The following is a 121896-nucleotide window of genomic DNA, read 5'->3' as shown; positions in this document are numbered from 1 at the left end:
AAATGAGCCTCACGTGACTAATTTGACTCAGAATACGGTAGTAATGTCCCTGCCCACAAAAATATTGGATTTTACCTTAGAGGAGATCGAACCTGGGCCAGAAACATATGCGAAATTCTTTAAGAAAATGCGCATTCATCACTTTATCATCTCTTGTGGACTTGTGGTTATTCTGATTCAGTTTGAGTAGAGTTTCTAAAAGTGCTCTTAATGAACTTAAATGTAATTGCTTCGCGTTGTCACTTAATATATTTTGGATTTCCTTTCAAAAAAAAAGACTCTGTTGCTATCAATTTTGGTGCAATCTCTGATACAATAGTATATTCTCTTGCTGCCATTATTATTTATTTATTTTAGTTCTTGAGTGCTGCCTTTCCATTGAGAAAAAAAAGCACCCAAAGAGAAGAAAATGGGGTCAGAGTCTCCACTTCACATCCTCCTTGTGTCTTTTCCGGCGCAAGGACACATAAACCCTCTTCTCCGGCTAGCCAAGTGCCTCGCCGCAAAGGGCTCCTCCGTCACCCTCGCCACCACACAAACCGCCGGCAAATCCATGCGAACCGCCACCAACATCACCGACAAAGCACCCACTCCAATCAGCGACGGTTCTCTCAAGTTCGAATTCTTCGACGACGGTTTAGGCCCGGACGATGATTCCATCAGAGGAAACCTCAGCCTCTACTTACAACAGCTCGAGCTTGTTGGGAGACAACAAATTCTAAAAATGATCAAGGAACATGCTGATTCAAACAGGCAAATTTCCTGCATCATAAACAACCCGTTTCTTCCATGGGTTGTTGATGTTGCAGAAGAACAGGGGATTCCTTCTGCTCTGCTTTGGATTCAATCCAGTGCTGTCTTCACCGCTTACTACAGCTATTTCCACAACCTTGTAACTTTCCCTTCCAAAGAAGACCCTCTTGCTGATGTTCAGTTACCTTCAACTTCAATAGTCCTCAAACACTGCGAAATCCCAGATTTTCTGCACCCTTCTTGTACATATCCATTTCTGGGCACACTCATCTTGGAACAGTTCAAGAACCTGAACAAAACATTCTGCATCCTGGTCGACACGTACGAGGAGCTAGAGCATGATTTCATTGACTATTTGTCAAAAACATTCCTCATCAGACCAGTGGGTCCTCTGTTCAAGAGCCCACAAGCAAAAAGTGCTGCAATCAGAGGCGATTTCATGAAGAGTGATGATTGTATTGAGTGGCTGAACTCAAAACCTCAATCATCTGTTGTGTATGTTTCCTTTGGGAGTATTGTGTACCTACCACAAGAACAAGTAGATGAAATTGCTTTTGGATTGAAAAAATCCCAGGTTTCGTTCTTATGGGTGATGAAGCCACCGCCAGAGGTAACGGGGCTTCAACCACACGTTCTTCCATATGGGTTTTTGGAGGAAACTGGTGAGAGAGGGAGAGTGGTGCAGTGGAGCCCACAAGAGGAGGTTCTAGCTCACCCTTCAGTGTCCTGTTTTCTGACACATTGTGGGTGGAACTCTTCCATGGAAGCTCTTACATCAGGGGTGCCGGTGCTGACTTTTCCGGCGTGGGGAGACCAGGTGACAAACGCGAAGTTTCTGGTGGATGTTTTCCAGGTGGGGCTCCGATTGGGGTATGGGCAGGTTGAGAATAAGAGAGTGATCAGCAGGGATGAGGTGGAGAAGCGGTTGTTGGAGGTGACAACAGGGGAAAAAGCAGAGAAGTTGAAGAGGAGTGCGTTGAAGTGGAAGATGGCGGCGGAGGCTGCGGTGGCCGGCGGTGGAACCTCCGATAGGCACCTTGATGCATTCATGGATGATATCAAGAGACGTGGCTCTGTTAATGGTCAAAGGGCGTAAGTGCCTTTTAGTGACGTGTTCTACATTATGACAAATAAAATGAAGTTGGACATGTGATCCCATTGGTCATTAGGGTTGAAGGAGAAGGAGCAACGTATGATAATTTTATTCTTCTTTTTTTTTTGGGTCTATTTATCTCTTTGTCAATGTTAGGTGACCCCTAATGTGGACCACTTTTAAAGTGGTCTAATTTTAGACCACTTTTTTTAACCTGCTATAATAGGTCAACACATCTTTTTTTAAAGAAATTTAATGTATAACAAATTTTTAATGATATTTTTTCTTTAAAAAAATAATGTGTTGACCTGCTATACCCAGTCAAAGTAGGTGGTGTAAAATTACACCACCTAAAATTGGTGCATATTAGGTTCACCCTCAATGTTAAGTATAGTTGAAAATTGTCTATCCTTATAATAATAATAAAAGTTATCTATCCTAGATTATTCTTATTTATGTGCCCCACTAGCTTAGTAGTATTTTATCACATCAATAAAAAAAAGCATTCATGTGGTTCATGTTCTTAATTTACATGGTTATTCATTTATTCATCCACTAGGGTGGACTGTTTTCATTTTGGTCCATCGGTGGACTAGAGGCATTACAGATTTTGCACAAGGATTATTTGAGACTTTATCTCTTTCTATTCTTCTCCTTTACACTCTCTCCCTGCTTTCCAGACCAATCTGAATCTGCACCTTCCTCTCTCCTTCTCTCTTCCACTTTCTTCAACCTCCTTCGCCCTTTCAATTATGAGTTTTTTTTTTGAAGTTGCAAGAAAGCCTTCCTTTCCCATAAATCAGATAAAGCTACAAAAACCTCTGGTCTTGCAGGAACAATATTCAATAAATCATGTATTAGCTTGTTTAGCTTTGAATATTCAGACTTCAGCTTTAGAAGCCTTGCATATTCATCCATACCCATCTTTCTTGCCCCATCATCATAATGACTGAATAAGAAGTCATCAAAACAAAAAAATTGATGACTTATATATCTTTCTCCTTTTCCCCCTTTTAAAAGAGGAAAAACACCAAAGACACAGTATGAATCAACCAAATCTGGAAAAAAAATCGAAACTTTTATATCTTTCTCATATTCCCCCTTTGCTCTCAAAAAAATCAAAACTCTGATTTTCCATTTGAAATTTCAGGAATGCCATTCATTTTCGTTCTTATCTTCTACTTGTATTTTTTTTTCCTACTTTATACAATTTAATTTTACATTTCGTGTTTTTTAATTTCACTTTTTTCTTTTCATTGGTAAGGGGTGGTTGAAGAACAACATTGAAAGTGTAACACCAACATCATACTTGCAGTGTTAAATTTGTGGAATGAGAAGGAGGGATATTGAGAGAAAGAGGAAGCCAAACCCCCTCTCCCTCCACTCTCTCTTCCCAACAACCAAGGTTGGTTCTTCGATCGATGGCAACCCAACAAGCTTTGATCTGCTTCGGAGGTAGCAAGATCCGCTTTGGTCTGTTGTGTTTTATGGAAACCCAACCCAGCAAACTTCGAAGGCGCATCGACCCAGTAGAAGAATAACAGAAAAAGGTGGAAAAGAAGAAAGGGGGAAGAGGTCAGGCGTGAGAGAACTGTGTGAAAGGTGAAGCAAATGGGGCAAAGAAAGAGGTAGATCTACAGATCTGTTGAAGGAGGGGGTTGATTTACAGTTTTATCATTCTATTGTTGATTCAATCTTAACCATTCATTTAAAGAATATTATAGGAATCTTAGATCTAATGGTATTAAACCAATGGTGCACCGATGGACCAATATAATAAAGGTCCACCCTAGTGGGCACCTTTATTCATGGAATAGAAAAATGATATTGAAAAATTTAAATTTGTCACATTAAAAATTTAACATGAATTAATTGAAGAAACAAATTTTTTTCATTAACTTTATAGTAGGTTTATTGAGTTGGACTAAATTGAAGCACGCATTAATTTTATTAAAAGCATAATAATGTAAGTGGTATTATACTATTATGAAATGTCCTCATGTCCTTTTAGACTTATGGACCTACCGATGATTTAGCCTTCTGACACGACTCTGTGAACATGTGCATACTGATGATTTAGCCCTCTTACACTGTAGTCAATAAATGCTTACTGCATGGTAGTATATTAAACATTGTTCCATCAAAACGTACCTAAGCCCGAACAGTTAAATCATGATGGATACAGTGCTATTTATTTAAAATAGATTATTAATTATACAGGTCCACACAAAATATATCCCTTAAAAATTAAAATCTAAGGTTTAATACTTTAATTACACTTTTATACACTTTGTGCAAAAATCTCAGTTTTATTGGTCCCACTTACATATCTGTTTGCATTATTTTAATGTTTGTGAATTACTACTATTACATTTTTATCCCCAACTTATACCCTTTTTACAAATTAGTTCTAGCAAAAAAATTTATTGATGTGATATACAAAAAAATAATAATCTCAGTTTTGGTCCCCACTTAATCTCTTATATATCTCTATGTTTGCAGTTTTACGTCTATTTCCATATAGAATTAAACGCTTGGTTAAAAAATTAATTAAAAATAAAAACCCAAGAACATATGAATGTTAATCTTCTTCATCATCATTTTACGCATAAATATCAATAAAATCTCCTGAATATCTTCATCTTCTCCATCTTCTTCTTAAATTCTCTAACCATGGCTCAACCCAATCCAAAAATCCCAAAAAATACATAAGCAGAAGATAGAACCCAGAAAAGACCCTATTGCAATATTAAAACGTAGAAAGAAAGATTGAAGATAGAAATCCAGAGACCTAGTCGTTATCTTCTCCCTCATTCCAACGGCTAACTATGCCCTGAATAACATGTCTTTTTAGCTCACTCTTATAGCAATTACTGATTTTCTAGCGTGCCAACAAGGATAAAACGGGAAAGTGAGTAAAATTAAAATCGTCTCTTCTTATTTCTCTTCAATTCATAGAGTCTAAAAAGTAGACGTTTAACACCATCTGTTCTGTCTCGCCTGTGCAATATGGTAACCAAACGAGAGTGATTTGGTATTTCTCGCCTGACTCTCTTTGCCTTTTCTCTTTCTCGGCAAACCTCTTATAACAAACACACACTACATGAAGTTTTTATTTTAGGATTTAATTTATAGACCCTGAATATAATTTTTTTTTTACACATGCATGGACAAAATGATAGATACTAAGAATTTTCCATTTTTAATTTTTTTTGAAAGTAAATAATTTTAATTTTTGTTCTGGGAATGAACATTGAAGAGAGGCATAGTACCTAGAGGTAGAGGGATTGTGCCAAGAGAGAATGAGAGTGAGAGGGAGTGCTGAATTTCAAGTGTTATTTCATCAAATGAGCCAAAAGTCCTTTACAATTGATAACTACCTCCTATTTATAGAGCTTGAGTACTACCTATTGGGCCAATTGGGCCTCCAAGATCAAGGCCCATCTGAAGTCCAGGGCCCCGCCTCAGGGCGGGATACATGCTGGGCGTTGCCCCTCTAGGGGCTCGCCCAGTCCACTAGTCCACAAGACACCGAGCTCGAGGTACGAGAGCTAAGGGTGTCTTTTAAATGCAATTGGGCCTCCAAAATCAAGGCCCATCTGAAGGCCAGGGCCCCGCCCCAGGGCGGGATACATGCTGGGCGTTGCCACCCTAGGGGCTCGCCCAGTCCACTAGTCCACAAGACACCGAGCTCGAGGTACGAGAGCTAAGGGTGTCTTTTAAATGCTTTTACATATGTCCTACAGTACACCAGAATCTGCACTGCCAACATGGCTTAAGAAAAAAGAAGTAAACTATATCGCCAACACGGCGCGAGCAAAAGGAAACTTGCATTTTCAGTTACCCAGTCCACTGACTTGACGAGCAACCCGAGCTGGCAAGTCCACTAGTCCACAAGCGGCGAGAACGATTACTTCGTATTGGCGATAAGTTGGAGCAGGTGTATGATCGCTCGCCGGCGGGAAAGGTGACAGGCATGGGTCATGTGCCGATCATTCAATCATTGACTGGCGGTGACCCCGGCGAGCGACTGAACTTTGTTGTTGGTGTCACCCGTCAGGCGATGGTGTTTGATCCTTATGGTGGCGAAGCTTTTCGCGCTTTCCCTTATTTTAGAACCCTTTCAAATCTCTATCTGCCTCACGTGGCTGCCCCACGTGCTGTGTTGGTTACCTCAATTTCCCTCTTTCTCCGGAACCGTCACTTCTCCTTTCATAACCGTCCCATCGTGCGCAGTAACTCCCCATTGCACGCGACCCACCTCCCCAAAACCATCATGACTTCCAACCTTCCACACGCGTCCAACACGCGTCACCCCTCCAGCTTCTCCCCTTCTCCTATAAAAACCCTTCTTCCCCACTGTCATCCCTTTCCGAGACCCCTCTTTACTTCCCTAATCGCTTACCAAACTCCCTCTGTCCACTTCCGCTCCGGAGCCGTCGCTTATCACCCTTTCCGCTACCCACTCTTCACATCCTACTCCGGTGAGTCCCCTTGTCTTTATCTTTACATCGCACACATACTGATCTTTTCCTTTCTTTCACTTCACTGTCTTCAAAAAATGGCTTCAAACCCTACCTCCCCTAATCACTCTTCTTCCTCCTCCGAAAGCGACCCTGACTCCACCGCTGCCGGCGGCCTCCGTTTAGAGGTTCCGGAGATCCCAGCTCACCGACTACAAACCTACGCCACTCTGCCCCTTCCAGTCCAAGTAGCCCCCAAACACGAAGCTATAGATCAACCTTCCATCTTCCAAGATAGCGATCCCATTGTGCAATTCGTGAACTCCCTGGGTGGCTTGTCCAATGACGATGAGTTTAACGCCAAACTCAGGATCTGGGTTTGCAGTCCCGGGGATCGCCCCTGGCTTCACAAGCCAGACGGCGACGTAAAGAGATCCCATTTTTTCTTTGCATACGAATACATGTTTAGCGAGCTTGGAATCAGGCTTCCTTTCTCGCCCTTTGTCCAAACCGTCCTCCGCGACATCAACGCGGCTCCCTGTCAACTTCACCCTAACGCCTGGGCCTTCATTCGATGTTTTGAAATCCTAAGCGCCGCTGTCGGCATCGCCCCATCCCCCACCAGTTTCTTCTACCTTTACGACGTCGACCCCAAGTCCATCAAAAACAAAGGATGGATTTCCTTGAAGGCCCGAGCCGGCCGGAAGTGTTTGCATCCCCACAAAAGTAACGCGAAGTCCTCTTTCGCACGAAAGTACTTCCGTGTGGCGGTTCATCCCGCCTACCCAGAAGCATTCACCCTCAGAGACGGGACCGCCCTCTTTCCTCTTTACTGGACAGAGAAGCCCAACGGGATCACCGATCCTTCAGAGGATTCCTTGTCCGCCAACGATAAAGCCTTTCTTAATCTCCTTGCCCCACTTCCCATCCTTGACTGCACCACAGTCCTTGAGGGCGCTGACCTCTCAAGAACTCCCAAATACTTAGGTTGCCCATAGCTCACTTTTATTATTGACATTTCCTCTCTCGACTCCTATGTTATCACTGATCGTTTTTTTTTTATTGTTACAGAAGATATGAATTTCACGAACGCCGAGCTCCTGAAGGCCCGCGAGAGGAGAATGGCTCGCTTTTCCCCAAAATTCAACACTGAGGGCGACGCGAAAAAACGGGGCGGTGCTGAGAACCAAGCCGAGAGCACCAAAGCTCCCAAGAGGAGAAGATTGACCAAAGCCTCCTCCAACGCCGGCACATCCAACCCTGGCGCTCAGCCCACCACTGCTGCTGCGCCTAAAGGCAAAAATGTCGCTGAAGCCTCTGTCGCCGCAGCTACCGAGCCAACCGCCGTACTGGCTTCTTCTCCTGCCTCCGCCGGTGCGACCGCTGCTTCTGCCGCTGAGTCCTCTATTGGCGCCACAGTCGCCTCCGCCGGCGTTAACGCCACAAAAGCTGCTGCATCTTCCGACACTCCTATTGGAGATAAGGAAAAAGAAAATGAAACCCCAAAGTCTCCTCCTCGCCAAGATGCGCCTCCTAGCCCGCCCTCAACACATGATGCGGGCTCCATGCCTTCCCCGCCTCATCAAGGGGAAAAATCCTGTCCCGCCGCTGCCACTACCTCTGAAGCAGCTCAAATTGAACAAGCCCCTGCTCCTGAGGTCGGTTCTTCAAGCTACTATAATATGCTCCCCAACGCCATTGAACCCTCAGAATTCTTACTTGCTGGTCTCAATCGTGACGTTATAGAAAAAGAAGTTTTGAGTCAGGGCCTGAATGTCACCAAGGAGGAGACTCTTGCTTGCCTCCTACGCGCTGGGTGCATCTTTGCTCACACATTTGAGAAGTTCAATGCCGCCAACGTTGAAGCTGAGCGGTTGAAGGCCGAAAGTGCTAAGCATCAAGAAGCCGCCGCTGCTTGGGAAAAACGTTTCGACAAACTGGCGACGCAGGCAGGAAAAGACAAAGTCTATGCCGACAAGATGATTGGCACGGCGGGGATTAAAATCGGCGAGCTGGAGGATCAGCTGGCGCTGATGAAGGAAGAAGCAGATGAGCTTGATGCAAGCCTTCAAGCTTGCAAGAAGGAAAAAGAGCAAGCTGAGAAGGACTTGATCGCCCGAGGCGAGGCGCTGATTGCTAAGGAGTCAGAGCTTGCCATACTGTGCGCTGAGCTGGAGTTAGTGAAAAAGGCGTTGGCAGAGCAAGAGAAAAAGTCTGCGGAGTCCTTGGCCTTGGCGAAATCTGACATGGAGGCGGTGATGCAGGCTACGTCCGAGGAGATCAAGAAAGCGACCGAAACTCATGCCGAGGCCCTCGCCACGAAAGATGCCGAAATTGCTTCCCAACTAGCAAAGATCAAAAGTCTAGAGGACGAGCTGGCGACGGAGAAGGCCAGAGCCATTGAGGCGAGGGAACAAGCCGCTGACATCGCCCTTGACAACCGCGAGCGCGGTTTCTACCTCGCCAAAGACCAGGCCCAACATTTGTACCCGAACTTTGACTTTAGCGCCATGGGAGTAATGAAAGAGATAACCGCCGCAGGACTGGTTGGTCCCGACGATCCTCCCCTGATTGACCAAAACCTCTGGACAGCGACTGAAGAAGAAGAGGAAGAAGAAGAACAGGAGAAAGAAAATAATGAATAATGTAATTTTTAACATTACTTTTATCTTTTACCGTCACCTTGTAGTGTATTTTTCCGCCATTCGTCTATGTTTAAGCAACCTTTCGCCATAGCTTTTTATATCGCCGTTGGATATGTTGTAAGTCATAATGGAATGCTTTCGCCGTACACTACTCGCCTCGCCTTCCCCCCTATTCATTCGCCGACCTTATATCTTGCGCTATTTTTCACGCGTCATATGATTGAATTACGCCTAACGATTTCGTGCGTTAATTTTAACTAGGACTTGTTGCTTGGTATTCCACCACCAAGACTTTAGACGTTTTTTCCCTAATAGGAAGAAACGGCCTCCATTCTCGAGGACTTCGCCCGGGGCTTTGCCCGCTCGGGGCTTACAATGCTTGGATCCCAATGGCCATTTGGGGGTCCCAAGACTTTTGCCTAGTTAACGGCGCTCGTCGTATTCTGGCGAGGCTTACCCAGCACATCGTTTACGGGACCGGCGATCACGTCAGACTTTCCGGAGGGTGATTCCCAGGCGTCAAAGGCCGTTTATGGAATCGCCACAACCTTCAGGGTTCCAGCAAGCCCCTTTGGGGATCAAGCTTGTCCCACTTAGTGATCGCCGTAATTCTTTATGTCGATCGGCAATTCCGATCGTCAGGGAATCCCTGGAATTTTTTTGGACACGAATTTCGTGAATTTTCGTCTTATTTTATTGATTTGTCGTTGCAGTACATTGGACAATTTGAAAACACTTCGGAAAATCTTAAAGATATCTGGCTCCGGCGATTCCGACTTGTTCACTTTCTCGCCTGCAATCAACTATAAAAGTAGCGCAAGCTCAAACCATTGAACGATCGAGGTAACCGCCTCCCATCAAGCTCTTCTAAGTGATAGGCCCCATTACCAAGAACTTTAATAATGCGGTAGGGCCCTTCCCAGTTGGGAGTAAGCTTGTTCCCCGGGGCTCCCGATCGCCACTTGAGGACCAGGTCGCCAACCTGCATATCTCGGACGCGAACCCTGCTGTTGAACTTTGCCGCCACGCGCTGCTTCATCGCTGTTTCACGAATGTGCGCCTCGTCGCGCGTTTCCGACAAAAGGTCCAGCTCCACCGCCATGTTGGCCTCATTTTCCTCTTCAAAACCTGGTCGAGTCCGCCATGTAAAGTTGTCAATCTCCACCGGCAACATGGCATCTACCCCATAGGTCATTCTAAAGGGGGTTTCCCTTGTAGTAGATTGCTCGGTGGTGTTGTACGACCACAGCACCGCCGGAAGTTCATCCAACCAAGCTCCCTTAGCCTCCGCGAGCCGTCGTCTTAGTCCTCGTAGGATTACCCTGTTTGCAGATTCCACCTGCCCGTTCGTCTGCGGATGCTCAACAGAGGCGAACCTCATCTGTATGCCCATTTCCTTGCAGAACTCCCTTGTTTGACTGCTTGAAAACTGGGTCCCATTGTCAGATACGATCGCCCTTGGGATCCCGAACCTGCAAACAATACGCTTCCAGTAGAAATTGACTATCTTTGCAGAAGTAATCTTGGCCAAGGGTTCAGCCTCAATCCACTTAGTGAAGTAGTCCACCGCCACCAATATAAACTTCATTTGTGCCCTGGCGGTCGGGAAAGGTCCAACTAAGTCCACACCCCACATGGCGAAAGGCCACGGGGCGCTCATCGTTACCAACTCCTTTGGCGGTGCCTTAGACAAATCCGCGAACACTTGACACTCCTTGCACTGCTTCACGAAGTCCATACAATCTTTCCTGAGGGTGGGCCAGTAAAAACCCGCCCTCAACACTTTGCAAGCCAAAGACCTTCCCCCGATGTGGCTCGCGCACACTCCTTCATGTACTTCAGACATTATCGCTTCGTACTTCTCTGGCGATACACATTTCAACAATGGCGTCGAGAAACCACGGCGATACAAGTGTCCGTCAATGAGAGTATAGTGACTCGCCTCCCGCTGCTGCTCCTTCGTGCATTGCTCCACTTCTGCCGGGTCCCCCGCCAAGATAGATATTATGGGATCCATCCATGTTCTCCCTCTGTTTACGCAGGACATGAGCTCGCCTTCGATGCTTGGGTACGCCAGCGTTTCCTGAATCACACTTTTGTTATTGCCGGGCTTCCGCGTGCTCGCCAGTTTGGCTAGCGCGTCCGCCCGCTGATTTTCTGCCCGAGGAACGTACTCTACCACGACCTCTTGAAAGAGTGTCATCAAATACCGTACCCGCTCAAGGTACTTGATCAGATTAGGATCTTTGACCTGGAAAGTTCCCTTCACTTGATTCTCCACCAATTGTGAGTCCGTTCTTATCAACAAACTCCTGATCTTCACTTCCCGCGCCAACTTCAATCCGGCGATGAGAGCTTCATATTCTGCTTGGTTGTTCGTTGCTTTGAACTCGAATTTCAGGGATTGCTCCAACACTAGTTCCAGAATCAAAATCGGAAAACCAGAGAATTGCCTAATCACAATCAGAGGTAACTTCATGCACAATCAATCCACGTGAATGGGAGTAGAAAGTTTACGATCCCCACAGACGGCGCCAAATGTTCTGGGAATGAACATTGAAGAGAGGCATAGTACCTAGAGGTAGAGGGATTGTGCCAAGAGAGAATGAGAGTGAGAGGGAGTGCTGAATTTCAAGTGTTATTTCATCAAATGAGCCAAAAGTCCTTTACAATTGATAACTACCTCCTATTTATAGAGCTTGAGTACTACCTATTGGGCCAATTGGGCCTCCAAGATCAAGGCCCATCTGAAGTCCAGGGCCCCGCCTCAGGGCGGGATACATGCTGGGCGTTGCCCCTCTAGGGGCTCGCCCAGTCCACTAGTCCACAAGACACCGAGCTCGAGGTACGAGAGCTAAGGGTGTCTTTTAAATGCAATTGGGCCTCCAAAATCAAGGCCCATCTGAAGGCCAGGGCCCCGCCCCAGGGCGGGATACATGCTGGGCGTTGCCACCCTAGGGGCTCGCCCAGTCCAATTTTAAATTGAATTATAACATGACAAAATGATAGAATCTAATTAGATAACTATATAAAACTTGTATACACTCTCGTGCATAATAATTTAACTTTTATTTTAATTCAATAACTGATTTCATAAAAAATGTTTGGTGTATCAGTATCAACTACTATTTTTAAAAATATATATAAGAATGCATGGAATATTAGAATGTTTATCGGTGAAGAGATGCGTCTCACAATTCACAAACTGATAAGACTTATGAATTTATTTTTATTTTATATGAGGAAAGTAATATAGTGAAATAGTAGTACTCTTTTTTTAAGTTTTACACAGCGACATTTTCAATTCCACAGCCAGAACCAGCTGCCTCTTTGTATCGATCATGGCACCGAAACAACAATATTGTTTCATCTTGGATCTTGAATTATGTATCGAAGGAGCTCACAGCTAGTGTGATTTACTATAAGGATGCTAAGAGCAGAAGTATGGTTAATCCATAAACCATAAGGATGTTCATAATATTGTAGTGCTACATGTTGTCATAATAAATTCCTTAACAAAGACAAAGAAACATATTGTGGAAAATATTGATGGAGATAAGCAATATATTTTTGTGTTTCCTTTAACAAATTGAAGAAGAAAAAAAGAAACAGGTATTCTTAATTGAATATTAAGAATGACAGTAATCAATTTGACAATTACTTAGGCAAGAAAAAGTGGTCCTAAAGTCTGAATAGGGACTAAGATTAATTCGTAAAAGTGGAATCTTTCATTTTCTATCATAGATACACACAATAAACAACACAAAGCTAAAGCATTTAGATAGCTATATATAGCTATATACACCAGACATTGACAACCACTAAAATAATAATGTCCCAGACTGATACCACAACAGAATTTGGAGCAAAGGAGGGCCTCAAAAGAAAGTTGAGTAGTACCTTCTTGTCTGTTGTCCTTTCGTGATTCATTGATTAGTCTCAGCCTCCTTCTCAGAACTAACAGATACAATTTGTCTTTTATTTCTTTATTTCATGTCCTAAAAAACAAATTTCAGCACTACTATTTCAAATGGAGATACGCATCAACAATAGTGTTGTTATCAGCACCTCAACTTTTTCCCATTGAAATGGTTCTCTTGGCATAATTTGATAGCATCAATTTTAATCAGTTTTATTCTCTTGTTCCTGTTCAACCCCTTCATTCAACAAAACAACCCATTCCTCCAAGAGAGTGAAGGAGGATAAAGAAGAGTATAAAGACAACACGTAACACATGGAAACTAAAGCTTGATAGGAATTTTTTTGTAGAATACAACACGTGGCAGTAGCTTGGACAGATTTATTATTATGTAGATGAAAATGAGAATATTAATTACATTTTTTAGTTATTGTGACACAACTTGTAAACGTGTATATACATCCATCATAAAGCAAGGAAGCAACCTTTAAATGCTGCTAGATTTGCCAAATGACTTGAAAAAACTAATGATAGGGTCATAAAGATCTTGTTTTGCTTGCAAGCTTAAAATGAAGTCAACATGACCATAGTTTTCAAGATAAACCACCTCCGGGGTGGACTGCAAATCCTTAAGCGTGTGCTGGAAATCAGATATATCTGCTAAAGCATCATTTCCACCATAAGCCATCCAGAGAGGCAATGATTTGGGTATGCGGCTAAGGTCGAATTTTGGTGGTTTGATACTGCCATACTCAATCAGATTTTTCAGCTTTCCATAATCGTACTTGCAGAAGGTACCTTTGCGGATCACTGGTGAATGAATGAGATCATCAGAGACAGAACCATTAAGAAGAATAAAATAGCACATGAATACTGATTTCTAAATCTATATGTTTTCATCATACAAACATTTAAAGTAGGTAATCAAACTTGAAATATCCTTTCAGCAATTCCTGAGTGAAGTTCAAAATACACGCTTTTGAAAATAAACAGATATTTGACATGTAGAGGAATTATCAAATTCATTTCCCTGGATTATGTACATACAGCAAAATGTTATCTTCAGAGTTCAGAACTATTTAACAATATTTCTTTTACCATCCTTATAGAGGCCAGTTTAACTACTTCATATAATGCAAATGCCATGATCGTTATCAGACAATATTAGACATAAATCATAAGTATGAGTGCTAGCTGCACTGCCAATTAAAAACAGCTGCCAAAAATTTGAGACTGTCACAACTAAAGGATCACTTAAAGCTACCAAATGAAGACAATGGTCTTACTTTGAAAAAGGTGGCACAAGTTTTTGGAGGATGATGGATGAGGTTCTTGTTCAAGATAAAAAGCAACGCGTGAGTCATTGAAGCAACAATTCTTCCCTGCAAGTTCATATAAGTATATTGAGCAGAAGCATTTATCAATAGAAGAAAGAAAGACACAAGAAACACAGCATAACTATCCATGTAGAATGATCCAAAAAGAGCAATTTCCCTATTAATTGGTCCGAATGAGTTACTGAAATAGTCTGATTAGTTAGCTGACTACTTCTATCAGCTCTTAAAACAGGGATTATATCATCTTAATTATGTCAAGGCCTTCAATATCTCCAGATCTTGAAAGTTTGTTCACCCAAATCTGGCAAGAAATAGCATAAGGCCTTCAATAGTCTGTTTATTTGTTTTCCATACTTACTATTTCTCCCTCTTTCATAAGCACCTAAAAACAAGAGGAATGTCCAAATTTGGCTATCACGCATCAAGAAATTCCATTCCATGAAACCATGAATTCCTACTCAACATATATAATATAATAAATCCCATAACTTTCTTGCTTTTCTAGAAAACAAATGACCATTTACACACCATCCAAAACATAAATGCCACTCCTTCTTTTGCCTATCAAGTACTTCTAAGATCTATTCAATAGCTTTATTTCCACCACGAACAAACTGCAAGTCAATGACTGCAGCAAGCTGAAGCAACAATACACTATAGACACTTAATTGGGGAATTTTAGTCTACTATCTTAGCCTTGACAACTTTTCCTATATGCAGGATATGACACCATTGCATGAAGCATCTAAGTAACACAGATAATGCACAAAAGGTTTCCACACAAAATCCAAATGCAACACATTGAAGCGAAAATTCAATTTAATGACAGAAATAAGTGAATGGCAATGACTTAACTATTTCAAGTTTTAATTAGCATAATGCAAATTTAGTGACTAGGAAAAATCATTCAGGGTTGTGTATTTCACACTTAATGAGCAGAACCTGTATGCTGTCACACAAAACTTTGACTAGACTAAATATATCAACTGCTAAATCAGACAGAGCTCCACACTCTGCTTTCTAAAAGATACAGACTTCATACAATATCCAACTTAAGGATTCATAAATTTAAACTCAGAGGGCAGAGAACGTTTGTACATTGAGATTTGCATTCATTTATTTGGACCAAGTTGAATTCAATTACAAACCGAGTCATGTTTTAATTTGTAAGTCCCTGGTAAAGCTCATATCAGACTTGGTCCAGGGAAGGGTCAGGACCCATTTGTGAATTAATTGTAGGCACTCCTAACTTGCATTTAGTGAGATACTGATTTCATGACCTGAACCTAAGACTTTATTTCTAATCACGTGACGGCAACTCCAGCCACTGCGTCAAGGCTCACCTTCAATACACCATCCAAGATAGCACAAAGAATTGACCTACTTCACTTAATACAGTCCAACAGGAATGGCAATAGAAAGCTCCATTGAATGGAGAATATTTTTTTGGATTTGACAGTATAGCATTATCACAACAAAGATAGATTGAGGTCTCCAAATTGGTGATGACAATAACAGTCTGAACAAAGCAAGAACATTCACAGCCTAATATGTTCTCTCAAAGCCAAATCCTTAAAAAACAAAGACACAGGCAAAACCAGAGTGAGAGACATGAACCTGTAATGGATGACAGCATGTCACTACAACTTAGACGGGTATCACATAAGGAAACCAAGAGACTTGCTCCCCATTCGCTGAAGATGAGTCAAGAAAAATACATAAAGTGAACATTTGGTAAACTAGAAATACAGTGAAGAACATATGCAAAAGAAAAAACAGGACAGAAGGAAAATTAAAGCATAAAACCTTTTGAAGTTCAGTTGATGAACGCCCATGGTAAGAATCATCTGAATAAAAGTAGTAATAATTTCTCAGCTCAAAGATCCACTTTTACAGCGTGCATTAATAGAACAAAGTAAGAAATACCTGATCAAGGTGCATCTTAACCATTCTAAGTACAAGAGGTGCACTGATGTGATCCAAGTATGATATTGGAGATAAAAGAGCTGCAGCTTCAACCTTTTCTACTATCTCCCGTTGAGTGAAAGCAGCTAAAGAGATAATTGTCCCCTAAGAAAGATGAGGATAATACAAAATGAATGCTATGGCAGGCAACACATAGCAGGTGGAAAGGATGACGTACAAGAATCATAAATACCTGTGAATGCCCAACTATAAAAAGCTTAGAGTTTGTTACTGAATGAATATAATTGACCATTTCAGGAACATCATAGAGGGCTAATTCCTGCCAACTCCAGTCCCAAAAATCCTACAAAAAGACCAAAGCTCAATTAGTCATATCACACGACTCACATCACAGTCACAGTGGAATGTATTGCAAACTCCAACCCTTCCAGCAAAGAAAGTTAGGCACTAATGAAATGAAACTACTTGAGCCTTGGCAATATACTACTGAAAATTACACAGTGAATGAGCTTTCTCAAGAATCAACAGTTCCTTGGAGTTGGAGGATGCATTGGTTCTTCCCCATCCTGTTCTCCCTTCTTGTGATCATCATAACTCATAAGTACTTCCTAATATTTAATGGTGCTTACTAATATAAGTGAAAAGGTGCTGAAAACATTCAACGGCAAGGGGCAACTTCATTAAAATTATTAAATGATATAGCTTCCTCCTTTAGTTTAACCTTATTTATATCATTAAACTCCAATAGTTTCCCTTAATACTCATTGAGAAATTGCATTATAATTCTTTTCAAACATAGCATAGTTAAATCATCACAAACCACTACTAATAGAAACTGAGATATAAATCATACCATAAAGGATAATTGAAACTACCAACCTTATCCTTCTCTGATAAAGATTTATGCCCGTGGCTCCACCGCGTTCCGCGCACATTTCCTACCCAGACATCAAAACCATGATCTGCAAGGATGAAGCCAAGTGATTGCTCTGGCATATTTAGAAACCACGCATCACCTGCCTGATCATATCAAATGGCATCAAAAAAATAAAAGCAGTTTCATAGTAAAAAAGTTAGTTCAACAGCTAGAAGAAAATGCAGTAGTCACCATGAATAGCCCATGCAGAAGCAGAACCGGAGGGCCTCGTTCTCCGGCATAGCCACGGCGAAGAGAAGAAGAAGAAGGAGAAGAAGAGACACGCTGAAGACCTAACAAGAAACCATCCTTCGTCTGAGTCTGAAAGCAATCAAACAAGATAATTATAATCCACCACTTAGCAAAACGACAAAAACTAACTACAGACAAAGAAGAAGAAAATCTGAAATCTCTGCAATTCAATAATTTCTAAAATTGATAGAGGGAAAGAGTGAGTGAGTGAGTACCGTGTATTCGGAGCAGGGGTAACCGGCGGGGAGAATGAATTCGTGGCAGAGGGTGAGTTGTTTTTTGGGGTGAGTGCCGCCGTCGAAGCTGTGGACGATGGTGTTTCCGAACAGTAAATTGACGGTTAGGAACAGTATCGTCCACAAACTCAAAGTCAGCAGCATTATCCCAAATTCTCCTCAACTCTCCGCTAATGCTAATGCTAATGCTTCAGCCTTTGATGTGATACTGAGACCACTTCCTACAGATACTAATATAATATAATATAGCATGTTGCTCGCGGGGTATCTGTACGCTACAAGTAATCCAGACGCGCGTCGTCTATAATAATGCCAAAACTTTTTTTTTTTCATTTGTCACCCGACTCCACCGAAAAGGGGTCTCACGACTAATCTGACATGGGATACAATAGTAATGTTTTTTGCCACAAAAATATTACTTTTGACCTAAGTGGATTGAGCCCGGACCAAAAGCCTAGACGAAATCTCTTAAAAAAATGCACATTCACCACTTATATCACCCCTTGTGGTTAATACTGTCAAAACTTCTATAAATGAAAGATTTTTTTTATTTAAGAACTAAAAAAATAAAATTGGTTGTATAGCTCAAGTGCTAGAATTATAAGACATATAAGTTAGGTGAGAGAAGTACATAATTAATTTTTAAATTGTGTGATTTATCTAAAAATAATATAATTTAACATTATTTTAAGAACTAAAAACTTCAAACGACCCCCACCGTGGTTCAACTCATCTATGGATTTAATTTTTCTAATCTCAACTGTATTAATTAACAAAAAAGAAAATTATTTATTAAATATATATTACTTTACTAAAACACTCTTTTCCAGTTCTCCCTTCCCACGTTTTCCTCACCATGGATCAAGCTAAGTCGTGATCAAGCTTCGGTTTACACTACGTTGGGCCAACAAGGTCAAATCTTATGCGTGCGAGGATCTACCTTCTACCAAGCTCTTTAACACCTTCAAATCAAGTTCTATATATAAGCCTTTGAAATGTCCAATATATGAACAATGTGAAACTTTTAAAATACACTAATTTTCCAAAAATAAAAACCTCAAGATGATCTTGCACTACCAAACTTTTTAAATTGCCTGTTTGATTCTCCGTTCCAATCCCAGATAAATTCAGTTTTTCATAGTTAACTTGTTCTTTTTCACATTCTGATTTGTTTGGGAAATTTAGAGTTTTATTAGACCATATAGAATGGTTAAACAAAAAATGTTTTGTTTAACCCTTTTCTACCCCACTTTTTCTCTTCCCAACACTCCACATCATCTTCTCTCTCCAATTCAACAAACTTTCAACAATTACCCACTCCAATGGTTTTGTTTAACTCTCAACACCCTACCCCACCACTCACCACTCACCCTACCCCACCACTTTTTTATTTCACATTTTTATTTAATTTTATATTTTTATTTTTATAATTACATAAAATTACAATTATCGATTTAAATTAAATTAAAACAATAAACACTTAACAATTTGTTTTTTTTTTAATATAGACTTTTTTTAAAAAAATATAGACTATAATTTTTTTTTCTTAACTTAAAATGCAAGACAACAAACTAAGCATACAGGAATTTATTTTATTTTCTTAAAATAAAATGCAAGATAACAAACTAAGCACACAATATCTTAAAATGCAAGACAAGGGAAAACTAAGCACACAACACACAAATAACGTAAATAGTACGATACAAATCATCTTCAATCCTGAGACATTCCAAACTTTGCCCAGATGTGCTTCACTAGATCTGCTTGCAGTTCATGATGAACATTTGAATCACGCAACTCGGATCTAGCATGCACATGATTTGCAAAAGCGGGTAAAACCTCGGTCGAGTATGGTTGCTGTGTACTAGATCCACCTTCCCCAGATTGCTCAAAATCGGTCCAACGTTGAGCATATGAATCTCGTTCATCCTCGACAATCATATTATGTAATATGATGCATGACCTCATAATGATACTCAAGTCATCTATGTCCCACAAGCGAGCTGGTTCACGGATGATTTTAAAACGAGCTTGAAGAACTCCAAATGCACGTTCGATGTCCTTCCGACATCCCTCCTGAACTTTTGCAAATAACTTATCGGGTTCACTTTGAGGAAGTCTAATCGTTTTGACGAAAGTTGGATAAGAAGGATAGATACCATCGGCTAGATAGTATGCCATATTATAGGGACGACCATTCACAAAGAAATTCACAGCTGGAGTCTTTCCCTGTTCCACGTCATCAAACACTGGTGACCGATCTAGAACGTTTATGTCGTTCAACGTTCCAGGACATCCAAAAAAGGCATGCCAGATCCATAGGTCATAAGTTGCAACTGCTTCAAGAATAACTGTTGTGGTTCCCTTATCCCCTCTAGTAAATTGACCTTCCCATGCTTTAGGACAATTTTTCCACTCCCAGTGCATGCAGTCAATACTCCCGATCATGCCTGGGAACCCCCGCATGTCATTAGCATGTAGTATTCTTTGCAGGTCTTCTTGGGTTGGTGCTCTCAGGTACTGTTGCTCATACAATCGTATGATTCCTTTACAGAATCTACGTAAACACTCCAATGCTGTAGTACCTCCAATTTTGATGTACTCATCGACCGCATCTGCTGCCACACCATATGCTAACATTCGCATTGCTGTGGTACATTTTGCTAAGGGTGATATACCTTGTTTATTGGCTGCATCAACGCGTTGGGTGAAGTAGTTATCACTACTTGAAAGGTCACCAACGATTCGAAGGAAAAGATGTTTTTGCATCCGGTACCGACGACGAAACATTGCATCGTCATATGTAGGCTCATTGGCAAAGTAGTCGCCAATTAGCCTCTGGTTTGCCTCTGTATGATCTCTACCGAGATATTTTCTACTACGAGGTGCAGTATCTTCTCGAATTTTTCTTCGACGCTCTCTAAATCGGTTGAGTACATAAGCTTCTTCAATTTGACTATTTTGAATGTATGCTGCAAGATCAAAAGGGCAATCAGATGGATCCATTTTTTGTGAAATTTGAAGTAGATTGGAAGAGATTTGGGATATTGGTACATCAATGGATCTATGAGTCCATATATATAGGTACATTGAATGGTGGTTGAGTGGCGGATTTGAAATAAGTTATCAACCAGAGTTAATTATCGGAAAAGGACAATATTCGAATTGAGTGGTACATATTCAAACACAGTTACCCGAGAATTATTAAAGCCAAACACTACTGACTTGACACCACGGGCAAATTATTAAAGCAAACACTACAGACTTGACACCACTGGCGGATTTGAAATAAGTTATCAACCAGAGCTAATTATCGGAAAAGGACAAGATTCGAATTGAGTGGTACATATTCAAACACAGTTACCCGAGAATTATTAAAGCCAAACACTACTGACTTGACACCACGGGCAAATTATTAAAGCAAACACTACAGACTTGACACCACTGGCGGATTTGAAATAAGTTATCAACCAGAGTTAATTATCGGAAAAGGACAAGATTCGAATTGAGTGGTACATATTCAAACACAGTTACCCATACATTAAAGCAAACATTACATAGCTGTCACCACTTGAAAATTATTAAAGCAAACATTAAAGCAAACACTACAGACTTCACACCACTGACAAGTTTGACCGAATACAAACAAAGACTCGCTTGAAATTAATTTCCAAATAGCTCTTTGGACAACTGCTCTAACAACTCTTTCTTACGGTCACTGAGATGCTCTTCCGAAGTTAGCTTTAGATACATACTAACTTTCTTAGCATTAGTCTTCTCTTTCATCGCATTAGTCTTCTCTTTCATCAATTCGTTAGTCTCTGCTTGCACCGATGCTATCTTTTCCAATTTTTCAAGCTCTTTCTCCTTGAAATGGATATAAGAATCCCACTCTTTGTCCACCACCTCGTCGGCATCTTCTCTAATTTTCTTTTTACTCTTTTTTTTAGCTGCCTCCCTACCCATTGGACGAGGAATTGATCCTATAGAGTTTGAGCCACTTGCATCACTGTCGTGTGATCTCTTAGATCCACTACTTCTCGAGCCACTATTTCCTCATACCTGACTACAAAAACGTGGTTGATCACGGAGAGCGCGCCATTCTTCCATGAAAGTAAATTGACCAATCTTCCCACTTGCGAATAATTCCTGCGCTTTTGCGATAACATCATCCTCCGACCAACCGCTTCGTTGCTCACGCTTAGCGCTATCATAAGCGCCAATCCATTTACCCAATCTTGCGTTCATATAATTCCAACGGTTTCGGCAGGCAACCCAATCGCGCGGAGGATCGAATGAGCAATGCTCATTACAATACTCAGCAATATCTCTCCAAAATGTTTCTCCTTTCTGGTTTCTTCCGACAACACTGCTTGTTCCACAATTAATCCACCCACTAATTAGCACTAGATTTTGTGCAGTGTTCCATGCGGGTGAAACGGTTTTTTTGCTCTTAGGAGTGACTTCATTGACTTCATTATCAGCTGACCCGCCACCAAGATTGACTTGTGTTGAAAATTCCGGAAATTCCGACACATCAACACTCGGAAAATTTTCAGGAACCACTGGCATATAACCACTAGACTGGGGTGTTTGAGATGGATATCTCACAGATCCATAAGATGGATGAGAGTTTGGAGCAATTGATGACTGGTTAAAATTTTGTATGTTTTGAGGAGGTTGGTACGAATATTGATTTGGATCTGGATAATAGTTTGGATTTCGAGGACGTTGGTTGGAGATTTGATGTGGGACTTGATAATAGTTTGGATTTTGAGGACGTTGGTTGGAGATTTGATGTGGGACTTGATAATAGTTTGGATTTTGAGGACGTTGGTAAGAAATTTGATTTAGATCTTCATAGTTGTTGGGATTTTGGTTGTAAAATGGGTTGTTTGAAGAATTCTGGGTGTTGAAATGAGGATTGTTGGGATCCATTTCAAAACAAATGTTAATTGATAGATAAATAAGATGGTGAGAGAGATAATAAGATGGTGAAAACTTGGTTTTTTTTTCTGTGTCCAAATCAAACAAACCAAGTCTCTATTTATAGAGAAAAAAATATCACGAATTTTGGTATAATTTTTTTTTTCCAGATAATTTTTTTTTATCAGATAATTGAGCTCAAAAGATAAGGGTAAAAGAAAATCCGGGGAACCAATCAGAGAATGACACGTGTCAGGACATATCCACCATCACGTTTTCTCTCTCCAAGACCTGCAGCTCACGCTCCCTGTCGGCGCGAGTATTGCACGCGCCTGACCGAGCCATTCAGAGGGCGCCACGTGGCGTCCCTCTCTCCTCTCAACATTGTTGAATTTCTTCAACAATTCAGCCGGTTCTCTCTCCTCTAAACACTCCTCAACAACCATTGCATCACTTCAACAATGTTCAACACTCTTCAACATCAAAATTAAACAACCATTGTATATGGTCTTAAGTCAAGTTTCATCACACATAAATTCCGTTTAGGTTAAAACACTAAAACAGTCCTTATCTTTTGCTTCTGGGTTACGCTTAATTAATTGTAAGTACTAAAGTATTTTGGTTAATTAGTAATTATGAAAGGATATTGTAGTACCTTTAAATTTATGCAAGGTACAGAAAAAGAAAAAGAAATAAAACCCTGAAATCCTTCTTGTATTCGTTAGTGCGTTTTCCTCCCATTAATCTGTTGTTGTCATCCTGCATGGTAAGAATGTAGTAGTTGTTGTGTGAATGGTGTCCCATAATTACTTCAAAAACACTCTTTTTAATTTTCTGGGACGAATACTTCAAACACACTCAAATGCAAGAATTTTTGTTGCAATTTTCGAAACAGTTTGGCTGGGGAAGTTTCACGGGACAAACAACGCAGTCAGTGCATGCATTCCGTTGAAATGGCTTAGGCTGGCCAACTGAAGTATAACAAGTGATGAATCCTGGTGGGGTTGGGCACATAATCTAATCCACGCGCACTTGAGATCAGTGAAGGACTACACCTCAAACTCAACCATTGACTTTCTCACTCAGCCGCCCCTATTTTTATATCATAATTTTTTTTATAGCATTGGGCCACAGTCAGAAAGGCCCAAGCGAACCCTTAAGCAGCCCTAGTTTCAATTAACATTAAATAAACTCTCTTTCAGTATGTCTTTTAATTAAATGGTCTTTATTATGTAATTGGGCCTAGCCCATAGAGGAGCCTGTCTCTAGGATAACGGTATTGTCAAGTGTCAACCCTAATTCTGCTTAAGGACTATATAAGTAGTAGTATTTTGCTCTAATATTTTGGTGTTTTCTTATCTTTATTTTAATTTCTCTTTCTCCTAGCTCTGCTAGGGTTTTTTGCAAACCCAACTCCTATCAATTTTAACAAATTAAAATTAACAAAGTGGTTAACGAAGCACTTTTTTGAGTTTTTCACACTTGAAAAAAAATACCAACCGTGAAATCACGGCCGACCTAAGGGTAAAGTCACCCAAGTAAGGATTTTAGGTTCCCAATTGTTTTTTACTAAGTAAAAAAGGCTCCCAATTTTTGTTACTGAGTAGAAAAGACCTCCAAAATTAAAATTAATAAAATCTTATCTTAGATAAATCATGTCTCAACAAAGATTTAATGGATTACATAAAAAATAAATATTTTTTTAGATAAAAAATTCTCACTTTAAAATTTGTTTTAGGCATCATTTGATGTTGGGCCAATCTGAGTGAAATTATAACAAAGAAGTAGATTTAGTCAAAACATCCCAACCATAGCAATCATATGAATGTGAGCACCAATAGTATGGGTACTATACTACTATATGTAAATTTATCCGTATTTTCACTATTTTGATTTACTTTTTGTGACTACATGCAACTCTCACTTGCAGCATTTGATGGAGGAGAATGAGAGTTAAAGTTAGGTTGAAATTTATCTTATAGAATAATTTATTTTCTTAGTACATTGGCTTTCTTATGATGTGTTGGTTTCCAACTGATGATCTATTAATTCCAGATATTCTCTAAACCAACAAACTCCTCAAGAAATCGCCATTTTATTAGTATCATATGAGGGTATATTTTTTAAAAAAATAAAAATAAAAGATTTAATTGGTAGACATTTAATATTTCTTTAAAAAAAATTGAAAATTATTAGAAATGGTTCAAATATTAGAATTTGCATTCACAACTCTCACCCCAAGGAATAAGAAGATGGAAATTTTAAAGTTGTTTTTTACGGAAATACTTGACGCGAATTTTTTTTGACTTAAAAACTCCTTAAAATGAGAAGCGAGGAAAAAAAATAGAAAAGCTTTTACAAATAAAAGGTTACTTTTTTTATCTAGGTATCGCTATAGTCGGGAGTCAAGAGACTAATAACTTGAGTATCTGAGATCTTATTAAATGTAAACTTATTTGCCAATAAATATTTCTTCATAAACATCATCTACACATCAAATCCTCAATTAGATGGTGCTCAGAACCCGAAAATTGAACCACCACCCCCAATCCCAAAAACCCCAAAACCTAACAATCACAAATCAAAAACCTCAATCTAGAGAAACCAGAGATAAAGGTGAACGAGAGACCATCAATATCTGTAATTAGTTTAATAATTAGTTTAGTGTTTAGTTTAATTGAGTTTGAATTCATTTTATTTAGATTAGAAATTAATTAAATAAATTAGTGATATGGAAATATGAAAATAAATTTAGAAAAGAAAAAAAAAATCCCAAGTCAGATACATATCTATACTAGATACAAAACACAAGCCCTTTACCAAGACAAAAATCCAACGTGGCCTTCCCTCAACAATTTGCCACGCGTCAGTTTAGCAGAATTCCTTGGTTTCCTTTTCTTTCAAAGGTTGTTTTTGTCAAAGGCTATATATATGTATATGTTTTGTGCCTCCAGTACAAGGATAGGTTTTTAAATCTAAGTGTGGTATGTCAGTCTGTTATATATTTCGTGCTGGAACCTTGGTATATCTTTTGTCCCATTATTTGAATCTCAATTTTTACTCCTTCATATGCTTCTTTGTACTATAAATATCGCTGCACATTTCATCAAAATTACACACCCTTCCATTCTGTTTTAGTTGTGTTCTATATCTTGAGTTCACCTGTTCCTTTCTTGATCCACTATGGAGTTTGTTTACCACAATGTTGATGAGCTTCGTTCTGGGAAGCATCATTGGAGGATTTTGGTGAAGGTGGTTCGCATTTGGTACAGTCAAGGTTTTGCCTCATCGAAGTTGCCCCTTTCTCTTGAGTTGGTGCTGATGGATAACAAGGTATGACAGTAATGTTCTGTTTATTGTTTGAATTTAAATTTGTAAATAAGGTTAATGGTTGGTTGTTGTTATACATGTCAGGGTTCCAAGATCCATGCGACTATCAAGAAGACCCTGATGTACAAGTTTGAGAAGTTACTGGTTGAGGGCAATGTCTACAATTTGTCCTCTTTCGTTTTGGTGGATGAAAGCGGGGATTATAAACCTACGAGACACAGTTATAAGATATGCTTCATGTATAACACAGAAGTGCGGCCCATGCCTCAGATTACTATTGATGAGTTTCCCTACAGCTTTGTATCCCTTGCTGACCTTTTGTCCCCTGGATTTGATTCGACTTATTTGATTGGTAAGTTTTGATATCTGAATATATGTTGTAAGCACCTGTATAACTTAATTTTTCTCCTTATATAACCGGTTTTGAATTATGTTTGCAGATGTCATTGGCATTTTGACTGGTGTCGGAGTTGAGAGGGAGATTGTGACTAATGGAAAGAAATCTAAGATGAATGCCATTGAGATTGAGTCTGCCGGGTAATTTTATCAAATCAATGTTCTGTTTTAAACAAACCAAAACGTGTTACTGATTTTTTGCATTGTATCAGGCTTAGGGTTGAGTGTGCCCTATTTGGAGCCTATGTTGATGAATTGGCAAATTATCTTGCCGGTGGTGAACTCAACAACCCGGTTGTCATTATTCAGTTTGCCAAAGTGAAATCATTCCAGGGGAACAACAATGTTCAGAACGTTCATGGTGCTACCAAAATACTTTTTGACCCTGATGTTCCTATGGCAACTGTGTTGAAATCAAAGTATGTATTTAATATGTTTATGTAGATCATTTATTAAATTTAAATGTATATGATGATGAATAATGCGTTCATGATTCCCAGTTACTAAGAAGCTAATGCGAGTGCATCCCATTCACTAAGCCAGTTGTCTGATTCGAAAACCGTATCTGGTGAAGATGACTTTTTGGTCTTGACTAGCCCTAAGTCCATTGCTAAACTAAGGGATATTAAAAAGGTAAACAAGGTGTTATGTGATTTAAGTTTTCTTATGGTTTGTTCGAATCTTCTGAGAACATGTTCAATGTAATCTGGTTGTTGTAGGACTGTGTTTGTGTTGTGTATGGGACCATCCTCCCTATGGAAGAAGGTCTGGAATGGTGGTATACTGCCTGTAGATGCAACCGTAAGGTTTATGCTGACGAAAAAATGTTTTTCTGCGAGGGATGTAATCGCCATGTTATGGCTGTTTACCCAAGGTGTGTTGATCTGTGTAGTAATCATATCAATATTTCATTTTGGGTTAAATATAATTTTTATATAGGAAAATGCATCAATGTTTGACTGGTTGTTAAATTGGTGCAAAGGTTTCGTCTTCAAGTTAGGGTGGAAGATAACTCTGGATGTGCTAATTTCATCCTCTTTGACAAGGAAGCCACAACACTGCTTGGGAAAACATGCACTGAGATGGTCGAGTCCTGTGATAGGGTACATTAATTATATAGTGTTTTTGTTCCGGATTACGTTTGTATATTCAAGTATTGCATTCTCGCATTGCATTTAATTTTGACGCCCTTATAGAATGAAGGTGATATTGGGATGCCTGTTGAATTCACCCGTGTGTTTGGGAGAGCTGCTCTTTTTAAGATTGAGGTGAAGAATTTCTTGGGTCAGAGATTTGATAGGTCCAGATTTGAGACTACGTATCGTGTTAAGCACGTCTGCACTGATGAATTGATTATCGAGCAGTTCAAAAAATTGCAATTAGATCTTACCGTACGTCCTTATCTCCCTTATTTTTGTTATGCTTATTTACCTAATGCTGGGGCAGATCTTAATGAATACGGGATAAAGGTTGGTGCATCTTCTAGCCGGGAGCTGCTTACCCCTCAGTCCACTCTCAACCCTCAAGTCCTGGGGAATGAAGATATAGGGAAGGTAATAATTGAGTTTCTTCGATTATGTGTTACCTCAGTGAATTTTCCAGACATCAAGTACTACTATTAATTTTATGTCTACATTTTTTGTAGGATTTGCTGGATGAGTTTGTCGTGGTCTCTGGTGACAAGGTTACCGAGGCTGAATTTTCTGCTGAACTTCCAGTCACTGACCTGGAAGCAAATACTCAGGAGACCATAAGTCCAAAGAGGAGTTCCTCCCCTGACAATGAAGGTGTTCAGGTTCTGTCCAACCGGAAGAAGAAGGTGATGCCAAAGGCGAAAAAGGATAAGATATGATATCTATCCTATAGACGATGCATGTGTTTTAAGCCTTTAGTATCTAAGTACAAGTTTACGTTTCTAAAAAAGCAGTGTATGTTTGCACTTGGTGGCTTTCCCGTATTAAGTACGTTTGTTTTTTCAGTTCCCAGTGTAGTTTTACTTAAGTTTGTTCCAGAAAATGCCAGTTCCAGTGAACATGGTTATGAATATGAATAAAACTAAGGTACTTTGCATCGTCAACATGGATTATACCAGTATGCCTGACTAAGTATAGAGTTGGTTTCTTAAATTAAGGAATCATCTGGAAACACTGAATTTCTTATATACTAACTTCTAATACCTTAATTCCTTACAAAACGATGGAATAGTGATATCTCACGAAGTAAGTTATTGTTAAGCACAATTGGAGAGTCTAAACGACAGCAATCGTAGTTGCCACGACCAAAATGGGTATATGATTGTGATTCCAACATTTTAACTACATATCAAATCACTAGAATATACATATCCATCAATAGACATATCCATTCAATTGATGTTTTTTTTTTATTCCGCTACAAACCTAAACATGTTTCATTAGAGCTTCAGTTTAATTTTATATAGCAATGTGATTCAGTCTTTTTAACTTCATATCAAAACAATGGATTAGTCATTTCCAACAAATTAATTTTCCCTTATAATAGAAGAGAATGATTAATTCATGTAACTATGTCAGTTAATCATATCCCACCGAGTAATATACTGTTCTAATTGAATGATTCACTTATCTAACTAAGTAAGTTAATCTTAAAGTAAGTTACTCTTATCAGATTTGTAACAATGTGAGAAAATCTCTCTTTTTATTTAATTTCATTAATTGACATGAAACATCCTTCAAATTTGATTGGTGGACGGTGTAAAAAAAGTTTACGCCGTCGGTGCATCAAAATCAAACTCCTAATAGAATGATTAATTTATGTAACTGTGTCAGTTAATCATATCCCACAAAGTATTTTGCTGTTCTAATTGAATGATTCACTTATCTAACTAAGTAAGTTAATCATAAAGTAAGTTACTTTTATCATATTATAAGAATGTGAGAAAATCTCTCTTTTTAGGCTTAAATAACCTTTTGGTCCTTGAAATTGTAAAGGGAATCAAATCTGGTCCTTGTAAAATTTTCGCATCAAATTGGGTCCCTAAAATTGTTTTTTTAATCTAATTAACTCCTTTTGCTCAATTTTGACCGGTCAACAGTCCAGTGACAAGCCTAGTCAGCTAAGGACGGCCACGTGGATTTTTTCACATCAATTTTAGTCCCTTAAAAAATATTTTAATCAATTTTAGTTTCTGTTCTTCCACCTTCATGTTCTTCCACTTTCACCTTCTTCCTCTTCCTCCATAACTCAAATCACATAAATTCAAAAGGAATAACAAGGTGAATGTGATAAACATATAGTTTTTTTTAGGGTTTTGAATTTCTAGGTTTAAGGATTTGAGTTATGGAGGAAGAGGAAGAAGGTGGAAGAGGAAGGTGGAAGAACAAGGACTAAAATTGATTAAAATATTTTTTAAGGGACTAAAATGGATGTGAAAAAAGTGCATGTGACCATCCTTAGCTGACTAGGCTTTCCATTGGACCGTTGACTAGTTAAAATTGAGCAAAAGGACTTAATTAGATTAAAAAAACAATTTCAGGGACCCAATTTGATGCGAAAATTTTACAGGGATCAGATTTGATTCCCTTTACAATTTCAAGGACCAAAAGAATATTTAAGCCCTCTTTTTATTTAATTTCATTAATTGACATGAAACATCTTTGAAATCTGATTGGTTGACGGTGTAAAAAAAGTTTACGCCGTCGGTGCATCAAAATCAAACTCCTAATAGAATGATTAATTTATGTAACTGTGTCAGTTAATCATATCCCACAAAGTACTTACTGTTCTAATTGAACGATTCACTTATCTAACTAAGTAACTTAATCTTAAAGTAAGTTACTCTTATCAGATTTGTAACAATGTGTGAAAATCTCTCTTTTTATTTAATTTCATTAATTGACATGACACATCCTTGAAATCTGATTGGCTGAAGGTGTAAAAAAAGTTTACGCCGTCGGTCCATCAAAATCAAACTCATAATAGAATGATTAATTTTTGGCTTAAATACTCTAGGGGTCCCTGAAATTGTACCTCGTATCAAAATAAGTCCCTGAAATTTTTTTTTCCGATTCCGGATCCCTGGAATTGTTTTTTTAATCAGAATAAGTCCCTACGCCGGAGAAGACGGTGGTTGACGACGGCGGTCATGGCGGCGCTACGACCAGGGTGTTGGGCCGGCTTCGTCTCGTCCTCAGGAACTCAGTGGTGGTGGTCTCGTGGGCTGGGTCGTCACAGTTGAAGAGAAAAGGCCAGTCGCAAGTTGATTTCTTCTCGCCGGAATTTATGGAGCTTCTCGGTTTCTTCGTTTTAGCTTTGTTTCTTGCGATTTCTTCGCCCAGATCAGATATATGAAGGTCTAGGAGTGTTTTAAACATGTTATTTCATGGTTTGTGGAAACAATGAGGAGGCAACCACTGTCTTCTCCGGCGTAGGGACTTATTTTGATCAAACAAATTTTTCTAGGGACCCGGAATCGGAAATTTTTTTTTCAGGGACTTATTTTGATACGGGGTACAATTTCAGGGACCTACAGAGTATTTAAGCCTTAATTTTTTAACTATGTCAGTTAATCATATCCCACAAAGTATTTTGCTGTTCTAATTGAATGATTCACTTATCTAACTAAGTAACTTAATCTTAAAGTAAGTTACTCTTATCAGATTTGTAACAATGTGAGAAAATCTCTCTTTTTATTTAATTTCATTAATTGACATGAAACATCCTTCAAATTTGACTGGTTGACGGTGTAAAAAAAGTTTACGCCGTCGGTGCATCAAAATTAAACTCATAATAGAATGATTAATTTATGTAACTATGACAGTTAATCATATCCCACAAAGTAATTTACTGTTCTAATTGAATGATTCACTTATCTAACTAAGTAAGTTACTTTTATAAGATTATAAGAATGTGAGAAAATCTCTCTTTTTATTTAATTTCATTAATTGACATGAAACATCCTTGAAATCTGATTGGTTGACGGTGTAAAAAAAGTTTACGCCGTCGGTGCATCAAAATCAAACTCCTAATAGAATGATTAATTTATGTAACTGTGTCAGTTAATCATATCCCACAAAGTACTTACTGTTCTAATTGAATGATTCACTTATGTAACTAAGTAACTTAATCTTAAAGTAAGTTACTCTTATCAGATTTGTAACAATGTGAGAAAATCTCTCTTTTTATTTAATTTCATTAATTGACATGACACATCCTTAAAATTTGATTGGCTGAAGGTGTAAAAAAAGTTTACGCCGTCGGTCCATCAAAATCAAACTCATAATAGAATGATTAATTTATGTAACTATGTCAGTTAATCATATCCCACAAAGTATTTTGCTGTTCTAATTGAATGATTCACTTATCTAACTATGTAAATTAATCTTAAAGTAAGTTACTCTTATCAGATTTGTAACAATGTGAGAAAATCTCTCTTTTTATTTAATTTCATTAATTGACATGAAACATCCTTCAAATTTGATTGGTTGACGGTGTAAAAAAAGTTTACGCTGTCGGTGCATCAAAATTAAACTCATAAATTTTCTGATTAATTTTTTTAACTATGTCAGTTAATCATATCCCACAAAGTATTTTGCTGTTCTAATTGAATGATTCACTTATCTAACTAAGTAACTTAATCTTAAAGTAAGTTACTCTTATCAGATTTGTAACAATATGAGAAAATCTCTCTTTTTATTTAATTTCATTAATTGACATGAAACATCCTTCAAGTTTGATTGGTTGACGGTGTAAAAAAAGTTTACGCCGTCGGTGCATCAAAATTAAACTCATAATAAAATGGTTTATTTATCTAACTGTGTCAGTTAATCATATCCCACAAAGTACTTACTGTTCTAATTGAATGATTCACTTATCCAACTAAGTAAGTTAATCTTAAAGTAAGTTACTTTTATCAGATTTCAAGAATGTGAGAAAATCTCTCTTTTTATTTAATTTCATTAATTGACATGACACATCCTTGAAATCTGATTGGGTGAAGGTGTAAAAAAACTTTACCCCGGCGGTGCATCACAATTAAAGTCATATTAGAATGATTAATTTATCTAACTATGTCCGTTAATTATATCCCACAAAGTATTTTACCGTTCTAATTGAATGATTCACTTATCTAACTAAGTAAGTAAATCTTAAAGTAAGTTACTTTTATCAGATTTCAAGATTGTGAGAAAATCTCTCTTTTTTTAATTTCATTAATTTACATGACACATCCTTGAAATCTGATTGGTTGACGGTGTAAAAAAAGTTTACCCCGTCGGTGCATCAAAATCAAACTCCTAATAGAATGATTAATTTATGTAACTGTGTCAGTTAATCATATCCCACAAAGTACTTACTGTTCTAATTGAACGATTCACTTATCTAACTAAGTAACTTAATCTTAAAGTAAGTTACTCTTATCAGATTTGTAACAATGTGAGAAAATCTCTCTTTTTATTTAATTTCATTAATTGACATGACACATCCTTGAAATCTGATTGGCTGACGGTGTAAAAAAAGTTTACGCCGTCGGTCCATCAAAATCAAACTCATAATAGAATGATTAATTTTTCTAACTATGTCAGTTAATCATATCTCACAAAGTATTTTGCTGTTCTAATTGAATGATTCACTTATCTAACTAAGTAAGTTAATATTAAAGTAAGTTACTTTTAACTAAACAAGGCCGTGAATTCTTATTTATTTATATCAATACATTGATATTTGATGCACTCATTCAGTTGGGACCAAAAACTGAGCGTTTAATTTTTCCCATCAATAGTTAAGCTAATTTTAATAAAATCACAATTGATGGGAATATCTCTGGTTGCCTCCACTGCATTTGCAAATTTTAGATATACATCATATCATATAATTAATGAAGTGTAAGAAAGTGAAAATGCAGTTTATTTTTAGTTCTCCTTTAAGGGAAGCTTCGAATGAACAAATGGTGATGCATCTAATAATAGTATTCTATAGTTCCCTAATCAATATATCTAAGTTTGGCAATTATTCTCCTGACATTTTGCAGCAGTGTGCGGCTGATTAGACAGCCCTGGCCTCCGTTTCATTGGCCCCAACGGAGATTTTCTTGCATAATGCTCTGTTTGTTAGATTTAGTATATACAAGATCATGTCTCTAATAAATTGGGTTAGATGGGGAGTCATTAGTGTCATTTATTACAGTAATTAACAAAGTAACGTTATACAAATGGGTGGTTGTTAACACAGAAGTTTGACATTTCTTTTACTAGAGAAAGATGTAAGTTTTTTTCCACAAGATTTTGCAATCAGTTTTACATGCAACGTGTGACATCCTTTTTAAAATACATTAGATGTTTGTACTTGGGTAGGTTAGAACATTACTCCAATGTCTCTCATTCTATTTAATTTTTTTTTTTACTATAGTGCCTTTAAGGTGGGTTCTGAAAAATAAATTCTTCCCAAACTAAATTCCAAACATGTGGTTTTTATTTCAAGGATGCGAATTATGTGTAAAATCTGTAGAGTGAGAAACAACACAAAATGGCCCTTGACTTGCACACGGTTGCTATAAATATACCCCATGCTTAAGATGCATCTCAGGATTTTGCATGATACACTTACTCTCTCAAGTAAAGCTCATTATCATATTTCCTCTACACAATGGTTCACTTGGTGCCATGGGGCGGGTACATGGATACAATAGGCCTCTTCCCGCGCAAACACGACGTACGCGTTCTATACTTTCTTCAACTTAAGATTTAGTTCTGTTTTTTTGTTACACAATGGAGTAAATATAACCTTACCATAAACATGGAAAAACCACACATCATGCTTAGTTCTTACTTTGCCTTGAACACATTGTTTATAATAAAAACGCTATATCATGCAGAACTAAATACTTTGCCTTGAACACATTGTTTCTTCAACGTGATGCCATTTGTTCATGGCATTTTGTGCAAAAACCTTCAAGACATTGTATAAAATTTCATTCTCTTTATGGTTGTTGTTGTAGGAGTACGTGGTCATTGAACAAGTATTGGCACATCCTGGATTTCTTGGACCTAAGTGGCTGATTGAAGACCCTTTGCAGAGGTTGTATGTGGTGGATTTTAACATGGATTTTGAAAAGCCCGTTCTGGCACATGGATGGAGGTCCATAGCTGACGCATATGATTTGGATCATACTCATGTGTGTATTCTAAACATGTTTGCCCCGTCTCATTTTCATTTGAGAGTATATGATATGTACCAGCAGGAGATAAGCTATCTTCCATCAGGAGCTGTTAGGGAAGGTTATGGAGATGCAAACGAGGAAGAGACTCTTCGTGAGAGAGTATGTTTAGCACCGCTGGAGGAAGAAGATTTGTCACAAGCAATGGCCTTGGTACTTTACGACGGCCAACCGTCCATCGAAGTGCCACGCGATGAGCCCGATCACGTGAATAGCTCTGCTATTGAATCATCTGGTTCATTGGTGGCAGGTAATGAAGCCAAACCTAACTATGTCTTCAATCTTACAACATAACTCACTCCTCACCGTGCTTATACATGTCAGTTTGTAAGTGAATCTAGTTTTTTTTTACGACGACGTTTATTACTTAAACCATTCAGCTTTCGTGGAGTAAGCCGTAATTCCATTTAAATATTGGTTGACCATAATTGTTTGCTATGTAGTGCTTATCTGGGAAGGCTGCTAGATTTGTTCGAGAGAATGGGCCGCAACCATGGTTTATAAGAGGGCCAGACGGTGTCAAACGAAAGATCAACGTCCTCTTCAAACATAAGCAACCTTACACAAAGCTGGGGAAGGGATGGAGAAAGTTCTGCAAGAGCCAAGGCATCCAACATGGTCAAAAAATTTCTATGAACTTCACAGATGGGATCACGAGGTTGATTGACGTTGAGTTTCTTAAATAGATGTATTGTCTGGTCGAATGGAATGGGAGTATGGTACTTGCTGGGGCATCTTTTTGGACTGCTATCTTAAAGAAAATATTAGGAAAGTTGTAAGACTTGGACTGCCACTACTGAAGTTGTCATTGTCATGTGTTTTGTTGTGTTTTATGTCTGTGTTTGTTGTATTAGTTCCATGTGATCCAGTTTATTATTGTCCATGGTACATGTAAAATATAATCCATATTAAGCTGCTTCTTCTAATATCGTATGTCAAGTGAATCCTTTTATGGCTAATTGACAAAGTATCAGTTAGTTTCTTATATGCTGAAAAATTACAGAGAAGATTTCCAACCTTGAAGCCCTTATAGAAGCATAGGCGCAGCTCCTCCACAGAACCTTTTGAGCAAATTATTAAAGGAGACATATGGAAAGCATTCTAAATGGCAGATACAGTGCCTCCAAGGGGAAACTTTTCTGTGTTAGATGGAACATAACCAGCCTCATTTAGAAGAGTCTGGAAAAATGTTGAAAAGCACAATAGTCAGAGTACACTTTGATGTAAATGCAAGCAGGCATTTGGTCTTCATAATCAAAGGTTCTGCAAATACAATTGTTAGTCAGTCCAAAAACAGAGCTTCATAACCAGTTTAGCATTTTGCAGTGATTGAAAAGTTGGTAACTGATTATTCAACAATCTAAAACAGAGCAGCAAAGAATCCACATAACACCAAGATTTCTAAGCCCCCAAAAAATATGATTGTGTGCTAAGTTGCGGACAAAACATTGTTATACTTTAATTTAAACCTTCATGCACGTGTATATTTGGAGCATACTGCAGCAACAGGAGTAGGACTGATTATGAGGCATATATTTACATATGCATCAAGGCCCATGGGATCATTAATTGATTAATTCATAAATCAAGAAACAAACTACTTCAACTGGAGGAGGAAACTGGTTACCTAATTCATTAGTCAACATACAAATCTTATCAAATGGAAGGCGTCTCATTGACTAACTCATTATTCACAGGACAAATTATATTAGCTTTTAGGGTGGTAGAAGGGACAAGGTAATATTGAAAAACCACAGCTGCATGCAAAGACATTTAATTTTCTAAGCACTTACATTCAGTAAAGCAAGTTTGATATTTCATCTGGAAGGAAAAGGAAAAGGGAGAAATAAAATGGTCATTAACTTATTATCATATTTTGATTATTATTTCATATGAGCTCCTTGCCAAGTTGCCAATAGAAATAATTAAGAAAATTCTGTATAACAAATTTTTTATGGAAACTTACTGTGACATTATATGTGAAATAGATATTCAGTGTCGCCAGGAAGTAATCATATTCATTTCGAAATACAAAAGATGAGCATGTGCCATGCTTCTCTGCAAGTGAAATTGCCATGTTAGCCTTTGAACCATGCTTTTCATTACTTATATTGTGAGCCTTTGAAATTTCAAAATGGACGCTATGACAAACAATTATAATGTAATATGACAATCTGCAATCAAGTTTATTATGTTTAACATTAATGACATGTTAGTTAAGTAACTGTATTCTCAGTTAATGTTCGCAATGTGTCATATGATATTGAATACAACATTATTGATACATTGGTTTATTAGTATGAATTTCCAGCTAAAGTGTCAATATTTTCTTCGATTACTGACCTGAGTAATGTCATCCTTGAGCTAAGATAGTGGGTAGCATACTCATATTTATATTCAGTGATCTTTTGTCAAAATTAGGCAGCAATAATCTTTGCTTGCCTATTTGTTCTACCAAATAGGTATCAAACACAATTGGTGCGTTATGGAGTTTCCATCTGGGCACGTATTCCCTTCTGTTTCATATGAAAATCAAGGTATTATATCGTCAATTGATACTGTCTCTGTTGGTTAATGGTCCTCAAGTTTTCATGTAAAACTGGTTCAACTCTATTGTGTTAGATTTAATAAAGTATTCGTTTATTAGACGCAGAATCTCTGGCGAGAACAAGCAGGATTAATAGGAAGCAACTTATGCAACGGAAGAGAAATTCCGAAGGTCTATACCTCAACAAAGGTTGTGGGAGCAGTGGCCAAGGCAAGCATTTCTTTATCAACCTTTCATTTATGTCTATTCTCTTGAAATTTAGTACTTGGGTCATTACCAGTTTCTGCTTCATATAGTATGGTAGTATACACTCAATTTAAAAGTCCAATGGATACATATTAGTATAATACTCTTTACTTCTAGGATGATGCCTGTATTTAATAAATTATTGACCAGTCACATTATTCTCAGGTTTTGTAAAAAAAGAGATTAATTTCTATGAACTAACAATATAAACTAAATTAACACAATCAAATAATCACAACATTCCATTTATTATTTTAGTTATTATTAAATTCAAAATTAACTATGAGCTAGAAAAATGAAAGAATTTGATTGCATAATGTGTAAAACTTATTATACTCTCAGTGCATAAAAATTAATATCTTTTTAAAATGAAGGGTTAGAAGAATTTTAATAATCCTCTCAGACGCTGAATGTGGGTACTTGATTGAGAAAGAATGAGAGTTATGACAGTGTGTGTGTGTGTGAGATATGTTTTTCATTAATTTGAGAGTTTCTGTTTGAAGCGTGGTCACCAGTGAAAAAATTCTACTTCATGTGTTGTTGTCCAACTTATTATTTGAAGAATTGAGAGCGGTAGGAAATGAATTGTAATCCTTTGATAATATAAGCTTTTTCTTTATGTTAAACAACCAATCATCCAAGCTTTTTAATAAGAGACACATGCATTCTTTTATATTGAGATTTCTAACTGTCATATGCTAGCTAAGTCAGAGGATGAGGTATATGATGCATGCACATAAGGGAGAAAACGAAGTGGGTACATATTAGTATAGTAGTGACAATATTATGTTGTATTAATAATCTTCCCATATTTTCCTAACAGTAACTAAGTCCAGGAAGATTATTCAAAGCCCCGTGTTATCAGATATAACGAATATCACATCGGCTGGAACTGGTCGACGCTTTAGGCTCATGAGTTTGGATAGAGCTGTTACAATACCAAGTTCGACGCCTAATGCAGTGTCATCTGATAGCACAATTTGTAAGAACCATTGTTACATTATGTAGAAAGTTGTAAATTTTAAAATGGAATAATTTTATCAAACATCTTGACGTTCTGTTTTTGATACAGGTGATTTAAACTCAAGCTCTATGACAAATAGGCATCCACTATCTATTGTGCAAAATGGACCGTCTATTATGTCCCAACAAAGCGGTATGTTCTGATAGGTGACAATATAACTAACATATTGGTTTGGTCAGACGATTAGTTCACGTAAGTTTGTCTCACATTGTCCAGGTACAAATATTACTAGCAACCAGACAGCTTCCGATGCAAGGTTGAAGAGACTGTTATATTTAAGGAAAAAAAGAAGATCCATGGTTATGGACAAGGAAAATTATGCCCCATCTTATACTGACAAAGGTGTGTACACCAACCATTACTTGAGTAATTTTTTTTTTTGGGATAATAGTCTAGAGAATTTTAGCAATTTGATCTTTATGTTGTTCAGTAAAGTCAATGTACAGTAAAGGTGGTAAAACTAAGGTTCTTCCTAAAGAACTTGGTGATAAGATCATGTTATGTAAAGCCAAACAGGCAAGCCGGGATCAAGCAAGCTCTTCATATGATCATTTCGCTTCCCATACGCCTGTTACATGAGTATCATTGTATCGTCAATTGGCTTGTGAGTTTGATAGAGTAGCTGACCCACAACCAAATGTTGCAGACATATTTGAAGTTGCTGAGTTAATAGGTATACACTTTGTAATTTTTGTTTTTTTGGCCATACGTTCGTAACCTCCAAACTGTACCAGCTTGACGTTTATGCCTACTAACTTTTGTAGAAGAGGTCGATCTCGGTGATGCTTCATTTGTATGTTGCTATTGTTCTGCTTTGATGTGGTATGACGAACGGCTAGCTAAAAGTAAGCACTCATTAAATCCTGAATTCACTAGGTGCTGTATGAAAGGGAAGGTAGTCCTGCCATTTCTATCTAAACCACCCCTTCTTTTATATAATCTGCTTCATGGTATAGATCCCCGATCGAAACACTTTAAGGAAAATATTAGGGCATATAATAGTATGTTTGCCTTCACTTCGATTGGGGGGAAGGTGGAGGCAGCTGTCAACAATGGAGGGGGGGCCCCCCAGTTTGTACTGAGTGGTCAAAATTATCACCGAATAGGTACCCTATTACCTCAAGTTGGTGAAACTCCAAAATTCGCTCAACTATATATATACGACACTCAGAATGAAAATGCAAATAGAATGAAACCGTTTAAGTAAGTTCTATTATTCATGCCTTTATTATTGACTTATTTGTCAATCTTCAAGTGGGATATTATATTTACATAGTGACGTGTACTATGTGCAGTTCATTAAACACAGATGGCAAATTGGATATCTCTTTAGTTGATGAATTGAAGCAAATGATTGATGAGTCTAATGTTTTGGCAAAATCATTTCGCAAAGTGAGAGATTATATCAGTTCTTCACAAAGTTCGTCGTTTTCTTTGAGACTTTTTCGCAAACGGGGTAAGGACCCTCGAACGTATAACCTTCCCACTTCTGATGAGATAGCTGCACTTATTGTGGGTGACTTTGACACAGTAGAAGTTGGCAGAGATATCATTGTCAAAAAAGAGGGGGTTCTTACTAGGATTCATGAAACCCACACTTCGTTTATCCCACTACAATATCCGTTGATGTTTCCTTTTGGTGAAGATGGTTGGCAAGAAGATATCCCATTATCTGGTATTGCTGCATCAACTAGCTCTCGAGTGAAACCTCGCGTAACATTGAGGGAATTCATATGCTTCCGAATACAAGAGAGGAATCATGAGAATGGGAATATTTTATTATGCAGAAGGCTTTTCCAACAGTTTGTGGTTGATTGTTATACAATGTTGGAATCTCAACGACTCTCATTTCTTCGTAACAACCAAAACCTTATTCGAGCTGATTTCCTGAGTGGCCTTGAAGAAGCCATGTCTAGGGGTGAAACTGACCCAAGTTCTTTGGGGACACGTATTGTCTTACCGTCATCATTTGTTGGTGGGAAACGGTATATGTTTGATTGTTGCCAAGACGCGATGGCTATATGCAAGCGCTATGGCTATCCAGATCTTTTCATTACTATGACATGCAATTCTGCATGGAAAGAAATTGATAGGTTTGTTAGAAAAAGGAACCTACGAGCTGATGAAAGACCTGATGTCTGTTGTCGAGTGTTTAAAATCAAGCTAGACCACTTAATATCAACATTGCAAAGTGGTATTATTTTTGGTCCCTTACAAGCAGGTATGGTGTGTCTTAATTATTTAATTATATCATTTGTATGTTTTAGTTTGTAGCAACTCACGCTGTTGCTAACTTTCAGGGATGTATACGATTGAATTCCAGAAAAGGGGACTACCATATGCGCATATCTTGCTATGGCTTTGCAAGGAGAACAAGTTAGTTACCACATCTGACATTGATAAATGCATTTGCGCTGAGATTCCTGACAAAAAGGTATATCCTAAATTAAACAAAGTCGTCTCTACTTATATGCTGCATGGGCCGTGCGGTCCAGGACATGGTAAATCTCCTTGCATGGTTAATGGTAAATGTAGCAAATTTTTTCCCAAAAAATTCCAAGACACCACATTAATTGATGAAGATGGTTATCCTGTATATAAAAGGAGAGACACAGGCATTTATCTTGACAAGAAAGGGATTCGTATGGACAACAGTTACGTTGTCCCTTATAATCCTCAACTTCTGATGCTATACAATGGTCACATCAATGTAGAGTACTGCAACAAGTCAAATGCGATCAAATACCTGTTCAAATATGTCAGCAAAGGCCCTGATAGAGTAAATGTTGAGATTTCCAATCAAAATAAAGATTCCACAGATCCTGAGGTGAAAGACGAGATTAAACAATATTATGATTGCAGATATTTGACTCCATGTGAAGCTGTTTGGAGGACCTTCAAATATTACATTCATGTTAAGTGGCCTTCGGTTAAGAAAATGACCTTCCACCTACCGAATAAGCAAAGTGTATGTTTCAGAGATCATGGCGATTTGAACCACATTGTTGAAAAAGCATCTGATAAAGACACTATGTTTATAGCCTGGATGAAAGCCAATTGTATGTATGAACAGGGTAAAGACATAACATATGCAGAGTTCCCATCGTACTTTGTTTACGATGATGACAACCAGACATGGCATCCAAGGAAAAAAGGGCAATCTATTGGAAGACTCCAATATATCCCTCATGGAGTTGGAGAACTTTACTACTTGAGAGTTCTACTAACTATACAAAAAGGTTGCACAAGTTGGGAGAGCATTCGAACCATTGATGGTGTCGTATGTCCATCTTTTCAAGACGCATGTTATGCATTAGGATTGTTAGCTAATGACAAAGAATTTATAGATGCAATAATCGAAGCAAATGATCTAGCATCAGGTTAGTACTATATAAAACTGTGCATTTATTTATCCATTGTTAAACACAAAACATGTTTTGTCTTTCATAGAGGTTAGGCACCAAAGTTTAATATAAAATGTGCTGAATTTTTATTGCAGGTTTTCAGCTTCGTAAGTTCTTTGTAATGTTGCTTACTACGAACACTACGAGCAAGCCTGAATTTGTGTGGGACAAAACCTGGAGGATTTTGTCCGACGGGATAATCTATGAAAGGAGGAAAAAGCTACGCATTCCAGGTTCTTATATTAAAATTAATTTTAATCAAATAATAGACTTAGAGTACCATCTAACATTATATGGTTAAATTCATATTTAGATCTCCAAGTAAATGATGAGGACCTGAGAAATCTTTGTTTAATAGAACTGGAGAAGCTGTTGAATATGAATGGAAGGTCATTAAAAGATTATTCATGTTTACCCTTTCCTGATTTACTTGATGTCAGCCAGTATGAGAACAAATTAGTAGCTGATGAGTTGAATTATGATAGAGCTGAGATGGCAAATCTGCACGATTCTTTACTCAATTCATTAACCGCAGAACAACATCAAATATACAATTCCGTAATGGATGCTGTTAAAGGTAGTGTTGGAGGACTGTTCTTTTTATATGGATTCGGAGGTACTGGTAAAACGTATCTGTGGAACACATTATCTGCTGCAGTAAGGGCACAAGGGTTGATTGTATTAAATGTTGCTTCAAGTGGAATTGCTTCATTACTTCTACCTGGGGGAAGAACCGCGCATTCTCGATTTTCTATTCCCATTTCCATAAAAGAGAGCTCAACTTGCAATGTGGCGCAAGGTTCTTTAAAAGCAGAGCTATTACAAAAAACAAGTTTGATCATATGGGATGAAGCACCAATGCTTAACAGATTTTGTTTTGAAGCCTTGGACAGGACTTTAAATGACATAATGAAGTCGCATCCAGGTGGTACTAATGGCGGGCCTTTTGGTGGAAAAGTGGTTGTGTTAGGGGGAGACTTCAGGCAAATATTACCAGTTATACAGAGAGGAAGTCGCTGTGATATAGTTAATGCCACCATTAATTCGTCTTATCTTTGGAAGAAGTGTTCTGTTCTTAAATTGACCAAAAACATGAGGCTGACAAGTTCTCAATCCCTTAATGCAAACCTGGATATTACAAAGTTCGCTGACTGGCTACTAGATATTGGTGATGGAGAGGTGAACCCAAGTGCGGATGGGGAATCTATCATTCAGATACCAGACGATCTTCTTATTCGTGACTCTGATAATCCAATTCAAAGTTTGATTGATTTTTATTACCCTGATATGCTGGAGAATTTGAGTAGAAAAAATTACAAGTTCTTTGAAGAACGTGCTATTCTTGCCCCCACATTAGAAAGTGTAGAAGCTATCAACAATGAGATGCTGTCTAAAATACCAGGAGAGGTTAGAGAATATTTGAGTTGTGATTCTACTTGCAAGTCAGATGAGGATTCAGAGGTTGAAGCTGAGTGGTTCACAAGTGAGTTCTTGAATAATATTCAATGCTCCGGCATACCAAATCACAAATTGACTTTGAAGGTGGGTGTCCCTATCATGTTGTTGCGCAACATTGACCAAGCAGGTGGACTTTGCAATGGCACCAGAATGATTGTTAAAGAATTGGGAAAAAATGTTATTGTTGCAAATGTTGTTTCTGGAAAGCAGTTAGGCGGGAAGGTGCTTATATCTAGAATGGATTTAGTTCCTTCGGACTCAGGTGTTCCCTTCAAATTTGTCAGGCGTCAATTTCCAATCTGTTTATGTTTTGCAATGACGATTAATAAAAGCCAAGGCCAGACGCTATCTCATGTCGGTCTGTATCTATCCAAACCAGTTTTTACTCATGGTCAATTATACGTGGCATTATCAAGGGTAAAGACAAGAAAAGGTTTGAAAATTTTGATCTTGGATGAAGAAGGTTTAATTTCTACTGTGACAAAAAATGTGGTATACAAGGAGGTTTTCAATAACCTTTGATCCACATGCTTCAGTTAAACTACGTAAGTTTTATCAATGAACAACCTCTTCAGCATAATTATGTATTTTCATTAGGATACCATTGCATGCAATAACCTTACACATTTCTATTTCTATTTGCAGACTCAATCCTAGAAGAAAATGTTCCCGTGCAATGTAACATGAGTGATTGTATTATAATGCCAGCTCCATGTTCACTATCATTGTTATATGATGCCCACCCATTTTTATTATACTGAATTCTAAATAATTTTGCTTATACACAGTCACAAAGATAGACATTTCTACTCAATTCTAACAACGTCTACTCCATAACTTATCAACAAGCAAATAGTAATCTTATCTTCTGTCATTAAATTTATTGGCATCAATTACGTGCATGGTTATTTAATCCTGCCAAAATAGTTAATATACCATTGTCAAATTATATAGACAAACAAATATTTGGAAATGCATTTCATGCTGCTTAAGACTATAACAAAAACATATATTAGGAAATATATGAGCTATGTTTTTGTAATCCACCGAATTAAACTGGTTTCAACAACTAAAAAGATACCCGTTTTTTTCAATTTCAGACCTGGTTGTCAATGGGTATACCTCATAACTTATACTATGCAATTCTAACTTTCCAAATTTTCCAAACGAGGTATACTCATAACGCGTTTTATATACTATGGTAAACTAGATAGATAAATTTGACAAACTTGGTAAGGTGAATTCAATGCATGTCAGACAATGGTAACATATCATTTGAATATCATTGACTTTTTCAAAGCTTCATTCATATGTTTTGAACCATATTGTCAAGAATAATTAAATCGGCCATAATATAGTAGTGTATTGTCTAATACTTATATACTTATATATATATATTATATATTCAGCTTTAGACAAACGGGTTTGCAGGCAAGTGGTTTTCAAAGATCAAAACAAATCTCTGTAAATGGAGCTGAATTTCGTTGATGATCTTCTAGGATGTAAAGATTCAATTGCCATTCTATCATTACCTGAGCAGGTGTCTACCATTATATAGCTTAGTTGTTTTATGTTCTAATTTAACTAGAATCTGTCAACTGAAATACGTATTTTGATTTTTCAGGAAATAGCATTTGTTTCACCTAGATTTGCTGAAGAATTTGATCATGAACTAACTCAGCAGTGGAAGTTGTTTGATCCCATTGGGAAGATGCATTTGGTATCATATGAAAGAAAAACTGAAAAGCCTTTTTTGGGACAAGGGTTATTGGAGATCCGTAAGTTTTATTCATTGGAAGGCCTGAACTGGTGCCTTCTTAAATACCAGGGTTTTTCCAACTTTGATTTATTTATATACAATGAAGGTATTGAGGAAGTATGTTACCTCCCCCCACCTCCACCTCCAGTTATAACTCCCCCTCCTCCTTCGATTTGTGATGCAAAATCCACACAGTCAGACAGCAAAGATAACCTAACACCTCAGGATCGAGATTGGATATTGTATCCATGCTTCTTCTCTTGCAGACTCTCACGTAATCAATCAATAACGAGTCAGATGGTATTGTGTTACCAATTTACTTTTCATTTGTAGTTCTAAAACAATGATTCTAATATTAATTGTTCTGCTTTGTAGAATTTACCTTCTCATGTTTATGACTATCTGCTTCACGGTAAACGACACACCTGGATCTTGAGAGGCCCAACTGGCAAAGAGGTTCATTGTAAAATCCTTGGTGTAACAGAACAACAGACATATGCAAGGATTGGTAGGGGTTGGAGGGCTTTCTGCAAGTCACATTCATTGAAAGAGGGTGACTCCTTAACATTTTTTTTCACCAGTGAAGAAGTTGGCCTCATTGATGTATTAATACACGACGAGGATCAGTAGCTATCTAGCCCTGAATGTTGTACTGTTATTTTCATTTTGCCATGTAATGTCTATTATGGTGTACTGGGTTGTCTCTTAATTCTATGAACCGTTAGATGGAATACGTTACCCTCAACTAATGAATAATTTATGTTGGGTCAACAAATTCTTTAGAAAATACACACCGTGCAAAGCATGGGCACATATACTAGTTTAATACGTGGCAGTGCCACTTCCCTCAGACAGTGCCATTTGGCAAACCGTCGGAGCTTCGCTGGAGGCAAGGGTGAAATGTTTACAAAGTTCTAAATGGATGGATGTTTTGCAGACGTTGCCTAAATTAGGGACTGAAATCAAATCGCCCCTAAGATAAATTATCATGTAGGGAAAAAATAAACTATGTTATCTTATATGATAAACCCTCCGGTCACATATATAGGAGAACCTAATATGCACCAATTTTAGGTGGTGTAAAATTACACCACCTACTTTGACCGGGTATAACAGGTCAACACATTATATTTTTTAAGAAAAGACATCATTAAAAAATTGTCATATATTAAATATCTTTAAAAAAAAAAATGTGTTAACCTGTTATAGTAGGTTAAAAAAAATGGTCTAAAATTAGACCACTTGGTCTACATTAGGGGTCACCCACATAAGCAAAAAAAACATTTTAAGTTTATTTATTTAATGAATGTATCTACTTTAAATGACTAGATATATTCATTAGACTAGATACATTCATTAAATGAATGAACCTAAAATGTATTTTTTTCTTATATATATATATATGTGATCGGAATAACATGATTAATGTGTCTAGTCTAAACTCTAAAGTCTTGACAAGTGATAAATCTCATCAAAATTCTGACCAGGTTCAGTGCACCTCCCACTGGAGAAGTCTTTCTACACCACCTTCACACTTGTCTCTGTTAAATCCGGAAAAAAGCGATAGCTTTATATCTCTTAGGTAGATTCGATTTATGACGTGAGTTGAGGTTAATATAAACAAGGTGAAGGTAACTATAGTGTTGAATTTCTACAAATCAGGATCCACCCTTGTTATTGTTAGCGTCTCTCTTCCAAAAGTTAAAGTAACATTCCCACCACTGTCGCCGCCGGTAACAATGGCTTTCTCCGAATTCCGACCACTCGATGACAAGTCTCTGATCGAATACATTAAGGCTGTCCCTGCCCTCTCTTCCATCCTAGGCAACAACGTCTCCGACTTGTCTGTCAAAGAAGTCGGAGATGGCAACCTTAACTTTGTCTTCATTCTCCTCAACTCCTCTGGTTCTCTTGTCATCAAACAGGTAATTCATAAATCATGGGCACTTGCAAATTTCGTTTGTTTTTCTGGGGTGTTGAAATTCGTGCTGTTTTTGTAGGCTCTGCCTTATGTTCGTTGCATAGGGGAATCATGGCCGATGACGAAGGAGAGAGCATATTTTGAGTCTATGGCTTTGAAAGAAGAGTCTCGGTTGTGCCCTGAGCATGTCCCTCAAGTGTATCACTTTGACCGTACCATGTCTTTGATTGCTATGCGTTACATTGAGCCTCCACATATAATTCTTAGGAAAGGGTTGATTGCTGGGATTGAGTATCCTTTGCTGGCTGAGCATATGGCTGATTTCATGGCTAAGACACTCTTCTTTACTTCTCTCCTTTTCCGCACCACTGCTGATCACAAACGGGACGGTATGACCTTTGCCATGTTACTTTGTATTGGAAACATTGATATCCTGATGTTTTTGTTATTAAGAAAAGAGAACCATTTCTCTGGGTAGAAGATGATTCATGTATACCTTATTACATAAGCTAGCTAGGCTAAGTGCATACTAACTAACAAACTAACGAACTCTTCCTTTTCGACAGAAGATTAATGAAAGAATCACTTATAAGATTCCACACTTTTCTGTTGACACCAATGCACTCATTGCAAGTTAACAGTGAACATAACTCCTCTTATTGATTGTGATGGAACAAACATAGTGACTAATGGATGCTCCTGTAGTTGTATGGGCATTGCTTCTTTTGCCTTAATAATTGTTTAAGGGAGATATAGCTAAATAAGTCCATATATATGGTAGAACAATTCTCACTGCTGAGCTAGTTTTTTGGGTAGAATTAGGCCTAACCCAAATTCTAAATGTGATCATAGCCTATGGATCTGTTTATTGGGTCACCCAAATATGTCCAATCCTGCAAACTTCACTGGAATTCTAAGAAAAATTAAGCTTTATGGATGAAAATGGATGAAAGAAATGATATTATCTTCCTGTTAGTATAAGAAAGGTTATCACGTATTATCTTTTTATGTCAGCTCGAGGCATGTTTAGCATAAACCTGATCTCATGCTAGTTTCATGCAGTTGGCGAATATTGTGGGAATGTGGAGTTATGCAGGCTCACTGAACAGGTTGTTTTCTCTGATCCTTACAAAGTTTCTGAATATAATCGTTGGACTTCCCCTCATCTCGATAGTGATGCGGAGGCTGTTCGGGAAGACAATTTGCTGAAGCTTGAAGTTGCTGAGCTCAAATCTAAGTATTATGACTCTCTTTTTTCTCCATTTTATGCAGTAGTTATGTTGTCAGCATTTTGTTTATAAGAATTTATATCTGTGCAGGTTCTGTGAGAGGGCTCAGGCACTAATACATGGAGATCTACACACTGGTTCTGTGATGGTAACTCCTGAATCAACACAAGTTATTGATCCAGAATTTGCATTCTATGGACCAATAGGGTTTGACATTGGAGCATTTTTGGGAAATTTGATTTTGGCTTTCTTCTCTCAAGATGGACATGCTGATCAAGCAAATGATCGAAAAGTAGGTCCCCTTTTCTCACATGTCCTTTGCACAGTCCTTTCCTGGGCTCTTCTTTTTAATATGTACTGTATTTCTGGTTATTCTTCATAATCTAACTTAAAAACATGAATTCTCTGTCTCTTTTTTTTTAATGTCTTAATTTGTATTTAACTTTGGTAGTTTAGTTTCATGGCAGAGATGTCAAGGTATTTGTACCAGCAATAAAGTTTATGAATTTTGCTTCCTTTGCGTTTATTTATAGTTTTGAAATTCCCTTGTGTTGTCTGCTTGTTTTGTCTATGTTGTGTCAAGAACCGGTGCCTAGTTATCTTAATTCATAGAAGTATCCTTTTGTTTGCATCTCGATGAGGTATCAGAATTACAATTTATACCATTTGAATTTGAAAAGTTACAAACATAGTTTCCGAGAATGTGAGCTCTCTTAGCCCAACACTCGTAACAAGTGAAGACTTGGTAACGGACAGATTCATTTGCATGGTTTGTATTTCGTGTTCAGTGCAAGGTTTGTTAAGAGAAACTGCATTTTAGATTATATAGAGATTGGACAGCTCATACTGACTAGTTTTTAGAAGTTCCCTTCTCTGTTTCTGTTTTTCCTTCTATTTGATCTTTGTTGAGGGTCTCTTATGATTCTATGTTTCGTACTTCTATTTCTTTCTTTGTTTTAAAATTTCGTATTTTATTTAAAAAATTGGAGACCTGATCGGAACTTAGGCTGCTGTTAGCTGAACTAGTACTGTATTGTTTATCTATTGCTTTATCTTCTCCTAATTTGACAAGATCTTTTCCTTTCAGTTGAGTTACTGTGCATTGCAATGAAAGATAAATGAAATAATGAGAATTGGCCTTTAAAAATGTAATTTTTAATAATTCCTGAAGAACATTGACTATTGGGGGAAAAGTGTTATTCTTTGTCTAAAACACTACTTTATGCAGGCATATAAAGAGTGGATTCTTAAGACAATTGAAGACACTTGGGATCTTTTCCACCAGAAATTCACTGCACTTTGGGATGAGCATAGAGACGGTGCTGGTGAGGCATATCTTCCAGCAATCTATAACAATCCTGAGGTCCAGCTGCTTGTACAGAAGAAATACATGACAGATTTGTTTCATGACAGTCTTGGATTTGGTGCTGCCAAAATGATAAGGTGAGACTTTTCTTCTCTAATATTTTTTTAGGTTGCAATAATCATGTTTACTAGAAATTCTATATAATTTCTGTATGCTCTATGATTTATTTTTCAATTTTCGATATATAATAATTAATGATCTTACAACTAATAGGGGTACAGATGCATGTAGACAAAATTATTATTTGATCTCCTTCACATCCTTGTCTTGTCATATTATTACTAGTACTTTAATTTCTTGCTCTTAAAAGTTTGATTTCCTTTTCATAGAAGTATTATTGAAACAAACTTCTCTTCACTAGATATTTGAATTCCTGTGTGTTATGTGTCCAGAGTCAACCAAGATAACTTTCAGTCATAGCCTGAGAGATAACATAATAGAACTGTTAGAAATGTTATATAAAATCATTCATGTTTCTTCACCAAGTAGCTTAAATATTTTTGGTAGTTCATGATATGGTTAATAAGTTGAATTGAGATTGTTCATTTTCCAAGCTTCAAGCCCAATTAGCTCTTACGTGAGGAGACGTGTTACAAAGTGTAAGCTTTTGGGTTAGTTTGTTCATGACAGGAACGCATCCACCTTAATATGTTTATATTGCAGTGCAGTCTTTTATTGGACCATGAATTTAATACTGGACCATTATGCATCATATATTCTTATGTTATATTCACTTCACTATATATTATTTTAAAGGAAAAGTAGGTAGATTGGACATTATAATGCTGACAACACCCTTGATGTGCTAGCTTTGTGTCCTGATCTTAGTAGAGTAGAATGAGTAGGAACTTCATTTGACGATTTGTATGACTATGTTCATAATGAATGCAAAAATCCATATTTTTGTTAATGCGTCTAACACTTGCATTTTAATTATTTGATTGGCAGGAGAATTGTTGGGGTGGTACATGTTGCGGATTTTGAGTCAATTACTGATGCTGATAAACGGGCAAATTGTGAAAGGAGGGCGCTTAATTTAGCTAAGATGCTTCTCAAAGAAAGAAGAAAATTTGAAGGAATAGCTGAAATTGTTTCAGCAATCAGGGAATTCTAGTTCTAGTCATGGCAAGGTTTTTCTATATCAAAACCTCCATCATGGATCTTTTTTTCTCTTTTACATTTTGGTCGCATGGGTGTTTGTGAGGCATCCAAGTAAGAGGTGACTGAAAATAAATAAATAACATCACCAGCTTTAATTTTTGAAAAACAATTGAAAAAGATGCGTGTTTCCAGTTTCTTTGTGTATTTGAATATAGCATGGGAGAAGCTGGAATCTTTAAGGTCGATCCCATGTTGCACTTGTACGCTATAGAGTGCAGTAGTAATTTGATTAGTGACATGAAGAAGCATTGTGATGACCAATTTAACACTGCAAGGGATCGGATTCTTTTAATGGAGCCATAACCATGGACTAACATGGTGTTCTCTCTAGCTTTATAGCAAGAGATGCAGATTAATGGAAGTATCTTAGGGGAACATATGGCACTTTTCAGTAGCAGTGCCAATGCTCCTCAAGATATAGGATCCTCTCAAGGAGGGAGAGGACGTGGAAGGTACAACTTTGGTGGAAAATGAGGAAACAATGGTGCCAGTGTCAAATGAGCACCTAGGAAAATTAAACATATAGTGGAAACTTGCTATCTAAAGCATGACTTTCCAGCCTAAATAGGCGAAGCTATCATGCGTAAATAGATTCAATGTTATCTTCCTTTTTGTTTATGAAAGACTAAGGGTATACTTAGAAGATAAGAGAAGCATAGCCTATATAGGCGGAGAGACATGGAGGTGAATGTCAAGGCTGTCAAATTAACCACGGCGGGCTAGAACGTCTACAACCTTATTAATTTCTCTGTAGTCATGACTTACAGGACAATAATCTAACAGAGACATAAATCTGTTGCAAGTAGACATCAATTGCTAATTTCGTACACGTTGACTGTGGAAAAGTCTCAAGTCTTCTATGAATGATATCAAAGGGGAAAATGTGGCATGCTTCTGGACCAAACAATTAATTTATGGGAAATAATAATTGCATATAAGGGTGGATACACCTAATCTTAATGGATGATATAATGGAACAGAAAAAAATAAAATAAAGAAGAATTGAAAATACGGAAAGTCCATAGTCCATACCACAAACACAAGAAAGTAAGAGAAGAGATAAAGTAATAAACCTATATAATGTATCACGAATGTGTTTAGAAGAAATTAGAGTTGGGGTATCAGGATGATGTTGTAGTGTTGTACAATTTAGATGTTTTGTAAGTTTAAGTCTTGGAACTGAAGAAATATTTGATGACATTATAAAGAGGATAAAAGATGTATCAGGCAAATACAAAATGATACACCAACAAAAAGAGATTGTTGGTTGGTTTAAGTCGTACATTCTTAATTTCTTTTAAATAAAGTTTTGAGTTCAAAAAACTTTGTTGAAAGAGTTAATCTCACATGATCTGGATGTTCTCAATTTAAATATAATTATCTCTCATAGAGAATAGAGATACTAAAACAAAAACAAAATGATAAGCCATACAAGCAATTGTTACCCAACTCTCCTTGACTTTTCTTACTAGAAAATTAGTTTGACATGGTCACACAACACCCAATTGCCTGGAAAATTCAACCAAATCAAACAAGCATTAAAACACAAAGAAAATAAAATTCATTCATGGCGTTAGAAGACTACTACTAGCTTCTGTTTTCTATATAAAGCAACAATCCTTATGCAGTGACCAACAACACTCACAAACTGACTCTCCAAGAGAAACAACCAAAAAGTTCTAAGTAAACGCAACCATGACCATGCATATCCTCTGTTTGTTAATGTTCCTAACTGCAATGCAGGGAACTAAGGCAGTTGATTACACTGTCACCAACAACGCCCTCACAACTGCCGGTGGAGCGCGTTTTCGAGACCAAATCGGAGCAGAATACGCGAAGCAAACACTGGACTCTGCAACCCAATTCACATGGAGGGTGTTCCAGCAGAACACCCCTGCTGACAGAAGAAACGTGCAGACTGTGAGCTTATTTGTGGATGACATGGATGGTGTTGCATATACAACTCCAAGCAACAGCCAGATTCATCTCAGCGCTAGGTACGTTAACAGCTATAGCGGCGATTTGAAGAGGGAAATCACAGGGGTGTTGTATCATGAAATAGTCCATGTTTGGCAGAATGGGATTGGAAGTGCTCCTGGTGGGTTGATTGAAGGGATTGCAGATTATGTGAGGCTGAAGGCAAACTATGCACCTAGTCACTGGGTTAAACCTGGGCAAGGAAATAAATGGGACCAAGGTTATGATGTCACAGCTCAGTTTCTGGACTATTGTAACAGTCTCAAAAATGGGTTTGTGGCTGAGATGAACAAGTTGCTGAGTAATGGTTATAGTGATCAGTACTTTGTTCAGCTACTGGGGAAGAATGTTGATCAGCTGTGGACAGATTACAAGGCCAAGTATGGCAATATTGCCTAGCTAAGAGTTTTCATTTAAACATTGTCATAAAATAAGCGACTATATATGTCGCATTAATCTCTTTGTACGTTTGTATCAAATTCTAAAATAAGTAGTGTTTCTGCTTCTGTAGCTGAATTTTCCATCTCCAGCTTACCTCCAGGCAAATGCTAAACATTTTTACCATTTTATCATTCATTCAATCTTAATCATCCAATTTTGATTAATAAAATCATCCAATTAATGGATTTTCCAATATTCTCAGATTTAATTTAACGATGATTAATCATTATCCACCGGTGGGTGGACCAAAGCTTAAAACGCAAATCCTACTCTTTGCTGTGTTTAAGTAACATTTTTAGATCATGATATTAAGCATTTTGGATTATGATTGCAACTTATTCAACTCTCTTCAGTTGGATCTATTAAGCATAAATGGATGGATAATTAGTGCTAGTCACTTTGTTTTTGTGTTTAGTTATATTTTTATATATATTCCTAAAGGTGAAATAATGTCATATATCAGCTCTCCTCCTAAGAAATTATAAATATATTTAAGGTCATATCTTAAATTAGATCAAGGTGTTGTATTTAAAATTATGAGTATACCATATAATTAACCTAAATATTACTTTTAAATTTATGACAACAAATAAGTTGACAAATGCATCATCTTATCTTTCTTTTCTTTCATTTCAAAAAAAAAAATCTTTCTTTTCTTAACTTTCTTTTATTTTTCTCTTTTTAGGTTTTACTTTTGTTCAAATTACCTCATGGGAGGGGAATGCTAAGTTCCAACCAACCGATAGGCTGGGGGAAATATTAAATGAAGACTCGTAAAACACCTGTAAATGTGTATAGTTGATACACGTTACTTTCCTTGTCCATCTGTAAAATTATTTTTTGTAATATATCCATATCCATGGTTCACGAATCAACATTGATATATTTTCAAACAAAATATGTTGATTTTTCCACTCTTCTGCTTTTGATTTTATTGATGTTTCTTTTGTTGGACGTTTTAGGAATGGTGTTGCGAATTTTCTAATTAACTAGGAGTGTATTGGTGAAGAAAGTTCTCACTCTAGTGATCTCTTTAGTAGTGACGGTAGATGTAATGACTTCTTTACTCGCTTATTAATATCTCTTTGATTTACTTAAAAAAACAAAATATGTCAATTTCCATTCCAACTGCTATTTAAACTTTCATGCAAATTAACTCACAAAGAGATGCTAAAATAAAACTCACAAAGAGATTACAATATATAATCGCTTATTTTTTTTAGTATTGTTATGTTTAAATTAAGAGAAACGCTTGGAACATTATTGTTAAATTCACACACTTCAGCACATTTTATTATTTATTTTTGAGTGTGTATTTAAAAGAGTGTGTTGCTAACACTCGTCATCGCGCTCTTGGATATATAACTAGTTGTTTAGGCAATATTGCCATACTTAGCCTTATAATCTGTCCACAGCTGATCAACACTCTTCCCCAGTATCTGAACAAAGAACTGATCACTATAACCAGTCCTCATCTTCTTGTTCAACTCTGCCACAAACCCATTTTTGAGACTGTTACAATAATCCAGAAAACGAGCAGTAACATCATAACCATGATCCCACTTATTCCCTTGTCCAGGCTTCACCCAGTGAGAAGGAGCATAGTCCGCCTTCAACCTCACATAATCTGCAATCCCTTCAATCAACCCACCAGGAGCACCGCCATTCCCATTCCACTGCCAAACATGAACCATTTCATGGTAAAGCACACCTGAGATTTCCCTCTTCAAGTCGCCGCCGTAGCTGTTGACGTACCTGGCACTGAGGTGGATCTCGTTGTTGCTGGTGTACGCTACACCATCCATGTCGTCGATGAATAAGCTCACCTTCTCCACGTTTTTTCTGTCGGCAGCAGTGTTCTGCTGGAAGATCCGCCATATGAATTGTGTGGCGGAGTCCAGTGTTTGCCTGGCGGATGCCTCTCCGATTTGGTCGCGGAAGCGGACTCCGCCGGGAGTACTGAGAGCTTTGTTGGTGACAGTGTAATCAACTGCCTTTGTTCCCTGCATTGCAGTTAGGAAAATTAACAAACCGATGAAATGCATCTTCATGGTTGCGTTTATAGTTGGAGAATTTAGTTTGTGATTGTTCTTGGTTGCTGCATAAGGATTGTTGCTTTATATAGAAAACAGAAGCAAGAGGTCTTTCAACGTCATTAATTAATTAAGCTTTTCTTTGTTTGATTTGGACATTTGGTAGTGTCCCATTTTGAAATTTCCAGACAATTGGTGTTGGGTGACCAAGTCACATATTCTAGTATAAGAAAAGTCAAGGGAAGTGGGGTGACTTGGTCAACACTCTATATCATTTTGTATTAAATATTTTGCCCTGCACCTACATATATCAACTTTCATGTGTATACCCCTTTTTTCTTCTATCTCAATTTTATATTTTTTTTATATTTTTCTTCTTTTCTATCGCATTATTCATCATTTTTATTGTTTCTTTCTCTTTTTTTTTTTTTTCAATTTTGAAGTGAGTGAAAATGATCTGAGATGAAATGATTCTTACTTTCTCTTTTTTCTTTCTCCTCTCTTTCCATTTTTCTTTTCACTCCACTACTCCCCCACTTGGACGCATAATTTTCCACACATGAAATATATTTGGATAAGTGGTGGAAGACTTAAGTGAGTTTGGAAGAGATAAATTTGATTTTAAAAGGAAATTCAAGATGTTGAATAACTTTTTTGGTGACAAGATATGTTGAATAATTTATGATGGAGTAAAAAAAAGGGCTTTCCTTGCGTTAAACATGCTTTTTGTTTGCATTTTTAGTTTTCTTAGTACAAAAATTGGGCTTTCCTTGCATTCTAGTGTCCATTAAAATTTTAATTGGTGGCAATTAACTGACAGACTTTCATTGGGAGATTCTCTGAAGCTCCTATCCATAAATGGTATATATTGGTCTCCTCAGCATAACACCGACGTCTTACTCAATAGTCTAGAAATATTTTCTCTTAAATATTCTATCATTTTTGTAAAGAAAAAAAAAAGTTTCAGGCTTTTCATTTCAAATCTAACTTTTAGTCTAATAAATAATGCTGAACTTTCCTATTCCTCATCCCATGAATTTTGTACTCTATCAGACTTGGCTGGCAATGGCATGAGTCATGGACCACTTCAACAAGACTTCGATTCGCCACTTTGTCAACCACATACGTATACCAGATTGATTTATCTTTATTTATATTTAAAAATGTATTGGGATAATTTGTAATATCCCTTTTAATTATAAATTAAGCTACTCTATTATTATTTTTTGGTCATAGCTACCTTTTTTTTAAAAAAAAAAACTACTCCATACGTGGACCAAATTATCTTGCCCATCGCGAAACTTGCAAATAGTATTTTGGGCCTTGTCTTTCCGATGAGCTGTTAGTATTGGGCCTAATACAATAACCCAAATTGTAAATACAATCATGCATGATTTTTTTCTGATGTTCGAGGCAAAAGCCGATTACGCATGATTTTTGGTAAAAAATAAGAAGATAATATACATGTTTTTCCTTCAATTTATTGCTAGCAAGTATTGTATGGACATGGTATTTTATAAACCTGGAAATACCTATTAAACGAAAATCATCCAAGAGATAAAAATTCCAAACTGTAAAATACATGCATAAAATAAAAAATAAGTTTCTTGGAATTAATGGTGAAAAAGTGAATTAAAAATAAATTAAGAAATAGCTAGTTTCACTCATACATTTATTAGGACTCACATGGGTTTTTTTTATTTTATGTTTTTACAATTTTCAGCTGACTAAGATCACTATGAACAACAAAACTCTATCTGTCAAATATTTAACGCAGCTGCATTCACAAAATAATTTTTTCAATAAAGATAATCTTATTTGAATTGAAGCATCGTTCAATATGAGAAAAAAACTCAAACACCATGCTTAATTTATTGAGATTCCTAGAGTAAGACAAAAAGAACCAAATTATCCACTTGGCTCTAGTGCTTATTGAAAACAGCATAGTAACGATAAACACAACAATCTTGCTCTTACCGTCATTTTCACTTTTGGTCTCTTAATAAGGTGTAACCAAGCAAACATATGATACCAGGCTCATTGATTATGCTTCTATAAATGAACCTTAAACTACCCATTTGCTGTATACTATCATCCTGCGCAGCATTAATCTATCACTGGACAAAAATGTCTCCCATAATTTATTTGATGTTCCTAGTTATCATAGCAAGTTCTGGTTCTCCAATACATGCTGTTCAATACCAAGTCACCAACAGGGCCACAGGCACACCAGGAGGCACTAGATTTGAGAATGAGATTGGCATCCCTTTCACCCAGCAAACCATCCAACTCGCCTCTCAGTTCATTTTGCAAACCTTCAAACAAATTGATCAATTTGGTGGTAAAAACATTGAGCATGTCAGTGTGATTGTGACAGCCTTAAATGGGAATTCTGCAGCCATTACCAGTGACAACAACATTTTCCTCGACTCAAATTACATAGAAGGTTTTAGCGGCGATGTGAGGAATGAGGTAATTGGGATCTTGTACCACGAAGCGACGCACATTTGGCAGTGGTTTGGGAACAAAGAGGCTCCTAGAGGACTCACTGAAGGTGTTGCTGATTTTATGAGGTTGAAGGCTGGGTTTGCGCCGCCTCATTGGGTTCCGAGAGGGACAGGTAGTGGATGGGATGAAGGGTATGTTGTTACAGCTTATTTTCTGGACTACTGTAATGGGCTTAGAGATGGGTTTGTGGCTATGCTCAATGCTATGATGAAGGATCATTACAGTGATGATTTCTTTGTGAAATTGTTGGGCAAGAGTGTTGATCAGCTTTGGAGTGACTATAAATCAGTGTTTGGGAATTGATATATATATACTAATTGTGTTATTATTACAACTAATCAGTTTATGGACATGATGTATATTTTGCATGTTACTATGAATAAAAAAGTAGAGTTTCTCTGCAAATATATATACACTATTTGTATAAACACTCTTAATTATATTCATCAATACTTAAGATGAAGTTACTTAATATTCTTGTCTAAGAACAAGAGAACCTAAGAGAAAATCCTAGCAGACATATGTAAGAGAAGTATATAGAAGTCTCATGTAATAATAAAAAGATTCATTTTACAATAGATGATCTTCCATTTTATAGTGAAATGGTAAAAAAATCCTAATGCGGGCCTATTTCGGCTCTTGTACCTCATAAATTCTCAGCCCAAGAGTACTTATAAGAGAACGCTAGCTCTAACTGATGTGGGTGTGACCTATTCATCTTCACAAGGGTCAGGTCGCTCTAATCTAATTAAAGATATGAATAATCACCATAAGGAAGTCGAGTCTAACCTTTCTGTAGTCACATCAAATTCTGACTCTGGATATGAGTCCTATCATGACAGGTCCCGCCTAGCCCACCTAACATTTGAGATTAGTATAGACAGGGTCGGTCCCGACATTTTGGAGGCCCTGAGCAAATAATAAAAATGGACCCCTAATAATTTTAACGTTCGAAATTTTATCAGAACCATTATGTTGGTTCGTACATAAAAGTAACATACATAGTTACTAACCACTAAACCAGCTCAAATCATTAATAATATCTTGAACATTAATTATTATAACTAGATTTTATTTCAGGGGAAAGTTTAATGAGATTTATTTTGGACGCCTTCTTTTTAGAGGCCCTGGGCTGTGGGCCTGTGGGCCGGCCCTGAGTATAGACGCTAAACAGCTTCTATATTTGCGGATAAATTATAGTAGTCATTATTCATGATTAACTTTCTAGTGGCAATAGGACTTGGAAAAAAAAAGTACACTCATTCTGCCAGAGAAAAGTTCTTAATTTTCATGTTTGGCGGCTTTCATACTTGGAAGAAATAAACAAAGGGTAACACTAATTACGTAGGGCTAGCTATCCAATAGTAGTGTTTCATTAAACTTCGTAGAACATAAAAATAATTAAAAGGAAAAATCTATCCTATTTTCTCATGAGGGAAAAGTGATGAAAAACAGAAATAGAATTCAACTGTCCCATAAAGCTTAAGATACCAATAAAAGTATAAGAAAATTTGTATATTATAATATTTTGACATAAATTACATTGATCTTCATCTGCTACACTGTAACAAAAACAAGCAAATCCTTGGTGAGCCCGTGTAATTGTCACATGGCTCTTCCAAATACACATCGTGGAACCATTCATCTTGCCCCTTGCTTAAACATCAAAATGAGTTGTCAAACCTATATATGCTAAGAAAACAAATGAAAATAACGTTAAAATCTTTCCTCGATCAATGGCCGCGTCCTCTGTGACTTGGCCCAGAATAAGCTTGGTTGTTCATTAAACTCATGAAGGAAGAAGGAGAAGGTTGATTTTTGAGAGGTCTCATGCCATCAACAATATTCAAGGAATAAGAGAGAAAAAGGATGAAGATGATGAGACAAATTGCATTATTACATGCCACTAACGAAGAGTAGCCCTTCATTGTAAGCTGTTAACTAGCTAGCTTCTTGCAAATAAATATTAAGGAATATTTTGGAGAGGCATGACATGGTGAATGTCATATTTATATTTGGGCTGTGCGGGATCAATTGCATCAATTAAACACTAATAAAACACATGTTTTCTTATTTGACTTTAGTCATTGTGATTGTGGCGACCAAGGTAGCGGAAGTTTTAGGCTATCATATTATATTTGCAAGCATTTACTTAAGGATCTAAATGACTCATGCGAGTCACTTTTATCTCACCTTAATGTACCAATAAAACTATTTATAAATAAATAAAATGAAATATATAAATTTTTAGTCCATTTATTTTAAATTTCACTGGCTCACTAGAATTGTGAGTGATTTATCCAAATTTTAACTAGGGTCATCTAGACAATTGGTTTAGTTAGAAGTTTGAGTGAGAAATAAAAAGGAAAAAGTTTCATTCACAATTCATTTTCACTTACATTTTGTGAAAATAGAGAGAAGAGAGAGAGAAACCAAAAATATGGGAAAGTCACCCTCATACTTTTGTAGAATCCACATACATTCCAACTAATTAATAAAAGAATGTTTTGAGAGTATTTTAACTTCTTTTAAAGTGGGTGATGCATCATTTTTCTTGAAACTTATGAGTTTTGGTATTTATTCTTATAATTAATTTGTAAAGCTGCGGTGCGGGTAAGAAATATCTTAACTCAGAAAGTATAAGATGGCTAAAAATCGTCAAGTGAATTAAAAGAAATTTATTTTTCTGTTCATACTTCATATGAAAGATATTTCACATTCAAAGCCTTAGTTGTAACCAAAAAAAACATTCAAAGCCTTAGTCATACTAGTTAGCTAGTTGGACTCTTGCCATGATGTTCATTATAAAGAATTCTTAATCAGCAGTGGAAGGAAAAGACTGGGTTGTGAGTTTGAATTGGTCTATTCTCAGCAAATTGATGGAGTGATCAGTCATCTACGTTCATCTCTGTAATTAATATTCATTCATGTCGATCGAAGTCACTGGTCTAAGCCAAACTTGGTAGGCTGTTTAAGCTTCACACTCCCTCAAGTCTAATTCCAAGCATATTATGGGGTCCTTATTCATATAAAATAAAAACTGTGACTAACCCATCCTGACATGTAAACGATTATGATGGGGGAAAAGCTTGTATTAATACCCCTGTTCAGACTACATTTAAACCCATTTAATTGTCTAAATAAAGAGTACACCAAAGTTAAATTGAATTCGCTGTTTGTTTATATTAAACTGTTCGATCAATTCTAATTTATTGGTTTCAAAGTAGACCGGCCAAGCCAAATTGAATTAGATGTTGCTGACTTCAAAGGATAATAAAATTCTCTTATTAAGTTTTTTTTTTTGAAAAGTTATTAAGTTTATTAGTTTCAACCAAACATGTGTTGGTCAAAATCAATAGGGGGTTTGAGTACGTACTTTAAATGTGATCTTAGGTTTAATTTCTAGATTTATACATATATGTATGGAAAATTGTTTGTAGGGTTCCCAACTTATTTAATGTCAATATTAACTCAAGTGATTAGTCACATCTACCGGGTAAGATGATGGTTTGAGTAAGCAAAATTATATGTTGGCTTAAGAAAGCCAACTACATTAAGAAATGATTGTTTTAATGTCAAAATTTAATGTTGATCCCGACGCCGACACTAATTTGATGTGTTTAGCATCAGCCTAGATGATGTAAAAGCATCCAAATTAAATTCAAATATTTACCACTTAGAAGTATAGTTGGTCAAGCAAAGCTAAATAGCGTATGCTCCCCGACCAAAAGCGTTGGTCATGGCCAACAATAGAGTTATAGGCCAAGATAGCATCGGTTTGGTCCGACGCTAATTTGAAATGGGTTCAGCCCATTACCCCAGTTGATGTTTTAGCTCAATTAAATGTTCAATGAATTATAGGTTGTTTCGTCTTTATATATGATTCTCTCGATCTCTTTCCCGCACATGCACCCTCTACCCCCATTCCATGGAGGAGGAGAAGCCCCCTAAAGGGGAGGAGACCCCAATAAGGGGTGCTTGCGCTTTTGGCTTGTGTTGCTCTCTCAGCCACATCTCTGCTTGAGTTGCTCTCATCTTGAATTAAAAGATTTTCTTTTTTGGTCAAATCTTGAATTAAAAGATGTATACAATAATCTAGCTCTTCGTTAGCTAGGTTCGTAGTTGTTGTAGCCTGTTGGGCCTATCTTTAGGGCCTCATTTTTTTAGTTTTTCACAAAGCAAACATGTCAAAATTGGTTGGATCTTGAAGATTTTTTTTAATGTAGTTGGATCTTGAAGATTTTTTTTAATGTAGTTGGATCTTGAAGTTGATCCATTTTAATCTGTTATAAAATGTAACTTATTTTTAGGTGAGCTATCTTTTATTGACAAAAAAAAGGTAAAAGTTATTTTAATTCTTCCCTTTTTGTTTATGGCTTCTATTGGTAATTAATAAGCATATGAATTGGTCAATCTACCTTAACAATTTATTACATTTTTGCCAAACACAAATACTGAACAGCATGGAATATTTGGCAAAATTTGATGGGGGAGCCAAGCTTTTTATTTTTATTTTAAAGACCACCATCACATGAACTGTGCAATTTTCCCCAACTGCATGATTGGTTTTAATAAGTCGTTCATATAAGTGCATTATTCATATATAACATATAGCTAAGCTATAGCCTATTTTAGAAAATTTATCCATCTAACCTGCCAATCCATAAAAATGAAATATTACACAAGTTGTTCCAATTCGTCATAAAATAGAGTAAGTTAACATTTTCTCAACTCATGTTACAAAACAAATTTTCTTTTAATAACTTCCTAGTTTTTTTCTTTTTCAAAGACAGGAATTTCGTATCCTTCACCCTTTTCCCTTTCCTTTTCTTAATCTTTATCCTAATACATGTTTACTGACCACAAAATATAATCAATATTATACCATAACGGATGGTACAATACAAAATGTTGGAGAAAAACTTCAACTGCTAATAAAACAAAACTAGAAACTACATGACATTCACTAAAGTCTAAATCATAAAATTGAGATTTACAATTTACCAATTTAATTGTGTCAAGCAACTAACAAATTTTGACACAATAGATAACAGAATCATTAAGCATGTTCATAAAAGCATTGACTGTGTGTATGAAAAAAATTGTTAAGAGACACAAAACTCACTTCGATTATCTCTACGCATTGAAAGAGAAGAAGAGATTAATCTCCAACCATCAGTTTTAGTTTTGCTGGGCAAACAAAATTGCTACCTAACACCAAATAATAACAATGAACTCGCCATTTCCTTAGCACGCTTATTAATGATGCTATTACATCACGTATTTGAACGGTGCACCTAAAGTTATTGATCTTGTCCCACAACATTAATTTGTTCAAGAATCCAACAAACTTTTTTTTTGGGTGCAAACCAACAAACATTTCATTTCAACAAAAAAAAAGAATCCAACAAAAACAACAGCTGATGACGACACCAGAAATTAAGTGTGTTGATATGATTAATTCAAAAGTCATACTCGTATCTAAATACTCTTTATCAATGTGCTAATATGATTAATTCAATAGTCATACCCGTCTCTAAATACTCTTTATCAACATTACTAACATTAATCAGAATTCAATTTAAAAAAAAAACATTAATTAGAAATTTAACTAAGAATAGTCATTATAAAGGGACAAGGGTAGAACAATCATCACCATGCACTAATCTAGTTTTTTAAGTTGAGTTAAACCAAATCTGAATTCTAAGAGACACTTTTGAAATATAACACTTGAAAAACTTGATTATTGTTTGTTTTTCCTTGCTATAAAAAATCTAACCCTTTTGAAATATTTTCATTTAATTGCCTACCGAAATTTACATAGACAAAGTATATATAATTGAAAACATATGGCATCCTAGACTTCTAGTTCAAGGCCACACATCCCTAAATCCTAGCATAAACTATTTCCTTTCTTCCTTAAAAGGTTCTTCCTTCTATAGAATAGGACCCCCCAAAAGAGATGTTACATAATTAAAGACAAAATCATGACCTTTGATTTGTACCTCCATGAGTGAACTTCAAACCCCACTTGTTAATTGTCATCCTTCTTTACCTTTTCTATCAGGTTACCTTGTGATGCTTCCATCTCCAATTTGGGCAGACACAGAAACCCCAATTTCCCAAGAAGATTACAAATATTTGAAAATGATTCATTGATTCATGGCTAATTTCACTGCTTCACATTGTTCCCAGGTGACCAGAAATCAGCACCGTTGGTGCTTGCCACGTGTACGGTGCAGGACACAGGGATCAAGCAGAGTCCCCTGCTCCTGAGGTTCAGCTTCTCTGCTTCTTCCTCTCCTCCATCGTTATCTCCGTCCCCCTGAAATAACGCACACACGTTAAAAATATGAAGTCATCAAGAGTTACCTTAAATGGCAAACTGTCACAGTTAACCCGGGTCAACATTTTCAAAGTACAGTATTGTCCCTATCAACTGGGCCCTGCAACTTCTATGAAGATTTTGTTTTGAACAAAATAATAATAACATTAGTAGTATCTTTGAATCACTTTCTCCCTTCCCAAAAATCAATTCTTCTGACAGCTAGAAGCTGTCACAAGTTTGAATTCAGAATCAATTGTAATGATGATATGAGAAATGGGACTTACAGGTTGTGAACAAGAAGGCAAGCGTTGCAGATAAGGGGAGCACAGAACCTGAACTTGATCTTGTAGAAATTTTATATAACCAGTGGCCTCGTGAAGCACTGAAGCTGTATCTGTCTGCAGAACATGCAGTTTCAATTTTGTAAATCAACCTCAATTCAATAATTCAAAAAAACATACAAACCCTCTCGCTACAAGGAAAGCTAAACCCACTTTGTGAATCTAATGTAAACAATCTTGTGTTAAATTTTTACAAGAGGCTTATTCACCAGAAAATCACATGACAACAACCATACCGTTGTGTCGAGGCTAGCCCTCACAATTCAATCAATGATCACAAAAATTTACAAATTCTCAATTCTAAAATGCTGGATTTCACTCACCTTGCCAAAGGGAGAAACAAGTTGCTGTAGTGCTGCAATTCGTTCCCCTAGCTTCTCCTTCCTCTTCTATTCCAAGTAATTAATTCATCAAACTATATGAAAAACTATATAATATAATATAATCCTACTTATGAAAATCATATGAATTGTTTATTAAGAAAAGGACAGGGCATGCAGCTATTACTGCAGTGTTTAGTTCAAGAGAGACAGAAAATTAGTAAAAGAGAAGGACATGCAACCGATTGGTAACTGATTTTGCTCACCTTTGCATGTCCGGTGGAAGTGGGGTTCTCTGCTTTGGTTTTCTTATACGGAGGTTTCTGGCGTCCAACGTTTGCCGTGGTCCCCGGTTCCTGTCCCGACCCATTCCGCTTTTTCTGCAAGCTCTTCAACCAAAAAAACACAGAAAAAAAATATGAAATCAACATTAACAACACCAAGATCATTCTCCAATTGCTAATTAACAATTGATATACACATACATTGGACATAGGTAAGGAATAATTGAAGCTGGTGTTGCAGGAATTAGAAGCAGATGAAGAATTGTTGTCACTTGAAGTGATGATGGATGATTTCTGAGGGGTTACATTGTTCATGAGGTCCCCTTCATTTTGATAGTTGTTGCCAAAGCAGAGCATTTTGGGGGTGTTGTGAATGGAGAAAAGACTGGAATTGGTGGAGAGGTTGTTGTTGTTGTTGTTGTTGAACGTCTGGTCCACTGTACCAAAAGCAAATGCTTTCTCATCATGAACAACATCATCGTCATCTCCGAATAGTAGCTGAGAGAAACTGGTCCCTGGAGTGATGGGTGTGGTCACATGGTCCACTTCAAATTCCTCCTTGGCAGCCATCAAAACAAAAGCAAAAAAACAAACAAATGCTCTGAACTTTTGGAATGGATTAATTGTTTTGTTTCAAAGATTGAAAGGGAAAGGTGAGAGCATTTTGGAGGAGGGGCTAGCTTTTGAGAAGAGAATCAAGAAGGAGAAGGTTATATAAAAAGGGAGTGACTAGTGTGAAGTGGCAGAAAGTGTAAGAGACATTTGTAATCATGTTAATTGATTTTGGTTAAACTTGAAAAAGAAAAGAAAGAGAAAAAGAGAAAGGGAAAGGAGTGTGAGAATTGGGCTGAGTGTGGGTGAGTGGGCTGTTTCCAAGAACGGCTTCGGTTTTCGGCAACCAATGGTCAAACCCACCTGGCCCGAGAAAACCGTGTTCTCGCTCTCCAATGCGCCAGTTTCAGCTAAGCTCACACAAAAAAACACTTGTGATGAATTGGAAACGTTTCTAGCTTGTGTGTGTTTAGACACAAGGTGTCCGGTGATGGTTGTTTATATTGTCTCTTTATTGTAAGGTTAAGAGTTCGAATCTCATTAATACAAATAAAACATATTACGTGATCGGCCGTTGCTGTTAGAACGAACACTAAGAATGATGAGAAATTTGTGTCGCATTGTGTTTTCATTTTCGAAAGAGACTGAAGTTTAATGACAATTAAAAATCATCACAAAACTTGTGTTGCTTGTGTTTAAGTTCCATTACCTCTGAGCCCTAAATGAAAATGGTTATACAAATGTTACAATAAGTAAATGGTTTAATGAATTTGTGCTTGTAGTTGATTGTATTATGGAAGTATCAGTTTGTCTTCCCTCACACAATGCTAAAGAAGGGGTGCATTGAAGTAGCAGCTTTAAGGCATGCAAGAAAAACAAATATGAAAGCTAGCATAGTGATGTAACAAATTCACCTAAGTCAAACAGTTTAAAGGCAGTGGACGTAAGGTTCTTAATGGGAAATAAAAGCTACTGGACAGATTCACAACTACCCCCAAACTCACCTAAAAAAAAAAAAAAACTACTGCAAAAATTATAGTACTACTACTACTCGATCCTTGGTCTTATTTTGTCTCTTCATTTTAAAAAAACTTCTTTCTACTACTCTCTCATTTACAAAATGTTTTTATTTAAGATTTATAAACACAGTTTGAAAATTTATTAATTAATGTATAATTTGATTAAAATAACAGGAAGTTTTTAAATAAAAAAGTTAATAATAGTTTCGAAATTTAATTAATTTTTATTATTTATTGTTTTCTAGCAATTAATTAAATGCCTTAGATAGTATCCTCGTAGGATAGCTCAAGTGATAAGAGTTGAAGGACATATGAGTTGGGTAGATGAAGGTTCAAAGATCGATTCCTGGCGGTTGCAATTTATTTTTCTGATGTAAAAAAAAAATGCACTAGATAGTAAGTAGTAGGGTCAAATGTGTTTTTTTTTCTCCGTAGTTAAGTAAATTATTGATATTGGACCCTGAATAAAATTTTCTAAGAAATAATTAAATCCCTAAATTATGAAAATGCCGGGGTTTTAGTCCCTTTGTTCATCTTTTTGATAATGTGTCCGCATAGTTAGAATCCACATAGACATTATATGTGAAGTGGAATTTTTTTTTAGCATCCTCATCATATTCACCCTATATCATCTTTATCCGTCAACATCTTTGTTCTCCATCATCTTCACCAAAACCCGTGAACTCAAAATTGAAACCCAGCTATTTTTCCTCTTCTTCATCCTATGCAACCCTTAAAACTACAACCCTTCTTCGTGTTCTACTAGCCAATACCGTAATTCAACCTCACTCATCTTTCTCTGTCTAAAAACAAATGAACAGAAGGAAAGGGGAAAAATAGAAAGAAGAAAAAACCTTGCTAGGGTTCGAACAACAACAAATAACCCTTTGTTAGGGTTCCAAATTCAAACCCCTTCTTCTTATTCACCTCTTCGTAGAACCACCAAAACCTCATAAGACATAAATCTGGCCCATAACCTAAACTCAGGCCCTCAAAACCTCATAACTCAATGTCACCCTAAAAACCCCAAACCCATACCAAAACCCTCAAAAGCTTGTTGATTCCTCTATTCAATCGCTCAACGCCGCCACTTGGGTTTTGTGAAGGCCTCTCTCAGCTCTCAAACTGCTCGACGCCACCTCTCTTCACTCTATTGGTGGTATTCGCTTCCCTGCTGTGAAGAGGATGAGGGAAGATAATGATGAGGGTTCGGGTTTGGGGTTAGGTATGGGGTTGTTGTTACCATGGCTAGTTTTAATGGTGGGGTGGTAGGGAATGAGAATGGAGAAAAATTATATATACCACGCCACCGGAAGTGGTTGGGATGAGGGCGAAGATAAGAAAGGGATGTGTAGACGGGAAATGTAAAGACACTCTCGGAACCCATCCCGCACAAATTAGTCATTCTTAGACACCATTAACACTTGGATTTGGTGGCAGTTTATGTCGCCACAAAATAGTGTAGTACTCCAATTGCAACTTATTAACAAATTAGCTAATTACATGGCGTGAATCTTTAGCTGTAATTGTTGAGAAGAAACTATGTACTATATGACTAAAACAACTCTTATATCAATTCTAATAATAGCATTTATATGGTCCAAATAAAAATTCTCAATCCAGTAAATGTATATCACAATCACACAAAAACCATTGGTAGTTCTCAATCCAGTACATGTATATCACATAAAAATCATTGTTATTAGGATATACAACTAGAGAACCATATGAAATAAAAAGATAAGTTTTTGTTTTATGTTATCTCTCTGTGTGATTCCTAATTGCCTGCATGTCAGGTAGACAGGTATAGCTAACGTGTAAGGTAGCATGCCCCAGAAACTACCCATGACAAAATCTGAATCTACGTATGCACTTATAAACGACAACATTTTCCTTTCAATGTCCACAACCATACAAAGAATCTGAGATTGAAAGTGAAAGAAAACCAGACACTATTTAATAATCCAACCAATTATACCTCAAGTAAGACACAGAGAGTTCTTCAGAACCACCAGTTCCTGGCCCCTTCGTGGATTCAACAGCTTCCAAGTTGGCAATCCTGTTATCACTCGTTCCTTCTTTAAAACCACGTTCCCATGCATTCACTTCTCTACTCCCCAAACACTCCCTAGTCTAACACACACAGTCATACACAATGGATGTTTGGTCATGGATATCTGAGCTCCCCAACTCAGTGGACTGGAACGAGTCAGACTCACCACTCAAGTTCGAGCTAGCGAGTGAGGACAACAACTCAACTCGCTCAATAGAACTCAAAGCCGAGCGAACCTCCGGGTCAGACTCCGACGCGGCGGTGACATTCACCGTGTGCTTGCAAGGCTTCCACCCATTCAACACCCAAAAGCCTCTCTGGGTATCCGAGAAATGCAACCTTTCTCCAGATAACCAAAACCCCTTCCTTCCTCTGCTCCTCCAACTCCTCCAGGAAATCATATCCCACTCACCCACCGCGCACGATAGCACCTGCCCAAGATCCCAGCTCCAGAAACTGAAGCCGGAACCCATATCATGGATCATGGACTCACACACACCGGAATCTCTCTCCAATTTCTTCAACCTCGTCTTCACCGTGCGACTCTTCTGGCTCTGCGTCTGTGACGCGCCCAGCGAAGCTGGGTCACTCTACTTCCGATCCCTGCTCGCTCCCACTCTCGAGACGGCGTCGTCGAAGATCCTCAGAACGTTCTTCCTCACCGTCGGAGTCGACACCGAGCTCTGTTTCATGCGCACCCTCGGCTACATAATAGCAAAGTCCTGCATCATAAAAGAGCTCGGCGTGGGATTGCAAACGCTCTTACCTTCGCCTTCGCCGCCGCGTAAGAATCCAAGATTCTCCTACGCGGCGGAGGCAAATGGACTCTGGGTTCTAAAAGGGTACGCGCCAGTGATGACCATGAAATTGGCGCGAACCAACGGTCAGAAAAGTCAATTTCGCGGTATAGATGCGAAGGAGTCAATACTCCGGTATGCTCTGGCGCACCACCAATTAGAGGCACATGTGCAGCTTGAATACACTGTTGGATTCCACGATGGATTCATTCAGGTTCGTGCACGTGTCGATAATATAAGGCTCCACGTGGCGAGGTTGGGTTTCAATAAAGATGGTGATGATGTGGATTTCATTGACGAGAAGCACTTCCCATCTCGGGTTCGAGTTTGGGTGGGTCCGGAGATCGGGGCAGCTTATGTGGGTGGACTGAGCTTGGGTCGTTCCGCGGAGAACAACGAGAGAGAAGTGGAGATTCAAAAGATTGTGAAGGGCAATTTCGAGAAATCGGAACAGATTTCAAAGGTGAAAGCGGCGGCAAGGTCGTCGAGGAGGACGAGGACTAAGAGTTGGAGAATGGATCAGGATGCAGAGGGGAACGCGGCGATATTCGACGTCGTTTTGCATGATAACATGACGGGCTTGGAGGTAGGGGCGTGGAAACCCACAGGCCAAACGGGCGATGACCCGGTTCATGGTATGAGAGGGAGATATAGCGGGGCAAGTAGGCCGTTTAATAAAAGTGGGTCGGTGGTGATTGCAGGGGATGAGTATGGAGAGGAAGTGGGGTGGAGGCTTAGCAAAGAGATGGAAGGGAGTGTGTTGAAGTGGAGGATTGGGGGAGAGTTTTGGGTTAGTTATTGGCCCAACCAAGTAAAAGGTTCTTATTTTGAAACTAGGTATGTGGAGTGGTGCGATGAAGTTGATTTGCCTCTAATTAACAATGCAAAAATTCCTTGAGAATTTAAGCATGAAGCCTCAAAAAAATGGGGGCAAAAGTTTGTGTAAATATATTGAACTAAGCTTAGCAACTAGTAAGGTTATAGTGTATTTGTGTAACAATAGCCATTAGCGCATTGCTTAAATAAATGTTTTATATAGTCTAATATGCATCTCTAACATTAATATGAGTTGGTTTAAGTGGAAGGAATTTCATTCACAAGTAGAGGCCAGTAATAAACAATAAGGAACACGTAATGATATTTGCAAGGTATAAGACTATGAGACAAAAAGCTTTCACTACAATTAAATAATGCATGAAGGGAGAAACTATGCTCACTAACTCAAATAAGCTGTACAAAAGTAGCAGATGCAAAAATTTAGGATTATAGGGCCAAATCAAAGAGGATGGCTAAGATAAAATATTATAGCATGTCTATAGTGAATTTTATAACTCACATGCAAATGTACCACTTGTAAAATAACAAAATTGAAAAACGTGGAGGGCCTATGGCAGGGGTTTGTCCACTTGCCTCTGTCAATGCGTACAACGAAGTTTATAAATGATAAGGGTTAAATTTACCTAATTTTTCATAGTAATTCAGGCATTATGTGTTTGAATTACGTGAATTTTCATAGGATTAACTTTTTTTTTAATTTGAAATTGTAAATATGTAGTTTGTTTTAGAATATGCTTTGAAAAATAATGATTTGAGAGGGACAAGGCGCTAATTGTCGGTATGGACAACACCCAAAGAAACAATGAATAAAGAAGTTTTTAAGGTGCTCAATGTTTAGCATTAAAATTTTGGCGTTGAGCGGTCCAAAAAGGCACAAACTTCCCCTGATCTTTCATAAAACTTCAATTTTAAGTGTAATTGAGAGATATCTAGATATCTTTTAGACTACCCACAATAGTGTTGAAAGTGGGTAGTTGAAAGTTAAAATGGAGTTTTAATGGTGTTGAAAGTGGGTGTTGAAAGTTGGAAGGAGGAGAGAGGTGTTGAAAATTTTCAACACAGCTGAAATCTGCCCGCGGTGACACGTGGCACGACCTGGTTGACGAATGCCAGGCGCGTGCCACACACGCGCATACAAGGCGCGTCTCTGCAGGCCGTGGCAGCAGGCGGGTCCCAACCCATCCGGTGGTGGGACGCGTGGCACGCGTCGGTTGGGCACCGACAGGCGCGTGCCACGCACGCGCGTGAGGAGAGAGAGACGGTCTGACGAGTGACGCGTGTCACGATTTGATTGGTCCGGACGATTTTCTTTTATCCTAATCTTTCCAACTCAATTATTTCATTTAAAAAAAAATTAAAAAAATATAAAAAAATTACCAAAATTCATGATTTTTTTTTCTCTATAAATAGAGACTTGGTTCGTTTGATTTGGACACAGAAAAAAAAAAACAAGTTTTCCATCATCTTATTCATCTTATTATCTTTCTACTATCCCCTTTGCTTTGAAATGGATCCCAACAAGTACCATTTCAACACCCAGAATTCTTCTAACCAAATTCCCAACAATTATCAACATCCAAATCAGTTTCCCAACAACCAAATTCCCAACAATTATCAACATCCAAATCAGTTTCCCAACTACCAAAATCCCAACATTTATCAACATCCAAATCAAATTTCCAACTACCAAAATTCCAACAATTATCAAGATCCAAATCAATCCATCTACCAAAATCACAACAATTATCAAGATCCAAATCAATCCAACTACCAAAATCACAACAATTTTCAAGATCCAACCCAATTTCTCAACCAACGTCCTCATCCCCATCATGGATTTATGTTCAGATTTCCATCTCCAACACCGCTGTCTAATGATGGTGCACCTGAATTTCTCGAGTTTTCAACACAAATGAATCTTGCTGGCATGACAGCTGGTAATGAAGCCACTCCAAATTATGAGGATTCAACTCCTACGAGCAGGAGAAGTCACTTACCAGCATGAAACACTTATCAAAATAAGGTGTTAATTAGTGGGTGGCTTAAATATGGAACAAACAGTGTTGTCGGGAGAAACAAAAAAGGAGACACATTTTGGGGTCAAATTGCTGAGTATTGTAATCAGCATTGCTCTTTCGATCCTCCGCGAGATGGAAATGCATGCCGAAACCGTTATAATTATATGAGCAAGCAAATAAATAAATGGATTGGCGCTTATGAAGGCGCTAAGCGTATGCAACGAAGCGGTTGGTCGGAGAATGATATTTTGACCCAAGCACAAGAATTATACGCAGATGGGAAGAAGGGTCAATTTAATTTGATGGCAGAATGGCAGGCTCTCCGTGATCAACCACGTTACTGTAGTCAAGCAGGAGGAAGTGTTGGCTCAGGGAGTAGTGGATCTAAGAGATCTCGCGAGAGTGATGCATGTGGCTCAAACTCTATAGGATCGATTCCCCGTCCAATGGGTAGGGATGCAGCTAAAAAAAAGGGTAAAAAGAGGAGCACAACGGTTGCCTTGGAGGCGATGGAGAAAGATTGGGCTGCATACAAACAAGTCAAGGAGATTGAGGTTGAACAATTGAAGCAGATGGCGGCGATGCAACAAGAGACTAATAGATTGAGGAAAGAGGAGACTGAAGCTAAGAAAATGGAATTATTTCTAAAGTTAAGTGAAGAGGAGCATCTCAGTGACCACAAGAAAGAGCTGTTGAAGCGGTTGTCCCAAGAGCTCTTCCCATCTTAATTGTCTGTAGTGTTTGCTTTATTATTTTTCAAGTGGTGTCAAGTCTGTAGGGTTTGCTTTAATAATTTGTCAGTGTTGTCGAGTCTGTAGTGTTTGCTTTAATAATTTGTCAGTGTTTTGTCAAGTCTGTACTGTTTACTTTAATAATTTGTCGGTGTTGTCAGTGGCTTTAATGTATGGGTTACCGAGTTTGAATATGCATCTCTCAATTCGAATCTAGTCCTTATCCGATAATTAACTATAGTTCATATTATTTCGAATCCGTCAATGTCCACCATTCAATTTATCTATATATATGGACTCATAGATCCACCATTCAATGTATCTCTTCCCATCTCTTCCCATCTCTTCCCATCTACTTCCCATCTCTTCCCATCTCTTCCCATCTACTTCAAATTTCACAAAAAATGGATCCACCAGAGTTTGATCTCGAAACTTACCTTGAAAAAAGGAAGAGAGAAGACACTTATGTACTCAACCACTTTAGGGAGCGTCAAAATCTAATATTGGAGGATAGCGCACCTCGTGGTAGAAAACATCTCAGTAGAGATCATGCAGGGGCAAACCAAAGGCTAATTGCTGACTACTTTGCCAATGAGCCTACATACGACGATGGAATATTTCGTCGCCGGTATCGGATGCAAAAACATGTGTTCCTTCGAATCGTTGCGGACCTTTCAAGTAGTGATAGCTACTTCACCCAGCGAGTCGATGCAGCGAAGAAAGAAGGTATATCGCCCTTAGCAAAATGCACCACAACAATGCGAATGTTAGCATATGGTGTGGCAGCAGATGCAGTCGATGAGTACATCAAAATAGGAGAGACTACAACATTGGAGTGTTTACGTAGATTCTGTAAAGGAATCATACGATTGTATGAGCAAGAGTACATGAGAGCACCAACCCAAGAGGACATGCAAAGAATACTACAGGTTAGTGAAATGCGGGGGTTCCCAGGCATGATCGGGAGTATTGACTGCATGCACTAGGAGTGGAAAAATTGTCCTAAAGCATGGGAAGGTCAATTTGCTAGAGGGGATAAGGGAACCACCACAGTTATTCTTGAAGCAGTTGCATCTCCTGATCTTTGGATCTGGCATGCCTTTTTTGGATGTCCGGGAACCTTGAACGATATAAACGTTCTAGACCGGTCACCAGTGTTTGATGAATTGGAACAGGGAAACGCTCCACGTGTGAATTTCATCGTGAACCAACGTCCCTATAATATGGCATACTATCTAGCTGATGGTATCTACCCTTCTTATCCAACTTTCGTCAAGTCTATTAGACTTCCTCAAACTGAACCCGATAAGTGCTTTGCAAAACATCAGGAGGGATGTCGGAAGGACATCGAACGTGCATTTGGAGTGCTTCAAGCTCGTTTTAAAATCATCCGTGAACCAGCTCGCTTCTGGGACATAACTGATTTGGGTATCATCATGAGGTCATGCATCATATTACATAATATGATTGTTGAGGATGAACGAGATTCATATGCTCAACGCTGGACCGATTTTGAGCAAGCTGAGGGAAGTAGATCTAGTACACCGCAACCATACTCGACCGAGGTGTTACCCGCTTTTGCGGATCATGTGCGTGCTAGATCCGAGTTCCATGATCCAAATGTCCATCACCAACTACAAGCAGATCTAGTGAAGCACATCTGGACAAAGTTTGGAATGTATGATGATTAAATATGCTTTGTATCGTACTAATTACGTTATTTGTGTGTTGTGTGTTTAGTTTGTTGTCTTGCATTTTAAGTTAAGCAAATAAAATGTATTATTGTGTGCTTAGTTTCTTTTCTTCCATTTGAAGTTAATAAAATAAAATAAATTATTGTGTATATTTTTTTAAAAAAATTAAATTGTTAAGTGTTTTAATTTAATTTACGTTAAAAAAATATTACGTTAATTTAATTTAATTTAAATAAATAAAAAAAACATTAAATTAAATTAAATCGATAATAGTTTATTTAATTTAATTTTTATCGTAAATTTTAATTTTATGAAATCATAAAAAGAAAAATATAAAATTAAATCAAAATATGAAATAAAAGTGGTGGGGTAGGGGGTAGGGTGTTGAATGAAAAACCATTGGAGTGGGTAAAAGTTGAATGAAGTGTTGAACTGAAGAGAGAAGGTGATGTGGAGTGTTGGGAAGAGAAAAAGTGGAGTGTTGAGGGTGTTGAATGTTGAAACCATTGTGGGTAGTCTTAGGAGAATACATGAAAAACATTTAGGAGACCTGGAATTAAGGATTTTGCATCATCTCTTGAAGGGATCACACTTCTCCCATAAAATTGCTTTGTGCTAAGGAATGACTGGATATAGATTAAGACAAAGACCACAAATGAGGCTGGTGACAATGAAGGAAGTAAAACGATTTTACTCCTATGTAATTAATATTTTGGTTTAGAAGAGGTAATGTAGAAAATAGAAGGGATAAATTCACTTGTATTTTAGAGATAAGGTTGAGACTAACTAGATTCATGACATGAACAGATTCCATATTTTTTATCCTTTCTTGAAAAATCAGAAAGCTAGCTTATCTAAATCACTTCTCGTACTACATATCTGACAGAAAAACAAAATATTTTCAGAAAAATATGATATGAGACGAGTATCTCCAAATCTCCAATCTCCAAAGATAGACAAATAGACAATCTTGGATGTCCCGTAATTACTAGTACTGTTTGCCCTGCTGCAATTCTCACCGCCTTCACGTGCAAATTATTACATTTCCCTTTTCTTTTATCTCCACCAAGATACTCCAGCAGCAGCAAGCAACAAACCCCCCTGATTTAATTTTTTATTTTGTCGAGGTTGATGTCGTTTGACTCGATTTTATGTAGGATAGTTTCATAGGTTTACTTTACATATTTAGCTTTTTAGTTTTTACTATGATTTAAAATTCGACGGATCAATATTTTTCACAAAAATAATCAGTAGTAATAAAGAAACCAATAGATTTATTTAAATAAAAAAATATATATAAAAAATTTAATAAATAAAATATAAATTTTTTATTCCACTTATCTTATTTTAAATGTGATTGGTTCAGACCATAGATTATTTATTTAACCCACACCATAGTTAGATACTGGTTAGATTGTACTATTGTCTGAAGAAACGCGTGTCCTTCAATTGAAAACAATATGAGTTAGCTGCTTCATTCACTACACTACACTACACTACCAGCTAACAGAGACAGCTTTCAGCTTCTACTACTCCACCGACTCCTTCACTCTCTCTTCCTCCTTCATCTCATTCCCCTTTCTGCAATGGAAGATGCGGAATGGGTTCTGGTGCAGCGCCCCCCACAGAAAGACTGGTGGAACCCGACTTCAGCCAATGCAGTGGGTGATGGACCTTCTAGACCCTTGAAGGTTACTTTTTCTGGGCCTGCAAAGCACTGGACCGATGCCATCCCCATTGGCAATGGCCATCTTGGAGCCATGGTTTGGGGTGGCGTGCAATCGGAAATTCTCCAGCTCAATGGTAATCAAACCCCTCAAAAAACTTCCAATCTGTTACATATTTAGTTTAGTTCATGTTGCTTTGATCCAAAATGGCAATTGATTTGAGGCTTAGAAGCTTAATACACTCTGTCTTTGAGCTATATATAGTTCCTGCTATTTGTTACCCGAGATTCTGATTAATATTTTGAGCATCAGAAATGTTAGACTGTGCTATTGCTTGATTTGTTGTTATACCTGATTTGGGACAATTACCCTAAGTGACACACAGCATGTAGCTACTTTGATGGGAAGGCTGCATTGTGTCCTGAATTTACCATCAATTATTTGTTGGATCCAATGGGGATCAGGGAGAAAAATATGGTCTGAGAGTTCAATGTTTTCATATGGTGGGCAATAATACTATAGGCATTTCTAGTTGTAAAGGCATTTAGGATAATAGGCATGAAGTCATGCTGCATTGTGCGTAGCGAAGCCAAATTAGCTGTGTCTTTCTCGTTCGTTATGCATGCTAATGTGAACATTCAAAATTATTTTGTAGAGGACACACTTTGGACTGGGATTCCTGGCGATTACACAAAAAAAACTGCTCCTGAAGCGCTGGCTGAAGTTCGAAAACTTGTTGATGATAGAAAATACTCTGAAGCTACGGCAGCAGCTGTCAAGTTGTCAGGAGATCCTTCTGATGTATGTCATATCCTTCCTTTATTTATGAGAAGCAATGCAAATTTTTATTTATTAGACAACCCACCAACATGTATATAAACATAGGAATTGGAGTAGGAGGATTTTTCTTTAATAATATATGTCACATGTTTTTATTAAACTAGTATCATCATTCATCGTTTCTCCCCCCCCCCCCCCCCCCCCCCCCTCCTTTTCCAGAAAAATCCTCACCCATTTTGATGTTGTTGGTGCATGAGTTAAGGAAGCTTTATGCAATGTTGGCAGTCATGGCTAACTCTTATTTCTTGATATGAAGGTATACCAACTTATTGGGGACATCAAGTTGGAATTTGATGATTCTCATCTTAAATATTCAGAAGAGTCTTATCGTAGAGAGCTCGATTTGGATAATGCAACAGTGAAAGTAAAATATTCTGTTGGTGATGTAGAATTTTCCAGAGAACATTTTGCTTCTAATCCAGATCAAGTGATAGTGGCAAGGTTTTCTGCAAGCAAGTCAGCGTCATTATCATTTACAGTGTCTTTGGATAGCAAATTACATGACAATTTACGGGTAAATGGCCAAAATCAGATAATAATGGAAGGAAGTTGTCCTGGTTCTAGGATCAGGCCAAAAGTGAATTCTAATGACCCTCCAAAAGGAATTCAATTTTCTGCAGTTCTTGATATACAAATTAGTAATGACAAAGGGGTTATACATGTCTTGGATGATAAGAAGCTAAGAGTTGAAGGTTCAGATTGGGCTATTTTACTTCTGACAGCTTCTTCTTCTTTTGATGGCCCATTTACTAAGCCTGAAGACTCTAAGAAAGATCCCACATCTGAGTCCCTTAGTAAGATGAAGTCTGTGAAAAGTGTTTCATATGCCGATCTTTATGCACGTCACTTGGATGACTATCAGAATCTATTTCATCGTGTCTCATTGCAACTCTCTAAAAGCTCAAAGAATGTTTTAGGAAAATCTGTTTTGGACGAAAGGAAATTGGTTTCCCCTCAAACTAACATCTCTCAAATGGGAGGTGATGAAACCATTCCAACTTCAGCAAGAGTCAAATCATTTCAAACTGACGAAGATCCTTCCTTTGTGGAGCTTTTGTTTCAATATGGTCGATATCTACTAATTTCTTGTTCACGTCCTGGAACTCAGCCGGCAAACTTACAGGGTATATGGAACAAAGATCTCGAGCCTGCATGGGAGTATGTTTTCCTTTTCCCTTTTTCCTTCTTCCCTCTCATAGCAATAAATTGATAAATGAATGAAAAAAAGGTGCAACTGTATGCTATATAGTATCAAGATTATATAGTGGCTTAGAGTTTTAGATGGATATGGATTATCAAATATATCTAGAAGCAACTTCATGAATGATTTATTAAAGTTTGTAATTTGTATCATTTCTTTTGTCATCCAGTGGTGCTCCTCACACTAATATTAATCTTCAAATGAATTATTGGCCGTCTCTGTCTTGCAACCTACACGAATGCCAAGAGCCGTTATTTGATTTCATTTACTCTTTGTCAGTCAATGGTAGTAAAACTGCAAAGGTATTGTCTTTTTCACTCTCCCTTTCTTATTATTCTTGGCATTCTATTAAAGAAAGGGATCCTTTATGCTTGTTAGCTAACAGTGACTTTGTACACTTGTCCCTCCCCTTTGCCCACAAATCTATAGCAACGCAAAAAAAATGAAAGGAAAAAAAAATAGTTTCAACTTTCAAGTATTGCCATTTTCACAGCATCTGGTCACAATGTCATCAATTTTATATATTCTATCCAGAATTTCATTTGATCCAGCACACAGGTGAACTATGAAGCAAATGGTTGGGTTGTGCATCAAGTTTCTGACATATGGGCCAAAACATCCCCAGATCGAGGTGAGGCTGTTTGGGCTTTATGGCCAATGGGTGGAGCTTGGCTTTGTTGCCATCTATGGGAGCATTATACTTATACAATGGACAAAGTAAGTTCTGGTTTTTCAATAAATTATCTAAACCTTTATTTAAAATATTGACTTAAAATTGGTCTTGTGTAAATGGCTGTGTTGGGGATTTAACAATTTCAAAATTCCCCAAGTTATTTAATTTGCAGATCAATAACCATCATTTTTTATCTGACTGATCTGCTTCTATTTTCATGGCATTACAATGAGTTGAACTCAATTTGTTGAAACATGCTATTCAAACACATTTTTGTGACTGGGCACTTTGACCTGTTTTGGCTTATTATGTTTTACATTAACAATGAGATTTCAAACTGATACTTATCCAAATAATTCTTTGTTTTTCCTTCTAGGGAACAAGAAGCTGTATACATATTATGAACTTCCATTGAAATTACAAAACATTTTCAGATTCATGTTTTATTTTATGGGTGTATAGATGCAACTATTTACTGCTGTATTACCATTACTTTTATAGGCTACAACTCATAAATATAACCCAGTTATATGATACAAACTACTGCAGGATGGATAACCTAATATATTATGATGGCATGACCGCATGGGCATCTATGTATTTTGTATTTGCAATCATAATTGATGCTTAATTTTCTTTAATATTAGGGTTTTCTCAAAAATAAAGCATATCCTTTGTTGGAAGGATGTACATCATTTTTGCTGGATTGGTTGATTCAAGGCCATGATGGATTGTTGGAAACTAACCCATCAACTTCACCAGAGCACATGTTCACTGCACCAGATCAAAAGCCTGCTAGCGTAAGCTACTCATCAACCATGGACATTTCAATCATAAAAGAAGTATTCTCCATAATCATATCTGCTGCTGAGGTAAAACTGATCTTAGTGCTCAAAATTAGTTTCCTATTATCCTAATTTTACCTTGGCCACTAAGTTTCTCAAAAATAGGTTCTGGGAAGACAAGATGATGCTATTATCAAAAGAGTTACCGAGTCTCTGCCTAAGCTCCCTCCAACAAAAATCTCTAGGGATGGATCCATTATGGAATGGGTATGAAATTATATTTGATATTTGCATTCCTTCCTCCATCTCTCAAGTGTCAATTTGGCCAGTTTTTGTCACCTGATGTCTTGCTTTGATTCGCAACGACAGAGTTAGCAATTCCATGTTAACTTTAACACCTTATTTATTTGGCAGGCAGAAGATTTTCAGGACCCAGATATACATCATAGACATGTTTCCCATCTGTTTGGCCTGTTTCCAGGACACACAATCAGTCTTGAGAAAACTCCAGACCTTTGTAAAGCTGTGGATTATAGTCTAATTAAAAGAGGTATTTTATGAGAACTTTAGATGATGAATTCTTTTCAGTGATAGTAGTTTTTTTCCTCTTTGAATATGCTTGGCTATTACTTTTTCTGTTGAAAATCCGTATCTTAGATGAACTAAAACAGCCGCATGTAATTATTAATATCTGATTAGAATATAGTTATATAAGATGTAGTATAATAAACGATGTGTTAGTTGCTTTTGAATAATTAAAGGGATTTTATGAGTTTAGACTTGAGTACACCTTCACAATTCACTGTCTGCTGTCTTAAAGCTTCTAGGGGGTTTAGAAGACTGTTATATTGGTACTCCTGCAATTATATATCTCATTACAGACTACAATATTTATGCTCAACCTTGTATATATGACGAAAAGTTGTATGTTTTTAATATAGAATGCTAGAAATAATATAATTCAACATTAATTGCCATTGTTGCATGGTATTACAGGGGATGAAGGTCCAGGGTGGTCAACAACTTGGAAAGCTTCATTATGGGCTCACCTTCACAACAGTGAGCATGCATATCGCATGATAAAGCACTTGATCGTTTTGGTAGACCCTGAACATGAAAGTGATTACGAAGGAGGACTTTACAGTAACCTGTTCACAACACATCCCCCTTTCCAGATTGATGCAAACTTTGGGTAAGCCCCATCTTTATGAATGAACTGTTGAACGTTTGTGCATCTTGTCAATTTCACTTTCATCATATGAGCTGAAGTATTTTTAAGGCTTCAAATTTTGTTCATGAATGTCAATGTTTTCTGATAGACCTTGTGTGCTCATTGAGTCAGTGTGTTTTCCCCTGATCTGAACATTTTGCAATTATCATATCTGATTGAATTTGTTATTGCATCTTGTCCGCATTCTGACTTCAAAACTTGAGTTGGGTCTAATCTACCCTAAAAGCTAGATCATGTGTGGGGATTTCTCTACCCTTTATAAGGACTATTTTGGTCATATCTTTAGTCAATGTGAGACCTGAACTTATACATCATAGTTCTTTAGTTCTTAATTTAGTTCAAACCGGTGGAGAAATTCATATGATTCTAAATTTATGATTGGAACCATGACATCATAGTTATTTTTTATTTTGAACTTCACCCACCTGTTTGGGAGATGTAACCTTCAAAGTTGTATGTAGAAACCTTGGCCTATGACTAAAAGTTCTGTCTATTAAAATTTGTAAATGTTGAAAATACACACACTGAAAATTGGTAATGTTACCCGATATCTGAATCAGTTTAGCTGAGGGAAAACAATGTTTGTTGTCAGGTTTTCAACAGCAATTGCAGAAATGCTTGTTCAAAGCACACTGAAGGACCTCTACTTGCTTCCCGCACTACCTCGCGGAAAATGGGCAAATGGTTGTGTAAAAGGATTAAAAGCACGTGGTGGCGTGACAGTCAACATCTGCTGGAAAGAAGGAGATCTGCGTGAAGTGGGGCTTTGGTCAGAAAACCAGAATTCCCGAGTGAGACTACATTATAGAGGAACCATGGTCTTAGCAAATTTATCACCTGGCAGAGTTTACTCATATAATAACCAGTTGAAGTGTGTGAAGACATACTCACTTAGCCAACTGAGTCTTTGAAATTTTCTTGTCTGAATTTTCCTACAGAATAACATACATTGCTTTTTGCCTCCTGTCATTGGACTCAATGTTGAAGTTTGATAGTTTTCTCTTCTTTTTCTTTATGATTATTCTTCGACAGTTATTTAGCCACAGAAGATGTAATTTAACTGAGAAGTTTCTTTCATTACTTTTGTTGTGCGGTTGAGGGTGTAAAACCTGGTAATATCACTGTCATTTTGTTATTAACTTCACACGACACAAATGGATGATGAATGTTTTCTGGAGCAACAAGATGTTAAGAAAGGTGGTCTAGGCTTTTCAAATTAGAAAATTGTATGGACGGAGATTCAGGGTTAAGAATTTAGATAAAGAGGTGGAGTCATTTTATATTAATAAATTAATTACTTTTAAAAATTGCTACATTAAAATTTAGTTTTTTTGAATCTCCAGTTCTTACATATTGAATAATTCATTTAAATCAATTATCACATTTCCCTTATATTCCTAAGTTTTACAATTTCTATGTAAAATATATTTATAATGCACCAAATACTACCTAGTGAATTAAAAAATCAGAAATACAATTTGTCTAAATGACCCTGGCCCTGTAAAAATTAGGGTTAAATCACTCTAGTTTTAGATGGACCAATGATATTTGAGATAAGTGATAAAATATGAAACTATTAACCCACTTATTTTAAATATCATTGATTTACCTACGACTTGAGTGATTTAACCTAAATTTTTGTAGAGTCATTTTCACAACTTTCATCTAGATATTGTAACTCAAAATATAGTATTCTATTATTCAATCAAATCTAGATACAATCCTTAAACCATTTATTTGTCATTGATATTAAGGAAACAATTAGCATTTGCAATGACAAATGTGTTCGTTGCCATATTTTTTGCAGAATCCCCCATTCCAACAGGACTTCCCATTTGAGCAAAGGTCATGACAATGTTGGTCAGCACTAGTACCCGGAATGCAGCTAGGCATATGATTGTCACTACAGCACTTAAAATCTTGACTCATTGCTTTCTCATAACCTGATTCCACATGAATTAAGTTTACATAAGAAAAATGCGTTGTAACTTACTTTTTTTACAACACTTATTTTGTAACTTACTAACTTTATTACGAGGAAATAGTAACTATCAATTGTAAAGATAAAAAAGAAATTAGGTTTTAAAAATAAGTTTATGGCTAAGTTTATTTAAAATAATCTCCGTTTTAGAAAGGATAGAAATCATACTCAAATAAAAATTTATTTTTATAAATTGTAACCCAACACAAATCAGGTTTTTTTATTCTTATAAAAAAAAACTCTAAAGAATTAAACAAATACTTACTTAGATTAAAATCTAGTTTTCTTTTAAAGTAAAACAAAAGGTTTGAATAAAAAAAGTAAAACAAAAGGCCCTTAGTTTTAAAAATATTATAAAAAGTTATAAAAATATAATTGTGTCTTTGCAGCATAATTTTTTCAAACGAGGGACATATTCCTGTGTGACCGCATTAAGAAGCAGAAAGATAAGTAGGTTTATTTCTTGAGTTTAATGGATATGCACTGACAGTGTAAAATAGTTTTACACAGTCATCAAATCAAAGCATGCCACATAGGAGAGATAATTACATTTGACTTTAATTTTAATTAAAAGAATAAGATATTTTCTGATTTGGCGGAATTCAAGTGGATGTCTGTGTAAAACTATTTTACACTGTCAGTGTATATCCATTAAACTCTTATTTCTTAAGCATTAAAGGTTGAAATATGTTTGATTTTGATTAAATTGAAAAACGAACATCATGAAATTAAACTTACCTGATAATAAAATGATGAAGAAAATAGTGGCAAATGGTACAAGTCTTCCTGCTCCAACCATCTTCAAATTAACTAATGCTAGGAATAAAATTGTATTTTCTCTGTTAGTATACTACTATCAGGTGAATGGTGACATTTATATAAAATGGAGGAATCGATAACGAAAATGTACATTAAATGTATATGGAGGTTATTTTTGTTTTGTACATGTCTATGAAAATGCTAATTAAGATTTTTTAATCTTAAAATTTTAACATATAAAAAAAAATTTCTTTTGGGACACCCTTTCGATTTATTGATTAATAAAATCTCTTTTTGCTCTAAAAAAACATATAAAATATATTAATTATTTAAAATAAATTCCAATTATAAAAAGGATAAAACTTAGATCAAGTTCCTTACCTCCATTCCATCAAGTTTATGTATAATTTCTCAAATTTTGACAATAAATTCTTAATAAATGACATTTATTTTTAGAAATAGTTGCACATGTGTCATCACATGATTGGTAAACTTGATGAAATAGATTTAAGGAACTTGATCTAAGTTTCTCCCTTATAAAAATTAAAAAAATTACTTTAAAAATATTTTGAATTTAAGGATATTGTTTCATTTATAAGGAAAAAATAAAATTTGAGTATTAATTACTTGTGAAATTAAAAATATATTATTGGTATTGAATTATATTAATATATAACATTTCTTGTATTAGCATTGATAACAAATTAATTTTTTCTAAATTTTAATTCATCATTCCATGTGAAAAGTGATTATCAATTTTGACTTTTAAATTTATCGTATTAATTAGTCAAATATTGATGGTAAGGTTAGTAATTCATAAAACTTGACAAAAAATACAAAAATAGTACATATGATCAACATTTGACTATGTGTGTGTTTGGAAAACTTATCCAGGATCCACGTTTGGCCCCGATCCACGTTTTCAAAAGCAAGAAATAGTTGCTTTTGGATTTCTTGATCCACGTTTGGTCTATCCAGATTTGAAACGAAACACACACATAGTTGCTTTTGGATTTCTGGATCCACGTTTGGTCTATCCAGATTTGAAACCAAACACACACTATGGTATTAACTAAATAGTATCAAAATTTTGATAACGATGAAAAAAAATTTGAACGTGACAAAAATTTAGGTTTAATAGCATTTTGGTAACTCACTTGCCACGATTTGATAGTTCTGGTTCAGGAAATTTATTAGCTTACAATACATAAGTTTATATTAAGTTTATATTAATTTAAACAAAATGTTAGCTTATACAGTGTTGACCAAACGCTGTATAATATTAAATTCTTATCAAACTTAATACTATCAGATTATTTTTTTTGATAATTACTATCAGAGTTTATACTATCGGGTCTTATATTGCACAACATATCAAACCGGCCATAAGAAATGCAAAGCAAGAAACGACATCGTTTGATGCAATGAATGATGAATCATATATCCGAATAATCCTCAGCAAAACCTACCACTACCACTAAACCCTCACAAAACCCTAACATTTCGATTTCCACCTCTCTCACAGACACAGAAATGGCGTGGCGATCCGGATCCGCATCTCGCTCCCTCATCTCAACAGCCAGGGCATCACTCCGCCCTTCCGTTCCCTCACCCCTCCCCCGCCTCTCTCCGCCACCAATTGCCGCTCCTCGCCGCCGCTTCTCCATCCCTACTTCCAGGTCCCATTTCCACCCCTTTTACTTTTCTCAATTCCAATCGAATTCTATTTGATTTTCTCTGATTCAATTGTAATTTTTGGATGAGGAACAGGAATTTTGGGCCAATGGGTTGCACGCAATCGCTTTTACCTCTGCACAGTACGATGGCTGTTAGCTGCATGACATCACACCTTGCCGTCGGTGCCCGGTCTTGCTGCGAGTTGCCCCATGGTACCTTCCGTCGTTCTTGTCAAGATCGCTAATAGTCTCTTTGTGAGTCTTGCTTGTTCTAGGATTTGTATGAGAAAATTTTCAAAATGGTTCATGTTGTTTTTGCATTTTGAAAATTCTGGAGTCTAGATAGAAATCCTTGAATTGTTTGTAGGCTTAATAGATGTTAAAAATTAGCTAGCCATTTGTTGCTCAATGTGAAGAGATGAATTGGGTAGAGCTTTGTGAGTCTAAGGTATTGGGATTCGAATTTATAGGGAATGGAAAAGATGGGTGATGCGCAAAGGAAATCAATCATCCAATGGCAGCAGAAGGTTGCTTGTTGCATTGTAGGTTCCTTTATTTTACCTTATTCAAAATTTCAAATGCTATAATTTGTTTTTTTCAATTAAATATGCAAATGAGTTAGCGAGAACTAAAAGTAGTAGTCACTTGTTGGATTTTCCTGAACATTCAAACTAAATGCAACTATTCTTTTGGTTCATTGCTATCTGCTCTTTTTTTTCCCTTGGGCATGTCCATTCTGTGTGGATATTTTTTTGTTAATTTGTGACATTGAAACTCCTGTGTTCTGAGTGAGATGTTATTGCTGTAGTCCTAATTGAATTCAAACTCAGATCGCATCCTTGCTCCTTTGTTTGTTTTCTGGCTTTTCATTCTTTATTCAACTGTGTAACTTTTGCAAGTTTTTGTTTCTACACCATTATGGAAATGCTTTGGCCAAAATATCAAATGATTTATGTTCTTCTGCAAGAAATACAGAGGATTCGAACAAAATTTCACGTCAATGGGTCAATCTTGGGCAATTGTTCTCTGTTTTTTCTTGCATACATTTACTTTCACAAAAATGAAATCCATGCCAGAGTCGTCCTTGAAATGGCTGTAGTTCCCAGCCCTTTCATCAGTTCTTCTGGTCTAATTACTAATTGGTAAACTGCATTCCTTTCACAGGTGATCCTGATTCCTGAGTTGAGGTACTAAATTCCCATTGTTAATTATTTATAAAATAAGATGACCTCCTTGACCCCACTCCAAATCTTTTGATATGAAAAATGTATAAGATAATGAAGTTGCTCTCTGCTTGAAATTCTTCTTATTCAAGACAATTTGAAAGCTTCAGGCAGCTAGACTTGGTTGCCAAATCTGTCCTTTCATGTGAAGAATGTTACAACCTTTTCCCATCCCTTTAAGTATTTTTATCATTAAAGAAAGAAACTTATATCAACACTGCTTTCTACTTTTTTGAATTGATGCATTCTTTCTCAGTAAGGTTTATATTAGACAAGGGTGTTATGTTATGACTGCTTCATCCAATTTTGAAATTTCTGTTCTTTTGGTGGTTTCAAGTTCTGAAGTAACAATTGCAATGCATGCCCTTGAGCATATAATTTGTGAAAAGTTACCTTTATATAATTTAAACTTATGAAAAAATGACTGGATGCTAGGTTTTGCAACATTGTCTAAAATTTAACATAATGTATTCTCTTTGTACTTATATGCTATTTTTGTATGATTTGCTTTGCTGTTGCAGGTACGTGAGGAAATTTGCTTAGTTGCCTTCAAGAATATGGAGGACCAATAATTGTGGGTAGTATTGCCTGGGAAGTACTGTTGTCGGAATCTTGAATGAGACTGCATCTGTTATGAATATGACCTTTTTAATCTGGCTATTTTTGGCTTAGGATGGAATAACCTATTTTTTCTTTCCAAAGAGCGACATTATTTAAGATTGGTTCTTGATTCTTCATGAATCTAGTTTTTGGTTGAATGCTGTACATTTGTGGTGTTTATTTCAACTATTTGGGAATGGGGAAATGCTAGCAACACACTCCAATATTATTTTTTAATCGGTTGAAATTTGTGTGGACACAATTAATTAAATAGTTTCCACTTAGTGTGGTGTGTTTTATTCCCTAACTAATATTAGTTTCAACTAATAAGAATAAACATTTTTGAAAAGAGTGCCTAAGAGGCTAAGAATGTGATATTAAGCACTTCTAATGAGAAATACTAGTATTGTATTTAATTGTGTGTGGACTGGAGGGGATGTTCATTGGCGTTGGGGAAGAAAACAGACCAGCATATATTGATTTTGCTAGAAATTGTAAAGAGGTTCAGTTAACATAAATCTAAACAGTTTAGAAGTAAAATCTTAACAAGAATTTTTTTGAAAAAAATGAAATTAATTTTTTCGCTTAAAGTAAGTATACCTTGCAGCTCCTTCTGCTGACTACTAGTACGCATCATTTTTGCATTGATATAATAAGCACTTCCCTAAGAATAAAAAAAAATTGGGAAGTGCTTATTTTTAGCTATGGATATAATCATTCATCGGGTTTAAACCCTATGCTAAAAGTTTTTGCAATGGTTTAAATCCCTCTAATATATTAGCCAAATTTTGTCACTGTTGTTATGGGATGCTATTAAAAGCTAATATGGCTAACAGAAATCTAACTTAGTAATGTCACATGATCATAGGCTCAGCTTCTTCCTTTTCAAACTTCAAGCCGAATTCATAGCCACATAAATACCCATGCTAGATAGCCACTGTCACCCCACCTTGCAAATCATCACGATAGAGATGTTACACACAAAGAGCACCACGCTTTTCGATTCAAAGAGCAGATTTTTCTGTTATCAATTATTAAGCATGAGCAGTCACAAACTTCACTAATAAGAACCGAACATTGTATGATAGCCCCACTTGCTTGGCAAACTTTCAACCTCTAAGCTTAGTCCTAGAGCCAAGACAAAGGGCACTAGTTCCAAACTCAAATTTTCTCACTTTCGGACCCTACAAACTAACCAAACTTCCAAGTTCTTGCATGTGGAAATTTCAGTCCTTGTCAAAATATTGATTTCATAGGGCATATCAAATAAAATTTTAGCTGGCAACAAGTAATTGTTTGGATAAATATATTTAGACAATATCCTACTAGGATTAAAATTTAAAAGGCTCTAACCATAGAGGAGGAATGATTCACATAGAATAGCATGAAATAATAAAATCACAAAGCTCAAGAGGCATATGCATGGCTAGAAATCAAACAGAAACCAACAAATTGCAACTTTTGGACTTATGTTTTTTAATAATGTTTGGATTCGCGTCGTAGAGTTCTAGAATCAAGTTTGGTGGCCGTCAAATGTGGAGAGCTAGCCAATTTAAGATGTTTGGATCCTCTATTTTCAGAATCGATTTCAACACTAGAATTGATTTTAGCTGAAGCATGAGAGGCTAGCTTCTCCGTGAAAGAGAGTACAAAAACCCTAAGCCCCAAAATCAGCCACTGCAAGCAAATAAATTTTAACTTTGGCTCATTCCAAGTCCAATAGTTGAATGAAACTCCTACCTCTTACATCGGTTGTTGCTCGCGGCCACATAGGCAACCTTTGATGGCCTGAGTTTAGATACTCAACTAAATGGTCTTTCAAAAAATTTATTGACCTTATAAATTTGTTTATTGATTAATACTTATTTCGGTATGACGTAGGCTAGTCCATAGATCCTATGAGCGGTTTGATATATTCCTATTCCTAATCATAACGTGAGTGGTGCAGGAACATTCCTAGTTTTGGCCTAATCATGTAGAACTGATCATAAGGACCCGGAAGAATGTGCCATTCTATTCAGCTCTATCTTCCAGCATCTGGAGCAACTATCCATGGAAATCGTAATAGTAATTTGATTATCATTGATCACGTCATGATTAATGGACCTTCTTTTTACCCTTATCTATTTGGTGAAGATTATGCAGACGCATCTATCTTATCTTTTTCTTTATGCAATATTTGTACTTTGATCTTGTTGGACCTCCATTCATGTATAAAACAATCTTGTTTAATCAATTCATGTAGGATCTATTTTTGTTTAAACCACAAAATTATTTGACAAAAAAAATCAAAGTAAATCCATAAGGAACTAAAACTAGAAATATCTATCTATGGCAACCCCTAGTTGATCCCAAAAGTCTTGACTCTGTTCCTTGAATTTGCTGTTATGCAATGCATGACCAAGCACTTTCTATCTCCAACTTAAACTCCACAAAGCAGAGTTGTGATTGGTTGGAGACTTGATGTGGTGTCTTTTTCCATGGTCTGTTTCAGAGAGGGAAGTGTGTGGAGAACCAACTTTACATAACAAGGGAATTGTGGAATTTTCCCTCCTTTAACGAGGGAAAGACAAAGTACAAGTGGCTTCATCCAGGACCATTGAAAAAGATAAACTAAGTGTAATTGGGTCCTTAATGCAATTCTCCCATTGTACGTATACTACGTGTGTGTGTTTGAATACAAGTTGAGTATAATGTGAGCAGACTCTCATCTCAATCTATAAGAATAGTTTCATTCAAAATAAGTGCTAATGTATTGCAGAGTGCCAACAGGTATTCAAACAAAGTTTTCATTGCCCACTTCAAGTTTGAAGAGGAACACCAATAAACCCCCACAAGAAAACGCCTAGCAGAGGATCTGGCTCGTCAGGGAAAACTAATCTAAAATAGCAAACAGAACATGTTATGTTGCTTCCAACTTTTCATCACCATTATTGGAAACAATCAATCAAGGAGAGGGTACCCTTCTCCCCCACAAAACATCAATTCAAATGTCGGCAATGGAAAGCTAATCCAACCCTACCTTATAATATGCCTGAGCTCACAAGTCAGGTCCTACTTTCACTATCACAAGTGGAATACAAAAGGTGGGAAGTAAACAAATAAGTTCATATTCCAGTGGCTAAAGTGGATAAACATGAAGACTCCATCTTGAAATCCCATCATATCCATTCATCCTACTCAGGAAAAAAAAACATAGCAGATAGGTTTGTTACATGATGGGGTAAGAAGCATATATGGCAGGCAGTTCAAATAAATTTGTGAGATTTGATTTTGACAGCTGATGGAAAAAGATTTAGTATTGTCAACCTTATATTTCGTTAGCTATTCGCCTATTCCTAAGATATCCCAATAAAGGTTAGGAACTTAGAACTATGCAAGGAGAGAAGAGGAAAGGAGAAAAAATTATAGTGGGGAATCCTAAGCTTGAAAGGAGGATGACATAAGCATTGTTCCCTCCAGCACCAAGCATCACTAGGTGGGGTAACTGATTGGGATGACATGAAATAAAAAAACATCCCTTCACCACTTCCATTACAATACATTTACACTCTCTGATATGATACCCATGTCCTAGTTTTTCTGCTTTTGATTAAACTTTAAAAGGATTCCAATAAGCCTTTTCACATCTATTCAACTTCCTCTGATCACTCTGAGAGGGAAATTGAAATGATGATCAAGGAAAATGAAACAATTGTTACAACAAACAAGGAACAAGCTAGTGAAGGGATGAGCACAGATAGCAACAATGATGGAAGAGAAGATGATAATCCAGAAGAGTGGTTGAACCTGAGCTTAGGAGGAGGAAGTTCACTCTCAACAGAAGGAGATGCTGAATCACAATCAAGACCACCACCACCACCTACTGCCAAAGTTTTTTCATGCAACTTCTGCAGGAGGAAGTTCTTCAGTTCACAAGCATTAGGAGGTCATCAGAATGCTCACAAAAGGGAAAGAGGTGCTGCCAGGAGATATCAATCTCAGAGGACGATGGCGCTAATGGGCTTGCCCATGAACACTCCCATGCTTCGAACACTTGGTGTCCAGCCCCATTCACTCGTGCACAAGCCATGCAGAGGTGGAACTGTGGTGGCACCAAGCTTTCATGAAGCATATGCAGCAGCAGGGATTGGAATGCCGTGTACACCTTTCGCGGCCGAGGATCAAACGGATCTGGTGTGGCCAGGGAGCTTTCGTATGGTTCTACAACAGCCCGAGCCACCACAGGAGCCACTCAAGCTTGATTTAGACCTCAGACTCTGATAGAATTTTGGTCTCAGCTTGGAGTTTCTGATATCACTAGGCCTGGAAGAAGAGACTGAATAACTCAGATGATAGTACTGCATAGTGATGGTAGCAGATTTATTACTTTCATTGTCTATACATGACTACATGTTTAGCACCATAAAACCCAATTTGTAACACCCTGGGTATCTGTTTTATTTCCTTGATGCTTGAAATAATTCCTAATGTGCAGTGCTCACTAAGCATGTGACTAACATAAAAAGGAGAATTTGCTTCTCTTTGTAAAAAATCTGATTTTCTTCCTACATGTCCTGTTAAACATCTTAGTGTATGTTTGAATTTTCATTGAACTCAACGTAGATCCATGTTGAACTCGATGTGGCAAAATCATGTTTCTCCAATACACATTAAACTCAACATACAAATACTAGTTTCTCCGTTATACCTTGATAGACGTAAAATCATGTTAACGTTACATCAACGCCAAACCAAACATACAATTACTCAATTGGGAAAAGGCTGAAATTTTACTAGCGAGGACTACCACATAACACTATGGGCGCTATGCACTTTCAGGATGGGATGATTCCAACATATGTAAAGCTTCAATTCTAAACTCGGAAGAACTTTAGTGTTATGGAAGTATAGATTACTCAGTACTTTGCATAAACATAGCCTACATTCAATTGACAGTTTATAGCATGGAACATGTGAGCCTAACTTGCCAAAAATAAAATTCCCCCTAAAATCACGGCACTGATAACTTTTCCAGTCCCATGAGCTGATGATACTATTGTTCCTCTGCAGAGAACAAAAAATTGCGATTTACTTCAGAAGTTGCATTGTTTCTATTCATCTTTTAACAGGCTTTCTCTAGTCATAGCAGTGTTCACAATTAAAAAATTAGGTGACCATTGTCAAATATACGCAGAAGAAAATTGTGTTTGAAAACCTAATAAATTTTCAGGTTAAGAGAAGCAAAAAAACCTACTTGAAATAGCTTGTGGGGGAAAAAAATGTATCTCTAACAATTTTAAACATGAATTGAACACAATGTAAATGTTTCAAGAGTACGAGATACTCATAATTTGGTAAAGCTATCGATGACATTGCTATGTATTGCCATGATTTTCTCTGAAATAACGACGTAAATGGGTGGCAAGTGATATCTGCCCAAGGCATTTCAGTAGATTTAAAAACAGTGTTTCCTCAACAAACTACAGGATGTGAAGAATTCTGGTTTCGACTTCAATTTTTAGACACTCTATCAGTACCTCCACCTCATTTTAATCTCCCACTTCCGATCACATAGTTTAAGTCATAAGAAGTAATGATGGTGTCAACAACCAGGATAAGGTCTCAATAAAATATGAACAAGATAGTAGTAATTGATCAATTTCACTTTCTGCATTAAGGGAATATACAGCCCTATAACTTAGGAGAAATTACAAGATTTTGGGTCATCTGCTTGACAATGGGGAGCCTCTGGCTGATAATGCTTGGATCATTATACACAGCAGGATCAAAAGGGGTCCCTTTCTGCAACAATCAAACAGACAGTCAAGTATAATTAGAAACATGTTTCAATACTAAACTGTGAGTACAATAGTATATGATTGCTCAGCCAAAGCAACTATGCAAATTTCAAAGAAAACTACGAGCAAGAAAAGGATAAAAGGAAAACAGTTGCTGAACAAATCGACCCTAGCCCAATCCACTAACAAGGAGATTTGGTCCAGACAAAAAGAGCAAGGGTTGACCAAGATTAATGGGACCCTGGTGAAATGTGTAGGTATTGAAGAACATTAATGGGACCCTGGTGAAATTTGTTTTAAAATTTACACCCTTAACCTTGGGGACAAGGAGAATGCCCAAGATGGGAGTATTGATAAGTACCCATAGTTAGTTAGAGAGTGAGAGAGTGAATACTATAAATAACAGTTAGAGAGAGTGGGAAATCATTTGCAAGATGGGAACAAGGGTGAGACCCAGACCTCCGAAAGATCCAGGAGTTTTAGCAGATTTTCTTCAATAAATTAACTTTCATTTCTTCTTTGGCACTGGTTCTTATAGTAACTCAATCTGAAGCCAAATGAAAATCAATGGTTCTCTCATAACAGTAAGTCTTAACTATTCCTGTTACCTAAGAGTACTGTGTTATTCCTATTTGAACTTCAGATATAGAAGAAGCTTCAGTAGTGCTAACCCAGAAACTAATAACACTTGCTACATCCCTGATCTTACACAACAAGCAAAACCCATGCATAATAACAGTTGGTCCAAAACAATCCCTAAAATCATTACGATACACTAACAAGCATATAGAGAGCAGTAGACAAGCATCCACCTACTTTCTTCTTACTTTTTATACCATTCAGAATTTATTTAAAGAACATAGCAAGTGATGCATGTAACAGACTTACCGCAGACAAAGCTTGAAATGTAGATTCTCTCCAGCAACTCTCTCTAAGAATAACGGGATTTGTGCTTCCACCAAATACACAGTGCATACGTGTATCTCTCAGTCGAATCAACACTCCGTCTACTCTAAGCTGCATTAGTACCAGATCAACCAGTAAAATTTACAAGCTTAGTGAAAATGGTGTCAAGCAAGTAAACACGCTGACACAGTTGACACTAATATCCAAGTCTGTCAGGAGCATTATCCTTAGCAATAACTTCAGCATCTTATATGAACTTCATGAAGAAATTTACTAATTTGGTACATAAAGACAGAAGAGGGAGCCACTCACCCAGAATCGCAAGAGAAGAAACCAAGAACTTGGCATGACTCTCTATAAAAGCAAAAAGTGACATCATTAGTCATTGGCAATCATATTTTGCAAAAGGAAAAATGAACCCCCTATTAACAGAAGAAACCAAATTTGTGATTACCACTTTTACGGTAAGAAGTGATACTCCATTATCAGCAAGTTCATCCTCATATAGTACCACCTGTTCATGACGAGGATTCATTGTGATTAAAAGTAAATTCCATCAAGAGAAATATGGACAATCTACTATAGGTCAGACATTCAGACAATTAAACATGAATGCATCTATTTTGGTAATGGAATATATTAATATATGGCAGATTTCACTTGGGCAGATAGCAGGGTCAATTTCTATAAAATAGAGCACAATAGTAAAGAGCTGATGGGGATTTACTTAGTTATATGCTTTGTCGTTCTTTTACTTGAGTGTCTTTTTCATGAACAATACCAAAGAAAAATTTCTTTATTCACTAAGGTACTCACTACCCACCTCATCATAGAAAAGTATAGGCTCTTTCGACGCCAATGAAACCAAGTCAATTTGTTCCTTGCAGTCTTCCCAATGAAGATTGCTAGTTTCCTCAGAAATCTCGCTCGCATTCTACCACACAAAAATTAAATACCTTGAATAATAGCATAGGCAAAAACATCAACGGGACTTTCCATATTTTTATTCACAAATCATTGTATGCATACCAGATCTTTATCAATCTCAATAGTGCCACTTCCACAATAAGGTGTTGTAAATGTATAGTCGTAGTCTAGTATCACTTGTTCAGAAGGCTTGCTGCACATTTTTCCCAAAACAATGTGAGGCTAACAGCAAAAGCAAGGTCATTTATATCATAAGGCAATTTCTTAGAATAGTAACAGCATTTGATTTAAGTCATACATATCTATAACCATTGCAAAACATGAAAGAAATGCAATTTTGCATCAAAATTTGGCTACCTTACCATCTAAACTTCCATTGAGCTGCTGCAGGAACTTCAACCGGTGGCAAAGCTTCCTGTTTCCAGCCACGAAGAGCATCAAATGCATTGAAGTGAATTTTGGTGCCACTACTCAAATGCTTTAGAATCAAAGTGTTTTCTCCAAAAACCATTTCTGGTAAATGAGACGTGTGAAGCTTCTGTTCCCACCTGCATCAATCAAAACAAAACATGCTCTGATTTTCATTCCACCAAATCAATTGCAGAAAATCAATAACAACCAAATCTTAGAATTTCAAATTCGGAATAACGGGATCCCACTAGGGCTAATTGTGATGCAGAAATAGTGAATACTCACTCTTCGACGTTTGATGAGGTGAGTATGGAGTGCCTCCGAGACTCAATCAGCCAGCCATGGATGCGGACGCCTTTCCGGCCACCGTCCTCGAAGAGCTCGGCGCCGGCGGCTTTCAGGTCGTTCTCGTCGACTGCAAATTCCATCGTCTTACGTTAGAGTGAGTGTTCGAGTTTTTTTGTTTTGTTTTGGACAAACGTTAGATGTTTCCGAGTTGCGGACAACGGGTCGGAACTTCAGAACTTGGGCTTTTCGGGTCAGGCCCTCGTTTTCATGTTAATTATTAACTTGTCATATATATAACTTGATGTATCCTTTTGGGCTGAGGCCGTTTTAATGAATCATCTTTCAACTTTGACCAAAAAAAAAAGGCTTTTTTTTTTAGGCAATTAGTTTAATAAGTGTTATTTCGGTTGATGAAAAAAAGTTGTGCCTCATTAAGTGTGTTTTGCCTTGGATGATAGGTGTCCCCTACTTACAAGAATAAGCGCGTGAGTGAGGAATAAGCGCGCTAGAAAGACCCGTGTTATTATGGTGAAGTCAGTCGTCAAATTGGGATACTACACCTCAACCTTACTTACAGGCTTCTTACCGACGAAGTGCCTACCTAATCCACAAGAATGTAAAGATCTTTGAATTTGAATATGGGCAATTTCATTAGAGTCCTGTCTTTTTTTATCAAAGATGTTTGGATTAAACACTTAAAAAGTTGTTTAGCGGCACTTACTTTGAGTGGGAATAAAATCTCAAAGACTGACACATCAATGCAATAAGATAGATAAAATTCGAACAATGCATGTTTACTCAAGCTAATACTATTAGCTAACATACTAAAAGTCATACGAAAACCCTCAAAATACGAGATTCAACAATGAAACAAACTAACTTCCAAGCGAAAATAGTTCTTTCATTTTAATAAGCGCTTCAACTTTTACAACTCATTCAGCTTTGTCAGAGTTGCAACTTGTGCAGATTCCAAAAAAGCCAATATTGCGGCTTTAACGACACCAAACGAAGTTAAGATGGCATATTGAGAATATGAAAAGGGAGGACAACTTTGGTAGAGTAACTACCAAAACAGAATTCAGAGGAAGAAGGAGATTGTGGCGACAATAGTGTAGATGGTGGCAGCTGAGACGATGAGGGCAGAGGTAGAGACCACAAGGGGAGTTGGAGGAATCTGGCGGTGGCTGCATAGACAATGGAGGGGGGAAGAAAGGAGAAACTCTCACTAAAAAGCCAAAGGAAAAAAAAAACTAACTTATTTGGATAGCTAAACCACCTAATGTGATAGAGAAATCATTTATAGAAAGGAGAAAACACCTACCATGAGGAAATAGGTTTTAAAAAAAATCATGGGAGAAGAAAAAGCCTCACTAGAGGAGGGAGAACCTCCCAAGGGGGATTACACCTGCAAAATGGTTGTGATGGCTGCCCAAGGTTGGTTTCCCCTCTTTGCTAGGGTTTTGAGAAGGGAGCATGTGTCTCGTGATGCGAGATTTTACATTTTTACTCACTACAACCTGTAGGCTCTCCCACATACAATTTTATAAGCATGCATGCTAGTTCTCAGAAGGCAAGCATCTGGACCGGCAAAACAGCCTCTTCTCAACATTATAATCATAAACATTACAACCATAAAGTGTAGCAATCAAGAATATAAAATGCTCCCATTCCATCTGTTACTCAAATACAGTTACATAGCCGAATAAAAAGATAAACAATTTCAGGAGACAACCACCCTGAATGCTAAACCATCAAACTAGTACCGGTGCAAGATGGGCGCTGGCACAGATCAAATAACAATAGTTGCTGCATTGGCTAGGGTGACATGCATGTTGATACAAAATGATGCTATGAATCCCCAGGTAAGAAAGAAAAATGTTCCCCCAAATTTCTATCTGCTTTTCTGCAGTGTTTAGTAGACCCCCCCATATAAAACATCATTCAGATAAAGGTAAACCGTAAAAGGTCTCTCTGTAAATGGGGGAATAAAATCTAAAACTAACAACTGGCAAAAATTTTAGTGTTTGCATGTGTGGGGCAAATCTAAAACTAACTTACGTTGGATGAACAATGGAATGTTAATTTTTGGACATACAAACAATACCTTTCAGAATGGAAACAAAATCCATCAAGATTAGAAGTGATCATCTCAGAGGATCTCAATCAACGGATGTATTCTACAATTATGCTGCCTTAGGAAAAGATTAAGGTTGTTGATTTCTCAATGAAGCATCATTTCCTTTTCACTGTCTTCTTTTTATTGCCTGCATGAGCCCGTGGTGAGCCAGGAGATGCTGCTAAGCCAAGAACAATAATCTGCGGTGCTTCAGATGCCTGCGGTTCAGACAAATGCTTCCTTTTTCTAGGACTGGGGGTTTTCAATTTTTCTTCACCGACTTCCTGGGAAGCTAATTCGCGTTCCCTCTCCCCAGTATTTTCAGGTCCGCTGCCAGTGGCCTGTGGCGAAGCATATTCGCCTGGACTAGCTCCCATACGCGATGAACGCCGAAAGCCCCATCGAGCATTGCCAAACCATTTGTCAACCTGAAAGTGAAAAAGAATGGCAAATTCAGAAAGGAGAAAGCAAAAATGTGCTCACTGCAAGAACATTGCTAAAAGGCATGACCTGGAAAAAAGTGAGCCCCAGTTCTTCTGCCAAGCTTTCTTTTGTGGCTCGATCCGGATACTGATTGTCTTTAAAAGATTTGTGAAGTCTCTGAAAATACAAGAATAGTCATTGAGGATTACAAGCAAGTTTTTTGAAGTCTGTGGTTCCTGTAAAGAATTGCATGCAAAGACATTTCCCATAGCATGTGGCAGCATAAATTTATAAACAGAAACAACAATCAAGCCTTATCCCACTAGCAAAGATCAACTACATGAATTAATCGAAACCAAAACCATTTGAAGCAACAAACAAAAAATAATGGTTTTAATTAGACAATCAGTCATTTTATCCACTTTCTCGCTAGAGCATCTATTGGTCTTCCCAAATGACCAAACCACCTTAGGCTAGTTCTAGTCACCAAGTGCTCAGGGAATTTTACAAGGATGAAAACACATTTTACCCAATTCTTATCTCTCTATCTATATACATAATAATATTGGATTGAGTTTCAAGAAATCACTAATACATTTTTTGAGTGCTCAAAATTCAAGATTTTAGTATTTTCATTTCTTATGACTTCAAGATATGGAAATTGAAAATCCAATGAAAATGAAAATTTAATTCAATCAATGCCATTAGTAATTCTCTAATCTCTAAGTGGCCAAATTCCCCCTCATTATTTAAAAATAGTTACATGAAAGTTGAAACACTAACCTAATCAGGACGAAGCTGCTATTATAAGAACCTAACTTCTCTTTCTAGCAAATGAATGGTTTATCTTTTGCAAAATAAAAATAAAAATAATGGTTTATCACCTTATATGCTTTTCAAAATCATACGAAATTACTACTAAAATTGTCATACAATTAACAGGATTTAATGAGACTAACTTGAAAAAAAAAGCTTTAAGCAAAACAAATTACAGCACTCTTATTTGGAACAAATTTTACTAATTTACTTTATAACATCTGCAAAATTAATATCATTTTTTTATAAATGAATAATAATATAACATAAAACAGAAAACACCAACCTGAGACCTGTGCATTGGATCAGCGAAGATAACTAGTATTCCGATAAAAAGGACCAGGTATTTGTACTAAAACAAAATATTGTAATCAATATTGTTCCAATATATTTTCTGCATTTAAGGAAAATTTTGCAATCATTTATTTACCTATTAACCCCCTCCCCAAACAAAAAAAAATCATTTTTGCAGTTCAACTTTGCATATATATATTGGTATATTGAATATATCAAGAGGAACACAATTTTAATTGAAAGATAATGGCAGGATAAGTGGGCAAATTAGAAACTTGGTTGAAAGATTTTCTGAACACAGATTAAATTTAGAAACCAAATTGAGAAGGTACTTCACCATTACCTGCACTACAACGTCTCCAAGTCTTTGACGTGTTGAAGACCTAGGCTTTTTATCCCTTGAGCCAGATTCCAGACAGCCTTCAAGTGATTTAGTGGGTGAATTATTTGTATTTTCAACTTTATCTTGTTGGGTGTTCCTTTCAGGAGTATGTCTAGAATTATTTGAGGCCTTTCCATCTGATGACACTGGAGTCATTTTGCCACAGAGTTTCTTTTTTCTACTTGGAGTGGCACTGGCAGTCCATTCTTCATCTTCACTAGTATCACTTTTGTATGTCTCCTACAAAAATAACATAGCAGTGTAAAATATTGAGAGGAAAAAAAACAGAGAATGGAACAATGAATGACTTCAACTCATCATATACTTGTTATGTACCATGCATCATTAGTGTAATGCATACCCTACTTCAAATAAGAAAGTCAGCAGACCATGCATGTAGAATCATGTAGTATTTTAAACCGTGTACTACAAGAAGGAACTTACATCATACAGCTTTTTGTAGTCCAGCCTTTCCACATTTCTTTTCCCAGAAACTGGAGTGAAACCCTCTTCCTCAAGTTCTGGCTCTCGTAAAGATGACACTTCATCAACCATTGATGGGTTCTTACCAACTTTACTTTTTTGTCTGCTTTTAGTCTGTTTAACATGTCCAGGGGACGTGTTATCCTCAATAGCAGCAGCAAGATCCTCAGAGTCAGATGTGAAATCAGAGCTTGAACTTTCTTCTGTGACTTTATTGTCAAGATCTGGAGCACTAGGATCATAATCATTGTCCTCTGAATCTTCAGAAGGAAGGCCTAAGTATGGATCCTCATGGTGTGAATCTTCCAATTTCTCAGAAGCAGAAGCATATTCAGATTCATCAGAACTTGATTCACCTCCTTCAACCTCCACATCCTCTTTACCATTAGGGTTATAATCATCATCATCAGAATCATCAGAAGGAAGTCCCTGATCCATATTATTTCCAGTAACAGCTGCTGCTTCAGGAAAAACCTTCTGAACATGTATCAAGCACATACTGAGGTGAGAAAAAGTCCAAAAAAATAATTATTGAAAAGAGACCAAGTTTGCCCACTGACCTCCCAGGTGTCACTAAGAGAGAGACGTGTTCCTAAGGAGTCGTTAAGAAGGTCAACGCAGTCATCTTTGCAATCACATCCGGGGCATAACCAACCCTCATCGCCAGGTGGAACTGTAAACCACACAAGTAAATACATAAATGATAAATAACACGGAAGCATAATGTGACCAATCAATCAGGTGGATCAGATATTACTGTCTTCAGTTAACAATGGAGGATCCAAGCAGTGCTGGTGAAATCCACGGTCACAAGCACCATCACAGAGAATTATATCATTATCAGTGCTCAACTCTTTGGTCTGGCAAATTGAACAGAATATCTGCAACACAAACTAACGTAAGTATTCACAACTCCAAAATCCTTTAAAATTGAATACCTTATTTAGAAATGAATATATACAGGATTAACCTACATCCTCACTGTCAATCTCTCCCTCAGAATCAAACAAAGATTCTGGAAACTTTCCTTCAGCACACAAGGAATCCAAGTTTTGAAATAGATCCCTAATTTTCAATTTACGTCGAAGAATTTCAGATTTAGCCCGTTGAATCTCCTTATCAGGCTTTAACTTGTCCATACTGCAAAGTTAAACAATCAAACAAATAGACAAAAATTATCCACTCCAAAAGCAAATAAAAATGAAAACAAGCTTAGGGCATTTAACAACTACAGAAGGCCTTAGGTTCACCAGACAACATGAAAAAATAAACTCCTCGCAAAAAAAAGAATGGCTAAATATCATAGCATAAGGTCTAAACAAAGAATATGCTCAAAATGACAAAAAAGAACAAGATTAGATCATGAAAGAAATACTGAAATAGAGATCTCACTAATGGTTAAATGCAGCATAAAAACTGCATTAGGTCAAAGTGATTGTGTATTCTCAAAATATTGTAAAATTAACTAGTTCAACTAGACAAAAAAGATGCGGCATCGACAGGATAAGCTTGGAGGAGCCGAATTAGTAGCTCAGTTGTTTAAATCCTGTAATAAGAAGGTGGTACTCAAGTGACAGCTTTTGGTTTAAGCCGATTTGAGAGCAACGGGCCAGTCTCAAATCTAAACAAAAAAGCCTCATGGATTTAGTGGCAGAAAGGTAAGAAGGGAAAACAGCAAGGGACACAATTAAATGAAACCCAAGCACATGGAGTGTTAAAGATATATTTTTAATTCCTCAAGGTTGCATTTAGTGATAGACATTTGCAATTCTATTTTTACATAGCTAAGATTCAGGAGGTATACTATTGTCAACCTAGGTGAATCCATGCATCGGTTGAAGCATTCTTTAGCTGGAATATCTAGGCAAGAAGCAAGTGGGGTATTTCTAAAACTAAGGCCTTGTTTGATTTCAATTTTAAAAAAAATGTTTTCTGTTTGTGAAACTGAAAAAAAGAAAAACACTTGTTTGGCAAGAGTTTCCGTGCTCAAAGTTTTAGAAACAGTTTTCAAAACTCCGTCAAAAACCATAAAACAGAAACAGATAAAAGATGCTTTGAAAATCTGTAGCAAAAGTAATCTTCTCGATTGAAATCATCCCGATCAATTCAAAATCGGAGTACCAACCTAAACAAAAATAATAGTAAAAATTGAAACCATCCCCGTCACATTGGCCTTGCAGTGATTAGAGAACAATCTAATGGCAGCAGAGCAGCAGGATAGTGGGGAGGTCTCAACTCGCAAGGCTTAGCAACGCAGACCGGTGACAGAGCTTCAAGGGACACCTCCTGGTGGAACAACTGCCAAAGAGAGAAAGAGAAGAAAAGGGAGACTCAAAAGACAGAGGTTCAATGGCGCATGATGGTTTATGGCAGAGGGAGCACAAATTGTTATTTGTTTCCCAAAATTATAACGTCAAAAAGATTTCGTTAAATGTTTTCCAAATCTGATATTAAAACATTATTTAAAACAAGTTTCAGAAATTGAAAATGGGAACATAAATCAAACAGGCCCTAAGTTTCCTATATTTGTTTTTGGAAAGAATTTAATGATCAAAATAACATATATAATCTGAATACAATGTCAAATCCAAATATGTAAGATCACATTTGAACTGTTTTATCCAAATTCAATAGGAAAAAGCTCTCTAGCCTACATTTAGATCATAAGCATACTGTTCCATAGACTTGTGATCATTCAACTTGCAAAAGGCTAGTTAAAGGATATCTTAAAACATGGTCCCTGGAGCATTAATTGTCAGAATATGCCAGATCTAGCTCAACTTTAGTTTCACAGAAATTAACCGATAGAATTGATATAATCAAATAGAGGCTAAGATCTAACATAGACCAGGATGCAAATCCAAATATAGATTACAAGTTAAACAAAGTACAAGTAATGGTACGATTTACGAACCTGTATCCTTTCCAGCCGTCACCAGAGTAAGCATCAATTAAGTTTTGCTCATAGCTTACTCTGTTTAATAAATATCTTAGGTGAGCTTTGATTTTATAAAATTGATCCTTCTTTTCCTCCCCTCCTGTTTTTTTCTTCTTCCTCCTTTTTTCCTTCTTCACTCCATCATTATTAACGTCAACTGAGTTACTACTTGGTTCAGGCGCTTTAGGTTTTTCTTTTGTCCTGGACCGCAAAGCTCTGTCACTGCTTCCTAACGACCTTAGGATATACTTCTTTTTCGATAACTTTGAGTTACTTTTACCTATATGTCTCAATTGTGAAGGAGTTGTGCTTTTAGACTTCCTTTCTGAACTATCAGAACCAACTTCTTCTGCAACATCTCTGGAAGGAATATCCAATAGTTCATTCACAGAACTTGTATTCACTTGAGCAGGAATGGATTGTGTTTTGTCTGCAACAACAGAGCCAGTTACTGCATCACTTGTTTCCACAAGTTCGTTTTGAACATCTTGAGAGGATGTCTGACATATGTTTTCTGATTTACTGTTAGATAAATTAGTGGAGACTTGTTTTAAGGTACTTTCTTCCAGAGATGAACTTTTTACAGTCTGTCCACTCTTTTCAAAGCAATGTTGAGGTGGTGCTGGCAGTTGAATAACAGAATTCTCGGTCACATTGGCAGAAACTTGATTTGAATTTCCATCATTAATAGAATTGGTTAACACAGTACCAAGTACCCTTTGTTCGCTGTCTACCAAGCACCCTTTAGACTTTTTTTCTAAACTATCAGAACCAACTTCTACTGCAACATCTCCGGAAGGAATATCCAATAGTTCATTCACAGAACTCGTATTCACTTGAGCAGGAATGGATTGTGTTTGGTCCGCAACAAAAGAGCCAGTTATTACATCACTTGCTTCCACAAGTTCGTTTTGAACATCTTGAGAGGATGTCTGACATTTGTTTTCTGATTTACCATTAGATACATTAGTAGCAACTTGTTTCAAGGTGCTTTCTTCCAGGGGTGGACTTGTTACAGTCTGACCACTCTTTTCTAAGCAATGTTGAGGTGTTGCTGGTAGTTGAAAAACAGAATTCTCGGTCACATTGGCAGAAACTTGATTTGAATTTTCATTATTAACAGAACTGGTTGACACAGTACCAAGCACCCTTTGTTCACCGTCCAGACATTCAGAGCCTATCTGAGGTGTTTTTTCAGACAATTCAGGTTGCTCAGTTTCCATGTGCTCAATGCTACTGTTGTTATGGCTTGTCAATTCTCCAGTTGAACTAATCATTGATCTGAAGGAACACGCAAGACCACAGCATCCACCACGATGATCAAAAGGTATGTCTAATAACTACAAACAAAACAATTAATAGTTTTTTAAATGCTCCACATTGAAATTTCACTTGTGGAGTGGGAAACAAATGTTAAAATGAATATACTCAGCTAAAAGCACTGCAAAAATCTACATTAATGCAATATCATGTTTGAATCATCTTCTCTAACATTAGAATTATTTCCGCGACACCCAGAAGCAACTCACAGAAGTTTCGCCCCATAATTGAATCAATTGTAGAAAGATTTCCAAAGATGCACTTAATATTAAATCAAATTGAGCAGCACAACCAAGATAACAATGTGAAGAACAGAACTCACCAGGCGCGACCGGCGTTAATAGCGATGAAATGCAAGTTGTCTAACTTCACTGCACATATTCACCAATTCCAATTAGCAAATTAGATAGATTCAAACATGGAGCAAGAGAAGGAGTTCAAATCACCAACTAAAACAAGTGGCACTACACTTTCAACATGTGTATCATTCATACTACAAAGCTAAGAATGAAAGAAACAGAACCCTCACCCAACACAAAATTGATTTGGACAAGCTAGGATAACAAGTAACGTTAATTGAAGGTAAAACAAAAGCAGTTGAAGCCATAGAAGGACAAGTGGAGTTGAAAAAGAGGTACCGTTGTTGTTGTTGTTGCAGTGAGGAACATGGAATTCTTCGCGGTGAGGCAAGGCGGTGAAGGGAAGAGAAGACGAGAGGGTGAAGGAAGAGGAAGAAGAAGGGTTCGTTGGATTACGATCTAATGCGATGCGGTGAGAGAGAGAGAGAGAGAGAGAGAGTTGAGGCGTGTTTGTTTGTTTGTTTTCTCTTTTTTCTTTAATCTCAGCAGCGCGAAAGAGAGAAAGTTGCGGTGCTTCGTTTACACTGCTTCCTGCAAATCTGGGCCACCGTCGCAACCATAGATTACACTAACATACATATATCATGATGATTATGCGTATTGGGTTTTCAACCTTTTTTTTGGGTCAATTGGGTTTTCAACTTTGAACCTTGGAGCCATGTATGGGCCTCTCTATTGGTGTTTCTGTCTGGGCCTTTTTTTTCTAAGATATTTTCATGGCGACCGACAGTTATGAGACTAATTCTTTGAAACTATAAAATCACATCAAATGAATATGTATCTCTCAACAACTGTTTTTCATTGCCAGCCGCTTTTCTAAGTGAACTAGATTAGCTTGTATTTGTTGTCTTTTTTTCTTATTGGTATAAATCGAATCGTATCTTCAGTCACTCTACTGTATTTAGGTCTTAGGCTATAAGGAAGAGTTTTCATTAAAAAAAATAACTTTCACTGTGTACCTCAAATGAGAGGAGAGAGAAATAGAATAAATAAAAAAATTAGATTATTTGGCACGAAAATAACTTCACTAAAAATAACGAGTAATATATTACACATTTAAACATTTTAGTCTGTTATTCTAGCGGATCTTCGTTAATTAGTAATGTGATTCACGATCACATATTTTTTTTTTAGTCTCAAGGGAGTCATGCTCCCCTAAAGAGACATTTACAAAATTCACCATATTAGTTTGCTTATCTAAATCTGACTAGTCCATGGACCAAATGGAAGAGTTTCCTTAATAAAGTCGGAACTTGGAACCATAAAGAAGGAATTTTAGCTCCCACATCATGCTTCACCAACAATGTGGGCAAAAAAAAACTCTCAAATTTATAGGTTATAACCCATCAAAGACAAGGCTCGAAGATATTTAGAGTTGAGAATCGAAACCCTAAGTAGCTAGGATCTTCCCACATCATCCAAGTAAGCTTAAGAAAAGTCACACTAGTTAAGCGATAATCGTTTACTTCTAATCCTCCATATTAATTCTGATCTCACAACTGCATCTCATGCAACAATGTTCCAGCTAAGTCCACTACTATTAGCATGCCAAGCAAAATTCCTAATGTGAGTATCTATATCATTACATAAACTATTTCAAAATGTAAAAAAATGTTAATATAAAACTATCTATGTGACTATTACACAATAATTTGAACTTTTGGAATAATTTGTTTTTTTAACACGGAATAATTGGTTGTTTGACATTATATTATGATGAAGCGGTTCCTTAAGACAGAGGAGCTTATTAAAAAAGCTCTATGCTAATGAAATAAATTTATTTATCAAAGCTCTTTGTCCCGTTTTCTGTGTGTTTTTATCACCCACAGCCACAATTAAATCAACTCTTTCCGCGCTTGTTGTCTTCTGTTCTGTGTTTTATTATTATTGTGGCTACATAGAGACAGAGAGAAGAGAGGGAAGGGAAGAGTGGGTGTATTGGTGGTTGTTCTTCATGGCAACCTCCCTTTCCCTCTTCTCCTCTCTTCCTCTTCCTCTTTTCCACCTCCGCCCTTCACCCACCTCATCCCTCTCTTTCTCTCCTCTCCGCCACCACTCAAACCCTACAAAATCGAAACCCCCTTTCCTGGTTCTTGCTTCCTCAACCCCCTCCTTCGGGGATTTCACCTCCAAACCCAAGGTACATCATGTTCAATACTATGTTTATCAAATACAATAGTGAATTTGACTATTTGATTGTTATTCTTCTAGAAATCAGTTCTTAGGGAGTTGATACAAGAGATAGAGCCTCTGGATGTGAGCCACATCCAGAAAGATGTTCCGCCAACAACAGCAGATGCCATGAAAAGGACTATATCTGGTATGTTGGGTCTGCTTCCGTCTGATCAATTCCATGTTGTCATTGAGGCCTTGTGGGAACCCCTCTCCAAGTTACTCATTTCTTCAATGATGACTGGGTAAGTGTCATACTGTCATGTCTATGTCTATGTCATAAACTAGAAAAATTTGTATATTATCTCTATGGAGCCTGCAGGGTTGTTATTATGGTTGTAGGAGTATTATTTTAATAAATGGACGTGTTGTTTGGAGAAGCTGGGAGGGACATAATATAATATTGGCGTCACAGCTATTTATTTGAAACAATGTATGTTAATATTTTATAAACCCCCAAAAATTTCTGAAGAATGTTACTCTTTTCATGCATGACTAAGTAATTTTCATCCAACTTGAGGGAATATGAAAATCTTTCTTCGTGTATTGCAGCTACACGCTGCGCAATGCTGAATATAGGCTTTGTCTTGAAAAAAACCTTGATATGTGTGAAAGAGATCTAGAGAAGCCAAAGGCAGAAAGCACTCCAATGGACCTACAAGGATTGCTGCATGACAGTGTAAATGTAATCGACTTTGGGAGAAAGAGCAATTTGTCTTCCAAAGTTGAAAAGGTTCATGAGGATGTTGATATTCAAGACCTTGGTGAAATATCTTCAGAAGCACAGCAATATATTCTCAATTTGCAATCTCGTTTGTCTTCAATGAAAAAGGTATACTGTAAAATAATGGATCCTTCCTCGATATTAGAGAAGACTAGGGTCATGGGATTCATGGTGCGCAGTGAATGGTCAATGATATTTATTTTGCATGGGACATTGTTAAATTCTTGCTTGTCACATATCTCGTGGTATGCTTCATTCTATAATAATGTTGGATATGCTCTCTGTTTTGTCTCTAGGCAATAATTGGTCTGCATTCGAGTTTCTTAATTGCAAATAAGCCACTATTAGAATAAACTCGTTTCTCATCTTAGTTTCTTTTCCTTTTTTGGTGGCCACATTTTAAAGGAACTGCATGAAGTGAAGAGGAAAAATGCTGCTCTTCAAATGCAACAGTTTGTTGGAGAAGAAAAGAATGATTTATTGGATTACTTGAGATCACTTCAACCTGAACAGGTTTTTCCTTTTTCAAAAACGTCCATAGTTTTCTTTTTCTGTACATGCTATATAATGGCTACAAAGGAGCATGGTGCAACTCTATCTTGGGTTCATTTGTCATACTAGCCTCTGTCTTCATGTATTACTTGTAAAATTACCAACACCGACAAATTGCCTATCAAAAAAAAAAAAAAAACCAACACCGACAAATTGTCTCTACTATTATACTGTTGTATTGCTGTACTTCGTATGCAATGACTAGGGGGAACTTAATATTTGAGTATTGTGATAATTTAGTGTTTTCTGTTTTGGTAGAAAAATATCTGTTGCTTTTGTCTGAAAAATATATGCTGCTTTCAGTTAATTTAGTTGGATTTGTATATGCATGATGAGCAGGTGGCTCAGCTATCAGAATTTACATCCCCTGAGCTTAAGGAAATCATCATCTCTGTTGTCCACGGTCTTCTTGCTACCCTTTCTCCTAAGATGCATTCTAAACCTTCAACTATGTCAGAGAATGCAACAATTGGTACAGCAAATGCTGGGAGTGAGGATTGTGCGGAGGTTGTTGAGAACTCTTCAATTCAGTTTCACCCTGTTATTTCATTAACTAGGGACTATCTTGCTCGCCTGCTATTTTGGTCTGTGTTTTTCTCCTCTTGATTATGTTCCTTGTTTCTATATGTATTCTATTTATTTTTTATGATGCAAGAACGAGTATTCAGGACCTGGAGTTAATCATAATGGTAATGGGATACAAAATTTACTATATGCTTGAACTTGAAAGATGATTTGGAATTTTTGAAGCTATTAATACCCTTGTTGTGCTACTGTTCTGAATAAAACTAACTACTACTTATTGACACCTCCCCCTAAAGGTGCATGCTGTTGGGACACTATCTCAGAGGCCTTGAGTACCGTGTAGATTTGACGGAACTGCTATCCTTGACAAGTGATGCTGAGAACAATGGGAATGAGCAAATTGCTTGAGTGGTTTCGACAGTTTTGGTGGTTCAATGTGAGCAAATCTCGTCAGCTGAGAACTATGGGAATGAGCAAATTGCTTGAATGGTTTCGACTAGTGGCTTCAAGATGATTTTTCCTTTCAACACGAATTGCTAGTCACTTCTGCTGAGGAGATTTCACTGTTTGATGCTTATGGAAGAATAAATCTTTCCTGACACAAACAATTCTCAGGGCGATAAGAAGGATTTGGCATTTGTTGTTGCTGGGTCATTTGTTGTATTATAGAAGATGAAAATGTTGTGACTCACTACAGCACGATATGAGTAGATTGTCTATCAGTTTATATCTGAACAATTAAGTTACTAGTTAGGTTTGTCTTGATTTTATACTTTTGATTTCTGCCATTTGATGTCTTGACCCAGTTTTACATAGTTCATAAAGTTTTTATAACAAGTCCTCTCATGAAATAGGCCTGACAGAAGAGAAAAAAAAAATACTAGCATAGCAAATCCTCATTACTTGGTTGAAGAAAGACCCTTGAGAATGAGCTCATTAAAATCTTCCTAGGAAAAAATCTAGTGGAAGAGAGAGAGAGGGATTAAATGGTGGGATCGATGACCTTTAAACAAAATTAAAAATAATTAAAATATTTATTAATATCTTATCATTAAAAATGGTTTCAATACTTCATATTTCAACTAAATTTTTTTTAGGTTTTATCAGTATTGAAGTGTTAGAAACACACAACTTAACTTTTTGTGAACGTAAAAATGTATTCAATTCATAAATAATTTATTTGCTCATACAATCATTTTAAGGTGAAGGCATGTGGTCTACAAATATTTTAGATCTTGGCAGGACAATCATAAACGCATACACATTGATAATTAAAATTTCTATCGGGAAGGCACTGTCCAACACCCCGAGGATATGGATAACATTGTTGTCGACATTGTGTAAGGATGCAGCCACTTGTACTCAACACTTTCTCACATCTTGTAAGTTGTGGTTCAATTGTCCCTGCCACAACTGAGAAAATCCAAAATAACTTTAGAAAATAGTCAATACAAGTGATAGCTGGAATATTTTAAAAAATGCAAAGGATAAGAAGTCTTCAGCACAAAATACAAAATGTTATATATTTTTAAGTGTTTATTGTTACCTGTACGTTTTTATACCTTGTTCATAATTACAATTTTCACACCATTATTGACTAATAGTCGATTTATACAGTTTTTAATTATTCACAATAATCAAATTAAATCTAAAAATATATGTTATGTATGAGTCCCTTTTAAATCTTTCAACAGTTATAATTGTGTATTTTTTCAATAGATTTAAACCTACAATATGCTAACAAAGTTGGAAAGTAAATATATATAAAAAAACATATGCTAATTATTTAGGTCGTGTGAGAGTATCAAATGAAATGAGAAAAAGAAATACCAATATAAATACTATTGTGAATATAAAATGTGAAATATTAAGAGTTTTTAATATAAAATATATGTCGGGTTATCGAATGCAAGTTCAAGTGTTGAGTTGAAATATCTTGAGTCCAATCTATAAATCAATAATAATTGGTTTCTTTTCAATTTGACATGAAAAAAACCTATAATATAAATTATTCTGAACCATCTATAGTGTTATGAATTTGATAAGGGGCTCATCATATCAATTTAAGAACATCCAAAATTTGGAACGAGTAAAGAACACCAAGTACTAATAAATTGAATTTTCAAGAAAAATCATACGAGAAAATTTTCTTTCAAAGCACATTTGACCTCCATCCTCAAAGAAAGATATGACCGTAAGAGACAATTGAGAGATGAATGATAAACTTGATTTGTGATGTGATAGAAAAATAAGAGGAAGTTGGGTAGAGAAAACATGTGAAAATTAGATGAAAATAAAAGTGAGTGTGAACATACAAAATTTCTTAGTATACCTGTGAAGAGAAGCCCAATAAAGAAAATTGGTATGAAGGAAATCTTAGCCATCTTCAGTAGCTGCAATGTCAATACCCTTATGTGTTTTGTCTTTGTTGAGATACTGAAAGTACAATCAGGGATTTATATAGCCCGGATAGTTGGTCTCATGCTTCAATCTGGTCATTTTATTCCACCTTTTAGAATACAAGTTTCCTTGTTGGTTTGAATTTCAATAGCTATTTGTATTTATCATGATCAATAATATTTGCTTATTTAAGAAATTAAAATCTTTAATTGTATTCAATCGTTATCTACATTATCAATATATTAGTCTTAAAATATTCTAAAATATAATTTAGATAATAAATATTGAAACTAATTTCCATGACAAGATATTAATAAAGGATATAATTGATTATTTCAGTCAAACGTGATAGATATTATATTAGTCTTAAAGAGAAAAAATACAAAAAATTATTTGAAAATGAAACATTAAAACTACTTTCTATAATGAAATATTAATGAATGAATCTATTTTTTATTTCAGTCAAAAGCGATAATATAATACTATTCTAGTATTCTTAAACAAATAAAAATACTACAAAAATAATCAAAATATGAAATTAAGAAACTACGTTCTCTGCAAAATATTAGTCAATGATATTAATAATTTGTTATTTCAAGAAAAAGTAATAAACATTATAATTCTTTTAACCAACAATAAAATATCAAAAAATATTATAAATATGAAAATTGGACAACTGTCCATGAGAAAAATATTAATTAAAGATATTGTTGATTATTTCAATTAAAAGTGGAAAATATTATATTAGTCTTTAAATAAATGCTTAATTCTGATTTTTTTTGATTTATCATGTTGTTTTTTTAATCTTTAATTTTAAATATAGTGCAGAGTTTGTAAAAATAAATTATTTTATTTAAATCCTATCACTCAATCTAAATTCTAAACTAACCCATTCAACATCGGGTTGGTTCCGTTCGATCCCAAAGACAAAAAATGAAAAAAGCGAATCAACCCAACCTGAGGCTTTTTAATTGGTCTGGACTTATAAATACTTCAAATTCGATCCGACCCGCCCCAACCTAATTACACTCCTATTTTTTTTATAGATCGGAAAAGCTACACTCCTAATTATTGTTGCAATAATGATGATTAATTGACATACAAAAATTTACAATTGTACTAAATTATAATAGTTTCTAACCACCACAATCTACCATGTATTTTAAAGAAAAAACACATTTAATCGGATTTCAACCGCCGCTTAACATGTATGTTGAACTTAGTCGCCCATTTACAGGCCCTCTGTATAAGGATTAAGGACTATGTTCCATTGATGATTGTCAGACACCAAAGCGACATGCTTTAATCGTCTCATCACTTCACCCAGAAGTTCAAACAATGCTATCTTCTTCCTTCTCGCTCTTCGTCTTCCATAGTTGATCACACTCCTACCACCTTCACGAACCTCTTATAGGGCCACATTCCGCGTTCTCATCTTCTCCAAATCCACGCACAAAATTTCCTACTCGGCACACACCAAGACAATCTCCTCGCTACGCGCCTCATTGGCCACTACCCATCTCGCACTGCTCTCCGGGTCTTTCACCATCTCCACAATCCAGACATTTCCCCTTTCAATGCCGTCATCAGAGTCCTCGCCGAACAGGGTCACGTTTCCCATTATTGCATTTTTCTAAAGTATGTAGCCATGAATTCATTGTTTGATTGCAAAAACAATTTTCTGTTTCAAAAAATTATTATAGGTTTTCCAAATTCTAAGACCTAAATAACCTCTTACTTTATAGTTATAATAAGAGTAAAATACACTCACCCCCCTCAAGGTTTGCAAGAATGACACTCCACCCCATTTTTTTTTAAAATCTACATTCCACCCCATTTTTTATAAAGGCAAAATTTAGTGAAGAAAACAAATTCGTCACTAATAAAAAATAATTACTAATTAGTTAAAATTTAAATAAATTTAATGCATATACACTATCATATATTAATTTATGAAAATAATTTTACTGAATTAAATTTAAAAAACCATCAACTCTGTACGTTAAGTCCACGTCTCATCTATCTCCAAATCATATTTCTCATCACAAACGGTCACCACCAAGCTTTTGCTCCCTTTAACACGGCGACCACCGTCCCAGAATGTGAAACCCCATGGCACCAACATGCCTAAAAGTTTTGTTGCGACCTGAACCCCAGAACGTGAATCGCACATCCCCAAAGCCACTTGTTCAACTACTTCTCGTGAACTTCATCCATTTAAGTTGTGAACGAACGCTCTGTTGGTTTAAGATGTTGTTGGATTTTGTTAAAAACGGTGCTCCACTGCATCGTTGGGTTCTAATAACCTCTGATCCACTTCATATTTCTTAATTTTGTTTCTCTATTTTCTTCATCAATTTGTGTTGTTTTTTGGGTCTACAATCCAATTTTGAAAATTGGAGGTATAAAGAGATTATTTTGATTAAAATTGAATTATTACCAAATATGAAAATACAAGCATGTTTCACTATGTTCAAGATATGGTTTGTCAACCGGTCAGGTGTGCTATTGCAGAATTTGCATTTTGAATTTACGGAAGAAAAACGCGATTGAGAGAATGAGGAGGACTGTGATGTTTTCATTTTTAAATTTATTGGATTATATTGAAAATATTTTTTGAAATTATTGATTAACAATTTAAATAATAACTAATTATTAATGAAGAATATTTTTCGTCACTAAATTTGCCTCTATATAAAATGGGGTGGAGTGTAGATTTTAGATAAGAATGGGGTGGAGTGTAATTCTAACAAACCTTGAGGGAAGTGAGTGTACTTTACTCTTATAATAACTTTAAAATAATAAAAAATGGCAATGTTATAATACACAATAATAAATATAAATGTATAATATTATTTATGAAATCAACTTTTATGGTAAAAAATTAATATAATATTTTCTCAATAGAAAAATATATTCATCATCTCCTAAATATTATTATTTCATTTTGGTGGTCTCAAATATTAGTGTACTAACACTCTGTTTATTACCGAATGGTTTGGAAAGATAGAAACACCAAAGAAGAGTTTGACGAATAAAATCCAATACCAGCTCTTTAGTAAGAGATCAAAGTGATGAGAGAGAGAGAGATTAAATGGTGGGATCGATGACCTTTAAATGAAATTATAAATAATTAAAATATTCATTAATATTTTATCATTAAAAATGGTTTCAAAACTTCATATTTCAACTATTTTTTTTAAGTTATCACTTATCAGTATTGAAGTGTTAGAAACACACAACTTAACTTTGTGTGAACGTAAAAATTTATTCAATTCATAAATAATTTATTTGCTCATACAATAATTTTAAGGTGAAGACATGCACAAATATTCTAGATCTTGGCAGGACAATCATACACGCATACACATTGATAATTAAAATTTCTATCAGGAAGACACTGTCCAACACCCCGAGGATATGGATAACATTGTTGTCGACATTGTGTAAGGATGCAGCCACTTGTACTCAACACTTTCTCGCATCTTGTAAGTTGTGGTTCAATTATCCCTGCCACAACTGAAAAAATCCAAAATAACTTTAGAAAATACAAGTGATAGCTGGAATATTTTACAAAATGCAAAGGATAAGAAGTTTTCAGCAAAAAATAAAAAATGTTATATATTTTTAAGTGTTTATTGTTACATGTACATTTTTATACCTTATTCATAGTTACAATTTTCTCACCATTATTGACTAATTGTCGATTTATACAGTTTTTAATTATTCACAATAATCAAATTAAATATAAATATATATGTTATGTATGAGTCCCTTTTAAATCTTTCAACAGTTATAATTGTGTATTTTTCAATAGATTTAAACCTACAATATGCTAACAAAGTTGGAAAGTAAATATATATAAAAAACATATGCTAGTTATTTAGGTAGCGTGAGAGTATCAAATAAAGCGGGAAAGAGAAATACCAATATAAATACTATAGTGAATATAAAATGTGAAATATTAAGAGTTTTTAATATAAAATATATGTCGGGTTATCGAATGGAAGTTCAAGTGTTGAGTTGAAAGAATCCAATCTATAAATCAATAATAACTGGTTTCTTTTGAATTTGACATGGAAAAAATCTATAATATAAATTATTCTGAACCAGTGTTATGAATTTGATAAAGGGCCCATCATATCAATTTAAGAACATCCAAAATTTGGAACGAGTAAAGAATATCAAGTACTAATAAATTAAATTTTCAAGAAAAATCATACGAGAAAAATTTCTTTCAAAGCACATTAGACCTCCATCCTCAAAGAAAGATATGAACGTAAGAGACAATTGAGAGATGAGTGATAAACTTGATTTGTGATGTGATAGAAAAATAAGAGGAAATTGGGTAGAGAAAACATGTGAAAATTAGATGAAAATAAAAGTGAGTGTGAACATACAAAATTTCTTAGTATACCTGTGAAGAGGAGTCCAATAAAGAAAATTGGTATGAAGGAAATCTTAGCCATCTTCAGTAGTTGCAATGTCAATATCCTTATGTGTTGTTGTCTTTGTTGAGATACTGAAAGTATAATCAGGGATTTATATAGCGTGGATAGTTGGTCTCATGCTTCAATCTGGTCATTTTATTCCTCCTTTTAGAATACAAGTTTCCTTGTTGGTTTGAATTTCAATAGCTATTTGTATTTACATGATCAATAATATTTGCTTATTTAAGAAATTAAAATCTTTAATTTATTCAATCGTTATCTACATTATCAATATATTAGTCTTAAAATATTCTAAAATATAATTTAGATAATAAATATTGAAACCACTTTCCATGACAAGATATTAATAAAGGATATAATTGTTTATTTCAGTCAAACGTGATAGATATTATATTAGTCTTAAAGAGAAAAAATACAAAAAATTATTTGAAAATGAAACATTAAAACTACTTTCCATAATGAAATATTAATGAATGAATCTATTTTTTATTTCAGTCAAAAGCGATAATATAATACTATTCTAGTATTCTTAAACAAATAAAAATACTACAAAAATAATCAAAATATGAAATTAAGAAACTACTTTCTCTGCAAAATATTAATCAATGATATTAATAATTTGTTATTTCAAGAAAAAGTAATAAACAATATAATTCTTTTAACCAACAATAAAATATTAAAAAATATTATAAATATGAAAATTGGACAACTGTCCATGAGAAAAATATTAATTAAAGATATTGTTGATTATTTCAATTAAAAGTGGAAAATATTATATTAGTCTTTAAATAAATGCTTAATTCTGATTTTGTTTGATTTATCATGTTGTTTTTTTAATATTTAATTTTAAATTTAGTGCAGAGTTTGTAAAAATGAATTATTTTATTTAAATCCTATCACTCAATCTAAACCAACCTGAATCCCAAAGACAAAGATGAAAAAACCGAATCAACCCAACTCGAGGCTTTTCAATTGGTCTGAACTTATAAGTACTTCATATTCAACCCGACCTGCCCCAATCCAATTACACTTCTAATTTTTTTTATAGATCGGAAAAGCTACACTCGTAATTATTGTTGCAATAAGATGATTAATTGACATACAAAATTTACGACAATTATAAATTATAAATTATAATAGTTTTTAATCACCACAATCTACTATGTATTTTAAAGAAAAAAAAACATTTAATCGTGTTGGAAACCGCCGCTTAGTCCTCGTATGATAGTTTAAGTTGTAGGTGCTATGAGACATATGAGTTGGGTAGGGGGAGGTCTAGACTCTAGGGTTCGATTCTTAGCAGGTGCAATTTATTTTTCCGATGCATAAAAAAAAGGAAACCGCCGCTTAACATGTATGTCGAACTTAGTCTCGCCCATTCAATGTCTCTATTTGGGAATTGAGTTTGCCACCCCACCTATTAAGCTTGACACCCCACTTTATTCAATACGAGATTTAAAGTTCCGTATTCAATACGAAACTTAAAAAATTGTACTGAACATGTGTGGCACATTTTCAACTATTCATTGCATACTAAAACAAATATGAAATTTTAAATCTCATATTGACATGGAACTTTAAATCTTGTATTGAATAAAGTAGGGTGCCAAGCCCAATAGCTGGGGGTAGGACTGTTCATGGTTCTCTGAGAACCGAAGCTAACCAATAACCGAACCGAAAACCGAACCGTTTAAGAACCGAACCGAACTCGAACCTAAATTGAAAAACCGGTTCGGTAACCGAACCAAAATATCAACTACCAATTCAGGTTCGGTTCGGTTCGAACCATAGTATATCGGTTCAGTTCGGTTCGAACCATCTATAAATATGCATATTTTACCGAACTGGTTAACCAAAATTTGTAACCGGTTCGGTTCGGTTCGAACCATACTATATCGGTTCGGTTCGGTTCTCTCGAACCAAAATTTTGGTTCAGGTTCGGTTCGGTTCGGTTCAAGCAAAGAACCGAACCATGAACAATCCTAGCTGGGGGTGAAGAACCCAATTCCCGCTCTATTTATAAGGACTATGTTCCATTGATAATTGTCGGACACCAAAGAGACATGCTTCCATTGTCTCTTCACTTCACCCAGAAGTTCAAACATTGCTATCTTCTTCCCTTTCGCTCTTCGTGTTCCATAGTTGATCACACTCCTACCACCTTCACAAACCTCTTACAGGGCCACATTCCGCGTTCTCATCTTCTCCAAATCCATGCACGCATTTTCCAACTCGGCGCACACCAAGACAATCTCCTCGCTACGCGCCTCATTGGCCACTACCCACCTCGCATTGCTCTCAGGGTCTTTCACTATCTACACAATCCAAACATCTTCCCTTTCAACGCCATCATCAGAGTCCTCGCTGAACAGGGTCACGTTTCCCATGTCTTCTCACTGTTCAACGATTTGAAGCACCGTGTACTTGCACCCAATGACTTCACCTTCTCTTTTCTCCTTAAGGTTTGCTTTCGGTCCAAAGATGCTCGTTGTGCTGAACAGGTTCATGCCCACATTCAGAAGATGGGTTATCTCAATGACCCTTCTGTTAGTAATGGGTTGGTTGCAGTGTATGCTAGAGGCTTTCGTAATGTGGTGTTTGCACGTAAAGTGTTTGATGAAATTCCTGATAGAAGTGAAGTTACATGCTGGACTTCTTTGATCACTGGTTATGCTCAGTCTGGTCATGGTGAGGAGGTTTTGCAGCTTTTCCACATGATGGTTAGGCAGAACTTGCGTCCCCAAAATGATACCATGGTTAGTGTTTTATCAGCTTGCTCTAGCCTTGAGATATCAAAAATTGAGAGATGGGTTTACTTTCTTTCAGAATTGATTGATGATAGCACGAGTAATGGAGAAAGCTGTCATGATTCGGTTAACACGGTTTTAGTCTATTTGTTTGGGAAATGGGGGAATGTTGAGAAGAGTAGAGAAAGGTTTGACCGAATTTCTGCTGCAGGAAAAAGAGGTGTGGTTCCTTGGAATGCTATGATAAGTGCATATGTTCAGGATGGTTGCCCTGTGGAGGGTTTAAGTCTTTTTCGGATTATGGTAAAAGAAGGAACCACTAGACCTAACCACGTTACAATGGTTAGTGTCCTGTCAGCCTGTGCTCAAATTGGTGATTTGAGTCTTGGCAAATGGGTTCATGAATACCTTATATCCATAGGACATAAAGGTAACATTGGTTCAAACCAAATTCTGGCGACATCTTTAATTGACATGTATTCTAAATGTGGCAGATTGGATAGGGCAAAGGAAGTTTTTGAGCATGCAGTCTCCAAAGATGTTGTCTTGTTTAATGCAATGATCATGGGTCTTGCTGTAAACGGTGAAGGAGAGGATGCATTGAGACTCTTCTACAAAATGCCAGAATTTGGCTTGCAACCCAATGCTGGAACATTTCTTGGTGCTCTGAGTGCATGCAGTCACTCTGGGTTCTTGGAGAGAGGACGTCAGATTTTCAGAGACATGAGCTTTTCCACTTCTCTTACATTGGAACATTATGCTTGTTACATTGATCTCCTTGCAAGAGTGGGATGCATTGAAGAAGCTATTGAAGTTGTGACTTCCATGCCTTTCAAGCCTAACAATTTTGTCTGGGGTGCTCTGCTTGGAGGTTGTTTGCTCCACTCTAGAGTTGAGTTGGCTCAAGAGGTTTCGAAGAGGCTTGTTGAAGTAGACCCAACTAGTTCTGGAGGCTATGTTATGTTAGCTAATGCACTTGCTTCTGATAGGCAATGGAATGATGTCTCAGCACTGCGGTTGGAAATGAGAGAGAAGGGCATCAAGAAGCAGCCAGGAAGTAGCTGGATTAGTGTGGATGGAGTTGTACATGAATTTCTTGTTGGCTATTTGTCTCATCCTCAAATTGAGGGCATTTATCTTACATTGACTGGATTGGCGAAGCATATGAAAGCACCAAGCCATTGTCAATCAGTGAGCTGTTACTAGATAGAAGAATGCAAGGGATAAGTAACTCTAGACCAATAATTTTGTTAATGAAAATGCATGAAAGAAGTGGATATAATTCAAAACGCATTTTGATTTTATTTTCTTTGTAAGAACGTGAGATTTAATTAATGATTTATATATACATTTTCAAATATTTTCCTTTGTAACAAAAAAAAAATACATTTTCAAATCATAGAAGCCCATCAAAGAGTATTTGGTTATATTGGAAGGGAACATTAATTTCAGCCCCTATTTGATTTGAGAAGATATTAGTTTTATTATCTGATTTCACATTTAATCACGAAATAATAAACGAGGTTTCACAACTGCACCTGTAGAGAGTTGTCAACAAAAAAGAGTTGTGTTTTACTTCCAAGTATAAAATAATCTGATCCTAATCTTGATATGAAATTACAAGTCAAACAATTTGCCATTAAAAAATCTCTAAGAAAACTTGTTGCTCCACTAATATCTTTAAGATCTAGCCCTTATTCATTCGCTTCACTAAAGGAATAATGGAATAATTATGAATCTTAAGTTGCTATATTTGAAAGAATAATGTAAAGTACCACTTAGCATAAACATATTTGCAAAACACAAACACGATAAAGATTGTGTCAATCTCAAACCTTGTAGAATTACTCACAATGACTAACATCATTTAGTACAAGCAGATGATTTTCTCAAAAATATTTCAGCAAAAATGATGATCTTCGCAACAGTAATAGCCACTGCTAGAAACACTAGATCTTCTAGAATCAGATCTAGAATCATGATATCAAATCTTAGAAGATTACACACAAGGTAGTCAAGAAGACTACAATTATAGTATGACCTAGATGCTCATTTTTTCCAGGAGAGCAACATAAATAAAACTCATCAAGCAAGTTAAAGTTACTCTGAATCTGATGAATCTGCCCTTGTGGCCTGCCGAACACTTCTTTTGGATTGTGCAGTGGACCTTGCTTGATGAATTGATGATTCACCCTCCAAAAAGATGACTTGAGCTTTAGCTAATCTTTCTTCCAAATCCTCGGTGCTAAAATCATCAGTTCCACCAAGTTCATCAAATCCCACCTAAAACAGAAACCATTATCATATTGATGATTCTAAATCTACTTAAATAAAAAGGAGAAACCTGCCAAACATAACATTTCTGGTAAGTAATACGTATCAACTTCACTGACAATGGTGCCCTTTATGCACATACCACATAATCATCCACTTTGGCATTCTTTATGAGGGCAAGAGTTGGAAGAACAGTGATCTTGAGCTTCTCAGCCAAAAACGGACTTTTTTCAGCATTAATCTTCACAAAACGAGTTTCGATATGCTGCTTTGCCAACACGCCTAAATGCTTGTCTGCAACCTGCAAATTAAACACCTTCTCAATAAGAAAACGCCAAATTTGTGAACGCTATTAGTGAGACTAAAATTCAAATTGTGGCACATGTATCAATGTTATCAATGTTTTTCAATAGACTACTACCTTTAAATTTTATATAGAAATGATATCAATGTTAGAAAAACACTGAAATTGTGAACATTACAGGTTATTATCAATTTTAGTACTTGCTGAATTGAAATTAAAATTGTGGCAAATGTAGCTGAGTCTTCTACAATGATAAAACTAAACGAAACAACTCGATGCGTCTTTCATGGCTTCTATCTTGCCACTGCCAACTGCATATAGATAAACAATTTTCTCCATGTACATTCCCTTCCACTTTTGCATTATCACATGGTAAACAGAAATTTCAAAAGGAAACTCTTCCTAAGTATGAATTCAATGTCATATTTGTGCTATCTTAAGGTGCAATTTCTGATTTCAATGAACAAACACCTCTGAAAACTTTCAGAAACCATATCTAATCAGCTTCCGCAACTAATTTTCCAGCATAATCATGAAGCTAAGCAAATTAGGTAAAACGCATCGCAATTATGAATTTGATTTCAAATTAGGGATTGAAATTCTACCTTGCAGGGCCAATTTTCGCGGAAGAAATGGCAGACGACGCGATCACTGGCCTTGACAACGGAGAAGAAGTCTTTCTCGGAGGGAAGCTCGGAGTAATCGCCGTGTCCGAGGGAGATCCAACGGTTACGCTTCTCGGCCATCTTTTTCATCTGGTGAAGGCGGCGCTCACGGAGGGATTCGAGATCGTCGGAGTCGAGGCGGTCGAGGGCGGAGATCTCATCGTCGATCTTGTCCTCGACGGCTTGAACCACCGTGAGGACTTGCTTCTCGATCACCTCTTGGATCTTTCCCTTATCCATCTTTCTTTCTTTCACTCCCAGATCTCTCTCTTTCTCTCCCTCGCTCTGTTCTTCAATAAAAATTCAAAAATGTATCAAAGCGATGAACGTGAAGGTCGATACGACACCGTCTCAATTGAATTAATTTTTTTATTTTTTATTTTTTTGGTACATTTGAAAGATAAATTGCACCCGCTTAGGATTGATCCCTGCAGCTCCCCCACCTAACCTACATGTCCCCTAACTCTCATTTAGGGACATTGAATTAAAGGTTAATGGTTAAATTAGTCTCTGAGTTTTTAAGCAAGTTTGATTTTAGTCCCTCTGACGAAAAATGACATTTAGTGACGGT

At 36.6% G+C, this 121896-nt stretch overlaps 19 protein-coding genes across 29 annotated transcripts; 12 read left to right on the top strand and 7 right to left on the bottom strand.

Annotated features, from left to right (window-relative positions):
* Window positions 1-299: 299 nt before the first annotated feature.
* LOC130717640 (gallate 1-beta-glucosyltransferase 84A24-like) lies at window positions 300-2300 on the top strand. Its single transcript, XM_057567955.1, has one exon. It carries the CDS (start codon window positions 410-412, stop codon window positions 1847-1849), a length of 1440 nt encoding a protein of 479 aa, XP_057423938.1. The 5' UTR covers window positions 300-409; the 3' UTR covers window positions 1850-2300.
* Window positions 2301-13240: 10940 nt separating this feature from the next.
* LOC130717611 (triacylglycerol lipase 1) lies at window positions 13241-17807 on the bottom strand. The gene is made up of 9 exons (XM_057567912.1): window positions 17520-17807; window positions 17245-17373; window positions 17016-17156; window positions 16369-16479; window positions 16137-16280; window positions 16017-16057; window positions 15828-15904; window positions 14160-14255; window positions 13241-13683 (listed from the first exon to the last, which is right to left on the bottom strand). The coding sequence occupies exons 1-9, from the start codon at window positions 17682-17684 to the stop codon at window positions 13361-13363; spliced, it is 1227 nt and encodes a 408-aa protein (XP_057423895.1). The 5' UTR covers window positions 17685-17807; the 3' UTR covers window positions 13241-13360.
* A 1250-nt stretch (window positions 17808-19057) lies between these two features.
* On the bottom strand, window positions 19058-20591 carry LOC130717610 (uncharacterized). Its single transcript, XM_057567911.1, has one exon. It carries the CDS (start codon window positions 20544-20546, stop codon window positions 19254-19256), a length of 1293 nt encoding a protein of 430 aa, XP_057423894.1. The 5' UTR covers window positions 20547-20591; the 3' UTR covers window positions 19058-19253.
* An 18427-nt stretch (window positions 20592-39018) lies between these two features.
* LOC130718599 (uncharacterized) lies at window positions 39019-43585 on the top strand. Its single transcript, XM_057569211.1, has 6 exons — window positions 39019-39404; window positions 39497-40003; window positions 40118-40422; window positions 40502-41581; window positions 41701-41838; window positions 41919-43585. The coding sequence occupies exons 1-6, from the start codon at window positions 39019-39021 to the stop codon at window positions 43583-43585; spliced, it is 4083 nt and encodes a 1360-aa protein (XP_057425194.1).
* A 2695-nt stretch (window positions 43586-46280) lies between these two features.
* On the top strand, window positions 46281-50705 carry LOC130717431 (methylthioribose kinase 1). The gene is made up of 6 exons (XM_057567648.1): window positions 46281-46747; window positions 46823-47132; window positions 47806-47980; window positions 48063-48264; window positions 49201-49415; window positions 50287-50705. Exons 1-6 carry the CDS (start codon window positions 46562-46564, stop codon window positions 50450-50452), a joined length of 1254 nt encoding a protein of 417 aa, XP_057423631.1. The 5' UTR covers window positions 46281-46561; the 3' UTR covers window positions 50453-50705.
* Window positions 50706-52057: 1352 nt separating this feature from the next.
* On the top strand, window positions 52058-52982 carry LOC130717432 (uncharacterized). Its single transcript, XM_057567649.1, has one exon. It carries the CDS (start codon window positions 52195-52197, stop codon window positions 52873-52875), a length of 681 nt encoding a protein of 226 aa, XP_057423632.1. The 5' UTR covers window positions 52058-52194; the 3' UTR covers window positions 52876-52982.
* A 1128-nt stretch (window positions 52983-54110) lies between these two features.
* LOC130721302 (uncharacterized) lies at window positions 54111-55010 on the bottom strand. The gene has a single exon (XM_057572068.1). It carries the CDS (start codon window positions 54966-54968, stop codon window positions 54291-54293), a length of 678 nt encoding a protein of 225 aa, XP_057428051.1. The 5' UTR covers window positions 54969-55010; the 3' UTR covers window positions 54111-54290.
* A 2000-nt stretch (window positions 55011-57010) lies between these two features.
* On the top strand, window positions 57011-57783 carry LOC130716730 (uncharacterized). Its single transcript, XM_057566740.1, has one exon. It carries the CDS (start codon window positions 57078-57080, stop codon window positions 57759-57761), a length of 684 nt encoding a protein of 227 aa, XP_057422723.1. The 5' UTR covers window positions 57011-57077; the 3' UTR covers window positions 57762-57783.
* A 5406-nt stretch (window positions 57784-63189) lies between these two features.
* LOC130721507 (transcription factor bHLH113) lies at window positions 63190-65660 on the bottom strand. Of its 3 annotated transcripts, none has more exons than XM_057572309.1 (5): window positions 64933-65660; window positions 64714-64827; window positions 64451-64516; window positions 64071-64184; window positions 63190-63783 (listed from the first exon to the last, which is right to left on the bottom strand). In XM_057572309.1, exons 1-5 carry the CDS (start codon window positions 65299-65301, stop codon window positions 63631-63633), a joined length of 816 nt encoding a protein of 271 aa, XP_057428292.1. In that variant the 5' UTR covers window positions 65302-65660; the 3' UTR covers window positions 63190-63630. The 3 variants fall into 3 exon arrangements, with proteins under 3 accessions (XP_057428292.1, XP_057428291.1, XP_057428290.1); XM_057572308.1 differs by having other exon boundaries at window positions 63191-63783; window positions 64451-64513; window positions 64714-64836; window positions 64933-65658; XM_057572307.1 differs by having other exon boundaries at window positions 63192-63783; window positions 64714-64836; window positions 64933-65655.
* A 2669-nt stretch (window positions 65661-68329) lies between these two features.
* LOC130720294 (uncharacterized) lies at window positions 68330-70196 on the top strand. The gene has a single exon (XM_057570921.1). It carries the CDS (start codon window positions 68458-68460, stop codon window positions 70048-70050), a length of 1593 nt encoding a protein of 530 aa, XP_057426904.1. The 5' UTR covers window positions 68330-68457; the 3' UTR covers window positions 70051-70196.
* A 2946-nt stretch (window positions 70197-73142) lies between these two features.
* Window positions 73143-74429, top strand: LOC130720774 (uncharacterized). Its single transcript, XM_057571470.1, has 2 exons — window positions 73143-73713; window positions 73882-74429. The coding sequence occupies exons 1-2, from the start codon at window positions 73143-73145 to the stop codon at window positions 74427-74429; spliced, it is 1119 nt and encodes a 372-aa protein (XP_057427453.1).
* A 1424-nt stretch (window positions 74430-75853) lies between these two features.
* Window positions 75854-81968, top strand: LOC130718806 (alpha-L-fucosidase 2). The gene is made up of 10 exons (XM_057569430.1): window positions 75854-76235; window positions 76755-76900; window positions 77196-78097; window positions 78310-78442; window positions 78699-78857; window positions 79461-79685; window positions 79764-79865; window positions 80013-80148; window positions 80595-80790; window positions 81422-81968. Exons 1-10 carry the CDS (start codon window positions 76019-76021, stop codon window positions 81738-81740), a joined length of 2535 nt encoding a protein of 844 aa, XP_057425413.1. The 5' UTR covers window positions 75854-76018; the 3' UTR covers window positions 81741-81968.
* A 3045-nt stretch (window positions 81969-85013) lies between these two features.
* Window positions 85014-87305, top strand: LOC130720552 (uncharacterized). Of its 7 annotated transcripts, none has more exons than XR_009013152.1 (5): window positions 85014-85248; window positions 85340-85500; window positions 85716-85787; window positions 86410-86432; window positions 86990-87305. XR_009013152.1 is itself a non-coding variant. In XM_057571206.1 (4 exons), the coding sequence occupies exons 1-2, from the start codon at window positions 85103-85105 to the stop codon at window positions 85488-85490; spliced, it is 297 nt and encodes a 98-aa protein (XP_057427189.1). In that variant the 5' UTR covers window positions 85017-85102; the 3' UTR covers window positions 85491-85500; window positions 86410-86432; window positions 86990-87305. The 7 variants fall into 7 exon arrangements, 1 of the variants encoding a protein (XP_057427189.1); XR_009013154.1 differs by having other exon boundaries at window positions 85015-85248; window positions 85340-85458; XR_009013155.1 differs by lacking the exon at window positions 86410-86432 and having other exon boundaries at window positions 85015-85248; window positions 85340-85458.
* Window positions 87306-90308: 3003 nt separating this feature from the next.
* Window positions 90309-91634, top strand: LOC130721045 (zinc finger protein 4-like). The gene has a single exon (XM_057571771.1). The coding sequence runs from the start codon at window positions 90738-90740 to the stop codon at window positions 91329-91331; it is 594 nt and encodes a 197-aa protein (XP_057427754.1). The 5' UTR covers window positions 90309-90737; the 3' UTR covers window positions 91332-91634.
* Window positions 91635-92465: 831 nt separating this feature from the next.
* LOC130721132 (TIP41-like protein) lies at window positions 92466-95557 on the bottom strand. The gene is made up of 8 exons (XM_057571871.1): window positions 95378-95557; window positions 95044-95229; window positions 94784-94874; window positions 94578-94688; window positions 94209-94268; window positions 94067-94108; window positions 93737-93865; window positions 92466-92852 (listed from the first exon to the last, which is right to left on the bottom strand). The coding sequence occupies exons 1-8, from the start codon at window positions 95518-95520 to the stop codon at window positions 92742-92744; spliced, it is 873 nt and encodes a 290-aa protein (XP_057427854.1). The 5' UTR covers window positions 95521-95557; the 3' UTR covers window positions 92466-92741.
* Window positions 95558-97017: 1460 nt separating this feature from the next.
* Window positions 97018-105077, bottom strand: LOC130716953 (homeobox protein HAT3.1). 3 transcript variants are annotated; one of them, XM_057567017.1, is made up of 10 exons: window positions 104791-105077; window positions 104475-104523; window positions 102809-104172; window positions 100869-101034; window positions 100652-100775; window positions 100455-100567; window positions 99856-100371; window positions 99373-99651; window positions 98007-98096; window positions 97018-97924 (listed from the first exon to the last, which is right to left on the bottom strand). In XM_057567017.1, exons 3-10 carry the CDS (start codon window positions 104107-104109, stop codon window positions 97613-97615), a joined length of 2901 nt encoding a protein of 966 aa, XP_057423000.1. In that variant the 5' UTR covers window positions 104110-104172; window positions 104475-104523; window positions 104791-105077; the 3' UTR covers window positions 97018-97612. The 3 variants fall into 3 exon arrangements, with proteins under 3 accessions (XP_057423000.1, XP_057423002.1, XP_057423001.1); XM_057567019.1 differs by having other exon boundaries at window positions 102809-104165; XM_057567018.1 differs by having other exon boundaries at window positions 102809-104113.
* A 1239-nt stretch (window positions 105078-106316) lies between these two features.
* Window positions 106317-109272, top strand: LOC130720231 (uncharacterized). The gene is made up of 6 exons (XM_057570860.1): window positions 106317-106651; window positions 106723-106928; window positions 107236-107515; window positions 107813-107920; window positions 108299-108543; window positions 108781-109272. Exons 1-6 carry the CDS (start codon window positions 106466-106468, stop codon window positions 108890-108892), a joined length of 1137 nt encoding a protein of 378 aa, XP_057426843.1. The 5' UTR covers window positions 106317-106465; the 3' UTR covers window positions 108893-109272.
* An 8114-nt stretch (window positions 109273-117386) lies between these two features.
* LOC130721479 (pentatricopeptide repeat-containing protein At1g08070, chloroplastic-like) lies at window positions 117387-119461 on the top strand. Its single transcript, XM_057572279.1, has one exon. It carries the CDS (start codon window positions 117399-117401, stop codon window positions 119286-119288), a length of 1890 nt encoding a protein of 629 aa, XP_057428262.1. The 5' UTR covers window positions 117387-117398; the 3' UTR covers window positions 119289-119461.
* Window positions 119462-119900: 439 nt separating this feature from the next.
* On the bottom strand, window positions 119901-121627 carry LOC130721024 (thioredoxin domain-containing protein 9 homolog). The gene is made up of 3 exons (XM_057571748.1): window positions 121266-121627; window positions 120499-120657; window positions 119901-120365 (listed from the first exon to the last, which is right to left on the bottom strand). The coding sequence occupies exons 1-3, from the start codon at window positions 121563-121565 to the stop codon at window positions 120183-120185; spliced, it is 642 nt and encodes a 213-aa protein (XP_057427731.1). The 5' UTR covers window positions 121566-121627; the 3' UTR covers window positions 119901-120182.
* Between the last annotated feature and the right edge of the window lie 269 nt (window positions 121628-121896).

Source organism: Lotus japonicus, chromosome 5, assembly GCF_012489685.1.
Source record: "Lotus japonicus ecotype B-129 chromosome 5, LjGifu_v1.2".
Taxonomy (NCBI): Eukaryota; Viridiplantae; Streptophyta; class Magnoliopsida; order Fabales; family Fabaceae; genus Lotus; species Lotus japonicus.
Note: the sequence above shows the minus strand (reverse complement) of the source record. Positions and strands in the feature narration are given on the sequence as shown.

Bases quoted from the DNA above. Each gene is read 5' to 3' on its own strand.
- LOC130717432 (XM_057567649.1), top strand. From the start codon at position 52,195: ATGACCATGCATATCCTCTGTTTGTTAATGTTCCTAACTGCAATGCAG.
- LOC130721045 (XM_057571771.1), top strand. From the start codon at position 90,738: ATGATGATCAAGGAAAATGAAACAATTGTTACAACAAACAAGGAACAA.
- LOC130720774 (XM_057571470.1), top strand. From the start codon at position 73,143: ATGGATCCACCAGAGTTTGATCTCGAAACTTACCTTGAAAAAAGGAAG. The intron at 73,714-73,881 runs GCATGCACTAGG...TAAACGTTCTAG, and splicing joins CATGATCGGGAGTATTGACT to ACCGGTCACCAGTGTTTGAT.
- LOC130717610 (XM_057567911.1), bottom strand. From the start codon at position 20,546: ATGGATCCATCTGATTGCCCTTTTGATCTTGCAGCATACATTCAAAAT.
- LOC130717611 (XM_057567912.1), bottom strand. From the start codon at position 17,684: ATGCTGCTGACTTTGAGTTTGTGGACGATACTGTTCCTAACCGTCAAT. The intron at 17,374-17,519 runs GTACTCACTCAC...GATTGCTTTCAG, and splicing joins ACCCCTGCTCCGAATACACG to ACTCAGACGAAGGATGGTTT. The intron at 13,684-14,159 runs GTAAGACCATTG...TTCATTCACCAG, and splicing joins CTTGTGCCACCTTTTTCAAA to TGATCCGCAAAGGTACCTTC.
- LOC130716730 (XM_057566740.1), top strand. From the start codon at position 57,078: ATGTCTCCCATAATTTATTTGATGTTCCTAGTTATCATAGCAAGTTCT.
- LOC130718806 (XM_057569430.1), top strand. From the start codon at position 76,019: ATGGAAGATGCGGAATGGGTTCTGGTGCAGCGCCCCCCACAGAAAGAC. The intron at 78,443-78,698 runs GTATTGTCTTTT...TCCAGCACACAG, and splicing joins ATGGTAGTAAAACTGCAAAG to GTGAACTATGAAGCAAATGG. The intron at 79,866-80,012 runs GTATGAAATTAT...TTTATTTGGCAG, and splicing joins ATGGATCCATTATGGAATGG to GCAGAAGATTTTCAGGACCC.
- LOC130718599 (XM_057569211.1), top strand. From the start codon at position 39,019: ATGTGGTATGACGAACGGCTAGCTAAAAGTAAGCACTCATTAAATCCT. The intron at 39,405-39,496 runs GTAAGTTCTATT...TACTATGTGCAG, and splicing joins AATAGAATGAAACCGTTTAA to TTCATTAAACACAGATGGCA. The intron at 40,423-40,501 runs GTATGGTGTGTC...GCTAACTTTCAG, and splicing joins TTTTGGTCCCTTACAAGCAG to GGATGTATACGATTGAATTC.
- LOC130721302 (XM_057572068.1), bottom strand. From the start codon at position 54,968: ATGAAGATGCATTTCATCGGTTTGTTAATTTTCCTAACTGCAATGCAG.
- LOC130720294 (XM_057570921.1), top strand. From the start codon at position 68,458: ATGGATGTTTGGTCATGGATATCTGAGCTCCCCAACTCAGTGGACTGG.
- LOC130721507 (XM_057572307.1), bottom strand. From the start codon at position 65,301: ATGGCTGCCAAGGAGGAATTTGAAGTGGACCATGTGACCACACCCATC. The intron at 64,837-64,932 runs GTATGTGTATAT...TTTTGGTTGAAG, and splicing joins ATTCCTTACCTATGTCCAAT to AGCTTGCAGAAAAAGCGGAA. The intron at 63,784-64,070 runs GTAAGTCCCATT...GCGTTATTTCAG, and splicing joins TGCCTTCTTGTTCACAACCT to GGGGACGGAGATAACGATGG.
- LOC130720552 (XM_057571206.1), top strand. From the start codon at position 85,103: ATGGCGTGGCGATCCGGATCCGCATCTCGCTCCCTCATCTCAACAGCC. The intron at 85,249-85,339 runs GTCCCATTTCCA...GATGAGGAACAG, and splicing joins TTCTCCATCCCTACTTCCAG to GAATTTTGGGCCAATGGGTT.
- LOC130721132 (XM_057571871.1), bottom strand. From the start codon at position 95,520: ATGGAATTTGCAGTCGACGAGAACGACCTGAAAGCCGCCGGCGCCGAG. The intron at 94,109-94,208 runs GTAATCACAAAT...TTGCTTTTATAG, and splicing joins CACTTCTTACCGTAAAAGTG to AGAGTCATGCCAAGTTCTTG. The intron at 92,853-93,736 runs GTAAGTCTGTTA...TGATTGTTGCAG, and splicing joins CATTTCAAGCTTTGTCTGCG to AAAGGGACCCCTTTTGATCC.
- LOC130716953 (XM_057567017.1), bottom strand. From the start codon at position 104,109: ATGATTAGTTCAACTGGAGAATTGACAAGCCATAACAACAGTAGCATT. The intron at 101,035-102,808 runs GTTCGTAAATCG...TTAACTTTGCAG, and splicing joins GACGGCTGGAAAGGATACAG to TATGGACAAGTTAAAGCCTG. The intron at 99,652-99,855 runs GTAAGTTCCTTC...TTATTTTTGTAG, and splicing joins ACTACAAAAAGCTGTATGAT to GAGACATACAAAAGTGATAC.
- LOC130720231 (XM_057570860.1), top strand. From the start codon at position 106,466: ATGGCAACCTCCCTTTCCCTCTTCTCCTCTCTTCCTCTTCCTCTTTTC. The intron at 107,516-107,812 runs GTATACTGTAAA...CACATTTTAAAG, and splicing joins GTTTGTCTTCAATGAAAAAG to GAACTGCATGAAGTGAAGAG. The intron at 107,921-108,298 runs GTTTTTCCTTTT...CATGATGAGCAG, and splicing joins GATCACTTCAACCTGAACAG to GTGGCTCAGCTATCAGAATT.
- LOC130717640 (XM_057567955.1), top strand. From the start codon at position 410: ATGGGGTCAGAGTCTCCACTTCACATCCTCCTTGTGTCTTTTCCGGCG.
- LOC130721479 (XM_057572279.1), top strand. From the start codon at position 117,399: ATGCTTCCATTGTCTCTTCACTTCACCCAGAAGTTCAAACATTGCTAT.
- LOC130717431 (XM_057567648.1), top strand. From the start codon at position 46,562: ATGGCTTTCTCCGAATTCCGACCACTCGATGACAAGTCTCTGATCGAA. The intron at 48,265-49,200 runs GTAGGTCCCCTT...TACTTTATGCAG, and splicing joins ATCAAGCAAATGATCGAAAA to GCATATAAAGAGTGGATTCT. The intron at 49,416-50,286 runs GTGAGACTTTTC...TTTGATTGGCAG, and splicing joins GGTGCTGCCAAAATGATAAG to GAGAATTGTTGGGGTGGTAC.
- LOC130721024 (XM_057571748.1), bottom strand. From the start codon at position 121,565: ATGGATAAGGGAAAGATCCAAGAGGTGATCGAGAAGCAAGTCCTCACG. The intron at 120,658-121,265 runs GTAGAATTTCAA...TTTAATTTGCAG, and splicing joins GCGAAAATTGGCCCTGCAAG to GTTGCAGACAAGCATTTAGG. The intron at 120,366-120,498 runs GTATGTGCATAA...TTTCTGTTTTAG, and splicing joins CCAAAGTGGATGATTATGTG to GTGGGATTTGATGAACTTGG.